General features: G+C 42.4%; 1 protein-coding gene across 1 annotated transcript; it reads right to left on the bottom strand.

Moving 5' to 3' along the window:
* Positions 1-63,136: 63,136 nt before the first annotated feature.
* On the bottom strand, positions 63,137-98,801 carry LOC109868805 (neuropeptide FF receptor 2). The gene is made up of 5 exons (XM_020458528.2): positions 98,451-98,801; positions 68,726-68,825; positions 68,450-68,570; positions 67,529-68,299; positions 63,137-65,798 (listed from the first exon to the last, which is right to left on the bottom strand). The coding sequence occupies exons 1-5, from the start codon at positions 98,797-98,799 to the stop codon at positions 65,781-65,783; spliced, it is 1,359 nt and encodes a 452-aa protein (XP_020314117.2). The 5' UTR covers positions 98,800-98,801; the 3' UTR covers positions 63,137-65,780.
* Between the last annotated feature and the right edge of the window lie 45,378 nt (positions 98,802-144,179).

Raw genomic sequence — 144,179 nt, 5'->3', positions numbered from 1 at the left:
ATTATAAACTAGGTGGTTCGAGCCCTGAATGCTGATTGGCTGAAAGCCGTGGTATATCAGACCATATACTACGGGTATGACAAAACATTTGTTTTTACTGCTGTAATTACGTTGTTAACCAGTTTATAATAGCAATAAGGCACCTTGGGGCTTTTTGGTATATTGCCAATATACCACGGCTATAGGTTGTATCCAGGCACTCCGCGTTGCATCGTGTATAAGAACAGCCCTTAGCCATGGTATATGACCATATACCACACCCCCTCGGGCCTTATTGCTTAACTCTATAATTAATACATCAATAAGGACCTCACAGACATTTAGCACCAGGCAGTCCCAGTCTACTCTTGGCAGGTTCAAGGTCACAGAAAAAGTCAATGAAATTATGAAAAATGTTTGGTTCTCCCTGGCTGAACTGTCTATTGGCATTATGTAATCTATCAATAAATCCATCAATAAAAACCCTCGCTAATGCGACTTAGGGCTTGATTAAATCATATCCGCTTTAGCCGACCTAAGCATAGCAGTTGTTTTGGCGGTGTTGGAGGTGGAACTGCGTTAGAGCTATCAATCCACAAGCGGCTCCCGGCATTATACCTAAAGCAGGCATTACCGTTGGCTGCACAGAGTGTCATTAAGAGAAATCCCATGCAGCATTGTTTACAAGTTCGAACATTGGAATGTGAGATGTAATCTACACCTTGATTAGGCAGATAGAAATTATCATTATTCCATTTAATGATTTTAAAATCGAGCGTCATTATTCTAAAGTATATAGCCAATACTTTCTCATTGTGAACTTCTAACACGAGTTGTGGAGTTGTACGTAGTCAAAAGTATAGGATACACATTGTTACGAATAACTATGAGTGGTGGGTGGAATCAGGCGCAGAGAGCAGGGTTCTGTCGTTTATCAAATTTATTTCACCGGTGCAACCAAAACGATCACACCAACACACAGGGCGTATATAAGTTGCCAGTCCAAAACAACAGGACAAAATAGACCGGAGAATAAAGATGCGAAAGCAAATCACACCATCAAACACAGAGTAACAATTAACAAGCCCGCACAAATAACCAGCAGGCCTAGTGTCCTTAAATGCCCTACAAACAAACCCTAATACAAAACAGGTGTACCCAATTAACCAATAACCAACACAAACGAAAAAGGAATCGATGGCAGCTAATAGGCCGGTGACGACGACCGCCGAGCCCCGCCCGAACAGGAAGAGGCACCCTCTTCAGCGAGGTTCATGACACACATGGTATATACAGTCCAACGAAGTGCTTGCAAGTTTCATCTCAACAATGCAAATACAATAAAAAAGAATAAAAGAATACGAACATAAAGTAGCATATATTAAACATTTTTGCATACATATAATTTTGGAAGGCACAATTTACACGCTTTGGAAAAGGGGGGATTAAGGGGCGAGTGTTTAAATTGTGCAGTACTTAGAAATAGTAATACGAGTCTGGTAGCAGATATTATGGTGTCAATCAATCAACCAAAAATATTTATAAAGCCCTTTTTACGTTAGCAGGTGTTACAAAGTGCTTACAGAAACCCAGCCTAAAACCCCAAACAGCAAGCAATGCAGATGTAGAAGCATGGTGGCCAGAAAATCTCCCTAGAAAGGCATGAACATAGGAAGAAACCTAGAGGGAGAGAGGGAGATATATATATATATATATATATATATATATATATATATATATATACAGTATATGAACAGGTCAGGGCTCCATAGGCAGAACAGCAGAAACTGGATCAGCAGCCCGACAAGGTGGACTGGGATGGGGAAGCCAGGAGTTGTTAGGCCAGGTAGTCCTGAGGCATGATCCTAGGGCTCAGGTCCTCTGGGAGGAGAGAGAGAGAGAGAGAGCGAGATGGGAGAATTAAAGGTCACATACTTAATTAAGATCACAAAGGACACCCGATAAGAAGGGAGAAATACACAAGATAGAACAGACTGACCCTAACCCACAGCATATAGAGTATTGCAGCATAGATACTGGAGACTGAGATAGGATGGGTTGGGGGACACTGTGGCACCGTCCGACGATACCCTCGGACAGGGCCAACCAGGCAGGATATAACCCCACCCACTTTTCCAATGTACAGCCCCCACACCACCAGAGGGTTATCAACAGACCACTAACTTATTAACCTGAGACAAGGCATATAGGCCACAAAGATCTCCCACACCACACGAGCCAGAGGGGGCGCAAGACCGGACAGGAAGATAACGTCAGTGACTCGAGTATAGCGGAAAAAAGCCTGGCAAGACCTGATGCATGGGGAGGCATGGAAGAGCACCAGTAAGCCAGTGACTCAGCTCCTGTAATAGGGTTTGAGGCAGAGAATCCCAGTGGGGAGAGGGGAACCGGCCAGGTAGAGACAGCAAGGGCGGTTCATTGCTCCAGTGCCTTTCCATTCACCTTCACACTCCTGGGCCAGACTACACTCAATCATAGGACCTACTGAAGAGATGAGTCCTCAATAAACACTTAAAGTTCGAGACAATCTACATCTCTTACATGGATAGGCAGACCATTCGATAAAAATGGAATAGAATAAAGCCCCGCCTGTATAGAATAAAGCCCTGTCTCCAGCTGTTTGCTTAGAAATTCTAGGGACAATTAGGAGGCCTGCGTCTTGTGACCGTAGCGTACGTGTGTACGGCAGTACCAAATCGGAAAGATAAGTAGGAGCAAGCCCATGTAATGCTTTGTAGGTTAGCAGTAAAACCTTGAAATCAGCCCTTGCTTTGACAGGAAGCCAGTGTAGAGAGACTAGCACTGGAGTAATATGATCAAATTTTGGGGTTCTAGTCAAGATTCTAGCAGCTGTGTTTAGCACGAACTGAAGCGTATTCAGTCCTTTATCCAGGTAGCCAGAAAGTAGAGCATTGCAGAAGTCTAATCTAGAAGTGACAAAAGCATGGATACATTTATCTGCATCAGTTTCAGAAAGTTTCACATTTTTACAATGTTACGAAGATGGAAAAAAGCTGTCCTTGAAAAATTATTGATATGTTCGTCAAAAGAGAGATCAGGGTCCTATGTAACGCGGACTTCCTTCACAGTTTTATTTGAGACGACTGTACAACCATCAAGATTAATTGTCAGATCCAACAGAAGATCTCTTTGTTTCTTGGGAATGAGAACTAGCACCTCTGTTTTGTCCGAATTTAAAAGTAAAATATTTGCCGCCATCCACTTCCTTATGTCTTAAACACAGGCTTCCAGGGAGGTCAATTTTGCAGCTTCACTATGTTTCATTGAAATGTACAACTGTGTATCATCCGCATAGCAGTAAAAGTTAACATTATGTTTCTGAATGACATCACCAAGAGGTAAAATATATTGTGAAAACAATAGTGGTCCTAAAACTGAACTTTTAGGAAAGAGGACAAATCAAATTTGTCAGAGGAGGCAGGGCTTTCTCCTATAGAGCTCCATTTTTATGGAACGGTCTGCCTACCCATGTCAGAGACGCAAACTCGGTCTCAATCTTTAAGTCTTTACTGAAGACTCATCTCTTCAGTGGGTCATATGATTGAGTGTAGTCTGTCCCAGGAGTGGGAAGGTGAACGGAAAGGCTCTGGAACAACGAACCGCCCTTGCTGTCTCTGCCTGGCCGGTTCCCCTCTTTCCACTGGGATTCTCTGCCTCTAACCCTATTACAGGGGCTGAGTCACTGTTTTACTGGAGCTCTCTCATGCCGTCCCTGGAAGGGGTGCGTCACCTGAGTGGGTTGATTCACTGATGTGGTCATCCTGTCTGGGTTGGCGCCCCCCTTTGGGTTGTGCCATGGCGGAGATCTTTGTGGGCTATACTCAGCCCTGTCTCAGGATGGTAAGTTGGTGGTTGAAGATATCCCTCTAGTGGTGTGGGGGCTGTGCTTTGGCAAAGTGGGTGGGGTTATATCCTTCCTGTTTGGCCCTGTCCGGGGGTGTCCTCAGATGGGGCCACAGTGTCTCCTGACCCCTCCGGTCTCAGCCTCCAGTATTTATGCTGCAGTAGTTTATGTGTCGGGGGGCTAGGGTCAGTTTGTTATATCTGGAGTACTTCTCCTGTCCTATTCGGTGTCCTGTGTGAATCTAAGTGTGCGTTCTCTAATTCTCTCCTTCTTTCTCTCTCTCGGAGGACCTGAGCCCTAGGACCATGCCCCAGGACTACCTGACATGATGACTCCTTGCTGTCCCCAGTCCATCTGACCGTGCTGCTGCTCCAGTTTCAACTGTTCTGCCTTATTATTATACGACCATGCTGGTCATTTATGAACATTTGAACATCTTGGCCATGTTCTGTTATAATCTCCACCCGGCACAGCCAGAAGAGGACTGGCCACCCCACATAGCCTGGTTCCTCTCTAGGTTTCTTCCTAGGTTTTGGCCTTTCTAGGGAGTTTCTCCTAGCCACTGTGCTTCTACACCTGCATTGATTGCTGTTTGGGGTTTTAGGCTGGGTTTCTGTACAGCACTTTGAGATATCAGCTGATGTACGAAGGGCTATATAAATACATTTGATTTGATTTGATTTTGAGTTGCTGCACAACAGCTTTTTCAAAAAATGTTGAGAGGAATGGAAGATTCGATATTGGCCGATAGTTTTTTATATTTTCTGGGTCAAGGTTTGGCTTTTTCAAGTGAGGCTTTATTACTGCCACTTTTAGTAAGTTTGGTACACATCTGGTGGATAGGGAGCCATTTTTATGTTCAACATAGGCGGGCCAAGCACAGGAAGCAGCTCTTTCAGTAGTTTAGTTGGCATAGGGTCCAGTATGCAGTTTGAAGGTTTAGAGGCCAAGACTATTTTCATCAATGTGTCAAGAGATATAGTATTAAAAAACTTGAGTGACTCCCTTGATCCAGGGTCCTGGCAGTGTTGTGCAGACTCAGGACAACTGAGCTTTGGAGAATTAAGCAGATGTAAAGAGGAGTCGTAATTTGCTTTCTAATGATCATGATCTTTTCGTCAAAGAAGTTCATGAATTTATCACGCTGAAGTTAAAGCCATCCTCTTTTGGGGGATGCTGCTTTTTAGTTAGCTTTGCGACAGTATCAAAAATACATTTGGGATTGTTCTTATTCTTCTCAGTTGAGTTGGAGAAATAGGATGAACGAGCAGCAGTGAGGGCTCTTCGATACTGCACGGTACTGTCTTTCCAAGCTAGTCGGAAGACTTCCAGTTTGTGTAGCACCATTTCAGGGCTCGTGTATTTTCTCTATACCAGGGAAATGGTATACAGAAAATACAGTTGCACCCCTAATTTTTAGGGGTGCTACTGCATCTTAAATTTAGTTCCTCAGTTAGGTGGTTAACTGATTTTTGTATTCTGACGTCCTTGGGTAGGTGGAGGGAGTCTGGAAGGGTTATCTAGGAATCTTTGGATTGTCCAAGAATTTATAGCACAGCTTTTGATGATCCTTGGTTGGGGTCTGAGCAGATTATTTGTTGCGATTGCAAACGTAATAATAATGGTGGTCCGATGGTCCAGGGTTATGAGGAAAAACATTAAGATTCACAATATTTTTTCCATGGGACAAAACTAAGTCCAGAGTATGACTGTGTCAGTGAGTAGGTCCGGAGACATGTTGGACAAAACCCACTGAGTCGATGATGGCTCCGAAAGCCTTTTGGAGTGGTTCTGTGGACTTTTCCACGTGAATATTAAAGTCACCAAAAATGTGAATATTATCTGCCATGACTACAAGGTCTGATAGGAATTCAGTGAACTCAGTGAGGAATGCTGTATACGGCCCAGGAGGCCTGTAAACAGTAGCTATAAAAAGTGATTGAGTAGGCCGCATAGATTTTATGACTAGAAGCTCAAAAGATGAAAATGCAGTCTTTTTTTTGTAAATAGAAATTTGCTATTGTAAACATTAGTCGCCTTATGGTCGCTAGTGTAACCAGGAGGAGAGGGCTCATTTAACACAGTAAATTCATCAGGCTTAAGCCATGTTTCACTCAGGCCAATCACATCAAGATTATGATCAGTGATTAGTTGATTAACTATAACTGCCTTGGAAGTGAGGGATCTAACATTATGTAGCCCTATTTTGAGATATCACAATCTCTTTCAATAATGACAGGAATGGGGTAGGTCTTTATTCCAGTGAGATTGCTAAGGCGAACACTGCTATGTTTAGTTTTGCCCAACCTAGATCGAGGCACAGACACTATGCTAGTGGCAGACTCCACTGAGCTGGCAGGCTGGCTAACAGCATGCTGCCTGGCCTGCACCCTATCTCATTGTGGAGCGAGAGGAGTTAGAGCCCTGTCTATGTTCATAGATAAGATGAGAGCACCCCTCCAGCTAGGATGGAGTCCATCACTTCTCAGCAGGCCAGGCTTGGTCCTGTTTGTGGGTGAGTCCCAGAAATAGGGCCAATTATCTACAAATTCTATCTTTTTGGAGGGGCAGAAAACAGTTTTCAACCAACGATTGAGTTGTGAGACTGCTGTAGAGCTCATCACTCCCCCTAACTGGAAGGGGGCCAGAGACAATTACCCGATGCCGACACATCTTTCTAGCTGATTTACTGTACAGAGGAGACTGTGTGAATCAGGCCTCCATGGTCAAATTGCTGCAAAGAAACCACTACTAAAGGAAACTAATAAGAAGAAGAGACATGCTTGAGCCAAGAAACATGAGCAATAGCCATTAGACAGGTGGAAATTTGTCCTTTGTTCTGGAGTCCAAATTGGAGATATTTTGTTTCAACCACCGTGTCTTTGTGAGAGGGGGTGAACGGATGATCTCTGCATGTGTATTTCCCACCGTAAAGCATGGAGGAGGAGGTCTTATGGTGTGGGGGTGCTTTGCTGGTGACATTGTGATTTGTTTAGAATTCAAGGCACACTTAACCAGCATCGCTACCACAGCATTCTGCAGAGATCCCATCTGGGTTGGGCTTATTGGGCCTTATTGGGCCTATCATTTGTTTTAAACAGGACAATGACCCAACACACCTCCAGACGGGGGAAGTCCAGTGACGAAGTCCAGAGAGATATGAGTCCAGGGACGATGAGGAACCAGTAGTGGCTGAAGAAGGCCAGAAGGAGTTTGCCGTGGAGTCTTGTTCTGGGCGCACACCATGCATGCAGCGGCGAAGGCAGAGACGTCAGGAACCATTGTGGGCCACCATTGTGGGCCACCAACTTAGGTGACTGGTTAGCCTGGAGGAATGAGCCCATTCCAGGATCCAGGACCGGACTGAGTTAGGGACAAACAGCCGGTTAGCTGGGCCCCCTTCAGGCCCAGTCTGGGAGTGTTGTGCCTAGCGAACCAGGGTCTCGATACACCAACCCCACTGTGGTTGCAAGGCATGAGTTAGGGAGAATGGTTTCGGAGACCGAGAGTGTGGTAGAGGAACTGTATAGGCAGGAGAGAGCATCAACCCTTAATATTTTTGGACCCTGGGCGGTAGGAAATAGTGAAGTTGAATCTAATAAACAAGAGAGCCCACCGAGAGTGTCTGGAGTTAAGGCGCTTTGCTGTACGGAGATATTCCACATTTTTATGGTCGATCCAGACCAATAATGGCTGTTCTGCTCCTTCCACCCAGTGCCTCCGCTCTTGCAACGCCATCTTGACCGCCAGGAGTTCTCAGTTGCCTCCTCTCTGCGGGTTTGAGACGATGTCAATGTACAGACGAAGGGTCTTGTCCTTCTTCTCCACAAAGAAAAACCCTGCGCCGGCAGGAGATGCAGATGGACGGACGGCCCCAGTAGCCAGAGACTCCTCCATGTACTCCTCCATAGCCTTGGTCTCCGCCCCGATAGAGAATATAGCTGACCCCGAGGTGGTGTGGTGCCTGGGAGAAGATCAATGGCACAATCATAAGGACCGTGTGGGGGAAGGAAGTAGCACGTGCCTTACTGAAAACTTCAAGGAGGTCATGGTATTCAGTGGGAATGGTAGAAACATCCAAAGTCTTGCTAATGTCCTGAGGAAAACGTCTCGGGGAAGGCTGTGCAGCTTGAAGACAGTGGGAATGGCAAAATGGGCTCCAACCCAGGATGGAGCTCGTTGTCCAGTCAATAACAGGGTTGTGTTTTTGGAGCCATGGAAATCCCAAGACAACCGGAACATGGGGAGATGCAATGAGGAGGAACTGCATGGTCTCACTGTGGTTACCTGAAACCCGTATATGAACGGGCACAGTACTATGGGTGACTCTACCTATTGATCGGCCGTCCAGTGCCCTAGCATCCATGGGAACCGAGAGAGGTTAAGCATCCATAAAATGTTCATCAGCCCCAGAGTCAATGAGCACTCTGAGAGACTTAGATTGGTCTCCCCACAGCAAAAGCACAAAAAAGGTGTGCGGGTGATGGGAATTAGGGAACTCCCAGTCTGGCTCACCAGAGTACTTGTACCCACCAGAGACAAGGGGCAAGGGTTTCCTAACAGGGCAGGTAGCTATATATTGTCCTGCCCCTCCACAGTACAGACAACAGTTTGAACTCAGCCTATGTGAGTGTTCCCCAACCTATAACCTAGCTCTTCCCTAGGCTCAGGAGTATCCAACTCACCCGTCGTTGATGATTCACAAGGGAGTTCGGGGGGGCTTCGGATCCTCTCGGAAAAACTGTGTTTGGGATCTTCGAGATTCCTTCGAAGGTGAGCAAGCCATAGCGGATGAATGAGTGTGCCTGAGACCAGACCTCCTCTCACTCCTGCATTCCCTTAGGCATCCATCAATTCTAATGGTGAGTGCAATGAGGGAGTCAAGGTCCACAGGTAATTCCCGAGCAGCTAGCTCATCTTTTACCACCTCAGATAATCTGTGAACAAAGGTATCGAAAAGAGGCTCCGGATTCCAGGCACTCTCGGCGGCCAACATACAATAATCAACCACGTAGTCTGGCACACTACGGGAGTTTTGACGTAATTCAATTCGTTTCTAGCTTGGAGGGAACAATAACTTGAATGCTGAACCATAGTCAATGCACAGAATTATCACATTGTTCCTCTTGTCCATATGTGTTACGACCGTGTGAATAGAGCTGGAAATGTAATCAGTAGGCAAATTGGAGTGGGTCCAGTGTGATTGGCAAGATTGTTTTCATAAGTTAGTTAGTCAACTTACACACAGCACTGACACACACACTTACCTCACCAGACATGCCACCAGGGGTCTTTTCACAGTCCCCACGTCCAGAAAAAAATCAAGGAAACGTACAGTATTATACAGAGCCATGAGTGTGTGGAACTCCCTTTCATCTTATATAGCGCAACTGAGGGCACTTCATGATGACCGGGGTGAGTGAAATGGGGCGATAGTCATTTGGGAATGTTACCTTGTTTATCTTGGGCACTGGGACAATGGTGGTCGCCTTAAAGTAGGTGGGGATTTCCGTGAAGACGCCCAACCAGCTGGTCAGCATACACGTTGAGGACGAAGCCTGGTATGTCATCTGGGCCAGCGGTTTTGTGAATATTCACTCTTTTGAGAGTGATGTACATGGCCCAGCACATTGTTTTCTCTCTTGGGGCAGGATACATGTTGGTGATATTTTGGAAGAATTCGTTTTAGATGTGCTTTAAAATCACCGCGACAATAAAGGCTGCTTTCGGGAGAGAGAATTATGGCTAATGTTCTTGTACAGTTCTACAGAGTGGGACAGGTGTCACTTGATGATCACAAAAGCAGCTGCTCACCAATTTGACAGCTCCAGTGTCGGTTATCGCCAGTTAACGTTTGATCTGATTGAATCTACACCTCACACCTTCAGTCAATCAGGTTGTGTTATTTCACTGTGAAGTTTATTAAAAATGCCCTCTCCAGTGTATTTTAAACAACAGAAAATCTGTATTTACTTCAGAAGAATCTGAAGATGTGTGGTTTATGGAGTTTTTGTTTGACTATTTATCTTGTCTTGTATATTAATACTTAGCTATCAATTTTCAGTGCATTGGAATGGATTAAGCTTCAGGTTTTATCATTTAACTTGTTGAGAACTAATGGTTCTACATGTTAATATTTTAGTCATTTAGCAGTCTTGCTCAAGGGTACAAAGACAGATCTTTTATCTAGTTGGCTCTGGGATTCAAACCAACAACCTTGCGGTTACTGGCCCACCACTCTGAACCGTTAGGCTACCTGCTAGAATGGGGGAGCATGAGACGTGCATCTTGCTGCCGAGGCAGAATGAGCTAGAGATTACAGTACATGGAGAAACATTTTATGTTGTATTTAATTATTTGTTTCAGTGTGTTTACATTCAACATGTAGCTAAATCAATACATTGTGTTGCTAGGGTTAATGTCGTTAAGTCCAAACTAAACATTTTATTTGGGGCAACACTGTAGCCAGGTTGTAACTTTTAGTTCGGATACATCAACAACAAGTTTGTGTCCAAACTGAAAGTCATAACAAAATACACATTTTTGATGAAAATTTAGCCAGGAAACGAACTTCCCTAACAAGGAAAGTTGTATATTTTTTTATTTTCTTACACAGGGTGAAGAAGTTTTAATCTTGAATAATTGATGTGAGAAAGTTTGAGTCTCCATGGTGATGCAATGGTTCAGTATGAGTTTTGTGTCTTGGATGTACCCGCAGGTACCTGAATATCTTACGGCTATCATAAACACAATCAACAGGAAGGAAGACACTGGGTTTGCACACTGGCTAAACTCCCTAATCGACATCACAATTGTGAAATGTTCTGTCCCAGACCAGGAAATAACATTTGAACCCTTAACCCTAACCCTAGATTCATAGGAATACCTATGTAAGAGTGCTGTTTATTGACTATAGCTCAGCATTCAACACCATAGTACCCTCCAAGCTCATCATTAAGCTCGAGGCCCTGGGTCTGAACCCCGCCCTGTGCAACTGGGTCCTGGACTTCCTTACGGGCCACCCCCAGGTGGTGAAGGTAGGAAACATCACCTCCACTTCGCTGATCCTCAACACTGGGGCCCCACAAGGGTGCTGCTCAGCCCCCTCCTGTACTCCCTGTTCACTCATGACTGCATGGCCAAACACGCCTCCAACTCAATCATCAAGTTTGCAGACGACACAACAGTTGTAGGCTTGATTATCAACGATGAAGAGACAGCCTACAGGGAGGAGGTGAGGGCTCTGGTAGTGTGATGCCTGGAAAACAACCTCTCACTCAACATCAACAAAACAAAGGAGATGATCATGGACTTCAAGTAACAGCATAGGGTGCATCCCCCCTATCTACATCGACGGGACCACAGTGGAGAAGGTGGAAAGCTTCAAGTTCCCTGGCGTACACATCACTGACAAACTGAAATGGACCACCCACACAAACAGTGTGGTGAAGAAGGCGCAACAGAGCCTCTTCAGTCTCAGGAGGCTAAAGAAATTTGGCTTGTCACCTAAAACCCAGATGCACAATTGAAAGCATCTTGTCGGGCTGTATTACCGGCTGGTACAGCAACTGCACCACTCGCAACTGAAAGGCTTTCCAGAGGGGGGTGCGGTCTGCCCAACGCATTACCCACACAAACTACCCACCCTCCAGGACACCTACAGCACCTGATGTCACAGGAAGGCCAAAAAGATCATCAAGGACATCAACCACCCGAGCTACTGCATGTTCACCCCGCTATCATCCAGAATACGAGCTCAGTACAGGTGCACCAAAGCTGGGACCGAGAGACTGAAAAACAGCTTGTATCTCAAGGCCATCAGACTGTTAAACAGCCATCACTAACATTAGAGGCTGCTGCCTATAGGCATAGACTAGGAATCACTGGCCACTTTAAGGAACGGAACACTAGTAACTTTAATAATGTTTACATATCTGGCATTACTCATCTCATATGTATATACTGTATTCTATACTATTCTACAGTATCTTAGTCACTTAATGTTTACATTTGGCATTACTCATCTCATGTGTATATACTGTTTTCTATACTATTCTACAGTATCTCATTCAGTTAATAATGCTTACATATCTTGCATTATTCATCTCAATTGTACAGTGGGGAGAACAAGTATTTGATACACTGCCGATTTTGCAGGTTTTCCTACTTACAAAGCATGTAGAGGTCTGTCATTTTTATCATAGGTACACTTCAACTGTGAGAGACGGAATCTAAAACAAAAATCCAGAAAATCACATTGTATAATTTTTAAGTAATTATTTTGCATTTTATTGCATGACAAAAGTATTTGATACATCAGGAAAGCAGAACTTAATACAGAAACCTTTGTTTGCAATTACAAAGAGGTTTGCACACACTGCAGCAGGGATTTTGGCCCACTCCTCCATACAGATCCTTCAGGTTTCGGGGCTATCGCTGGGCAATACGGACTCTCAGCTCCCTCCAAAGATTTTCTATTGGGTTCAGGTCTGGAGACGGCTAGGCCACTACATGACCTTGAGATGCTTCTTATGGAGCCACTCCTTAGTTGCCCTGGCTGTGTGTTTCGGGTCGTTGTCATGCTGGAAGACCCAGCCACGACCCATCTTCAATGCTCTTACTGAGGGAAGGAGGTTGCTGGCCAAGATCTCGCGATACATGGCCCCATCCATCCTCCCCTCAATACGGTGCAGTGGTCCTGTCCCCTTTGCAGAAAAGCATCCCCAAAGAGTGATGTTTCCACCTCCATGCTTCACGGTTGGTATGGTGTTCTTGGGGTTGTACTCATCCTCTTCTTCCTCCAAACACGGCGAGTGGAGTTTAGACCAAAAAGCTCTATTTTTGTCTCATCAGACCACATGACCTTCTCCCATTCCTCCTCTGGATCATCCAGATGGGCATTGGCAAACTTCAGACGGGCCTGGACATGCGCTAGCTTGAGCAGGGGGACCTTGCGTGCGCTGCAGGATTTTAAACCATGATGGCGTAGTGTGTTACTAATGGTTTTCTTTGAGACTGTGGTGCCAGCTCTCTTCAGGTCATTGTCCAGGTCCTGCCGTGTAGTTCTGGGCTGATCCCTCACCTTCCTCATGATCATTGATGCCCCACGAGGTGAGATCTTGCATGGAGCCCCAGAACGAGGGTGATTGACCGTCATCTTGAACTTCTTCCATTTTCTAATAATTGCACCAACAGTTGTTGCCTTCTCACCAAGCTGCTTGCCTATTGTCCTGTAGCCCACCCCATCCTTGTGCAGGCCTACAATTTTAACCTGATGTCCTTACACAGCTCTCTGGTCTTGGCCATTGTGGAGAGGTTGGAGTCTGTTTGATTGAGTGTGTGGACAGGTGTCTTTTATACAGGTAACGAGTTCAAACAGGTGCAGTTAATACAGGTAAGGAGTGGAGAACAGGAGGTCTTCTTAAAGAAAAACGAACAGGTCTGTGAGAGCTGGAATTCTTACTGGTTGGTAGGTGATCAAATACTTATGTCATGCTATAAAATGCAAATTAATTACTTAAAAATCATATAATGTGATTTTCTGGATTTTTGTTTTAGATTCCATCTCTCACAGTTGAAGTGTACCTATGATAAAAAATTACAGACCTCTACATGCTTTGTAAGTAGGAAAACCTGCAAAATCGGCAGTGTATCAAATACTTGTTTCCCCACTGTATATACAGGCTGTGTTCCAAACACAAAGACACACCCTCGTTCACTTACCCTCGCCTTATGATCTTGGGGGAATCCCCGTCGCCATCTTGGAGGGTGGTCCAAATGATTAGCCAAGGGATGTCACGACTTCCGCCGAAGTTGGCTCCCCTGCCTGTCGTCACCGGTCATCACCGTCCTACTAGCTGCCACCGATCCCTTTTTCGTTTGTCTGTTTGTTTTGTCTTATTAGTTTCACCTATGTTTCTGTTGTTTGGTTTAATGAGCTCCCCTATATTTAGTAGGTAGACCCGCCTTTTTTTTGTGCGGGATTGCCTTTATGTTACGTGTGTGCATCTTGGCACCCTGTGGTTTTTGGGTTGTCTCGTATGTCCGCGCCCTGTATTTGATGGGCTGATTATTTTGTGTGCCTTAGTAAAAGCACTTAACCCCAGTGGAACTCTCTCTGCGTCTGATTCCTGCACGCACCTAGTCCCACGTGACAAGCAAGGGAAGTTTGCAATGTAAGCCCCTCAGCCCTCGATTTCAGTCGGCTTTGCGAGTGTACAATTATGTTCACTCCGGGGCCTGAAACTCCCCTGAAATTCAATTTGCGATGATTGTACATCCGCTAAGAAAAGTCTGCAAAAACTTAAAAACAACATCAATGGAGAAGTCAACATACAAGTGTAAGTAAAAACAAATGCAAATAACTTTTTACATTTTGCTACTACGTACATTTTGTAGAAATAAAACATTTCCCTTCAGAAGTTCCAGCTATGCAGGCTAACGTTCGTTAGCTAATTAATTTGCTAGCTATCATACAGTAGGCGTCTATTAATAATTATATAGTTAGTATAAGTAGACATGCACTCATAATTAACTGTAGCACATATAAAGCACCCACAAGCCAGCGGTGGCTGAAGACACAATCATCGCGGGATGAACGAGTGACACATTTCCAGCCAAGGGTGGTCCCTTTAAAAATCATTCCTTCCTCCCTCGCCCTTTGCCCTGCAAGTATATACTTGTCAGACTTCATGATACGTCATCAGAAGTGTCCACTTCATTTGAGGGCTGAGGGGATAGGGTGTGTCTTTTAAGTATTTGGACCGCAGCCACTGTTTTTCTATACTATTCTACTGAATCTTAGTCCATTCCGCTCTGACATCACTCATCCATATGTATATAGTCTTAATTCATTCTTACTTAGATTTGTGTGTACTGGGTATGTGTTGTGTAATTTGTTAGATATTACTTGTTAGATATTGCCGCACTGTCGGAGCTAGAAGCACAAGCATTTCACTACAACCGCAATAACATCTGCTAATCACGTGTATGTGATCAATCAAATTTGATTTGATTTGATGTCCTCTCAACCCTAACCCTAATCCTAAACACAACACTAACCCTAGCGTCATGTCCATCTGTCAAATTTGGAAAGCCTTTCACAACTTTCCTTCCCAGGCCAAGACTCACAGGTTACACAACAACCACCCTACCATTGCTGACTTGCTAAAATGAACAATAACAGACACTTTTTCATTGTTCCCTAAAAATATAAATGAAAAAGAAAGAGGCAAATTGTCTTATATCAGTCTAACTGGCCTGTAACAAAGCTGCTGTCTGACAAAATCTATGAAAAAAAGATCCCAGGTGTGAGAAGAAAGAGGAAAAAAACAAAAACTAAATGATGGATTATCTTTAATGGCAGGGAAGCCATCTAGAAAATCATACTGATGAGAAACATGTTGGAAAGGCCACATAATCCTAATGGCACAGAGGGAATAGATAGAGGCATTATGGACAGTTTGAGAGGAGAGTTAAAAGCTCCGCAGGGTGAATGGAGTGCCTATAATCTGAGAAGTCCAAGCTCTCTCCTCTTTCCTCTGGGACAAGGCTTGGATGTGCTGCAAGGAGGAGACAATAACAGCACAGAAGTACCAGTGGATCTGTCCAGTGTTGCCCCCTTTCAGCCCAATCTTGTAGTCTTTATGTTCATTCTCTTTCTCTCATATTTTCTTATGAGCCCTACTGGATAAATGTAAAAAATGCATTGGGTTTCAGAGGTTGAGTCATGACCCATAGAATAGGCTAACTGTTGTGTATTCTAGTGTGTATAGTGCCACAGATGTCCCTGAGTGATATCTCAATTATGTCTCTGTCATCCAAGCTCAACAGTTGGTTGCCCTTCACAGTGTGAGCTGGAGGCAGTGATGCAGTGAGGGGATTCTCCTTCACCATTCTGGTCTCTGTGGCAGGGGTCGTCAGAGGGGGTATGGTATACCCTAGCTCAACACCAATTTTAAATAAGCTATTAAAAGGCAAATGCAGTTCAGCAATATTCATGGCTGACTTTAGGACCATGAGGATGCCTGGGAGAGGGAGGGAAGGCTGTTTGTACAACTGAATGGCTTTATGGAGAATAGAGATCTGTATATAATGACGAGATGCTCATGTCTCCGCCCTAACAATGAGAGTTGTTGTCCCAAAGGCGGGAAGGCAGGCGACAAGCTTAGCTCCAAATTAAACCCATAGAAACGTATTGGGCTTATTTTGGACAGATTTTGGCGAGAGTGAAACCTCTTGCTTCCACAATTTAGAGGACCGAGCAAAGAGGACCGAGTACGCCGCCATTTTCATCGACGGGGCTGTAGTGGAGCAGGTTGAGAGCTTCAAGTTCCTTTGGGTCCACATCACCAACAAACTAGCATGGTCCACGCACACCAAGACAGTCGTGAAGAGGGCACGACAAAACCTATTCCCCCTCAGGAGACTGAAAAGAATTTGCATGGGTCCTCAGATCCTCAAAAGGTTCTACAGCTGCACCATCGAGAGCATTGGTTGCATCACTGCCTGGTATGGCAACTGCTCGGCCTCCGACCGCAAGTCACTGCAGAGGGTAGTGCGAACATCCCAGTACATCACTGGGGCCAAGCTTCCTGCCATACAGGACCTCTATACCAGGCGGTGTCAGAGGAAGGTCATAAAAACTGTCAGAGACTCAAGCCACCCTAGTCATAGACTGTTCTCTCTGCTACCACATGGCAAGCGGTACCAGAGCACCAAGTCTAGGTCCAAGAGGCTTCTGAACAGCTTCTACCCCTAAGCCATAAGACTCCTGGACACCTAATCAAATAGCTACACTGACTATTTGCATTGCCCCCACCCCCTCCCTCTTTTATAACGCTGCTACTCTCTGTTGTTATCATCTATGCATAGTCACTTTAATAACTCTGCCTACATGTACATATTACCTCAACTGCATTGTTGGTTAGGGGCTCATAAGTAAGCATTTCACTGTTGAATTCGGTGCACTTGACTAATAACATTTAATTTGACTTGATTAGAATTTGGAAAGTATTCAGACCTCTAGACTTTTTCGACATTTCTTTTTAGGTAGCCTACAGCCTTATTCTAAAATGATTGAAAGAAGACATTTTCCTCATCAATCTACACTTAATACCCCATAATGACAAAGCAAAAACATGTTTTCAGAAATGTTTGCAAAAAAAAATTGAAATATCTTATTTACATAAGTATAAAGACCCTTTGCTAAGAGACTCGACATTGAGCTCAGGTGCATCCTGTTTCCATTGATCATCCTTGAGATGTTTCTACAACTTGCTTGAAGTCCACCTGTGGTAAATTCAATTTATTGGACATGATTTGGAAAGGCACACGCCTGTCTATATAAGGTCCCAAAGGTGACAGTGCATGTCAGAGCAAAAAACAAGCCATGAGGTCGAAGGAATTGCCCGTAGAGCTCCGAGACAGGATTGTGTCGAGGCACAAATCTGGGGAAGGGTACCAAAACATTTCTGCAGCATTGAAGGTCCCCAAGAACACAGTGGCTGTTACGGCTTTCTTCCGTCGAAGGAGAGTCGGACCAAAATGCAGCGTGGTTAGTTCGATACATGTTTAATGAATGAAAATACGAACAAATACAAAAACAACTAACGGAAATGTGAAAACCTAATACAGCCTGTCTGGTGAATACAAACACACTGAGACAGGAACAATCACCCACAAACACACAGTGAAACCCGGGCTACCTAAATATGGTTCCCAATCAGAGACAACGAGAATCACCTGACTCTGATTGAGAACCGCCTCAGGCAGCCATAGACTCTGCTAGAAAACCCCACTAAGCCACAATCCCAAAACCTATGAAAAACCCCCATACATAAACACAACACAAAATAAACCCATGTCACACCCTGGCCTGACCAAATAAATATAGAAAACACAAAATACTAAGACGAGGGCGTGACAGTGGCCTTCATCACTCTTAAATTGAAGATGTTTGGTACCGCCAAGAATCTTCGTAGAGCTGGCCGCCCGACCAAACTGAGCATTTATTTTTCTTCTGAATTGAGGACAAGCGATGGGATGCGGTAGCAAGCGAATCAAAGCCATCGTCAAAAGAATTTTTTCTGAATGTGTGACTGTAGACTATATAGTTTCTCGTTTCATTCTTACTAAGCAATCAAAGAGTCTACCATGTAGAGGATGGGAGATATCAGGTTACTTGAGCACAAATCAATCTAATTGTAGTGAACTTGTTATATGCAAGAGCACTAATCAATTTAATCTAACACCTGGAAACATTGTTATTCTGTCCCGCCCCTGGGTCCGGAGCTGGGCTGACAGTTGGTCAACCTTCACAATCAAACAACACTGGCAGTTGGTTAACCAAGTTTTAAAATCCAACGAGACTGGCAGTTTCTGATCTTCCGTTTGTGATTCCTCATTGTCTGTGTCTCTTTTGATAAAGTTGATAAAGAGACAGCCAGGGTTGAGGTTTCCTGCATGTATAAGAACAGGCTGCTATAGTCCTACTGCTCCCCGTCTCACAACATACTGTGGAGGCATATGACCAGTTGGAGCGACCCTGACAAATGTCTTGAGGCACCGGCACAAGGTCTGTTTGAAAGCACAGGTTTTGTTTGAAAGCATCTGAAACTCTAACAGACACATACACACACGTATTCAGTACTCTGTTATTGTAGATGTGTTCACTGTTCAGCTACAGCATAACTTACATGAAAGAAGTGAAGTAATTGAAACACGCCCAAACCACAGAGCTGGGGCATCATTTCAGCTAATCCTATAAAAAAAAAAAACATTTTTTTTTTTTTTAAAGCTCATTTACTGCATTTCTACACAATTTAAAACCTGAAATGGAATTTGGAGAACAGATAAACAAGCTAAATTTGCTCCAGCCATTATCACCTTGCTGTAACTTTAATCACCTCATTAAATGGGGAATTAACATTCTACAAAAATATTTCATACAATAATTAGCTGCCTGCTACGCAGTAGCTCAGCATCAGGATTAAAACTCTATTTTTATGTCATGTCAAACTGCAGTTACCTAGCCAAAGCCATCTACAACAGCCAATCTTAACTCTGCAATGTCTTGAGAAAAAGTCCCGCTGTTCACTGCAGCTGCGTCAGATATGCTCTCCACAGAGAGGAAGAGCACTGGCATAATGCAGTTTCTCTGGACCCTCGCAAAATCGGAATTGGGCTCCCCCCCCCCCCCAAAAACAACAAATAGAATGTGTCAGCCAAACAGCCATTCACAAGGAATCGCTGTCCATGGTGCTGAAATTGCGACATGTCTATGCGGCTGCATTCCTACAGAATTGATGATAGGCTTTCTGTTGTGCCAGGGAATGTATAGCTTTACCTTTATTTAACTAGCCAAGTCAGTTAAGAACACATTCTTACTTACAATGAAAGCCTACCAACTACCTTGTTCAGGGGTAGAACGACAGATTTGTACCTTGTCAGCTCAGGGATTTGATCTAGCAACCTTTTTCTCTAACCACTAGGCTACCTGAGCTTTACTTTATGAATTTTCAATGCAACAGCATACTAATCGGCTACCCATTGATTTTGCTGAATGTACAACGGTCATGTATAGTCTACCTGAACCTGCATGACATGAGCTGCATGACATGAGCTGACATGAGCTGACATGCGCTCTCTCCCAGCTTGGATAGAAAGTTGTTGTGCATAAAACCAGTCTATTAATGCCAATAATGCAGTCAGTCTACCCTCAAAACACTAGCTTACTAGGGATTGTTTCATTATGCAGTGTACTATCTATAGCTACAGAGCATTCGGAAATAATTGGACTTTTTCCACATTTTGTTACGTTACATTCCAAAATGTATTAATTTGTTTTTTTTCTCATCAATCTCATCAATCTACACACAATTCCCCATAATGACAAAGCAATATTGCATATTTTCAAAATGAAAACTGAAATATAACATTTATATAAGTATTCAAAGTACTCAGCACTTTATTAAAGCACCTCTGGCATCGATTACAGCCTCCAGTCTTCTTGGGTATGATGCTACACGCTTGACACACCTGTATTTGGAGAGTTTCACCCATTCTTCTCTGCAGATCCTCTCAAGCTTTGTCTGGTTGGATGGGGAGCGTCACTGCAATTGTCAAGTCTCTCTAGAGATGTTAGATCGGAGTTCAAGTTCTTCATCTGGCTCTGCCACTCAAGGACATTCAAAGACTTGTCCCGAAGCCACTTCTGCATTGTCTTGGCTGTGTGCTTAGGGTTGTTGTCCTGTTGGAAGGTGAACCTTCGCCCCAGTCTGAGGTCCTGAGCACTCTGGAGCAGGTTTTCATCAAGGATTTCTCTGTACATTGCTCAATTTGATTTGATGATTTGATTTGATTTGTAATCTTTTCCTCATTCCTGACTAGTCTCCCAGTCCCTGCCACTGAAAATCCCCACAGCATGATGCTTCCACTAACATGCTTCACCGTAGGGATGTTGCCAGGTTTCCTCCAGACGTGAGATCAATCTTGATTTCATCAGACTAGAGACTCTTGTTTCTCATGGTCTGAGTGTCCTTTAGGTGCCTTTTGGCAAACTCCAAGCAGGCTGTCACATGCCTTTTACTGAGGAGTGGCTTTCATCTGGCCACTCTACCATAAAGACCTAATTGGTGGAGTGCTGCAGAGATGGTTGTCCTTCTGGAAGGTTCTCCCATATCCACAGAGGAACTCTAGAGCTCTATCAGAGTGACCATCAGGTTCTTGGTCACCTTCCTGACCAAGGCCCTTTTCTCCCGATTGCTCAATTTGGCTAAGCAACCATCTCTAGGAAGAGTCTTGGTGGTTCCAAACTTCTTCCATTTAAGAATTATTTTGTTTTTCTAATTAGTCCATTGTATAGTCAGTTTATTAACATTTCAATTGTCCCTCCAAATCGTTTTGAAATCGGACCTCCAATTGAAAATTGGAACCTCTTATCTGTCCTGCCACAGCACTTTGAACGGCTGCACATTGAAGCTTATGATTGGTCTAGTTATGTAAGGGATCAAGGGGATTGGATGCTCGTTTAAGAAAAAAGCTGCCCTCAAGATTAGATTGGAGCAGACGCAGCTGAATGGAAAAAGAGAAAGTCATTTTTCTGCTGAATTTATAAAATTGTAAAAACTGTTATCTTGTTCAATGTTGTCAACAAATTAGGTTCCTGTTACTCCCTTCCCTATTGCGGGAATTCTGCCTTGTGCCTTTTGACAACATGTAGCCTACTGAAGTTGATTTATTCTGCCCTTGAGTTATTAATCTAGGGGGTTATGACAACGAAAATGGAGCAGACCTATGTTTAGCAGGGAAGTTTCGTAAGGAGACCTGATTTGTAAATATGAAAATAGTTTTTTCAAACATATGAACCCAAGTAAGTTTGATTCTAGAGGGGGGACAATAAAGAGAACAATTATTTGGTTAGGGTGTAGAGGCAGATTTATGTAATTTTGTCTTCGGGAGATTTTATTATCTATTTCATTTATTTGATCTGATCAGTAGAACAATTCTCATTCTTAACAATGGTCTAAAATATTTGTGTGCTTGTCAGGAAAAAAAATAGTGTTATTCCCCATATTTATTTTATTATTCCACTTCTTCCCAATTTTGCCAGTGTAATTACATACACTGAATGGTACACAATATTAGGAACACCTTCATAATATTGTGTTGCATGCCCTTTTGCCCTCAGAACAACCCTCAATTCATTGGGGCATGGACTCTACAAGGTGTTGAAAGCATTCCAAGGGATGCTATCTCATGGTGACTCCAATTCTTCCCAGAGTTCTGTCAAGTTGGCTGGATGTCCTTTGGGTGGTGGTGGATAATTCTTGATACACACCAGAAATTGTTGAGCGTGAATGCAGTTCTTGACACATTCAAACCTTTGTGCATGGCACCTACTACCACATTTATTTATTTATTTGTATTTATTTAACCTTTATTTAACCAGGTAGGCTTGTTGAGAACAAGTTCTCATTTACAACTGCGACCTGGCCAAGATAAAGCAAAGGAGTGCGACACAAACAACCACACAGAGTTAACATGGAATAAACAAACATACAGTCAATAACACTGTAGGAAAAAAAGTACATATACAATGTGTGCAAACGAGGTAAGATAAGGGAGGTAAGGCAATAAATAGGCCATAGTGGCAAAATAATTACAATTTAGCGATTTAACACTGGTGTGATAGATGTGCAGAAGACGAATGTGCAAGTAGAGATACTGGGGTGCAAAGGAGCAAATAAATAAATAACAGTATGGGGATGAGGTAGTTGGATGGGTTATATACAGATGGGCTATGTACAGGTGCAGTGATCTGTGAACTGCTATGACAGCAGGTGCTTAATGTTAGTGAGGAAGATATGAGTCTCCAGCTTCAGTGATTTTTGCAATTTGTTCCAGTCATTGGCAGCAGAGAACTGGAAGGAAAGGCGGCCAAAGTAGGAATTGGCTTTGGGGGTGACCAGTGAAATATACCTGCTGGAGCGCGTTCTACGGGTGGGTGCTGCTATGCTGACCATATCCTAGCATACATACACAATACATGCCTCAATTGTCTCAAGACTTAAGAAATCTTTCTTTAACCTGTCTTCTACCCTTCATTTACAGTGATTGAAATTAATTTAACAAGTGAAATCAATAAGGGATCATAGCTTTCACCTGGATTCACCTGGTCAGTGTATGTCATGGAAATGTATTTTTGCAGCCATTCATGGACTGCAAGTCACGAAAGTCAAGTCAGCATTTGATGTTAAATGCTCCAGGCCTCAAATATAATGTTTTTTTTTACATGTTAGTATTGTGCACATGCTAGGCATACCTTGTCTATGTAGAGTAAAATTATGACAAGGATCTTAAACTCATAGGTCGCAATAACCTGAATATTGATATTCATTATGGTGATTTGGATAAATGAATTGTTATAACAAGAATATTTTCAAACCATCCAGTACTTGGGAAACATAGATCCGGGGTGGTCAACCCTCCAGGAGAGCATACAGGATTGTCTTTGGCTCTATTTGTGACACACACATTTTCCTTGCTTTGAAATTAGTTTGACATTAGAGAAACATGGATGAACGACTAATTCTGACATGAAACTGTGAGAGTTAGTTGGCAATCTCTATTTTGTTTACCCACTGCCATCAACTGTTAATATTAGTATTTCCTGTGCAGAACCGTGGTGTAGTGGTAACACTCCCCGGCGTGTCACATACAACTAAACTCCCCATCTTCTTTCCTTACTGTCTAAATAAAGTGTCAAAGCAAACCTCTAAAATATTAATAAAAACATATTTGCATAAGCTTCTTTACATTCCACTCCCCCAAAATCTCAAATGAACAAAGTCATCAATTGATTTGTGTTCATTCAATGTTCAAAGTATCCTGAATACACCTGACCTGTGATTATTATTTTAAAAATTAAGCCCATCCTGGTCATGAGCCTAAGTCATGTCAAAATACATAGAATTGCAGGAAATGAGCTTGAAAAAATTGGGCAGTACACACTACTCTCTGTAGCGACTTGTGGTCGGATGCCAAGCAGTTGCCATACCAATTGATGATGTAGCCTGTCAAAATGCTCTCAGTGGTGCAGCTGTAGAACTTTTTGCATATCTGAGGGTCCATGCCAAATCTTTTCATCCTCCCACAGAGAGTGTCACATCAGCTACAGAGAGTGTGATCACATAGTTGTTCCGAACAGTTGGTGTTGTCATGCATGGTTCAGTGTTGCTTGCCTCGAAGCGAGCAGAAAATAAATGTATCTCGTCTGGTAGGCTCGCGTCACTGGGCAGCTCATGGCTGGGTTTCCCTTTGTACTCCGTGATCATTTGCAAGCCCTGCCACATCCAACGAGCATCAGAGCCAGTGTAGTGGGATTCAATCTTAGTCCTGTATTAATGTTTTGCCTATTTGATGGTTCGTCAGAGGGCATAGCAAGATTTCTTATAAGCGTCCGGATTAGTGTACCGCTCCTTGAAAGCAGCAGCTCTAGCCGCTAGCTCAGTGCGGGTGTTGCCTGTAATCCATGGCTTCTGGTTGGGATATTTATGGACGGTCACTGTGGACGACGTCGTCGATGCACTTATTAATGAAGCCGGTAACCGATGTGGTAAACTCCTCAATGCCAGTCCTCAAAGCTACAGTCCTGTAGCTTTGCATCCTCTTCATCGGACCTCTTCCATATTGAGCCCATCACTGGTAGTCGCTGTTTGAGTTTTAGGTTGTAAGCGGCATCAAGATAGAGTTATGCTCAAATTTGCCAAATGGAGGGCAAGGGAGAGCTTTGTATGCATTTCTGTGAGTGGAGTACAGGTGGTCTAGAGTTTTTCCCCCTCTAGTTGCACAGGTGACATGCTGGTAGAAATGAGGCAAGACGATTTAACATTTTCCTACATTAAAATCATTGTCCACGAGGAGTGCAGTCTTAGTGCCAGCATCGGTTTGTGGTGGGACAAATATAGATGGAAACTCTCTTGATAAATAGTAAGGTCTACTGCTTGTCATGAGGTATTTTAACTCAGGCGAGCAGAACCTCGGGACTTAATATTAGAGATCGCACGTTGGCCTTATGATGCCTTTTTCTTTTAGGGCCTGGTCCGGTGTGAGCAGTATGTCCCGCGCCTCCAACTTGTTGAAGTAGAAATCTTAATCCAAATCGAGGTTAGTGATCGCTGTTCTAATGTCAGAAGCTCTTTTCGGCCATAGAAAACGATGGCGGAAACATTATGTACAAAAAAGATCAGCTCAACGTGAAAACACACAAAATAACAGTTGGTCAGGACCCCGTAATATGTCTGCTTTTCATTGCAGAAAATGATTGTGTTTATTTCACAGCTAGAATTTTTTTTTCCTGATATATCATTTAGCCTGTCAATTCTCAGATAACTCATTGGGATTCGGATAAAGAGGCCTACTAGTAAAGAGTAAAATAAGAAACATTGAATTGTCATCATCACATATAATTACATTAGGGCTACCTTTCCCAGATTCATTCCCAAGATGCATGCAGCATGCATATACCATTGGCCTGGATTGTCATCGAAAGGAATCAAAAGGGACATTCTTGAAATCTTAAAAGTTTAATTTACCGTAAGGGGAGCTCTTATTTCATGAATATAAAACATTTAATAAATGACACTCTTCACTCTTCAATGTTTTCAAAGCAACCTTTGTGAAATCTACTGTGTCAATCAAGTGAATGGGTACTTATATGGAACACTCTGTGATAAAAGGTGCATTAAAAGTTATGTTAATGACAATTGTGATAAAGGTTCCATGAATATTAAGGCTTTATAGAGACCACAACAAATTCGACCTTGTGATTTGAAGTGTGTATTTTATTTAATTGTGCTCGCAGCATGTCACTAGAATAGTGGTTTCCTTGGCGACTCCAAATCATTATTCATGTTTGACGAAGCCACCAACGAAGCCACCACTATATTTACCCTGTCTAATATCAACAGAATTTGAGACTTTTAATAAAGCCTGTTGTGGACTAAACCTGTACCTGTTTTGAAGTTGTATCTAAATAAAAATTGTGTTGCTCTTTCAGTCTCACTCACAGCTCGATACTCGTTCATCTTCTTTTTTAAACCACCTTTAATTCCAAGACTTGACTTGAAGCCTTCGTCATAACATGGTCATAATCATTATAAACAGTCATGGCATATGTTCAAGTGAAGTGCAACCCACCCACAGAGATCCTATAATCCACTCTCTATATAATTCTATGAACCTATCTGTCTTTGTGGGTCAGGCCATCTAGGACACAAAGGGGACAGGTTATGGCATAACATTGCATCACTAAGTCTAGGTCTAGTACAACATATTTATCTAGGCATGGAGACAGTAGGACAGATTTAACTAGCCTTGGCCATTACACCTGGAATTTTTACAACATAAATCCAGGCAATCACACATGGTTCTGCTATCATTCAGGTTGACTTCACTGGCCCTTTGTAATGCTCTCTGGCACAGTAGCCTCTGACTGTCAGCCTCTGATACACGCACCCACACACATCCACACCCACACACACACACACATAAACACACACTCCTGCAAAAACACACACAAACCAAACACACACGTTCCATAAGGTGATTCCACAGTGTGAGCTTTTGTTGTTCTAAATGTCAGACAGAACTTTGCTCCAGTGCAAATAGAAATCCATCAATCAATCCATCCATCCATCACACACACACACACACACACACACACACACACACACACACACACACACACACACACACACACACACACACACACACACACACACACACACACACACACACACACACACACACACACACACACACGTGACGGGGCAGTAGTGGAGAAGGTGGAGAGTTTTAAGTTCCTCGGTGTACACATCACGGACAAACTGAAATGGTCCACCCACACAGACAGCGTGGTGAAGAAGGCACAACAGCGCCTCTTCAACCTCAGGAGGATGACGACAATAGGCTTTTCACCAAAATCACTCACAAACCTTTACAGATGCACAATCGAGAGCATCCTGTCGGGCTGTATCACCGCCTGGTACAGGAACTGCTCCGCACACAACCGTAAGGCTCTCCAGAGGGTAGTGAGGTCTGTACAACGCATCACCGGGGGCAAACTACCTGCTCTCCAGGACACCTACACCACCCGATGTCACAGGAAGGCCAAAAAGATCATCAAGGACAACAACCACCCGAGCCACTGCCTGTTCACCCCGCTATCATCCAGAAGGCGAGGTCAGTACAGGTGCATCAAAGCAGGGAACGAGAGACTGAAAAACAGCTTCTATCTCCATCAGACTGTTAAACAGCTATAAAACAGCTATAACTAACATTGAGTGGCTGCTGTCAACATACTGACTCAATCTCTAGCCACTTTAATAATAAAAACAATGATGTAATAAATGTATCACTAGTCACTTTAAACAATGCCACTTTATATAATGTTTACATACCCTACACTACTCATCTCATATGTATATACTGTACTCTATACCACCTACTGCATCTTGCCTATGCTGTCCAGCCATCGCTCATCCATATATATTTTTATGTACATTTTTTATTTTTATGTTCTCATTCCTTTACACTTGTGTGTATAAGGTAGTTGTTGTGAAATTGTTAGATTACTTGTTAGATATTACTGCATAGTCGGAACTAGAAGCACAAGCATTTCGCTACACTCGCATTGGGGCGGCAGGGTAGCCTAGTGGTTAGAGCGTTGGACTAGTAACCGAAAGGTTGCAAGTTCGAATCCCTGAGCTGACAAGGTACAATTCTGTCGTTCTGCCCCTGAACAGGCAGTTAACCCACTGTTCCTAGGCCGTCATTGAAAATAAGAATTTGTTCTTAACTGACTTGCCTAGTAAAATAAAGGTAAAATTTTTTTTTACATCTGCTACCCATGTGTATGTGACAAATAAAATTTGATTTGACACACACACACACACAGCATAGAACCACAGCCTTACAGATGTGACTTATGCCATGGCCGTTCACTGTAATTACTCTGTTGTCATTGTGGGACGAGTGATAGAGCAATGGACCGTGTCTTGTCCTTCCTCCCCCCATCCTTCTCGCTCTCTCTCTCCCCCTCCCTTCCAGTGTTTCAACATCACATCTCAATGAGACTCTATATATTACATGTAATCAAACAGGCCTATATACTCCCTATATCTGTCAGATAGTTGCCGGGCAACTCTAAATCTAATTGCACTATTGTAAAATAATTGGCGTTTCTGTATTACGCTGGAGCTGTATGCATTATCCTGTCGCTGGGCATCTTGGAAAGATGCTGGTTGCATTCTAATTTGGCCTATGAACAATACCTGAAATGGTGTTCGTTTGCGATACCCTGTCAAGCGCTGCAGTCACTTCATATATCCAGGGAGTAGGAGGAATGATATGAATTTACACATAAATGTGTACAGATGTATTGTGTAAAATGATAAATAAACAATGTTATTAATCTTTCACATTCTACAACCAGCTGTGACAGTTAGATAATAAGGTGTTGATTGTTGTTGTAGTTGTTTCGTAATGGTAGAACTACTATCCTCTTCTGTTCGCTTTCCTATTAAGATACATTATTCGGTTCTCTGTATGCACACAAAATTGTGAGTCACGATGCCACAGTCGACCATGAAATAACAGTTTAACCCTCAACTAGGGGACACTAACAATAAGTTGTTTACGAGAAGAGACGATATGGGGTTGCCGTGACTGTTTGATCTTCAAGAATGTACTGTAAAACAAGGTTTGAATTCTATGCATGTTTAAAGAACTACCCACATCCTTTGTGTACTGTGTATTATCAAAAATAATGTAACCGCTATGTATCTAACTCTACTTGTTGTTTTTCTGCACACCACTAACTCTACCTGTTGTTGTTATTCTGCACACCACTAACTCTACCTGTTGTTGTTATTCTGCACAACACTAACTCTACCTGTTGTTGTTATTCTGCACACCACTAACTCTACCTGTTGTTGTTATTCTGCACACCACTAACTCTACCTGTTGTTGTTTTTCTGCACACCACTAACTCTACCTGTTGTTGTTATTCTGCACACCACTAACTCTATCTGTTGTTGTTATTCTGCATACCACTAACTCTACCTGTTGTTATTATTCTGCACACCATTAACTCTACCTGTTGTTGTTATTCTGCACACCATTAAATCTACCTGTTGTTGTTATTCTGCACACCGCTAACTCTACCTGTTGTTATTATTTTGCACACCATTAACTCTACCTGTTGTTGTTATTCTGCACACCATTAAATCTACCTGTTGTTGTTATTCTGCACACCGCTAACTCTACCTGTTGTTATTATTTTGCACACCGCTAACTCTGCTTGTTGTTATTATTCTGCACACCACTAACATTACCTGTTGTTATTATTCTGCACACCACTAACTCTACCTGTTGTTGTTATTCTGCACACCACTAACTCTGCTTGTTGTTATTATTCTGCACACCACTAACTCTACCTGTATGCCCTACAGTATATGACACAGACAAAAGACCATCCCTCCTTCTCAACCCACCAAACTGGCGCCTTTTAAAATGGCAGTTGTTATTCTTTGCAACCATCTCTACCTGTATCTTCTATTTGACAATGAGAAAGGCCAATCCCTCCTCCTTCTCATCCTCCTCCTGTTGTTATTCTGTGCACCTCTAACACCTGTATGTCCTATCTGACCCTGAAAGACTATCACCCGCCCATCCCTCCTCCTCCTGCATCTCTCCTCTAAAAGGAGAGAGGATGAAAGGGACTGTCTCTATCCCTGAAAAGCCTGTCTTTATCTCCAAGAGGTAAATTGAGATCCCTCTTCACTGATAGAACCTAGGCTTGGATTGTTTTAGAGAAGAGGGATCTATCTCAATTTATTACCCAGGACTGACTTCTTTGATGTGTCTTTTCTTTGACTTCAAAATTCACATCCTCCAGAGCTAGAGAAGCTGTGGTTTCTGTTTTGGATTGGTGGTAGCCTACATTAGAGCTCTTATACCCGACCTGAGTCCGACGGGCTCTGACATTATACATCGGGTTAAGGTTGGGTAGGACCTGTCTTTTCATCAATAACTACGGCTAGGGAATCACTAAATTGATCACTAACATTTTGAAGCTGAGCCATTTGCTTGTGCTCTTCTGTGCAGTACAGTCATATTTATCTGACTAAGATCATAACATGGTGTCAGAAGTGCTTCAACCTTGTCAGACATAAGAGAAGCGATTATTTCACAGAAAATAATAATGTTTCTTCATTGAGCAGAGCAGGCCAAGCTGAGCCATTGCCATGGATACTCACAGACTCAGAGCTACCAAGAGCAAAGCGCATGCACTGCAAGCTGCACGAAGTGATAGACAGAGGAGCAGCTAATGGATTTACTAACGGAGGACGTTATTTCTGATTTTGGGTTTTGGGCAGGGCCTTAAATTTGGCAGAACCAATCGGGCCTGGGTAGGGTAGGGCCTGAACGTTGTGGGCATTGGTAGAGCTCGAGCATAAAATTAATGCCCGTGCAGGGCTCTAGTCTGTAGCCTCTAGCCTCGGGTGAGTGAGGACAAAGCCTTCACAGGTGCTGTCACGATGAATGAACCCAACTAAATCCTGATGTCTGACCCAAAACAACCTCTCCAATCAAATAGGCTGTAAAAGCCATTTAGCACTCAGACAGACCACAGTCATGCTCTGCTACAGTAGCTCTCCACTATATCCCTGGCCTTACCACAGTACCAATCAGGCTGTGAATGAACTTCCTCTGATCTACTGCCTTAACAATCCGGAACCCTGTGCCTGTGTATGACCAATGACTATGTGTAGGAGCAGTGTGATCGGAATAATAATGTACCAGTGTACCGTCAAGATTAGCTAGATTCATTCACACAATTTACCCCTATAGATAATAAAAGATGTGGAAACATGGCATTGAACATGTCTTACTGAATGAAATAAAAGCAGTGAATGAATCTGTCCCTTTTGCATGTCTGCAGTTAGTGTGGAGGTAGTGTGGAGGTAGTGTGGAGGTAGTGTGAAGGCAGTGTGAAGGCAGTGTGGAGGTAGTGTGAAGGCAGTGTGGAGGTAGTGTGAAGGCAGTGTGAAGGCAGTGTGGAGGTAGTGTGGGGGCAGTGTGGAGGTAGTGTGGAGGTAGTGTGGAGGCAGTGTGGAGGCAGTGTGGAGGTAGTGTGGAGGTAGTGTGGAGGTAGTGTGGAGGTAGTGTGGGGGCAGTGTGGAGGCAGTGTGGAGGTAGTGTGGAGGCAGTGTGGAGGCAGTGTGGGGGCAGTGTGGAGGCAGTGTAAAGGCAGTGTGGGGGTAGTGTGAAGGCAGTGTGGAGGTAGTGTGAAGGCAGTGTGGGGGTAGTGTGAAGGCAGTGTGGAGGTAGTGTGAAGGCAGTGTGGAGGCAGTGTGGAGGCAGTGTGAAGGCAGTGTGGGGGTAGTGTGAAGGCAGTGTGGAGGTAGTGTGAAGGAAGTGTGAAGGTAGTGTGGAGGCAGTGTGAAGGCAGTGTGGGGGTAGTGTGAAGGCAGTGTGGAGGTAGTGTGAAGGCAGTGTGGAGGTAGTGTGGAGGCAGTGTGGAGGCAGTGTGGAGGCAGTGTGAAGGCAGTGTGGGGGTAGTGTGAAGGCAGTGTGGAGGTAGTGTGAAGGCAGTGTGGAGGTAGTGTGAAAGCATGGTGTGGAGGCAGTGTGAAGGCAGTGTAGAGGTAGTGTGGAGGTGGTGTGGAGGTAGTGTGGAGGTGGTGTGGAGGTAGTGGTATCACCCTGACATCTGATAACAATTTTTATTTCCTTTTCTTGTCCTTTCTTTTTATTAGATCACACAAAGTCTCTGATTAAAACAACTCAGGCATTCAGATTCACACACCTTTTCAGTCACAACCTTACATACTATTGTCCATCTACGTCTCAAATGGCACCCTGTTCCCTATATAGTGCACTAGATTTGGGCCCATAGGATGTCTCAGTCTGCCCTTGCTGACTGACTTATGATCTTCACAGTGACTGAAGTGGTGTGAAGGTTCCAAGGGCGAAAGTTCCACAATAAAACCTGTTCACGTTGTTGAATATGATGTCAGCTACACACTTGAATGCCTTTGCACGGCTGTCCTTCTGTTCTATGTTAAGTATAATGCATCAGGTATGGATAAAAAGAATAAAGCAGCATTCTGAGGGGACATAATGTCAGGTTGTTTTTATGTCATCATCACTAAACATCTCTCTCTCTCTCCTCTTACCCAACACCACTCCAGTAGGAAGTTAGTCAGCACTCTCCCTGACATGATGCCTTTGATCCCAGAGCTGAGAAATGCACTTATAAAGAGAGGTGTGTGTGTGTGTGTGTGTGTGTGTGTGTGTGTGTGTGTGTGTGTGTGTGTGTGTGTGTGTGTGTGTGTGTGTGTGTGTGTGTGTGTGTGTGTGTGTGTGTGTGTGTGTGTGTGTGTGTGTGTGTGTGTGTGTGTGTGTGTTATATATCAAAAGAGATAAGGGAAAGTATATTCAATAAATACATGTGCAACACCCATAAAGGGAATATGGAGCAGCAAAGTTGTTTGGTGAGGAATGACCTGAGGAAATATGAACTAGCAGGATGCTGGATGCTGGATAATGGGGAAAAAAGCACTGAATGAAATCAGATACTATCAGACAAAACCTCAGATAAAAGTCCCTTCTCCATTCCACTGTTGGTTATCCTTAGAGACACACAGTGCTCTGTTTCACTGAAGCAAGCAGCCATAGAATAGGAAGGACAAAAAAATCTCACACAGCAGCTCTCACTTTTCTATCTTGCCCTTGGTCTTTCTACCTCACTTTCTCTGTTTCTGTCCCTGTCTGTCTGTCTGTCTGTCTGTCTGTCTGTCTGTCTGTCTGTCTTTTTCTCTGTCTGTCTGACTTTTTCTCTGTCTGTCTGTCTTTTTCTCTGTCTGTCTGTCTTTTTCTCTGTCTGTCTGACTTTTTCTCTGTCTGTCTGTCTGTCTGTCTGTCTGTCTGTCTGTCTGTCTGTCTGTCTGTCTGTCTGTCTGTCTGTCTGTCTGTCTGTCTGTCTGTCTGTCTGTCTGTCTGTCTGTCTGTCTGTCTGTCTGTCTTTTTCTCTGTCTGTCTGACTTTTTCTCTGTCTCTGTCTTTTTCTCTGTCTGTCTGTCTTTTTCTCTGTCTGTCTGTCTTTTTCTCTGTCTCTCTGTCTTTTTCTCTGTCTGTCTGTCTGTCTGTCTGTCTGTCTGTCTGTCTGTCTGTCTGTCTGTCTGTCTGTCTGTCTGTCTGTCTGTCTGTCTGTCTGTCTGTCTGTCTGTCTGTCTGTCTGTCTGTCTGTCTGTCTGTCTGTCTGTCTGTCTGTCTGTCTGTCTGTCTGTCTGTCTGTCTGTCTCCCCGGCTTTTGCATGTGTGTTTGTGTTGTGTGTCTGTGTCTGTGTCTGTGTGTGTGTGTGTGTGTGCCCTCATTGCGTCAAACACTTCCTCTCACTCGCCACAGACCAGTTGACCAACACCAGTGTTATCAAATTGTTAAGACGAGGTGGAGCCCTCACAGGTCTTTCAGAGAGGAGACGCAGTGTGCTCTTCCAGACCAACTGTACTATACGTCCATTTACTGTAACAGGGGGTGGGGACTTCCATACCACACGTACCGTTGTCTTCCTATGCTGCACCACACAGTACTATACCATACTTTCTGTTCCCTTCCTATACATCCTGAGAGAGAACACACAGTGTGCTTCTCCACTTCTGCCCGATGATGTCTGCTCTGCACCACACTGTAATGAGTCATATACAATTCCCTTTCTCTCCCTCTCTCTTCCCTGGACACTTTTCCAGACCCGCTGGCTTTGACACGCTTGAATGCTGATGCCTGGGTGAGATGTGATGGACATGCATTCTGATGTTAAGGCTCTTTTCACTCTCTCTGAAGAGGAGAGGAGGACAGGCTGCAGAAATCACACCTGGAACGAGTGACATCTCCATGCAACATTACAAATGAGGTGTCATCTCCATGCAATAATACCAATGAGGTGTCATCTCCATGCAAAATTACAAATGAGGTGTCAACTCCATGCAATATTACAAATGAGGTGTCATCTCCATGCAATATTACCAATGAGGTGTCATCTCCATGCAATATTACAAATGACGTGTCATCTCCATGCAATATTACCAATGGTGTCATCTCCATGCAATATTACCAATGAGGTGTCATCTCCATGCAATATTACAAATGAGGTGTCATCTCCATGCAATATTACCAATGGTGTCATCTCCATGCAATATTACCAATGAGGTGTCATCTCCATGCAATATTACAAATGAGGTGTCATCTCCATGCAATATTACCAATGAGGTGTCATCTCCATGCAATATTACAAATGACGTGTCATCTCCATGCAATATCACAAATGAGGTGTCATCTCCATCCAATATTACAAATGAGGTGTCATCTCCATGCAATATTACAAATGAGGTGCCATCTCCATGCAATGTTACAAATGAGGTGTCATCTCCATGCAATATTACCAACGAGGCATCATCTCCATGCAATATAACCAATGAGGTGTCATCTCCATGCAATATTTGCAAATGAGGTGTCATCTCCATGCAATATTACATATGAGGTGTCATCTCCATGAAATATTACCAATGATGTGTCATCTCCATCCAATATTACAAATGAGGTGTCATCTCTATGCAATATTACAATGGAGGTGTCATCTCCATGCAATATTACCAATGAGGTGTCATCTCCATGCAATATTACCAATGAGGTGTCATCTCCATGCAATATTTGCAAAGGAGGTTTCATCTCCATGCAATATTACAAATGAGGTGTCATCTCCATGCAATATCATCAATGAGGTGTCATCTCCATGCAATATTACCAATGAGGTGTCATCTCCATGCAATATTACCAATGAGGTGTCATCTCCATGCAATATTTGCAAATGAGGCATCATCTCCATGCAATATTACAAATGAGGTGTCCTCTTCATGCAATATTACCAATGAGGTGTCATCTCCATGCAATATTACCAATGAGGTGTCATCTCCATGCAATATTACCAATGAGGTGTCATCTCCATGCAATATTACCAATGAGGTGTCCTCTCCATGCAATATTACCAATGAGGTGTCATCTCCATGCAATATTACCAATGAGGTGTCATCTCCATGCAATAGTACAAATGAGGTGTCATCTCTATGCAATATTACCAATGAGGTGTCATCTCCATGCAATAGTACAAATGAGGTGTCATCTTCATGCAATATTACCAATGAGGTGTCATCTCCATGCAATTTTACCAATGAGGTGTCATCTCTATGCAATATTACCAATGAGGTGTCATCTCCATGCAATATTACAAATGAGGTGTCATCTCCATGCAATATTACCAATGAGGTGTTATCTCTATGCAATATTACCAATGAGGTGTCATCTCCATGCAATATTACCAATGAGGTGTCATCTCCATGCAATATTAACAATGAGGTGTCATCTCCATGCAATATTACCAATAAGGTGTCATCTCCATGCAATATTACCAATGAGGTGTCATCTCCATGCAATATTACAAATGAGGTGTCATCTCTATGCAATATTACAATGGAGGTGTCATCTCCATGCAATATTACCAATGAGGTGTCATCTCCATGCAATATTACCAATGAGGTGTCATCTCCATGCAATATTTGCAAAGGAGGTTTCATCTCCATGCAATATTACAAATGAGGTGTCATCTCCATGCAATATCATCAATGAGGTGTCATCTCCATGCAATATTACCAATGAGGTGTCATCTCCATGCAATATTACCAATGAGGTGTCATCTCCATGCAATATTACAAATGACGTGTCATCTCCATGCAATATTACCAATGGTGTCATCTCCATGCAATATTACCAATGAGGTGTCATCTCCATGCAATATTACAAATGAGGTGTCATCTCCATGCAATATTACCAATGGTGTCATCTCCATGCAATATTACCAATGAGGTGTCATCTCCATGCAATATTACAAATGAGGTGTCATCTCCATGCAATATTACCAATGAGGTGTCATCTCCATGCAATATTACAAATGACGTGTCATCTCCATGCAATATTACAAATGAGGTGTCATCTCCATCCAATATTACAAATGAGGTGTCATCTCCATGCAATATTACAAATGAGGTGCCATCTCCATGCAATGTTACAAATGAGGTGTCATCTCCATGCAATATTACCAACGAGGCATCATCTCCATGCAATATAACCAATGAGGTGTCATCTCCATGCAATATTTGCAAATGAGGTGTCATCTCCATCCAATATTACAAATGAGGTGTCATCTCTATACAATATTACAATGGAGGTGTCATCTCCATGCAATATTACCAATGAGGTGTCATCTCCATGCAATATTACCAATGAGGTGTCATCTCCATGCAATATTTGCAAAGGAGGTTTCATCTCCATGCAATATTACAAATGAGGTGTCATCTCCATGCAATATCATCAATGAGGTGTCATCTCCATGCAATATTACCAATGAGGTGTCATCTCCATGCAATATTACCAATGAGGTGTCATCTCCATGCAATATTTGCAAATGAGGCATCATCTCCATGCAATATTACAAATGAGGTGTCCTCTTCATGCAATATTACCAATGAGGTGTCATCTCCATGCAATATTACCAATGAGGTGTCATCTCCATGCAATATTACCAATGAGGTGTCATCTCCATGCAATATTACCAATGAGGTGTCCTCTCCATGCAATATTACCAATGAGGTGTCATCTCCATGCAATATTACCAATGAGGTGTCCTCTCCATGTAATATTACCAATGAGGTGTCATCTCCATGCAATATTACCAATGAGGTGTCATCTCCATGCAATAGTACAAATGAGGTGTCATCTCTATGCAATATTACCAATGAGGTGTCATCTCCATGCAATAGTACAAATGAGGTGTCATCTTCATGCAATATTACCAATGAGGTGTCATCTCCATGCAATTTTACCAATGAGGTGTCATCTCTATGCAATATTACCAATGAGGTGTCATCTCCATGCAATATTACAAATACGGTGTCATCTCCATGCAATATTACCAATGAGGTGTTATCTCTATGCAATATTACCAATGAGGTGTCATCTCCATGCAATATTACCAATGAGGTGTCATCTCCATGCAATATTAACAATGAGGTGTCATCTCCATGCAATGTTACCAATAAGGTGTCATCTCCATGCAATATTACCAATGAGGTGTCATCTCCATGCAATATTACAAATGAGGTGTCATCTCTATGCAATATTACAATGGAGGTGTCATCTCCATGCAATATTACCAATGAGGTGTCATCTCCATGCAATATTACCAATGAGGTGTCATCTCCATGCAATATTTGCAAAGGAGGTTTCATCTCCATGCAATATTACAAATGAGGTGTCATCTCCATGCAATATCATCAATGAGGTGTCATCTCCATGCAATATTACCAATGAGGTGTCATCTCCATGCAATATTACCAATGAGGTGTCATCTCCATGCAATATTACCAATGAGGTGTCATCTCCATGCAATATTACAAATGACGTGTCATCTCCATGCAATATTACCAATGGTGTCATCTCCATGCAATATTACCAATGAGGTGTCATCTCCATGCAATATTACAAATGAGGTGTCATCTCCATGCAATATTACCAATGGTGTCATCTCCATGCAATATTACCAATGAGGTGTCATCTCCATGCAATATTACAAATGAGGTGTCATCTCCATGCAATATTCACAATGAGGTGTCATCTCCATGCAATATTACAAATGACGTGTCATCTCCATGCAATATTACAAATGAGGTGTCATCTCCATCCAATATTACAAATGAGGTGTCATCTCCATGCAATATTACAAATGAGGTGCCATCTCCATGCAATGTTACAAATGAGGTGTCATCTCCATGCAATATTACCAACGAGGCATCATCTCCATGCAATATAACCAATGAGGTGTCATCTCCATGCAATATTTGCAAATGAGGTGTCATCTCCATCCAATATTACAAATGAGGTGTCATCTCTATGCAATATTACAATGGAGGTGTCATCTCCATGCAATATTACCAATGAGGTGTCATCTCCATGCAATATTACCAATGAGGTGTCATCTCCATGCAATATTTGCAAAGGAGGTTTCATCTCCATGCAATATTACAAATGAGGTGTCATCTCCATGCAATATCATCAATGAGGTGTCATCTCCATGCAATATTACCAATGAGGTGTCATCTCCATGCAATATTACCAATGAGGTGTCATCTCCATGCAATATTTGCAAATGAGGCATCATCTCCATGCAATATTACAAATGAGGTGTCCTCTTCATGCAATATTACCAATGAGGTGTCATCTCCATGCAATATTACCAATGAGGTGTCCTCTCCATGCAATATTACCAATGAGGTGTCATCTCCATGCAATATTACCAATGAGGTGTCATCTCCATGCAATAGTACAAATGAGGTGTCATCTCTATGCAATATTACCAATGAGGTGTCATCTCCATGCAATAGTACAAATGAGGTGTCATCTTCATGCAATATTACCAATGAGGTGTCATCTCCATGCAATTTTACCAATGAGGTGTCATCTCTATGCAATATTACCAATGAGGTGTCATCTCCATGCAATATTACAAATGAGGTGTCATCTCCATGCAATATTACCAATGAGGTGTTATCTCTATGCAATATTACCAATGAGGTGTCATCTCCATGCAATATTACCAATGAGGTGTCATCTCCATGCAATATTAACAATGAGGTGTCATCTCCATGCAATATTACCAATAAGGTGTCATCTCCATGCAATATTACCAATGAGGTGTCATCTCCATGCAATATTACCAATAAGGTGTCATCTCCATGCAATATTAACAATGAGGTGTCATCTCCATGCAATATTACCAATAAGGTGTCATCTCCATGCAATATTACCAATAAGGTGTCATCTCCATGCAATATTACCAATAATGTGTCATCTCCATGCAATATTACCAATACGGTGTCATCTCCATGCAATATTACCAATGAGGTGTTATCTCTATGCAATATTACCAATGAGGTGTCATCTCCATGCAATATTACCAATAAGGTGTCATCTCCATGCAATATTACCAATGAGGTGTTATCTCTATGCAATATTACCAATGAGGTGTTATCTCTATGCAATATTACCAATGAGGTGTCATCTCCATGCTATATTACCAATGAGGTGTCATCTCCATGCAATATTACCAATGAGGTGTCATCTCCATGCAATATTACCAATGAGGTGTTATCTCTATGCAATATTACCAATGAGGTGTCATCTCCATGCAATATTACCAATGAGGTGTTATCTCTATGCAATATTACCAATAAGGTGTCATCTCCATGCAATATTACCAATAAGGTGTCATCTCCATGCAATATTACCAATGAGGTGTTATCTCTATGCTATATTACCAATAAGGTGTCATCTCCATGCAATATTACCAATAAGGTGTCATCTCCATGCAATATTACCAATGAGTTGTCATCTCCATGCAATATTACCAATGAGGTGTCATCTCCATGCAATATTACCAATGGTGTCATCTCCATGCAATATTACCAATGAGGTGTCATCTCCATGCAATATTACCAATGAGGTGTCATCTCCATGCAATATTACCAATGGAGGTGTCATCTCCATGCAATATTACCAATGAGGTTTCATCTCCATGCAATATTACCAATGAGGTGTCATCTCCATGCAATATTACCAATGGAGGTGTCATCTCCATGCAATATTACCAATGAGGTGTCATCTCCATGCATTATTACCAATGAGGTGTCATCTCCATGCAATATTAACAATGAGGTGTCATCATATAAAAGGGCCTTCATAAAACATCTAGCATCTCAAATTTAATTCTAGTGCCTCCTGATTATAACGGAGGTTTACAGGAGTAAATGAGTGGATTGAAATAGATGCAGGGTCCCATGTATTGTAATGAACTGGTCCTCCTAGTGGGTAGCTTCAATCTAAAAACCATGTTGGCTCAAAAGCTCTATGAATCATGTTGACCCCAAAACGATGTGATTCAAAATCAAGTGTTAATAAAGTGTTACTGTTTTCAATTAGAATATATTATATGTAGGTATATTTATGTAGTTATAATATCATATTATAAAATCAAGCTGCGGTCTATGTTCCGCTAGGTGATTTGGAGGATGAGGGAAAGTAGATCTACTGATGTTTATCCAAATAAAGAGAGGGATTGATGATAGAAGTCTGACGATGAGAACCGCTGATTCACTTTGGGGCCTTTTATGCTACTTTTATGTAATTTCCTTAAAGGGGAATATCACAAAAACTATATATTTTTTGGTAAATGTTTCGTTAGTCCACTGTTGACAAAATGTATTTCATATCAGAAGTCAAGTTGTCAAGATATTGGACTTTTAACAAGAAAAGTGTCTCCAGCCACATCATCATGATGATGCGTTTTGCATCATATGATAAGGACTGAAATTCCCCTTTAAAATTGAGAACAACGGCAAATACTTTGTATGAACACAACATAGTGTCCCTGAACATTCATCAAACAATGTTCCGTCATGATGTCTGGTTTGCTACATTTATATGTTTAAAATCAAATCAAATTGTATTAGTCACATGTACCGAACACAACAGGTGTAGACCTTACAGTGAAATGCTCCTTACAGTAGACCTTACAGTGAAATGCTCCTTACAGTAGACCTTACAGTGAAATGCTCCTTACAGTAGACCTTACAGTGAAATGCTCCTTACAGTAGACCTTACAGTGAAATGCTCCTTACAGTAGACCTTACAGTGAAATGCTTACTTACAGTAGACCTTACAGTGAAATGCTCCTTACAGTAGACCTTACAGTGAAATGCTCCTTACAGTAGACCTTACAGTGAAATGCTCCTTACAGTAGACCTTACAGTGAAATGCTTACTTACAGTAGACCTTACAGTGAAATGCTCCTTACAGTAGACCTTACAGTGAAATGCTCCTTACAGTAGACCTTACAGTGAAATGCTCCTTACAGTAGACCTTACAGTGAAATGCTCCTTACAGTAGACCTTACAGTGAAATGCTCCTTACAGTAGACCTTACAGTGAAATGCTCCTTACAGTAGACCTTACAGTGAAATGCTCCTTACAGTAGACCTTACAGTGAAATGCTCCTTACAGTAGACCTTACAGTGAAATGCTTACTTACAGTAGACCTTACAGTGAAATGCTCCTTACAGTAGACCTTACAGTGAAATGCTCCTTACAGTAGACCTTACAGTGAAATGCTCCTTACAGTAGACCTTACAGTGAAATGCTCCTTACAGTAGACCTTACAGTGAAATGCTCCTTACAGTAGACCTTACAGTGAAATGCTCCTTACAGTAGACCTTACAGTGAAATGCTCCTTACAGTAGACCTTACAGTGAAATGCTTACTTACAGTAGACCTTACAGTGAAATGCTCCTTACAGTAGACCTTACAGTGAAATGCTCCTTACAGTAGACCTTACAGTGAAATGCTCCTTACAGTAGACCTTACAGTGAAATGCTCCTTACAGTAGACCTTACAGTGAAATGCTCCTTACAGTAGACCTTACAGTGAAATGCTCCTTACAGTAGACCTTACAGTGAAATGCTTACTTACAGTAGACCTTACAGTGAAATGCTCCTTACAGTAGACCTTACAGTGAAATGCTCCTTACAGTAGACCTTACAGTGAAATGCTCCTTACAGTAGACCTTACAGTGAAATGCTCCTTACAGTAGACCTTACAGTGAAATGCTCCTTACAGTAGACCTTACAGTGAAATGCTCCTTACAGTAGACCTTACAGTGAAATGCTTACTTACAGTAGACCTTACAGTGAAATGCTCCTTACAGTAGACCTTACAGTGAAATGCTCCTTACAGTAGACCTTACAGTGAAATGCTCCTTACAGTAGACCTTACAGTGAAATGCTCCTTACAGTAGACCTTACAGTGAAATGCTCCTTACAGTAGACCTTACAGTGAAATGCTCCTTACAGTAGACCTTACAGTGAAATGCTCCTTACAGTAGACCTTACAGTGAAATGCTCCTTACAGTAGACCTTACAGTGAAATGCTTACTTACAGTAGACCTTACAGTGAAATGCTCCTTACAGTAGACCTTACAGTGAAATGCTCCTTACAGTAGACCTTACAGTGAAATGCTCCTTACAGTAGACCTTACAGTGAAATGCTTACTTACAGTAGACCTTACAGTGAAATGCTCCTTACAGTAGACCTTACAGTGAAATGCTCCTTACAGTAGACCTTACAGTGAAATGCTCCTTACAGTAGACCTTACAGTGAAATGCTCCTTACAGTAGACCTTACAGTGAAATGCTCCTTACAGTAGACCTTACAGTGAAATGCTCCTTACAGTAGACCTTACAGTGAAATGCTTACTTACAGTAGACCTTACAGTGAAATGCTCCTTACAGTAGACCTTACAGTGAAATGCTCCTTACAGTAGACCTTACAGTGAAATGCTCCTTACAGTAGACCTTACAGTGAAATGCTCCTTACAGTAGACCTTACAGTGAAATGCTCCTTACAGTAGACCTTACAGTGAAATGCTCCTTACAGTAGACCTTACAGTGAAATGCTCCTTACAGTAGACCTTACAGTGAAATGCTTACTTACAGTAGACCTTACAGTGAAATGCTCCTTACAGTAGACCTTACAGTGAAATGCTCCTTACAGTAGACCTTACAGTGAAATGCTCCTTACAGTAGACCTTACAGTGAAATGCTCCTTACAGTAGACCTTACAGTGAAATGCTTACTTACAAGCCCCTAACCAACAATGCAGTAAAAAAATAAATAAAATAGGAATAAGAAATAAAAAAGTAACAAGAGCAGCAGTAAAATAACAATAGCGAGACTATATACAGGGGGTACCGGTACAGAGTCAATGTGCGGGGGCACTGGTTAGTCGAGGTAATTGAGGTAATATGTACATGTAGGTAGAGTTATTAAAGTGACTATGCATAGATGATAACAACAGAGAGTAGCAGCGGTGTAAAAGAGGGGGGGCAATGATAGGTAGCCATTTGATTAGGTGTTCAGGAGTCTTATGGCTTGGGGGTAGAAGCTGTTTAGAAGCCTCTTGGACCTAGACTTGGCGCTCCGGTACCGCTTGCCGTGCGGCAGCTCCCTATCACTAGGGTGGTTGACAATTTTTAGGACCTTCCTCTGACACCGCCCGGGATATAGAGATCCTGGATGGTAGGGAGTTTGGCCCTAGGGATTTACTGGGCCGTACGCACTACCCTCTGTAGTGCCTTGCGGTCGAAGGCTGAGCAATTGCATACCAGGCAGTGATGCAGCCAGTCAGGATGCCCTCGATGGTGCAACAGTAGAACCTTTTGAGGATCTGAGGACCCAAGTCCCTTTTTGCCACTGTTGTATGTCACTTCTGGTTACAGTAAGTGATTTCTCTCTTAATGAAAGTTATCTTGGAGAATGTCATGTAGCATTGCACTAGGTCATGGTCTAAGCCATTGAGATACATCTGTATTATGTACTTGATTTATCTGGTAAAAGCTTTTTTCCTTTGCTGACAGGTGTGTAAAATTGAGCACACAGCCAATCTCAGTAAAATGACTTTACTGAAGAGCACAGTGACTTTCAAAGTGGCAACGTCATAGGATGCCACCTTTCCAACAAGTCAGTTCATCATATTTTTTGCCCCGCTAGAGCTGCTGTAAGTGCTGTTATTTTGAAGTGGAAATGTCTTGGAGCAATAATGGCTGAGCCGCAAAGTGGTAGGCCACACAAGCTTACGGTACCGCTGAGTGCTGAAAAAATCATCTGTCTTCGGTTGCAACACTCACTACCGAGTTCCAAATTGACTAGTCGGGAGCATCATTAAATGTGTCTCCATGACCGAGCATCCTAAGCTCACCATGCGCAATGCTAAACATCGGCTGGAGTGGTGTAAAGCTTGCCGCTATTGGACTCGCATTCTCTGGAGTGATGAATCACGCTTCACCATCTGGCAGTCCAACAGACGAATCTGGGTTTGGCAGATGCCAGGAGAACGCTACCTGTGCCACCATAGTGCCAACTGTAACGTTTTGTGGGGGAGGAATAATGGTCTGGTTCTGTTTTTCATGGTTCGGGCCCCTTAGTTCCAGTTAAGGAAAATCTTAACGTTACAGCATACAATGACATTCTAGATAATTCTGTGCTTCCAACTTTGTGGCAACAGTTTGGGGAAGGACTTTTCCTGTTTCAGCATGACAGTGCCCCGGTGCACAAAGTGAGGTCCATACAGAAATGGTTTGTCGAGATTGGTGTGGAAGGACTTGACTGGCCTGCACAGAGCCCTGACCTCAACCCCATCGAATACCTTTGGAATGAATTGGAACATCAACTGCGAGCCAGGCCTAATCGCCCAACATCAGTGCCCGACCTTACTCATGCTCCTGTGGCTGAACAGAAGCCCCCGTTGTAATGTTTCAAATCTAGTGGAAAGCCTTCCCAGAAGAGTGGAGGCTGTTATAGTAGCGAAGGGGAGCAACTCCATATTAATGCCCATTATTTTTGGAATGAGATGTCAGATGAGCAGGTGTCCACATACTTTTTGTAATGTAGTGCATGTCATGATATTAGGAAAAGTGTTTATTTCCAGCAATTTATTACAAATTTAAAAAAGAAATACCTTATTTATATAAGTATTCAGACCCTTTGCTATGAGACTCGAAAGTGAGCTCAGGTGCATTCTGCTTCCATTGATCATCCATGAGATGTTCCTACAACTTGATTGGAGTCCACCTGTGGTAAATTCAATTGATTGGACATGATATGAAAGCCACACACCTGTCTATATAAGGTCCCACTGTTGACAGTGCATGTCAGCGCAAAAACCAAGCCATGAGGTTTAATGAATTGTCCGTAGAGCTCAGAGACAGGATTGTGTCAAGGCACAGATCTGGGGAAGGGTAGCAAAACATTTCTGCAGCGTTAAAGGTCCTCAAGAACACAGTGGCCTCCATCATTCTTAAATTGAAGAAGCTTGGAACCACCAAGACTCTTCCTAGAGCTGGCCGCCCGGCCGAACTGAACAATCGGGGGAGAAGTGCCTTGGTCAGGGAGGTGACCAAGAATCCAATGGTCACTCTGACAGAGCTCCACAGTTCCTCTGTGTAGATGGGAGAACCTTGCAGAAGGACAACAACCCTAAGCACACAGCCAAGACAAACCAGGAGTGGCTTCGGGACAAGTTTCTGAATGTCTTTGAGTGGCCCAGCCAGAGCCTGGACTTGAACCCAATCTAACATCTCTGTAGAGACCTGAAAATAGCAGCGACGCTCCCCATCCAACCTGACAGAGCTTGAGAGGATCTTCAGAGAAAAATGAGAGAAACTCCCCAAATACAGGTGTGCCAAGATTGTAGAGCAGCGTTTCTTAAAGTATGGGTCGCGATTCACCTTTTAATGGTGGGTCGCGACGCAAATGTATAATTATTTCATTAATTACTGGAATTGATTTGGCCAAGTGCAACTGCGCTCTCGGTTCAGTGCACTCTCTGCTTATCAGTGGTCTCTGCACATTTTGGCAGCTGCGCAAGTGGGAGTGAGAGAGGTAAAGGGAGATGCCCATATGCTTCGCTGTTTAATAACTGATTATTTTCTGCAGTTTTCTTGAAAATCACTCTGTGACCCACACGCTGCAGCGCTGTCATTCAAGCCACTGACTTGTTATACCCGGTCCCACTCGCCATCACTCACCGCTGTCATGGAGTGGACTCCTGCTAGCCAAAAGTTTTGACTGAGCTCAGTCGTCATGAAACGCAAATACAGTGATGACTTTTTGTCTCTTTCATGCAAACTTTGAGAAATAACGAGGAGCGTCCACAATGTGTTTTGTGTGGGGAAGTGCTTAGTAATGAGTATCTCAAAACAAAACAAATTAATAAAACAACATGTTTTATCCAGGCACAACATGACGGTAACCCCAGGGAGTTCTTTCAGAACAGGGCAGATTGCTTCTGGAAACAGTACTTCGAAAGTGGAAAAGTAAGTCAACTAGCAATTCATTGTTGTCATTTTATAACAGGTGATGATAAGCAGAAATAATGGAGTACTATCTCTCATAGAAGTAGATGTGAATTTCTCTTTCAAACCATCCCCTGGTCTTGTAATGTTACACAGCTAATAGCTAACATTAGCCAAAGCAAGTGTCGTGTCTTTGGCTATGCCAGATTAAGTGATATGACATGCTATTCTATAAAATAATTTCTCCATAATTAATATTACCTGATTGAGCTAATCATGTAAATGTAATTAACTAGAGAGTCGGGCACTACAAAATAATATTTATAGAGCTGTTATCTTCCGAATAAACTCTTAAAGACCTAGTAATATTTTACATCAATAGCAGTCAATATTAATCGTCATCTTAATTCAGTCTCATCTGAAAGTTGTAATTTCTTGGTTATCTGCACGAACCCTGGCTAACAAGTTGAATCAGCAATACAAAATTGGGTTTAATTATTTATTTACTAAATACCTAACTATTCACACAGAATTACACGTACACAAAATTAAATCATAACTTGATTACAAATGACGTCATAAAGGAAAACGTCCCTAGCGGGCGGAACAGATATGACAGCTTGTTACACAAAAGAAAAGGGCTGGGTTTGAGTGAAAGAGCGGGAAGACTGAGGAAGAAAGGGCGAAGCTGTGCTATCGTAAATACAGTATCTTATGCATTCTAAATTACCGCCCATGTTCATATAGCCTAGGGGCTATAGAGCTTCTTATCTGTCATGTGTTGGAGTTGAGTTGCTCTGTTACACAAACACTTACATTTTTCTTTACAGTTAAGTTGCCCTGGTCATGTCAGTATACAGAAACTTTTATTATGAACTAATGGCATGTTGTACCTCTACCTTTCTACCTTGCTACCTTGCAGATAAGCCAAGGAGGAGGACAGATGAGAACAGCAGCAGCCAGGGACAACTGGTAGGGAAGAGGATGATTTAAAATACCCAGACACAGGCCCAAAGCAAGTTAAGCTACCCCAGTATCCCCTTGACCATTTTGGATTACAAAACTAGTGGGAGACACACCAGACAAGACACAGAGACAGCAACAGAATAATAGGTGATGGAGAGAGACACCAGACAAGGCACAGAGACAGCAACAGAAGAATATGATATGATGGATAGAGACATCAGAAGAACAGAACAAGCCATAAGAAAAAGTGGACAAAGGAGACTCAGACAGCAACTGACAAGACACAGAGAAAGTGACAGAAGAGGGCAGATAGAGAAAGAACAGTTTTAAAAAATAATAATAATTTAACCTTTATTTAACTATGCAAGTCAGTTAAGAACAAATTCTTAGTTACAATGACGGCCTACCAAAAGGCAAAAGGCCTCCTGCTGGGACGGGGGCCTGGGATACATTTTTTAAATAAAATGCAATATAAATATAGGACAAAACACACATCACAACAAGAGAGACAACACAACACTACATAAAGAGAGACCTAAGACAACAACATAGCAAGGCAGCAACACATGACTACACAGCATGGTAGCAACACAACATAACAACAACATGGTAGCAACACCACATGGTAGCAGCACAAAACATGGTACAAACATTATTGGGCACAGTCAACAGCACAAAGGTCAAGAAGGTAGAGACAACAATACATCACACAAAGCAGCCACAACTGTCAGTAAGAGTGTCCATGATTGAGTCTTTGAATGAAGAGATTGAGATAAAACTGTCCAGTCTGAGTGTTTGTTGCAGCTCGTTCCAGTCGCTAGCTGCAGCGAAATGAAAAGAGGAGCGACCCAGGGATGTGTGTGCTTTGGGGACCTTTAACAGAATGTGATTGGCAGAACGGGTGTTGTATGTGGAGGATGAGGGCTGCAGTAGATATCTCAGATAGGGGGAGTGAGGCTTAAGAAGCATCAACCAGTGGGTCTTGCGACGGGTATACAGAGATGACCAGTTTACAGAGGAGTATAGAGAGCAGTGATGTGTCCTATAAGGAGCATTGGTGGCAAATCTGATGGCAGAATGGTTAAGAACATCTAGCCGCTCGAGAGCACCTTTACCTGCCAATCTATAAATTATTTATCCGTAATCTAGCATGGGTCGGATGGTCATCTGAATCAGGGTTAGTTTGGCTAACCCTGAGTCTAGATTTAACTTTAGGTGGGTTGAGCATACAGTAGATTATTAGCAAAAATTATAGCAGATGAAATACAGTGAAAAAGTAAAAACATGGTTTACAAAGAATTTGCAGGTGAGGTGAAAAAGCCTGTAATATTACTGTTAAAACAATTGTTTACTGCCGCAAAGTACACATCAGGGTCATATCGGTTGTTCCAAAATGTGAGGTGTGATGTTGCATGCAGAATGGTTTGGATAGAGAATGGTTTGCCACAGTGACTTAAAAATACTAAATACTCAAGTTGTACATCTGATGTACAACACATTTACAAAACAGTTGAGGTACAAATAAATAGTTTTTCTGAGTCAAAATAATTACACAAACATAGTGGAGATACCACACAATGGTTTTGTAAACAGTTTTGTGCAGAGTGACTCTCCGTTGAATCAAAAATATGCTGTGCATCAGTTGTAAAACCTCAGTGTACAGTCCACTGTGAGGTGTAAAGTAGTTGAATGGTTTAGATCGTGAATCGTTTGTATACAAGATGGTTTAGATACAGGGCGGTTTATATAGAAGATGGTTTAGATACAGGACAGTTTGGATACAGGGTGGTTTGGATACAGGTCAGTTTGGATACAGGATGGTTTGGATACAGGATGGTTTAGATACAGGACAGTTTGGATACAGGGTGGTTTAGATACAGGAGGGTTTGGATAAAGGTTGGTTTGGATACAGGAAGGTTTGGATACAGGACAGTTTGGATACAGGATGGTTTAGATACAGGAGGGTTTGGATAAAGGATGGTTTGGATACAGGATGGTTTGGATACAGGAGGGTTTGGATACAGGATGGTTTGGATACAAGATGGTTTGGATACAGGAGGGTTTGGATACAGGAGGGTTTAGATAATGGACAGTTTGGCAAAGTGACAGAAGATCCGGTCAGGAGGAGGGTTTTATAACCTCTATTTCCAGGTATACTTGGCTGACTGTATGCAGAGACATAAAAATGGTATCCACGAGTTTATATGTCTACGAAAAAAAACCATGAAAGGTCTCTGGTTCAAATACCCAGAAAAATCTGAGAAATCTGAGAACTCGAGAAAGGCACTTTGCTCCAGGGGCCCTGTACTACTATGGCTGACCCTGTAAAACAACATATTTCACTGAACCTACCTACCCAGTGTCTCCTAAAAATCTCAAATTACCTGGTAGAACTGATACAATTAAATTAATCATAGAGGTCTTATAACTTATTCCATTCTACAGGAATTTGTCTCTTTATATTCATGTATACTTGGGGCTATATAGCATCTTATCTGCCATGTTTGGAGTTCTATTTCTCTGTTATGCAAAGACTTGAATGTTTCTTTACAGTTGAGTTGCCCTGGTCATGTCAGTATACAGTCATTTATTCGGACTCCCAATCACGGCCGGATGTGATACAGCCTGGATAAGAACGAGGGACTGTAGTTACGCCTCTTGCAATGAGATGCAGTGCCTTAGACTGCTGCGGCACTCAGGAGCCCAGACATGTTGTTCCTCTTCCATCCTACCTTGCAGAGGAGCTACGGAAGAGGACGGATGAGAACAGTAGGCCAATGGAGCATTTAGAAAGCAGCAGCCAGGGACAACTGGTAGGGAAGATTTTGGTGACCCAGACACAGGCCCAAAACAAGTTAAGCTACCCCAGTATCCCCTTGACCATTTTGGATTGCAAAACTAGTGGGAAACACACCAGACAAGACACAGAGACAGCAACAGAAGAATATGTGATGGAGAGAGACACCAGACAAGACACAGAGACAGCAACAGAAGAATAGGTGATGGAAAGAGACACAACAGACAAGACACAAGTTGCTAAGTGATATAGAGGTTTTTGGCAATACACTGTAGATGTATGTGTTCCATAGAAGAAAGTAGAGAGTGTTCTAGAGTAGAGCGATCCACAATACCTACTGTAACTGAATTCTGTTAGTGTCTGCTGTGTCAGGTGGGAAGATGCAAGGTACCTGAAAAAAACCTAATCTCTCAATGTTCATCTCAAAGTGCACCAAACTCATGCATTTAGCTGTTGAAATTCCTTATTTTTTGTCTGGGGAGGATGCCCCCAGACTCCCCTTCTGGCTTTGAGCTAAGCCACCGATGTCTTTAAATCCCCAAAATGCCCCTGGCATCTGGTGGTTTGTTTAACATAAATTACCAACAACCAAGGAGTGAAACCAAACTTCTCCTGATATTATGCTATTATCCTTAACTATTATCAATAACAACCCCATTAGCTGAATATTTTACTGTGATCGTTTAATGACAAAACAGAGTGGGATACATTTGCTTTAATTAAGGCTTAGTTTAATCTAAAAAGACTACACAATTTCAGACACTTTCTGAACCACACTTGGGACAAAGGATTTCAAGAAGAAAAGAGCACTCAGTCTAGGCAGCCATTTTCCAAATGGGCAAAACACTGTATGGTGATGTGTAGCTTCTATAATACTTCAGATAAATAATAAAAGAGAGTATTACACTTAAGAATCGATTGAACACTACTCTACTTCTATGTGGAATAGTGTGTTGTATTTTCAGAGTAGAACATAAAATGGACAGCATTTCAAATATTCCAAAGGTTCCATTTCAATACAGTATTCACCATCAAAACCAGAACCAAAAACAAATGATTGATATACACTGCTACAGGGCTCCCCAACTGGCAGCCCGAGGGTGAAATTTGTTTTATCTGGGCCCCCAAGTGTTCCCACGCTTTATAGAGAGATACGTGATTGTATGCATATGTCAGCAAGATTTTAAATGCTTATGTTTTAGTCAAATAGGACATCTGTTTGGGCTTCTTGCAGTCCATTTTCAGTCTATAAATTATTTGTAATTATCTTCAGGCTCTCCAACCATTCGCTCAAGAAAAAATCGCCTGCAGCTGAATCTAGTTGAATATGCACGACTACATTGTGAAAATGTGTTGCTCTTTTCAACTGCAAAAAAAAAAAATTGCCTTTAAAAGACACAACCATTGATCATTTGTTTGATTTATTCCATTATTTAATATGTGTAGATCACTTTACTCCTTTTAGCAGTGGAGATGCGTAGTTTCTCTACGCCCCCCACTAGGTCCGAGCAAGTTCTTTTTAGTGGGAAAAACAGCTAATATCTTTCAATTCTACAAATTTTGCGGAGGGGGCTGCATGGGCTGTGGGGCCTGTAGGGGCTGCGTGTGCTGTAGAGGATGTGGGGCCTGTAGGTGCTGTAGGGGCTGCGCTGCCTGTGGGGGCTGTAGGTGTTGCGGGGCCTGTAGGTACTGTAGGGGCTGCGGGGCCTGTGGGTGCTGTAGGGGCTGTGGGGCCTGTGGGGGCTGTAGGGGCTGCATGGGCTGCGGGCCTGTGGGTGCTGTAGGGGCTGCGGGGCCTGTGGGGGCTGTAGGTGTTGCGGGGCCTGTAGGTACTGTAGGGGCTGCGGGGCCTGTGGGTGCTGTAGGGGCTGCGGGGCCTGTGGGGGCTGTAGGGGCTGCATGGGCTGCGGGGCCTGTGGGTGCTGTAGGGGCTGCGGGGCCTGTGGGTGCTGTAGGGGCTGCGGGGCCTGTGGGTGCTGTAGGGGCTGCGGGGCCTGTGGGTGCTGTACGCCACTGTATTTTAGCTCCTAGTGTAGAAAAGGGCCTCAAAGTGCACATCAGGGTCATATCAGTTGTTACAAAACCCTGTGAGGTGTGATGTTGCATGCAGAATGACTTGGATAGAGAATGGCTTGGCACAGAGACTTTACCCCATGCACTCTTTGTTGTACAACTGATGTATAACATATTTGACAAAACAGTTGTGATACAAAGGAATTGTTTTTCTGTATCAAAATAATTACACAAACATAGTGGAGACACCAAACAATGGTTTTGTAAACATTTTTGTGCAGACTAGCAGACTAACTCTCCATTGAATCACAAATGCACTGTGCATCAGTTGTAAAACCTAAAAGTGTAAAGGCCACTGTGAGGTGTAATGTAGTAGATTGGTTTGGATGAATTATATTTTGGAAACAGGATGGTTTGGATACAGGATGGTTTAGATACAGAATGGTTTGGATACAGGAGATATTAGATACAATATGGTTTGGACACAGGATAGTTTAGGTACAGGATGGTTTGGATACAAGATGGTTTGGATACAGGATGGTTTAGATACAGGACAGTTTGGCACAGTGACAGAAGGTCACAAAGAGAAACAGAGGGGAACAGAGAACGAAGAGGGGATGTTTTGGGATAGTTGCAGTAAAGGAAGAGAATGTGCTCAATTGTAAATCCTCAACTTACCTGGTACTACCTGGTACTACTTCCGCCGCCTCGCTTCGCGTTCCTAGGACATTTTTTACATGTTATTTCTTACATTGGTACCCCAGGTCATCTTAGGTTTCATTACATACAGTCGAGAAGAACTACTGAATATAAGATCAGCGTCAACTCACCATCAGTTCGACCAAGAATATGATTTTCGCGAAGCGGATCCTGTGTTCTGCCTTTCACCCAGGACAACGGAATGGATCCCAGTCGGCGACCCAAAAAAACAACTCCGTAAAAGAGGGAAACGAGGCGGTCTTCTGGTCAGACTCCGGAGACGGGCACATCGTGCACCACTCCCTAGCATTCTTCTCACCAATGTCCAGTCTCTTGACAACAAGGTTGATGAAATCCGAGCAAGGGTAGCATTCCAGAGGGACATCAGAGACTGTAACGTTCTTTGCTTCACGGAAACATGGCTCACTGGAGAGACGCTATCGGAGGCGGTGCAGCCAGCGGGTTTCTCCACACATCGCGCCGACAGAAACAAACATCTTTCTCGTAAGAAGAGGGGCGGGGGCGTATGCCTTATGGCTAACGAGACGTGGTGTGATCACAGAAACATACAGGAACTCAAATCCTTCTGTTCACCTGATTTAGAATTCCTCACAATCAAATGTCGACCGCATTATCTACCAAGAGAATTCTCTTCGATTATAATCACAGACGTATATATTCCCCCCCAAGCAGACACATCGATGGCTCTGAACGAACTTTATTTGACTCTTTGCAAACTGGAATCCATACATCCTGAGGCTGCATTCATTGTAGCTGGGGATTTTAACAAGGCTAATCTGAAAACAAGACTCCCTAAATTGTGTCAGCATATCGATTGCACAACCAGGGCGGGAAAAACCTTGGATCATTGTTATTCTAACTTCTGCGACGCATATAAGGCCCTGCCCCGCCCTCGTTTCGGAAAAGCTGACCACGACTACATTTTGCTGATCCCTGCCTACAGACAGAAACTAAAACAAGAAGCTCCCACGCTGAGGTCTGTCCAACGCTGGTCCGACCAAGCTGATTCCACACTCCAAGACTGCTTCCATCACGTGGACTGGGATATGTTTCGTATTGCGTCAGATAACAACATTGACGAATACGATGATTCGGTGTGCGAGTTCATTAGAACGTGCATTGAAGATGTCGTTCCCATAGCAACGATTAAAACATTCCCTAACCAGAAACCGTGGATTGATGGCAGCATTCGCGTGAAACTGAAAGCGCGAACCACTGCTTTTAATCAGGGCAAGGTGACTGGTAACATGACCGAATACATACAGTGCAGCTATTCCCTCCGCAAGGCTATCAAACAAGCTAAGCGTCAGTATAGAGACAAAGTAGAATCTCAATTCAACGGCTCAGACACAAGAGGTATGTGGCAGGGTCTACAGTCAATCACGGACTACAAGAAGAAAACCAGCCCAGTCACGGACCAGGATGTCTTGCTCCCAGGCAGACTAAATAACTTTTTTGCCCGCTTTGAGGACAATACAGTGCCACTGACACGGCCTGCAACGAAAACATGCGGACTCTCCTTCACTGCAGCCGAGGTGAGTAAAACATTTAAACGTGTTAACCCTCGCAAGGCTGCAGGCCCAGACGGCATCCCCAGCCGCGCCCTCAGAGCATGCGCAGACCAGCTGGCCGGTGTGTTTACGGACATATTCAATCAATCCCTATACCAGTCTGCTGTTCCCACATGCTTCAAGAAGGCCACCATTGTTCCTGTTCCCAAGAAAGCTAACTGAGCTAAACAACTACCGCCCCGTAGCACTCACTTCCGTCATCATGAAGTGCTTTGAGAGACTAGTCAAGGACCATATCACCTCCACCCTACCTGACACCCTAGACCCACTCCAATTTGCTTACCGCCCAAATAGGTCCACAGACGATGCAATCTCAACCACACTGCACACTGCCCTAACCCACCTGGACAAGAGGAATACCTATGTGAGAATGCTGTTCATCAACTACAGCTCGGCATTCAACACCATAGTACCCTCCAAGCTCGTCATCAAGCTCGAGACCCTGGGTCTCGACCCCGCCCTGTGCCACTGGGTACTGGACTTCCTGACGGGCCGCCCCCAGGTGGTGAGGGTAGGCAACAACATCTCCACCCCGCTGATCCTCAACACTGGGGCCCCACAAGGGTGCGTTCTGAGCCCTCTCCTGTACTCCCTGTTCACCCACGACTGCGTGGCCACGCACGCCTCCAACTCAATCATCAAGTTTGCGGACGACACAACAGTGGTAGGCTTGATTACCAACAACGACGAGGCGGCCTACAGGGAGGAGGTGAGGGCCCTCGGAGTGTGGTGTCAGGAAAATAACCTCTCACTCAACGTCAACAAAACTAAGGAGATGATTGTGGACTTCAGGAGACAGCAGAGGGAACACCCCCCTATCCACATCGATGGAACAGTAGTGGAGAGGGTAGTAAGTTTTAAGTTCCTCGGCATACACATCACAGACAAACTGAATTGGTCCACTCACACAGACAGCATCGTGAAGAAGGCGCAGCAGCGCCTCTTCAACCTCAGGAGGCTGAAGAAATTTGGCTTGTCACCAAAAGCACTCACAAACTTCTACAGATGCACAATCGAGAGCATCCTGGCGGGCTGTATCACCGCCTGGTACAGCAACTGCTCCGCCCACAACCGTAAGGCTCTCCAGAGGGTAGTGAGGTCTGCACAACGCATCACCGGGGGCAAACTACCTGCCCTCCAGGACACCTACACCACCCGATGTTACAGGAAGGCCATAAAGATCATCAAGGACAACAACCACCCGAGCCACTGCCTGTTCACCCCGCTATCACCCAGAAGGCGAGGTCAGTACAGGTGCATCAAAGCTGGGACCGAGAGACTGAAAAACAGCTTCTATCTCAAGGCCATCAGACTGTTAAACAGCCACCACTAACATTGAGTGGCTGCTGCCAACACACAGACTCAACTCCAGCCACTTTAATAATGGGAATTGATGGGAAATGATGTAAAATATATCACTAGCCACTTTAAACAATGCTAACTAATATAATGTTTACATACCCTACATTATTCATCTCATATGTATACGTATATACTGTACTCTATATCATCTACTGCATCCTTATGTAATACATGTATCACTAGCCACTTTAACTATGCCACTTTGTTTACATACTCATCTCATATGTATATACTGTACTCGATACCATCTACTGTATCTTGCCTATGCTGCTCTGTACCATCACTCATTCATATATCTTTATGTACATATTCTTTATCCCCTTACACTGTGTATAAGACAGTAGTTTTGGAATTGTTAGTTAGATGACTTGTTGGTTATTACTGCATTGTCGGAACTAGAAGCACAAGCATTTCGTTACACTCGCATTAACATCTGCTAACCATGTGTATGTGACAAATAAAATTTGATTTGATTTGATTTGATTTCTTGTGTTTTGAGATAAGCATATTGTTACAGTATAATCCTCTTCTAAAGGGAAACTGCGATACATACACAAGCGTACCTGTAGACTTCCAGTAATTGCGCTAATGCTAGACAGCATTTGCTATGCGAAACTACCTTTAACTTCCTTGCACGCAGAGACATACAAATGGTATCACAAGTTCGTCTGTCTGGCAAGTTGACTTTTTTTATCTCGCAGTATCCCATTAAAAATCCTACTATATCATGGTGAGACAACTGTTTCCACATAATTAACTAGAGCACTACGTTCCTTTTTTCTTCTTTAGTATTCTGTTTTACTCTGTGATTGTGCCACAATCAGACTGTGTCATCTACAGCATGATTATCTGTAAAAGCATATGTGAAAGAATCTGAAACTAATTTAATGTGAGACTTTTTGTGGACTTTATCAGCAACATTCCTACATGGCAATCTGAGAGACATATATATTGATTCAGCTGGGGCACTGTGTTTCTCTAGGTATAGTAGAGCCAGTGGGAAATCTGTGGTGGAATCAGACATAATCAGTCTAACCTTATCAGAGGGAGAGATGGAGGGAAGTAGGTAGGGAGTGAGAGGGAGAGAGAGAATGAGGGAGAGTAAGAGAGAGAGAGAGAGAGTAAGGGAGAGAGAATGGGAGAGTAAGAGAGAGAGAGAGAGATTGAGTGAGAGTAAGAGAGAGAGAGCAAGAATGAGGGAGAGTAAGAGAGAGAGAGAGAGAGAGAGAGAGAGAGAGAGAGAGAGAGAGAGAGAGAGAGAGAGAGAGAGAGAGAATGCAGGAGAGAGAGAATGCAGGAGAGTAATCTGCCCTGCATCTCATTTTCCTTCTTAACTTCATATGCATTATCTCCATTTAAAAAAAAAACTGAAACAGCTTTTTCCTGGAATCTAGAGCTATAATCATTATGCTTAAATCTATGTAAAAAAATATTTGTATTTTTTGGAATATCTAATCATACCTCTTGAGCTGTCTGTATCCTCCTGACTGGTGGTTCTTTTTTTAATAAAGAAACAAAATATGCTTCTCTGCATCACTCCAAAAATCTTGATGAAACATTAGAAGGAATGTGAGTCTTATTCGGTACACTTAGTTATCGCTTGCTTTTCTACCAACCTACCAAACTTGCCAGCAGGTCATACTGCAGCACACCTTGCGGGCTGCCGCAGAATTCAATGGCGTGTTACATGCCGAACTCCACCATTTACGGTCGGCTCTCACCCACCATGGAACTGTGATTGGCCACCATGAGGCACGGTTGCAGAAATGATCGGATGATTTAAGAACTCTTGTGTTTGCTCTGCAGACAGGACAGACGGGAGCAACATCTGCTGCACCTGTGGCTGTTCCTAATCCTCCACTCCCTACCAGCTCAACGTCTTCCTCTCTTCGGGAGCCTCCTCTCCTGGCACCGGAGCGCTATGAGGGGCATCCTGGGAGGTGTCGTGGGTTCCTGCTCCTCTCTGGTCTTCGAGCTGCAGGCATCAACGTTTTCAACCAAGTGTTCCAGAGTGGTATACATCATCTCCTAGCTCTCAGGATGGGCTCTGGCCCGGGTCATGGCCATATGGGAGCAGCAATCAGACATTTGTTTTAATTGTCAAAGCATCACACAGAAGATGAGGAGATATTTTGATCACCGCATCCCAGGCAGGAATGCTGCTCAAAGACTAATTTTAGCCGGAGCCTAGCAGATTACACTATTGACTTTCAGACGCTCGCCACTGAGAGCGGTTGGAATACAGAGGCACTTCACTCAGCCTTTCTGAACGGACTCAGCGAGAACCTCAAGGATGAACTGGCTTCCCGGGACATTGGACATTCCTGCATTCATAGACTCTGGGGCTACCGGCTGTTTTCTGGATCGCACATTAGCTCGACAACACGGGCTGCCTCTCACTAAACTGGACATTCCATTGTCAGTCACTGCGCTGGATGGTCAATCCCTAGGGTCTGGGAAGGTGAAGCAACTCACCATGCCTATTCAGCTATGAGTTCTGGATTACCATGCGGACCTTATCCACTTACATCTGGGGGAGTCTCCTGAGCTTCCACTGGTTCTTGGACATCCGTGGCTTTCTATCCATAATCCTCAAATTGACTGGCCATCGGGAAGGATTCTGGGATGGAGTCCTTCATGCCAGCTCACCTGCCAGCAGCTCTCTCCTCATCCTTCCGGTCCTGCTCATCTGGAGGCCCCGATGCTCCTGTTCCCCCGGTTGGGGATGACAAGCCTGATCTTTCCCACGTACCTCGGAATTACTGTGATATGGGTCAGGTCTTCAGCAAATGAAGGGCCAGCGAACTGCCTCTTCACAGGTCCTACAATTGTGCCATCGACCTCCTGCATGGCACTACTCCTCCGAGAGGAGGGCAGTATTCTCTCTCAGGGACAGAGAATGCAGCCACGAAAAGTTATATTAAGGAGGCACTGGTAGCTGATTTTCTTCGGCCATCCACGTTATCGGCAGGAGCGGGTTTTTTCTTTGTTGGGAAGAAGGATTACATCACTGTATAGATTACCGGGGTTTGAATAACATTACCATCAAGAACCATTACCCTCTGTCTCTTATGTCATCAGCTTATGAGAGACTCCAGGGAACTATGTTTTTAATTTTTTTTATGGATTTACAGAACGCGTACAATTTGGTGCGCATCAGACAGGGAGACAAGTGGAAGACACCATTCAACACCCCTAATGGACATTATGAGTGCCGGGTCATGCCGTTTGGACTTACTAATGCTCCAGCAGTTTTCCAGGACCTGGTTAATGATGTGCTGCGCAACTTCCTTCACCAGTTCGTGTTTGTATACCTGGATGACATCTTCTCCAGGTCCATGGTTGAACACGTCCAACATGTACGCCAGGTCCTTCAAAGACCCCTCTCTCACCACTTATTCGTGGAGGCAGAAAAGTGTGAATTTCATGTTCCTCACATTTCCTTCCTGGGGTACATTGTGTCTCAAGGCTGTGTACGGATGGATTCCCAAAAGGTAGAAGTGGTGGTCAACTGGCCGCGGCCCAGCACTGTCAAGCAATCCAGCGTTTTTGGGGTTTTGTTAACTTCTAGATTTGTGAGAGACTTTAGTTCTGCACCATTGACAGGGCTAACCAAGGACTCGGCTGGGCATGCAAGCTGGACCTCTGCTGCTGAGAGGGCATTCCAGGACCTGAAATGTCGGTTTTCTTCTACACCCATTCTAGTTCATGCAGAGCCTTCTCTTCCCTTCGTGGTAGAGGGGGATGCCTCTGACATTGGCGTTGGTGCGGTTCTGTCGAAGCGCTCGGCTAAAAACCAAAAGCTTTCATCCCTATGCCTTCCAGATGTCTCACTCCAGTGGAGAGGAACTATGATGTCGGCAATCGGGAGCTGCTTGCAGTCAAACAGGCTTTGGAGGAGTGGCGGCACTGGTTGGAGGGTTTGGAACATCCTTTTACGGTTTGGACGGACCACTAAAACATAACCGTCATTCAGGAGGCTAAACGCCTCAATCACCGACATGCTCATTGGGCTCTTTTCTTCACTTGGTTCAGATTCATGTTATCTTACCGCCCAGGGTCTAAGAACATGAAGCCGGATGCTCTGTCTCGCCAGTTCCCCAACTCCAGTGAGGATCGGCCGCTTGGGATCCATCATCCTTAAGTTGCTCATCCTCGCGACAGTGTCCTGGGGTATAGAGACTGTAGTGAGGGAGGCGCAAGGTAGGGAGGCAGTTCCTGATGGCTGTCCTTCTAACAGTCTTTTTGTTCCTCTTGGGGCACGGTCCAAGGTACTTCAGTGGGCTCACTCGTCGCATCTCATCTCTCATCCAGGAGGGGAGCGAACGCTTTTTGAGGAGGAGGTTTTGGTGGCCCTTGGCGGAGGTGGACACTCGGACCATCGTGGCTGCCTGTCCGACATGCGCCCGGAACAAGACTCCTTGTCAGCAGCCTCTGGGGCTTCTTCATCCGCTGCCAACACCTTCTCGACCCTGGTCTCATCTATCTACGGATTTCATCATGGGTCTTCCATCCTCAGAGGGCCACACTGTCATCCTGGTCATTGTGGATAGCTTTTCAATGGCGGCACATTTTGTTCCACTGCCTAAGCTTCCATGTGCCCGAGAGACTGCTCAGCTAGTTATTCAGTATGTTTTCCACCTTCACGAACTTCCTCTGGACATTGTCTCCGACCGGGGCCCCCAGTTTGCCTTCAGATTCTGAAGGGCGTTCTGTACTCTTCTGGGGTCATCAATCAGCCAGTTTGTCCTCGGGCTATCACCCTCAGTCCAACTGCCAAACGGAGCGGGTGAACCAGGATCTGGAGACCGCCTTGCGGTGCATTGTGTCCACCAACCCCACCACTTGGAGTCAGCATCTTCCCTGGGTGGAGTACGCAAACAAAACTCTCCAGTATTCCTCCACCGGCCTGTTACCATTATAGGGGTTGTACGGGTACCAGCCTCCTCTGTTTCCAGATCAGGAGATTGAAGTGGCGGTTCCATCCTCTCAACATCTCATCTTTCGTTGCCGCCGGACTGGAAGAGGGCTCGTTCAGCGCGAGCTGCCCGGGCTCAACGACAGGCCAACCATCATCTCCGTTCTCACCATCTCCTGCGTCCAGGCCAGATGGTCTGGTTGTCTACTAGGGATCTGCATCTATGCGTAGAATCTAGGAAGTTGGCACCCCAGAACGTTGGGCCATTTAAGGTTCTACGGTGCATCAATCCAGTGGCCTATCGCCTTCATCTTCCCTGGCCCATGAGGGTTCACCCCACCTTCCACATCTCCAGACAAGCCGGTGGTGTTCAATCCTCTGGTTCCGGCCACTCCGCCTCCAACTCCGCCTCGCAGGATAGCAGGACAGCCAGCCTACACTGTGCGATGCATCCTCTCCAGTCACCATTTCCAGCATGGGACTCAATATCTTGTGGACTGGGAGGTTTACGGTCCTGAGGATCGATCTTGGGTTCCGGCTCCGGACATTCTGGACCCCGGACTCATTTGGGAGTTCCGTCGCCTCTTTGCTACCCCTAGTGGAACGTCAGGAGCCATTCATTGGGACCATAACCCCCCAAGGGAATGTCAGGAGCCATTCCCTCAGGTTACCGCTGGAGGGCACCCTTGCCTTGTCTTCTAGTTTCCAGGTTACCCTAATTATTACTTATTGGTTTCACCTGGTTTTGATTACCTTCTCTGTTCACCTGATTGCCTTGCTATTTAGGTTCCTCTGTGCTTAGGTCTTATGTTTTGTTCAGTGCACTCTTGTGCTGTTGCCTTGTTTTTGTCAAGACTTTAAGTACCTTTACCTCTGCTTGCTGTGTTTCTCTGTGACGAGATTCGAGTTTGTACATGCATCAGTGAAACAAGGTGTAAACCTTACAGTGAAATGCTCCTTACAGTAGACCTTACAGTGAAATGCTCCTTACAGTAGACCTTACAGTGAAATGCTCCTTACAGTAGACCTTACAGTGAAATGCTTACTTATGAGCCCCTAACCAACAATGCAGTTAAACATATATGGATAAGAATACAAAATTAAAGTAGCAAGTAATTAAAGAGCAGCAGTAAAATAACAATAGCGAGACTATATACAGGGGGGTAACAGTACAGAGTCAATGTGCGGGGGCACCGGTTAGTTGAGGTAATATGTACATGTAGGTAGAGTTACAGTATTAATGTGCATAGATGACTGTGCATAGATGACAACAACAGAGAATAGCAGCGGTGTACAAGCACCGAATACGTCAAGGGGTATGTAGGCACTGTATGTAGACATTGGATTGATCCTGGAGATAATAAATATGAGGTTGAAAAGTAGCAGAGTTGCCGTTTAGTACTGTTCTCTGATTCATGTTATGCTCTTACGACCGTTGAAATCACTGATGCATTGAAACTTTATTTTTTCAGGTTGAAGGACAAATCAATAAATACAGGACAATAAGGGGAGGTTTAATATCACAATGCTGCACAGAGTACCAGAATGTACCGTCACACGCCCTATGGTTCGTGACTGATGTACTTGATTTTGACATACACTGTAGCTATATGTGTTTATCATATTTATCATAAGGCTGTTGTTTTGTATTTTACTATATATAATGACGATTTACGTCATCTATGGAACCATTATTTTTTTACTTATTTGCCATCTATATAATGAAATAAGATGCTACTATATCTGTAAACACACAATTTTGATTGTTAAAGTCTAATTTCTCCATTGGGTTGCTGATAAGCAGATGCCCAAATAAAGGAATCAGAATGAATTACACATTGTGGAAAGGAGATCCAAGCTATATAGCCACATATAGAAGCACCCGCCTGCTGCATTCATGATTTACTATGTCAATGGTGTTGTGAGTTCACATTAAAGTTGCATTAGCCTACCAGGAACAGGGTTTGAGAGCCCTGGCCTATGTGATGAGAGCTAAACACATGCCTGCGAACAGATGGGGAGGTGCAAGCTGCACTGCCTTAGCCTTGGAGCAAGTGATTTACCTTTCAACGAGGCACAGTATGTGGAGAATTAAGAACAACAACAATAACAACTGTAACAGCAGCAAACATGCAGAGTACTTTGCTAGGTTTGATTAAGCATTAGCAGGCACCGGTGGATGTGATTTGGCAATGTGCCATAGGAGGGCCGTGAGTGTGTAATCCTGCAGGATTAGTTGGAAGACAGACAAAGATGGGAAGGGAGAGGGATAAAGGAGAGAGAGAGGGAGAGGGAGGCAGAGAGGGAGAGAGAGAGATAGTGGAGAGAGGCAGCGAGAGAGATAACAGAGAGAGGCAGAGAGAAAGAGAGAGAGGAGAGAGAGAATGAGTGAGAATGAGAGAGAGAAAGAAGGAGAGTGCAAGTCTCAGGGTTTTCATTGACAGCGTATACCGTATACCTTCCATGTTCATCCATTAGGATTAAAAACATCTGTGGATTAAAAAGGTTTGCACATTTATTTTTGACATTTGTTTCATCCCCTTGTTTCATCCGTAGCCTGGTCTGTTTATTTTGGAATTAGGTATTATTTAAATTGAAAATTCACAGAATCCATTAGCTTAGCTACGATGGCTGGAATCGCTACAGGGTTTACTGAACTGAACAGCCACACTTAACATGCCATAGATCTTATACAAGTGTAGCTGCCAGTTTATTACCCTGTAACAGAACCATATAATACCGTTAGTAGGCTATAAGTAGACTAGGTGTGCAATTATGCAGTAGCACTTCACTTCACTTTCCAAAAATGGTAAGTGCTACTACAGTAGGTTCAGTAATTATAATGCGCCATTGTGCCATTCCTGTGAAATGTGTTGCCAACAACAAGGGCAATGTGGTGAATTCCATGTCTAAATGTGGTGGAGACCTTGTTGAGTAGACAATAATATAACTTTATTGAGTCCCAGGGGGGCATTAAGATGGAATTACTTTTATACTTTTACACCTTCAACTTCTATATATGACTACTAGCAAAAACTCAGACAAGGATGATGAAACTCTAGGAACTATTTGAGCTCTCTAAAACCCAATTGACTCCATACTCCTCTTATAAATATCCAGCACAGTCCAAATCTCACAGCAGACTTGTTATACTATTCACTATTCTCTATGTTTCATCTCCAGACATAGCATACAGTAGATTTCTGGATTTTGCTAGTGAACAGAACATTGATATATTGAAAAAGTGATGTGAAACTGATAAGTGAAAATGAATTTCATGGTGAATTACAAGTCCCTCAAAGCATACATTCGTTCACAAACTCAGTGACTCAACAACTTCTTTTGCATGTAGATTTATAACATGTTTATTTTGAAGCTCATACAGAGTACAAAGCATTTACGCAGAAGCCCAGTAACACAACATAACAACCCACATGTAAAATAGTACAGTTTACTATAGAATACTACAGTACTTACTATAAAATTCTGTGGTAAACTGTAGAATACTATACTACACACTGTAGTATACCTCGAGCATGTGTAGTACTTACTATAGAATGTTGTAGTATACTGTAGAGTAAATACTACAGTATACTACAGACCACAAAAACACCACAGCAAATACTATAGTAATGTTCACAAAAACACTAGTCTGCAAAACACTTTAATAGTACAGTAATATCCGCAAAAACACTAGAGTAATTACTATAGTATACATTCAAGTATTTGATTTGCATATACACTGCCCATTAACCCATATCCCAATGTGTGCCACCCATACGAAACCTACGTGCCAAGTATAGACCATATAATGTGTTCCCTACAGTTTATTAAACAAAGAGCAGAAGCTCTGAATCCTACATACGTCTTATGGAAAATCTGCTCTTTGAGTATTTTGTCCAGTAGGTTTCCTCAAAGACAAAGCCCCCACTGCTATGTCAATGATATAACAAAAGCACTATTGTAAATACTACTGTAATGTCTGCAAAAACACTACAGTGAATACTACAGTAAAGTCCGCAAAACCACTACAGTGAATACTACAGTAAAGTCTGCAAAACCACTACAGTGAATACTAAACAGTTTTTTCATGTGGGAACACACGCCTTTGACATCTTCAAAATTAAATAATTTTTAACTGATTTATTATGATTACTTAGCAGCTGTAAACAGTTCAAATGATTGTACAATCTCAGAGGCTGGGTGGACTCATCTTCAACCGATAAGCTGAGGTATGTATTTTTTATGTTACACATTTCTTGAATTGGACAATCACAACACCGCTATTGTGGCAACACTTCATGACAAATCACAACCCTGTCAGTTTCATGACAACAACAGACAACCTATCATAACATTTTATGACATTTGATGACTTTGACAGATATGATACAGTACATCAACAAACAACAAACCCTTTTATACAACAAACCCTGTTCCTGTCACGCTCTGACCTGAGATATCTCTGTTTTCTTTATATTTGGGTTAGGTCAGGGTGTGACGAGGGTGGAAATACTAGTTTTTGTATTGTCTAGGTTTTTGTATGTCTAGGGGTTTTGTAGGTCTAGGTAATTTGTATGTCTATGGTGGCCTGATATTGTTCCCAATCAGAGTCAGCTGTTTATCGTTGTCTCTGATTGGGGATCATATTTAGGCAGCCATTTTCCTTTTTGTGTTCGTGGGTTCTTGTCTATGTGCCTGTTAGCACTCATTTGTATAGCGTCACATGTCATTTTGTTATTTTGGTTAGTTTGTTCTGTGTTCATCATTATAAAGAATGTACGCGTACAACGCTGCGCCTTGGTCCGATTCATATGACGAACGGGACAGTTCCTGTAGGTTTTTGCTCCAACCCTAATTTAGCACACCTTAATCTGATAATTAGCTGGTTGATAAGCCGAATCAGGCTATACTTCTGGGGTTGGAATGAGAACCTACAGGAGGATAGCTCTCCAGGAACAAGTTTGGAGAGCCCTGGTCTAGATCCGTAATTCCCTGTTTCCTAACAGTGTCATTGTGTCGACTGACATAACTATGATGTTATGTTACTATGTTAAGACACAGTGTTGCGTGGGAACTAGAAACCATGATGGAAGTGAAATATTAGGCTACCAGTTATTTTCCACAACATAAAGGTTTTCCAACATCATAAAGGTTTTCCAAAAGAGTAAAACATGCATGAATACAGCCACTGTATTTATATGACATATAGATTCCTTAGCCTCCAAATTATGTAGGCTGTCAGTCATAAAGTACTATTTTCTTTGTTAACAAGGATAAATTAGTCAGAACAACTATTCCTGTTCAGCAGAAGAGTTTACCATTTTTTGGCACACAGAAAAGCAGCATAAAATTCTGGTGCAAGACACTCATCGTTAAAAATGAATATTCACTATCACTATTAAAATACAAACAAAACAACATAAAATAATATCCTTTGCTGTATCTCATAAGTACACTGCTTAATTGTTGGTGGTTGGTTGATTCTATTCCCTTTTATTCCCAGTCCTCTTGTCTAAGTGTGCAGCAGCAGGAGGCATCTCTCATCCCTGCATGGTCTCTTGTCATGTTCTAATCAGTCCCAAGGCAACTGAATAGGCACATCACTGCGTTCGCCTCGGCTCCGAGTGCCCCTCCCTTTGACTGAGAGGTGTGGAGCACAACAAGTGTCCCTCTGCATCCATCCTCTCACTCCCATCTTTGACAGAGGTGCGGAGCACAACAAGTGTCCCCCTGCATCCATCCACCCTCCCACTCCCCTCTTTGACTGAGCATAGCCCAGCAAGAGGCACAGGTATTGTCCACTGGTAAGGATGAATCCATGCATATCATATGACATTCAATAAGATGTCCCTCTTAAGTGTGAGATGTCATCCTTAAATGTCACCAGTCAGTCATGACCCTAAAGAGCCATGAGGAAATTGATGTCCACTGGCTACTGCACGGCTGAATGAAGGTTGACTGCACAATTTCTTTGTGACATTAAGTGTGTCTCATAGGTCATATATAACCTGTGGAAGGGAAAAAATGAGAAAATGTGCCCCCTTAAACATCAGTTTAAGAACAATATGTTCTACTTATGGTTTTCAATACAAAAGAGGTACTGGAATGGAAGGTTGCATATTTGGTGCAAGCAAATGGAATGCAATGTTTGAGACAAGACAATCAAAGTGCAGTATGATACAAGATGATGCTCAAATCAAATCTTTTTTACATCTATAGTTAATGTTGTCTTTTCCAATCAGACTTTCCCCATAGAGAGATTGGCATGTAATTGAACATAATCAAGAATTGTGTATTAAAAGAATTCCCTGTTAATCATCTTCCCTCTTCGCCACAATCAGTGTCTCTGTATGGATTAATCCACCATCCACTAAACACAGACACAATAATGAAACATATTCATGACATTCAGAAAGAGTTTAGACAGATTGTACATACTTCTGCTAAGCAGAGATGTGCCTGCAGCGTAAAACATATTGTGCTAGTTTAGTGACAGGTAGTCTAGCGGTTATGGCCAAAAGGTCCCTAGTTCGAATCCACGATGTGACTAAGTGAACATTCTGTCAATGTCCCCTTGAGCAAGGCTTTGCTCCTGTAAATTGCTCTGGATAAGAGTGTCTCCTAAATGATGTAAATGTATTTTGAAAAATACAACATTTTGAGTTCCAAGATGAGGTATTCGTATGTATAATATACTTAACATTTGGTGTTTCACAAGTCCAGCATCTAAAAAATGCCTTAGATCCAACTTAATTTGATCAATTCCAAAACTGTTATCTGTTAGATCTAGTTCATCATTTTGATTAGTTACTTTCAGTGATTGTGTCTTATTGTTTTAACATTGATTTATGTTTTTGATTATCAGTCATTTTAACCCACTTTCGCAGGCATTGTTGAGCATAGTGCTCAATCCACTAGCAGTAGAATAAGTGGTGGTAGAGCTGCAAGCAGTGTGGAATGTTGCATTTGCCTCGGTCATTAAGGGTGGTGCTCATGACATTGTTGATGTTGGGAAAATGTTGTGTCATCGGCTTTGATATCCATGTACCATGATCCAGTACACCTCAAAGCACAACAAACTGCTTAATACTAATATAGAAATATAGTTTTCTTTCTTCAAACATGCATATAATATTGTGTAAAAGTGTCATGAAGTCTAAAAAATTGGAACTACCCACAATCCTTTAAAAACGGGGCCACATGGCAAGTTGTTGCAATAATTTAGAGAATAGGGTGCAATTTGGGACCCAGCCTGTATCCTCTGTGCTCATTGCAGGGTCTGGCTCCTCTGGCCGGTCCCAATGGGCAATGGCACGTACAGTGTATGTGTTATAGTATATGTTCAAATTCAGTGTTTAAATCTGGGATATCTTCTCCATGGACACATTATGTGGGTGTTAGGGTCTTCTCAGTGCAGCGTCTGCCTCAGGTTTCTATGGCATTCTGGGATACCTTCTGCATTTCCTGAATGTTTATAGCACAGTATGGCTATTGCAGTAAATGTAACAGTACATGTTTAAATGTCATGTTTAAATCTGATACCTACTCCAGGTTATCTGAATGTCTCTCTATGGCATGTACAGTACAGTATGTGTGTTACAGTATATGTGATTAAAATCACATCTTTAAATCTGTCCACTACATGTCCCAATGGCACATACAGTCTCTATGAAATGTTTAAATCTGTCCTGTACATGTCCCAATACAGTATGTTTTGAAATGCTCAAATCTGGGATACCTTCTCCAGATCCTCCATGATCAGATCCTGCTCCTTCACGTCGCTCTCTGACGATCGCCCGCCGGATGTCCGCCCGACAACTTCCTCCCGACCCAGCCCCTTCCTGTTCACCAAAGCCAATTCCGACCCCCCTGAGCCGGCCCCGGTGGGCAGGTGCAGGTTCGCTGGTAAAACTGCGTTGCCTTGGATACGATGCGAGTAGGTCTTCTGGCGCTCCATGACTGCGGAGCACAGCTGGAATTTAAATGCGGCCTGGAACCCCCGTCGGAAGTTCTCATTGAAGAAGCCGTAGATGATGGGGTTGACGGAGGAGTTGAAGAAGGCCAGCCAGTGGGCCAGCGGGTACACGTAGATGTTGATGATGCGGTGCTGGCTTGCCGTCAGGCTGGCGTAGTCGCTTAGCATCATCAGCGTCCACAGCGGGAGCCATGACAGGATGAAGAGAAGCGCCACTACCAACAGCATCTTGATCACCCTCTTCTTCTTCTTCGACTGACGGTGGTTGTCCTGGCTGGGTTTCGTCCCACCGCTGCTGCCACTACCACTGCACCCGCCGGAGGAGGGTATGGCCGTCTTAAAGAGGGTGAATCCGATGCGTGCGTACATGATGACAATGAGTGATAATGGGGCTAGATAGATGTTAGCGAATAGGACGGTGGTGTAGATCTTCCTCATCTCTTGATTGGGCCAGTTCTCGCGGCACCAGTAGAAGGGGCGGGTGTTGTTGTAGCCGTCCCCCAGTAGGATAAGGACACGCTGCTCCTTGGTCACCTTGGAAATACAGAGTCACAATAAAAAAACAGAAAGGGATGAAAATGTGTCTGATGCTTACGCTTTACATTGATGTTAAACTTGACATGTTGATGTGTCCCTCTCAAATCCGTTGATTAATAAAACATGCACCAGCATTAGACAGTGTACCTGGAGCATGACCCCTGAGGGACACATTATGGAGATAGCCAGCACCCAGATGATGATGATGATCAGTGTGGAGGTGGAGATTGTCAGCTTCTGCTTGAAGGGGTATACGATGCAGCGGAACCTGTTCAGACGGGAGGTGAGGGGGGAGCATTCTGTAAAATGTCTGTATTGTGAAATTGTCTGTTGTGCTGTGAAATTGCATTGAAATTTTCTAAACACACACAAACACGCACAATAAATTAAATCAATTATTTAATCAGTTGAAAGAAACCTCACCTATCCACAGCTATGGCCACCAGAGTAAAGACTGAAGCTGACACTGATATGCCTTGAACCATCCCACTCAGCTTACACACTAACCTCCCAAAAGGCCAGCCTGTCAAAAGAGACATATTTAGAATATACAAGAATGGAGATATCTGGGACAAATAATGAGTCATGTGAAATGGATTCTGAGGTTGAATCTCTTTTCACATAAAATGTTATTTGTCAGTTACGCTGAATACAACAAGTGTAGCCTTTAATGTGAAATGCTTGCTTTACGAGCCACTTTCCGAACAATGCAGTTTGAAAATAAACAAAGAAATAAAAAGAAAATAGAAGTAACACAAAATAACACAACAAAATAACGATAACGAGGCAATATACAGGCTATATACAAGGAGTACCGGTACCGAGTCAGTGTACTGAGGTACGTGGTAGTTGAGGTGATTGATTGAGGTGATATGTACATGTAGGTTTGGTTAGGTGATTGATTGATTAATTGAAGTACTATGTACATGTAGGTAGGGGGTGAAAAGCAGAACATCCGGGTAACCATTTAATTAACAGTTCAGCATTCTTATGGCTTTGGGGTAGAAGCTGTTCTCAAGCCTTTTGGTCCCAGACTTGGTGCTCGGTAATGCTCTGCGGTAGCAGAAAGAACAGACTGTGACTTGGGTGGCTGTAGTCTTTGACATTTTTTCCTCTGACACCGCTTGGTATAGAGGTACTGGATGGCAGGGAGCTGAGCCGTACGCATTACCCTCTGTAGCGCCTTATGGTCTGATGCCGAGCAGTTGCCATACCAAGAGGTGATGTAGCCATTTAAGATGCTCTTGGTGGTGCAGCTTTAGAACTTTTTGAGGATCTGAGGGCCCGTACCAAATCTTTTAAGCCCCCTGAGGGGGGAAAAGGTGTTGTCATGAATGGGGTGTGCTCAGCCCTCCGTTTCCTGTAGTCCACGATAAGCTTCTTTGTCTTGCTGACGTTGAGGGAGAGTTTGTTGTCCTAGCACCACATTGACAGGTCTCTGACCTCCCTGTAGGCTGTCTCATCGTAGTCGGTGATCAGGCCTATCACCGTTGTGTCGTCAGCAAACTTAATGATGGTATTGGAGTTGTGTGCAGCCTCGCAGTTGTGGGTGAGTACAGGAAGGGGCTAAGCACGCACATCTGAGGGGCACCCATGTTGAGGGTCAGCGTAGAGAACCGTATTGTTGCCTAACCTCACCACCTGGGGTATGCCTGCCAGAAGGTCCAGTATCCAATTACAGAGGGAGGTGTTTAATCCCAGGGTCCTTAGCTTAGAGGGCACTGAGCTGTAATCAATAAACAGCATTCTCACGTATGCATTATTTTAATCCAGGTGGGAAAGGGAAGTGTAGAGTGCAATAGAGATTGTTTCATTTGTGAATATGTTGGGGCTGTATGTGAATTGGAGTGGTTCCAGCCTTTCAAAGCATTTTATGGCTGCAGATCTGAGCGCTATGGGGCAATAGTCATTTAGACAGATTACCTTGGTGTTCTTGAGCATGAGTACTTTGGTAGTCTGCTTCAAACATGTGGGTATTACAGACTGGGTCAGGGAAAGGTTGAAAATGTCAGTGAAGAAACTTGCCAGCTAGAGTATGCGTCCTGCTAATCCGTCTGGCCCTGCGGCCTTGTGAATGTTAACCTATGTAAAGGTCTTACTCACATGGGCTATGGAGAGTGTGATCACACAGTCGTTAGGAACAGCTGGTGCTCTCATACATGATTCAGTGTTGATTGCCAGAAGCGAGCATAGAAGGCATTTAGCTCCTCTGGTAGGCTTGCGTCACTGGGCAGCTCGCGGCTGGGTTTCCCTTTATAGTCCATGATAGTGTACAAGCCCTGCCACATCTGACAAGTGTCAGAGTTGGATTAGATTTTAGTCCTGTATTGATGTTTTGCCTGTTTGATGGTTCATCGGAGGGCATAGTGGATATCTTATAAGTGTCCAGATTTGTGTCCTGCTCCTTGAAAGTGGAAGCTCTACCATTAGCTCAGTGTGGATATTGCTCGCAATCTATGGGTTCTGGTTAGGATATGTACATACGGTGTGGGGACTATGTCGTCGATGCACTTATTAATTAAGCTGGTGACTAATATGGTCAATTCCTCAATGCCATTGGATGAATGCCGTAGCATATTCCAATCTGAGCTAGCGAAACAGTCCTGTAGTTTAGCGTCCGCTTCATCGGACCACTTCCATTTTGAACGCATCCTTGGAACTTCCTGTTTGTAAGCAGGAATTAAGAGGATAGAGTATTGGTCAGATTTGCCAAATGGAGGGCAAGGGAGAGCTTTGTCTGCATCACTGTGTGTCGAAAAGAGGTGACCTAGAGTTTTTTCATCTCTAATTGCACAGTAGACTTGCTGGTAGAAAGGAGGTAAAATATTTCAGTTTCCCTGCATTAAAATCCCTGGCCACTTGGAGTGTCGTATTTGGGTGAGCATTTTCTTGTTTGCTTATGGCCTTTATCGTGTCTTTGGGACTTTTTATGGCTGCAGGGGCAGTATTGAGTAGCTTGGATGAAAAGGTGCCCATTGTAAACGGCCAGCTCCTCAGTCTCAGTTACTAATATATGCATATTATTATTAGTATTGGATAGAAAACACTCTAAAGTTTCCAAACCTGTCAAAATATTGTCTGTGAGTATAACAGAACTGATATTACAGGCGAAACCCTGAGGAAAATCTAAACAGGAAGTGGCTTCTATTTTGAAAACTCCATGTTCCATAGCCTCCCTTTGCTGGATTTAAAGGGATATGAACCAGATTCCTTTTCCTATCGCTTCCTCAAGGTGTCAACAGTCTTCAGACATAGTTTCAGGCTTTTATTTAGAAAAATTAGCCAGAACGATAACATCGCGTCAAGTGGTCACATGAGTTTTGCTCGCGCAACAGAGTTTGGATAGGTATTGCTTTTCCCTCTCCTACTGTGAAAGACATTTGCGGGCGATATATTATCGATTATATATTTTAAAAACAACCTGAGGCTTGATTATAAAAAACGTTTGACATGTTTCTGTGGACATTATGGAAACTATTTGGAATTTTCATCTGCGTTGTGGTGACTGCTTTTTCCTGTGGATTTCTGAACATAATGCGGCAAACAAACTGAGGTATTTTGGATATAAAAATCATCTTTATGGAACAAACGGAACATTTGTTGTGTAACTGGGAGTCTCATGAGTGAAAACATCCGAAGATCATCAAAGGTAAACAATTAATTTGATTGCTTTTCTGATTTTCGTGAACAAGCTACCTGATGCTAAGTGTACATAATGTTTTGTCGTGCGATCGATAAATTTACACAAACACTTGGATTGCTTTCGCTGTAAAGCATAATTTAAAAATCTGACACGACAGGTGGATTAACAAAAGGCTAAACTGTGTTATTATTACGTGATTAAACTAATCATGTAAATGTAATTAACTAGGATGTTGGGGCACCAAGGAAAATCTTCAGATTACAAAGTTAAAATTTTCCTAATATAACTCAATTAATCTTCTAATTATTTAATTATTCTTTACCTCACATTAGTCTCATTCCAAACGTCATTTGGAATGTTGGAATGTTGGAATTGTTGGTTATCTGCACAAACCCAATCACGGAAATACACAAACAAACAAACAGTAGATATGGTTACAAGGAAATGATAGGGGAGGTTACCTAGTGGGCTAAGCCGATATGACGAGGTACGCATGGCCCGAAGAGGATTTCTTCAGGTGTGGGTTTTATTCGTAACAGTAGAAAAGGGCTGTCCCATGAGCCAGAACATGTTCAACTTTAAAGGGAATACAATTCTCGCACATTAACGGTTTAAAATCACATTACATCATTTCACAAATACTTTAATCTGTACTCATTCATTTTATACAATAATTAGACGCAAACCTCATAACGGAGGCTCCTGTATAAACAGAGTTATGGTCATGTGGCTGTACAAACGGTCCGGGTTATAGTTGGCTTCTCCACCGACCGTTTACACATTCTCCAAAACATGGATATTGTTCAGTTCTCAAGTTCTGTGATGTAGAAGGAGTTCCTTTGCTCTCTATGTGTCTCTTTCTGCATGGCCAGGAGGAGAGAGTCTCCTCCAAGAATTTACAACCTGAGATAACAGAACCTGGGTGTAGGAGGGAGAGAGGGTGTGGGAGAAAGATGTACATATAGGGAGGAACATAATACTGTAACACAAGAGAAAGATACACTTAGAGTGCATTTGCCATTCTGGTAAAATGCATTGTCTATTGTATAGGACAGGAGGCCAGAGTAAGGCCATGAGAGCATAGGACAGCTGGACAAACCAAGGTCAGAGGGACATACAAAGGAGGGGGTCAGCCAAATGACCAACTGATGGACTATAGACATAGGCCATATATTTTTAGGACATGAAGATGCTGAAGGAATGTCAGAAGAGACACATAGTCTACGAGTCCTAATAAGGACAGACATACCAAAGAACACACCAGGCTGAACGTAAGGGGGCCCATAGCATAAGATGGGCATGTATTATTTTTGGGACATGAAGAGGTCCTGTCACCATTATAACTTGCCTGAAAGCAGATATGGGCGTTATCGAGCTGAACAAGCAGGATGCACAGATTGGGATATAATGGTGGCAGATGGACTGAGGGAAGTAACTTCATATGCATGTGGGATGGACTCATATGATGTATGTGTATAAATCAGAGCCAGTGCTCTGGACAAGTGTGTGTTCCGCGGACCATCTAGGCTTCTGATATGTTTGCATTAAAAGCCTATATTGAATTCACAAGTTCTTGTAAGTGTTACATTTTGTTACGATTCTCCACGACAAGGGGGAAGCCACTCACTATACCCAAAGAGGGCCACGTCATGACACCTTATACAGCTCATTCAGTGCGTTCTTAGTGGCAGCATGTATTTGTAGTGGTAACAAAAAAAATATTATGAAAAAGAACATAAGCATTAACAAAAATGTATAGGGACTGAGCAAGGGGATACTTGGAAAGACAAGCAGAGTGATTGGAAACTGTGTAATAGACGTTGGGCAAAAGTAGATAGCACTCTAAGCACTAAGTTCATGACTTTGTCACTTTAAGTAAGTGCTGTAGGTATAGAAGTAGCAATGGTTGATGCTCTTGGACTGATTTTATCCATTGGACCTATCAGCTGTCAGAATATGACCATTACAGTACACACAAACATTCAAGAAAATAACCCCAATACCACAAACAACATGTTAGCAATACTATCACAGAGAAAGTGTGGAAAGTGTGTGACATGTTAGAAAGTTGTTGGCATGCAGGATTGTTAGGGTTACTGTGGTTAGAGTTGAGCCAGAGGGTGGACATGAGGCTAGGGTTAGGGTTAGGGTTACTGTGGTTAGAGTTGAGCCAGAGGGTGGACATGAGGCTAGGGTTAGGGTTTCTGTGGTTAGAGTTGAGCCAGAGGGTGGACATGAAGCTAGCGTTAGGGTTAGGGTTACTGTGGTTAGAGTTGAGCCAGAGGGTGGACATGAGGCTAGGGTTAGGGTTAGGGTTACTGTGGTTAGAGTTGAGCCAGAGGGTGGACATGAAGCTAGCGTTAGGGTTAGGGTTACTGTGGTTAGAGTTGAGCCAGAGGGTGGACATGAGGCTAGGGTTAGGGTTACTGTGGTTAGAGTTGAGCCAGAGGGTGGACATGAGGCTAGGGTTAGGGTTACTGTGGTTAGAGTTGAGCCAGAGGGTGGACATGAGGCTAGGGTTAGGGTTACTGTGGTTAGAGTTGAGCCAGAGGGTGGACATGAAGCTAGCGTTAGGGTTAGGGTTACTGTGGTTAGAGTTGAGCCAGAGGGTGGACATGAGACTAGGGTTAGGGTTACTGTGGTTAGAGTTGAGCCAGAGGGTGGACATGAAGCTAGCGTTAGGGTTAGGGTTACTGTGGTTAGAGTTGAGCCAGAGGGTGGACATGAAGCTAGCGTTAGGGTTAGGGTTACTGTGGTTAGAGTTGAGCCAGAGGGTGGACATGAGGCTAGGGTTAGGGTTACTGTGGTTAGAGTTGAGCCAGAGGGTGGACATGAAGCTAGCGTTAGGGTTAGGGTTACTGTGGTTAGAGTTGAGCCAGAGGGTGGACATGAGACTAGGGTTAGGGTTACTGTGGTTAGAGTTGAGCCAGAGGGTGGACATGAAGCTAGCGTTAGGGTTAGGGTTACTGTGGTTAGAGTTGAGCCAGAGGGTGGACATGAGACTAGGGTTAGGGTTACTGTGGTTAGAGTTGAGCCAGAGGGTGGACATGAAGCTAGCGTTAGGGTTAGGGTTACTGTGGTTAGAGTTGAGCCAGAGGGTGGACATGAGACTAGGGTTAGGGTTACTGTGGTTAGAGTTGAGCCAGAGGGTGGACATGAAGCTAGCGTTAGGGTTAGGGTTACTGTGGTTAGAGTTGAGCCAGAGGGTGGACATGAAGCTAGCGTTAGGGTTAGGGTTACTGTGGTTAGAGTTGAGCCAGAGGGTGGACATGAGACTAGGGTTAGGGTTACTGTGGTTAGAGTTGAGCCAGAGGGTGGACATGAGACTAGGGTTAGGGTTTCTGTGGTTAGAGTTGAGCCAGAGGGTGGACATGAGGCTAGGGTTAGGGTTAGGGTTACTGTGGTTAGAGTTGAGCCAGAGGGTGGACATGAAGCTAGCATTAGGGTTAGGGTTACTGTGGTTAGAGTTGAGCCAGAGGGTGGACATGAGACTAGGGTTAGGGTTACTGTGGTTAGAGTTGAGCCAGAGGGTGGACATGAAGCTAGCGTTAGGGTTAGGGTTACTGTGGTTAGAGTTGAGCCAGAGGGTGGACATGAAGCTAGCGTTAGGGTTAGGGTTACTGGGGTTAGAGTTGAGCCAGAGGGTGGACATGAGACTAGGGTTAGGGTTACTGTGGTTAGAGTTGAGCCAGAGGGTGGACATGAGACTAGGGTTAGGGTTTCTGTGGTTAGAGTTGAGCCAGAGGGTGGACATGAGGCTAGGGTTAGGGTTAGGGTTACTGTGGTTAGAGTTGAGCCAGAGGGTGGACATGAAGCTAGCGTTAGGGTTAGGGTTACTGTGGTTAGAGTTGAGCCAGAGGGTGGACATGAAGCTAGCGTTAGGGTTAGGGTTACTGTGGTTAGAGTTGAGCCAGAGGGTGGACATGAAGCTAGCGTTAGGGTTAGAGTTGAGCCAGAGGGTGGACATGAGGCTAGGGTTAGGTTTACTGTGGTTAGAGTTGAGCCAGAGGGTGGACATGAGGCTAGGATTAGGGTTACTGTGGTTAGAGTTGAGCCAGAGGGTGGACATGAAGCTAGCGTTAGGGTTAGGGTTACTGTGGTTAGAGTTGAGCCAGAAGGTGGACATGAGGCTAGGGTTAGGGTTACTGTGGTTAGAGTTGAGCCAGAGGGTGGACATGAGGCTAGGGTTAGGGTTAGGGTTACTGTGGTTAGAGTTGAGCCAGAGGGTGAACATGAGGCTAGGGTTAGGGTTACTGTGGTTAGAGTTGAGCCAGAGGGTGGACATGAGGCTAGGGTTAGGGTTACTGTGGCTAGAGTTGAGCCAGAGGGTGGACATGAAGCTAGAGTTAGGGTTAGGGTTACTGTGGTTAGAGTTGAGCCAGAGGGTGAACATGAGGCTAGGGTTAGGGTTAGGGTTAGGGTTACTGTGGTTAGAGTTGAGCCAGAGGGTGAACATGAGGCTAGGGTTAGGGTTACTGTGGTTAGAGTTGAGCCAGAGGGTGGACATGAGGCTAGGGTTAGGGTTACTGTGGTTAGAGTTGAGCCAGAGGGTGGACATGAAGCTAGAGTTAGGGTTAGGGTTACTGTGGTTAGAGTTGAGCCAGAGGGTGAACATGAGGCTAGGGTTAGGGTTAGGGTTAGGGTTAGGGTTAGGGTTAGGGTTACTGTGGTTAGAGTTGAGCCAGAGGGTGAACATGAGGCTAGGGTTAGGGTTACTGTGGTTAGAGTTGAGCCAGAGGGTGGACATGAGGCTAGGGTTTGGGTTACTGTGGTTAGAGTTGAGCCAGAGGGTGGACATGAAGCTAGAGTTAGGGTTAGGGTTACTGTGGTTAGAGTTGAGCCAGAGGGTGAACATGAGGCTAGGGTTAGGGTTAGGGTTACTGTGGTTAGAGTTGAGCCAGAGGGTGAACATGAGGGTTAGGGTTACTGTGGTTAGAGTTGAGCCAGAGGGTGGACATGAAGCTAGAGTTAGGGTTAGGGTTACTGTGGTTAGAGTTGAGCCAGAGGGTGAACATGAGGCTAGGATTAGGGTTAGGGTTAGGGTTACTGTGGTTAGAGTTGAGCCAGAGGGTGAACATGAGGCTAGGGTTAGGGTTACTGTGGTTAGAGTTGAGCCAGAGGGTGGACATGAGGCTAGGGTTAGGGTTACTGTGGTTAGGGTTGAGTCGGAGAGTGGACATGAAGTTAGGGCTAGGGTTGTGGTCGAGGGTTAGGGTTGAGTCGGAGTGTGGACATGAAGCTAGGGTTAGGGTTGTGGTCGAGGGTTAGAGTTGAGCCAGAGGGTGGACATGAGGCTAGGGTTAGGGTTGTGGTCGAGGGTTAGGGTTGAGTCGGAGTGTGGACATGAAGCTAGTGTTAGATTTAGGGTTGTGGCTGAGGCAAAAAAAAAATTGGTGTTCGATTCTGCGCTTCAGTGTTTTTTATTTTTTAAATACACTTCAGGAAAGGTGATACCTAGTCTGTTGAACAACTCAATGCATGAGAGATTTTATATTTCTAAGACACATTTATACCTATAAAACCATTGTTTTAAGTGTTTTATTGCGGGATCACGGTGTTAATGCTGTTCTTAACAGACCGTGTTCGGCTGTGTTTTACCATCTCCTGTAACTAAGTATAAGCATGTCAGACTCCTCTGTTTTGGAGTCAGATCCAGAGATGGAGTGTCAAGCCATAAGATGTGAGACCTGTGATACAGTTTATTCACTGTAGTGAAAGCAAAATAATTTACTGACTTAAACAATTAAGAAGAGAATGGATGCTGTTTTTGATGGAACCAAGGGGATGATCCAGGGTTCTCCATGAGATTCCGTTTCTTTCCTGTAGCTACTGAGGATACTACTTTGCACCACTTTTTCATTTTAACACATCAGGAGGTTGAAAAGATTTGGCACAAATCCTCAACAAGTTATTCAGCTGTACCATTGAGAGCATATTGACTGGCTGCATCACTGTTTGGTATGGCAATTATACTGACCTTGATCACATGGTGCTACAGAGGGTGGTGCAGACAGCCCAGTACTCAGCCCATTGGGGCTGAGCTCCCTACCATACAGGACCTCTATATCAGGTGGTGTGATTGAAAGGCCCGGAAAATTGTTAAAGACTCCAGCCACCCAAGTCATAGAGTGTTCTCACTCCTTCCGCATGGCAAGCGGTACCGTTGCCTCAAGTCTGAGAACAACGGCTCTTGAACAGCTTCTATCCTCAAGCCTCTCAAGAAACTACACTGGACTTTGTGCAAACTAGAAACTGCATATCCTGAGGCTGCATTTATTTAATTAAGCAAATCTGAGGACAATGTGACAGAAGATGTATCAACACATCGCCTGCACTACTCGCTCATCAAGAATTCTAAACCATTGTTACTCCCCCTTCCGGGATGGCTACAAGGCCCTCCCCCACCCTCCCTTCAGCAAATCAGATCTGAGGAAGTACACTTGGTAAGGACTGTTCAACGTTGGTCTGACCAATTGGAATCTATTTTTCAAGATTGTTTTCAACCCACGGACTGGGATATGTTCTGAGTTACCACTGGTAATTACATTGACGTATACACTGATTCTGTGACCTAGTTCATCGGGAAGTACATATAGGATGTCGTTCCCACTAGGACAATTAGAACTTATCCAAACCAAACACAGTGGATAGATGGCAGCATTTAAAGACAGCAAGGTGACTAGGAACATGGACGAGTACAAACAGCCCAGCTATGCCCTCCCTAAGGCAATCAAACAGGCAAAACGTCATTACAGATACAACGGCTCAGATGCGAGACGTATGTGGCAGAGACTCCAGACAATAACAGGGAAAACCAGGCACATCGCCTTGCTTCTGGATAAGCTAAACACCTTCTTCACCCACATTAAGGAAAACACAGTTTTGCCGTGAGAACTTTGAGCTCTCATTTTCCATGGCCAATATGAGTAAGACATTTAAGCGTGTTAACCCTCACAAGGCTGCCTGCCCAGATGGCATCCCTAGCCACGTCCTATGGCCTCTCCCCTGAAGCCCTTCTCTCCCTGGCTCTCGCTCTGGTAACCCAGCCTCGATTCTTTTGCCATCGCGTGGGCCCCAGGCGACTATCGCATTGAGTAAGTCTCCTCTCTCTCTTTGCTTTTGCTCTGCTGGCGAGGCTTGTATTTCAGATGTGTTCTGTGACTGTGGGTTCACACGCTTTTTCAGTTCTGTCCACACATTTTCTATAGGATTGAGGTCAGGGCTTTGTGATGGCCACTCCAATAACTTGACTTTGTTGTCCTTAAGCCATTTTGCCACAACTTTAGAAGTATGCTTGGGGTCATTGTCCATTTGGAAGACCCATTTGCGACCAAGCTTTAACTTCCTGACTGATGTCTTGAGATGTTGCTTCAATATATCCACATAATTTTTCTTTCTCATAATGCCATCTATTTTGTGAAGTGCACCAGTCCCTCCTGCAGCAAAGCTCCCCCACAACAAACTTCAAGGTTGGGATGGTGTTCTTTGGCTTGCAAGCATCCCCCTTTTTCCTTCAAACATAATGATGGTCATTATGGCCAAACAGTTATATTTTTGTTTCATCAGACCAGAAGACATTTCTCAAAAAAATATGATCTTAGTTCCCATGTACAGTTGCAAACCGTAGTCTGGATCTGTTATGGCTGTTTTTGAGCAGTGGCTTCTACCTTGCTGAGCGGCCTTTCGGGTTATGTCGATATAGGACTTGTTTTACTGTGGATATAGATACTTTGTACCTGTTTCCTCACAGAACACGTCTCCTTCCTGAGCGGTAAGATGGCTGCGTGGTCCCATGATGTTTATACTTGCGTACTATTGTTTGTACAGATGAACGTGGTACCTTCAGGCATTTGGAAATTGCTCCCAAGGATGAACCACACTTGTGGGGGTCTAAAAAGGTTTTTGCTTGATTTCTTTAGATTTTCCAATAATGTCAAGCAAAGAGGCACTGAGTTAAAGGTAGACCTTGAAATACATCCACAGGTACACCTCTAATTGACTCAAATGATGTCAATGAACCTATCAGAAGCTTCTAAAGCAGTGACTTCATTTTCTGGAATTTTCCAAGCTGTTTAAAGGCACAGTCAACTTAGTTTGTGTACATTTCTGACCCACTGGAATTGTGGTACAATGAATTAAAAGTGAAATAATCTGTCTGTAAACAAATGTTGGAAACATTACTTGTGTCATGCATAAAGTAGATGTCCTAACCAACTTGCCAAAACTATAGTTTGTTATTAACAAGAAATTTGTGGAGTGGTTGAAAAATTAGTTTTAATGTCTCCAACCTAAGTGTATGTAAACTTATGTAAATTTATCACAAAAATTGAGGATTAGCTGATAACTACGAAACAAACATTCTGGATAATATAGAGAATCTGGAACTATTTATTGATCAGCATTTTGATATGCTCGAAAAAGAAACGGATACATCGAAGCGAACAAGAGAAGACCTTTCCTCGAGTTCTGCTAGCGAAACGGGAGGAAAGTCAACGTTTAAAATTCCAAACTTAACATTGGAGGAGGACGTTTTTATAACTAAGATAGAGTATTGCTTGCAAGCATGAGTGAGCAGTTAAGAAAAACTGGATCTTTTGCCTGGGCTAATGGGGGAGGTTGAGGCCAACAGGAATGGATTACAGTAATAAAATTATGGAAGAAATACGAGCGGAAAATAAGATATTGAAAACTACCGTGGACTCCCTAAAAGACACTACAGAGAGGCTATGGTATGATAATAAAACAGCTGAATTACTTGATCTAAAGTGCAGGAGTATGAGAAATAATATTGTTATAATGGGAATAAAGGAGGATGAAAATGAAAACTATCAGTCAACGGAGGAAAAGGTCAAGGTGTTCATGGAACATAATATCAAGATGACGAACGAACAGGTGGAAACAATTGGTTTTCAAAGAGCTCACGGTTTTGGTGGCAGAGCAGAGGGAAGGCCCTGTCCGATCGTAGCTATGCTAACCCACTACAAAATGAACATTGCCTTGTTACAACAAGGTAGAGAATGGAAGAACACCCCATTCTCTATTAATTAACAATTTCCTCATGAAATAGTGGAAAGACAACGTGCCCTGTACCCCTTCGTCATGTGGTCAATAAATTATATGTAAATAATCAAACGTTCAAGGATTCGAAGATTACAACATGGCTGTGAGTGATAGCTACCTCCTGTTGAAGTAGTCCCTGATACATATTTGCACCGTTCTTACACAGTACAAATATGGATTCATAGTTTTTTTACAAAATAATATTTTTTTGCATGAACAACTTTTTTAGATTTTATTCATGCATTATGGAACCGTGAACTATGTGGATTTAAAATAAGGTTGGATTTATGGTCATGCAGATCGGGTGTGATGAACTTATCCTTTTCCTATTTAGGCAATATGGAACTTTGGACTGTATGGACGTAATATCAGGTTTTGATTTAGGGGAAGGCGAGGATGGGTAAGGCAGACCTTTTTTTCTTTATCATTTTTTATGTATTGAAATTGAAGATTGTACATTAGAAATACCAAAGGTACTTTTTTTGTTTAGTATGATACGTCCTAATTGTAGAGGTTGGGTATATTAAGACTGAAACGCTGTTATATAGTGTGACCCTTGTTCACTAATGTGAATCAGAATTTTGGTATTTGGTATTTTATAAGGATCTCCGTTAGTTGTTGCAAAAGCAGAAGCTACTCTTCCTGTGGTCCACATAAAACATGAAACATAATACAGAATGACATAATACAGAACATCATTAGACAAGAACTGCTCAAGGACAGAACTACATACATTTTTTAAATGGCACATGTAGCCTACATATCAATGTATACACACAAACTATCTAGGTCAGAATTATTAGCTTTTAAGATAAAACTTAATAAATGTGAATAGATGTATTATAGGTCTAGGATAAAGGATTATATAATTAAAAACCTGCTTAGGTTCTCTATTGGAATAGGCCTATACGATCCTAAAACATTTGGTATTATCCTTTTACATTTTTAAAATAAATCTCAATATAAAAATGTAAAGGATGATTATTCTTCCGATACACACCGGCAAATGGATGGATTAGGTATTGTCAACAGGGTTGTTGTCTCTAGTGTGTGTGGGCTGGTTAACACTGGGATAAAGGGATTCAAGTTAACGGTATAACTAATATAATAATTGTCTTATGGAAGCACTTCTCTAAGCGAGAGAAAGATATATTATATATTTCTATATAAGCTATTTATGCTACCATTTATATTCTTGATCCTAATGACATAGACCGAGGTGTAAAACAGCTGAGGTGATAGAGCAACGACCCTGGAATAAAAAAACATCATGTGTAGGGTGGAGAGAGGGTTGGTTTTACAGCTGTTCTCGCTCTGGAATGTCAGTACTACATGTGTTCTTGGCTGTCGTGTCGTGGCTGTGTCGGAATCGATTGTGAGTTGAACTTGAGTATGCCTTCCCATAAGGGAGTGTCCGGGGTTGGCTTGCGGTTGGCTCTGGCAGAGCCATGGCACGATACAACAGGATATAATGTGATGCCTAAGACACATTTTTTACTTGCGGTCATTTGAGGCCGTTAGAATCTGTTCCTTTTTCCTTCTTCCTTTTTTTTCAGAATACAACATGATATAATGAGGACTACATGAAATATGTCTTGCATGTAATGGACATTAAAAATAGGTACTGGACTTGTGATATATTTTGGTTGTTTTCTTTTTTTAACAATTGAATCCAATGAATTGAGCAGGATAGACTGACATGCTTATAGCCTAGCTAGGACTTTCAAATATGAGCATGCATGGATAAGATTGTGCTGTGTGCTGTTATTATTTATTTTAATATTATGTATTAATGTTACAATTTTTTTCTGACTGTTTTCCATGTTATTTGGTTAGTTCTCTTAGGCATCCTAATAGATAATTATGTTATCATGGGACTGCCCACATTTCCCTCTGGCCAACGCCAATTGGCGGCCAAGGGTTTGCCTTAGGACGCAAAGGTGCATCGTAAGTCAGGGAGATGGTCTGATGGTCTTAGGGACAACAGACCTAGATATTGGGGTTTTAGTGGGTGGAATATTAGGACAATTGGTTTACAAAGTTGCAGATACAGTATGCTTAACAGTGCAAATTATATGGACACTTAATCATCATGGTGCTTTTTTTTTTACAGACATTGGTTGTGGTAAGTATAATTGAAACTTGAGTATCATTATGGTAAGTGGGAAAATAAGTATAGCAAGTTATAATTGTAAAGCAGATCATAAAAAAAGAAGTTAAAATTTTACGTGGCTAAAAGAGAAATAACATAATATATATTGTTTACAGGAAACTCATTCTAAGAATATAGATGAGGTTGGGTGGAAAAAGGACTGGGAGGGAGAAATATATTTTTGTCATTGTCAAAGAAACTCAAAAGGGGGGGATTTAACTAATTAATACAAATTTTGATCTGATTGTGCAAACTGTGCAAACAGATCCACAAGGAAGATGGATTATTTTAAATATGCTACTGGACCAAAAACAGATCTGACTAATTAATCTATATTGGCCAAATAATGATGAAAATATTTGAAAATATATATAATAATCTATTGAGCTCACAAGCAACAAAATAATCTATTATTATGGTGGGAGATTATAATTTGGTTTTAAGTACCTCAATGGATCGTAAAGGAAATCATTCTACAAACTATCACCCTCAAGCACTTAAGGAGATCACAAAGATTAGGATACATGAGAACTAGGGGATATATGCAGGTTGAAAAACCCTGACCTAGTGAGATGTATATGGAGGAGGCTTAATCAACCTAGCCGTCTTGATTACTTCCTAGTCTCATTCTTGCTAGCATCAAAAGTTTTTAAAAAGTATTCATAGGAATTGGTCTCCATATAACTCTTACAGAATTTCCACGCGGACGGGGATATTGGAAATGTAATCAAAGCCTATTGGATGACAATTTGTTCTTAACTAAGACAAAATCATTCATAATTAACTTTGTTTTGTACAAAGTCAAAAGAGATTAGACAAATAAAAGAAATAGAGGAAGTAATAGCGCAGGTAGACGTTAATGGCAACTGTACTATAGAGGCACAAAAAAGGTTAGAGGAACAACAAAAAGAAATGGAGGTACTTATTCAAGAACGATCAAGTGTAATGCAGTACAAAAATAAAGCGAATTGGATGAATAATGGGGGGAAAATGCACAAAAATGTTCTTGAATCTTCAACACAGAAATTCTACCGAAAAGAATTTACAGAAACTCGATACAAATGACGGAATTATCTATGATTCACCAAATTTTGAAAGAGGAAGCAAAATATTTTAAGCATATGTGTTATTTTCAGTCTCCTCCATTTCCACTGAATTATGTTAACTGTAAGGATTTATTTCCTACTACTACTAACTACTAATAATAATGTAAAATTAACAAATTTACAGAAAGACCCGTGTGAATGCCAATTTACAGAAGAGGAACTTTTTGAGGCAATAAAATCTTTTCAGTCTGGAAAAACACCTTTTTTTATGTACTAAAATATCCATTATTAGAATGTTTTAATTACATTACTGTTATACAAATGCTAGACTTTCAGGTACTCAACAAGAAGGTCTGATATCATTACTACTAAAACAGTACCCAGGTGGTAAGTATAAAGATCCAGTCCATTTAAAAAACTGGAGGCCTCTAACACTTCAATGTTGTGATGTGAAAATCCTGGCAAAATGCATAGCATATAGAATAAAAAAAAGTTATACCAGATATTGTTAATCCTGATCAGACAGGTTTTTTGCATGGACAATATATTGAAGATAATATAAGACAATTACTTGAAACAACATTCCAACATTATGGAACATTGAAGATACCAGGTCTGGTCTTCATAGCAGATAAAGTACGATTAGAATTGATATATAAATGCCTGGAATACTTTAATATTGGTGAATCTCTTATACATTGGGTTAAAGTTATGCACAGCAACCCCAGATGTAAAATAGTAAACAATGGTTCCTCTCAGAAAGTATTGAGCTTTTAAGAGGAGTAAAACAGGGCTGTCCATTGTCACCATATCTATTTATTATGGCCATTGAAATGCTAGCTATTAAAATTAGTTCCAAGAGGAACATCAAGGGGTTACAAATCCAGGGGATAAAAACAAAAGTGTCAATGTATGCTGATGACTCTAGTTTATTTCTTAAGTCCGTCTGGATCCCTGCACAGTCTCATTGAAGATCTGATCACTTTTCTAGCCTCTCTGGATTAAAATCTAATTATGACAAGTGTACCATATTACTTATTGGATCATTAAAAAATACATTGTTTACACTACCTTGTAGTTTACCAATAAAATGGGTGGATGATGAGGTAGATATAATCTCAAAAAATAGAAATGAATTTAACACAATTAATTTCAAGAGAAAGTTAGCAAACATGGATATAATTTTGTATCCACAGAGAGGTAAATACTTGTCTATTAATGGAAAAATTACATTGATTAACTCTTTGGTTCTATCACAGTTTACTTACTTACTAATGATATTGCCTACTCCATATTATTTGTTTTTAAAATCATATGAGCAATAAATATATAATTTTATTTGGAATGCTAAACCAGACAAAATTAAACATCCCTATTTATATAGTGAATATGAGTTTGGGGGGCTAAAATTATAAAATATTAAAGCTTTAAACCTCTCACTAAAAGCTTCACTCATCCAAAAATGATACTTAAACCCCAAAATGGTTTTCCAGTAGATTATTAAGAAAGCTCATCCTTTGTTCAAAATAGCTTTTTTGCCTTTATACAGATTAAAACTTCTAATTTCCGACTAATTGAAAATGAAATTTTGTTTAATGTATCGCTCTTTCTTAAATAAGCCATACAAAGCTGGTTACAATTTCAGTTTTATCCTCCAGAAAAGACAGAACAAATATTACAACAAATGTTATGGTTAAACTCAAATATATTGTTTAATAAAAAATATTCTTTATGGAAAAAATTTTAATTTTTTTAATTATATTTATTAATGACATTATGAATATAAATGGAGGAGTTATGTCACATATGCAGTTATCAAAAATATATGGGAATATCTGCTCTATCCAAATTTATTTCCAACTGATTGCAGCACTACCACAAAAATGGAGCTGACAAGTGGAAAAGGGAGAAGGTAGGGAACTTGTTTGCCTGCCTTATATTAAAGATACAAATTGGCTGAAAGGAACTGGCATAGCATAAATGGAAAAATGTATGAGTTTTATCTGAGGACAAAAATGTTGACCATGACACATGGTTTATGAAATGGTACAAAAAACTACACTTGACTCAACAATTAGAGTTTTTCAATTTAAATTATTATTTCAAATTCTTGCCAACAACAGAATGCTATATATATGGGGCATACAACAGTCTCAGCTCTGTAGATTTTGTTTCGAAAAGACAGAATCAATAGATCATTTATTCTGGTGTATTTTATTTTTTTAAATATATATTTACAAAAAAATAGCTACTCCCGCTGGTTTTGGCTACCTGTGTCACCCTCACTCCACCGGCCGTGGTGGCGTCCTAGCTGTACTGTGCAAAATCAAAATAACTAAACTGTCCTACTATCTCCTCATTTGAATACATTGCTTACAAATCATCTTGCTCCATGATCACTATTCTTGTGTACTGTCCTCCTAAAGCTAATGAATAATTCCTGTCTGAACTGCTCACTGTTGCGGTCCCACTCTCCCTCCGCTTACTGTTGCTTGGTACGTGGATCAAACTCTAAACTTACCTCTAATTTCATTGCTGTTCTGGACTGTTTCAATATTACCCAACATGTCAATTTTCCCACTCATATCAAGGGACACATACTTGATCTTGTTGGAGACTATCTGACTTGAGCCCGTTTTTTTAAATATTTTTTTTATTTTACCTTTATTTAACCAGGTAGGCAAGTTGAGAACAAGTTCTCATTTACAATTGCGACCTGGCCAAGATAAAGCAAAGCAGTTCGACAGATAAAACGACACAGAGTTACACATGGAGTAAAAACAAACATACAGTCAATAATGCAGTATAAACAAGTCTATATACAATGTGAGCAAATGAGGTGAGAAGGGAGGTAAAGGCAAAAAAGGCCAAGATGGCAAAGTAAATACAATATAGCAAGTAAAATACTGGAATGGTAGTTTTGCAATGGAAGAATGTGCAAAGTAGAAATAAAAAAATAATGGGGTGCAAAGGAGCAAAATAAATAAATTAATTAAAATTAAATACAGTTGGGAAAGAGGTAGTTGTTTGGGCTAAATTATAGGTGGGCTATGTACAGGTGCAGTAATCTGTGAGCTGCTCTGACAGTTGGTGCTTAAAGCTAGTGAGGGAGATAAGTGTTTCCAGTTTCAGAGATTTTTGTAGTTCGTTCCAGTCATTGGCAGCAGAGAACTGGAAGGAGAGGCGGCCAAAGAAAGAATTGGTTTTGGGGGTGACTAGAGAGATATACCTGCTGGAGCGTGTGCTACAGGTGGGAGATGCTATGGTGACCAGCGAGCTGAGATAAGGGGGGACTTTACCTAGCAGGGTCTTGTAGATGACATGGAGCCAGTGGGTTTGGCGACGAGTATGAAGCGAGGGCCAGCCAACGAGAGCGTACAGGTCGCAATGGTGGGTAGTATATGGGGCTTTGGTGATAAAACGGATTGCACTGTGATAGACTGCATCCAATTTGTTGAGTAGGGTATTGGAGGCTATTTTGTAAATGACATCGCCAAAGTCGAGGATTGGTAGGATGGTCAGTTTTACAAGGGTATGTTTGGCAGCATGAGTGAAGGATGCTTTGTTGCGAAATAGGAAGCCAATTCTAGATTTAACTTTGGATTGGAGATGTTTGATATGGGTCTGGAAGGAGAGTTTACAATCTAACCAGACACCTAAGTATTTGTAGTTGTCCACGTATTCTAAGTCAGAGCCGTCCAGAGTAGTGATGTTGGACAGGCGGGTAGGTGCAGGCAGCGATCGGTTGAAGAGCATGCATTTAGTTTTACTTGCATTCAAGAGCAATTGGAGGCCACGGAAGGAGAGTTGTATGGCATTGAAGCTTGCCTGGAGGGTTGTTAACACAGTGTCCAGAGAAGGGCCGGAAGTATACAGAATGGTGTCGTCTGCGTAGAGGTGGATCAGGGACTCACCAGCAGCAAGAGCGACCTCATTGATGTATACAGAGAAGAGAGTCGGTCCAAGAATTGAACCCTGTGGCACCCCCATAGAGACTGCCAGAGGTCCGGACAGCAGACCCTCCGATTTGACACACTGAACTCTATCAGAGAAGTAGTTGGTGAACCAGGCGAGGCAATCATTTGAGAAACCAAGGCTGTCGAGTCTGCCGATGAGGATATGGTGATTGACAGAGTCGAAAGCCTTGGCCAGATCAATGAATACGGCTGCACAGTAATGTTTCTTATCGATGGCGGTTAAGATATCGTTTAGGACCTTGAGCGTGGCTGAGGTGCACCCATGACCAGCTCTGAAACCAGATTGCATAGCAGAGAAGGTATGGTGAGATTCGAAATGGTCGGTAATCTGTTTGTTGACTTGGCTTTCGAAGACCTTAGAAAGGCACGGTAGGATAGATATAGGTCTGTAGCAGTTTGGGTCAAGAGTGTCCCCCCCTTTGAAGAGGGGGATGACCGCAGCTGCTTTCCAATCTTTGGGAATCTCAGACGACACGAAAGAGAGGTTGAACAGGCTAGTAATAGGGGTGGCAACAATTTCGGCAGATAATTTTAGAAAGAAAGGGTCCAGATTGTCTAGCCCGGCTGATTTGTAGGGGTCCAGATTTTGCAGCTCTTTCAGAACATCAGCTGAATGGATTTGGGAGAAGGAGAAATGGGGAAGGCTTGGGCGAGTTGCTGTTGGGGGTGCAGTGCTGTTGTCCGGGGTAGGAGTAGCCAGGTGGAAAGCATGGCCAGCCGTAGAAAAATGCTTATTGAAATTCTCAATTATGGTGGATTTATCAGTGGTGACAGTGTTTCCTATCTTCAGTGCAGTGGGCAGCTGGGAGGAGGTGTTCTTATTCTCCATGGACTTTACAGTGTCCCAGAACTTTTTTGAGTTAGTGTTGCAGGAAGCAAATTTCTGCTTGAAAAAGCTAGCCTTGGCTTTTCTAACTGCCTGTGTATAATGATTTCTAGCTTCCCTGAACAGCTGCATATCACGGGGGCTGTTCGATGCTAATGCAGAACGCCATAGGATGTTTTTGTGTTGGTTAAGGGCAGTCAGGTCTGGGGAGAACCAAGGGCTATATCTGTTCCTGGTTCTAAATTTCTTGAATGGGGCATGTTTATTTAGGATGGTTAGGAAGGCATTTAAAAAAAATATCCAGGCATCCTCTACTGACGGGATGAGATCAATATCCTTCCAGGATACCCCGGCCAGGTCGATTAGAAAGGCCTGCTCGCAGAAGTGTTTCAGGGAGCGTTTTACAGTGATGAGTGGCGGTCGTTTGACCGCTGACCCATTACGGATGCAGGCAATGAGGCAGTGATCGCTGAGATCTTGGTTGAAGACAGCAGAGGTGTATTTAGAGGGGAAGTTGGTTAGGATGATATCTATGAGGGTGCCCGTGTTTAAGGTTTTGGGGAGGTACCTGGTAGGTTCATTGATAATTTGTGTGAGATTGAGGGCATCAAGTTTAGATTGTAGGATGGCTGGGGTGTTAAGCATGTTCCAGTTTAGGTCGCCTAGCAGCACGAACTCTGAAGATAGATGGGGGCCAATCAGTTCACATATGGTGTCCAGAGCACAGCTGGGGGCAGAGGGTGGTCTATAGCAGGCGGCAACGGTGAGAGACTTGTTTTTAGAGAGGTGGATTTTTAAAAGTAGAAGTTCAAATTGTTTGGGTACAGACCTGGATAGTAGGACAGAACTCTGCAGGCTATCTTTGCAGTAGATTGCAACACCGCCCCCTTTGGCAGTTCTATCTTGTCTGAAAATGTTGTAGTTTGGAATTAAAATGTCAGAGTTTTTGGTGGTCTTCCTAAGCCAGGATTCAGACACAGCTAGAACATCCGGGTTGGCAGAGTGTGCTAAAGCAGTGAATAGAACAAACTTAGGGAGGAGGCTTCTAATGTTAACATGCATGAAACCAAGGCTATTACGGTTACAGAAGTCGTCAAAAGAGAGCGCCTGGGGAATAGGAGTGGAGCTAGGCACTGCAGGGCCTGGATTCACCTCTACATCGCCAGAGGAACATAGGAGGAGTAGAATAAGGGTACGGCTAAAAGCTATGAGAATTGGTCGTCTAGAACGTCTGGAACATAGAGTAAAAGGAGGTTTCTGGGGGCGATAAAATAGCATCAAGGTATAATGTACAGACAAATGTATGGTAGGATGTGAATACAGTGGAGGTAAACCTAGGTATTGAGTGATGAAGAGAGAGATATTGTCTCTAGAAACATCGTTGAAACCAGGAGATGTCATTGCATGTGTGGGTGGTGGAACTAATAGGTTGGATAAGGTATAGTGAGCAGGACTAGAGGCTCTACAGTGAAATAAGCCAATAAACACTAACCAGAACAGAAATGGACAAGACATATTGACATTAAGGAGAGGCATGCTTAGTCGAGTGATCAAAAGGGTCCGGTGAGTGGAGAGGTTGGTTGGTGATTTAGACAGCTAGCCAGGGCATCGGTAGCAGGCTAGCATAGGATGGAGGTCTGTTGTTAGCTACCTCTTGCGTCAGTAGATTAGTGGGGTTCCGTGTGGTAGAGGGGATTAATCCAAATCACACAACAACAACAAAAATAAAAACAATAGATATAGTTATAGAGGCCCAAGAAGAAAACATAATAATAATAATAAAAAAAAAAAAAAAAAATATATATAAAAAAAAAATTGTCCGATTGTCTATTCAGATAGCAGCCGGTAAGACAGCTAACGGTTAGCAGGCCGCAGATGGGCGTTCAGGTAACGTCGCGACGGAGGAGCCAGCCAAATAACTCCTTCGGGTAGATAACGTCGGCAGTCCAGTTGTGAAGGCCCGGTGGGGCTCCGCGAAAGCAGTAAAACGGGTCCGGATAGGTGACTGCAGCCCAGGTGTGATTGATGGAACTCAGGAGTGATTGACGGAGCTTGCTAGCTCCGGAATAATTGATGTTTGCTCCGGAATCGACGAAGGCCGATAGTCACACGGATAGCAGCTAGCTAGCTGTGAGATCCTTGTATGAATGTCCAGAGAGCAGTCGAAATCCAGGGACATGGAGAGAAAAATTGGTCCGGTATGTTCCGTTCCGAGCCGCGCTGCCCCGTACAGAACTGGCGATAGATTTTCGAGCTAAAGGATAGCTGATGACCACAAACCGTGGTTAGCTGGATACTAACGATTTGCCAGTAAAGGAGCTAACTAGCTTCTGGATTAGCTTCTGGCTAGTTTCAGGCTAGCTTCTTGGAGTTTCTGGCTAGCTTCTTGGAGGATTACAGATCTGAGGTAAATAATACTTTTTTATAAATATACATTGGTGAGGCGGGTTGCAGGAGAGTGTTTTGAAGATGAGTTGATGGAAAATAAAAATAAAATGTATGTGAAAAAGTTGTAAATATATATATATACAGGACACGACAAGACGAGGACAAAAGACGTCTGAACTGCTATGCCACCTTGGTGATCTATAATCTGTTTATAATTGTATAATTAGCCTGCCAGTAGTAATTTTTGTGTTATGGGTTAGATTGAATTATCTACTGTATGTGCATTGTACTTGGGCAGAGAGCAAGGATGTTTCCATATGGGTTGAATAGAAGCCATACTCTGTAAAACATACAAGTCAAAACTGTAACTAGGCCACTCAAGAACATTCAATGTCGGCTTGGTAAGCAACTTCAGAGTATATTTGGGCTTGTGTTTTAAGTTATTGCCCTGCTTAAAGGTGAATTTGTCTCCCAGCCTCTGTTGGAAAGCAGACTGAACAAGGTTTTCCTCTAGGATTTTCCATTTATTTTTATCCCCCCCCCAAAAAAACTCCCTAGTCCTTGCCTGACAAGCATACCCATCAATGGCAGTCAATGCCGTTTAAGATAAGGGGTGACTTTTTTTTAAGTGAGCATGGCCTTATTTCTATTACAGCATATTGGTTGACTGTCATTCATACTCCATTCACCAAGCTCAATGTAACATCGATAGGTTTAGGCTAATACATGATACTAAAATGTTCCCTATACCCATCATGGAGGTTGCTACAACCTAGCTATGAATGAAAGTTTACAACATAGGTGCACAGGTCAAGAGGATTTTTTTTGTAATCAAGGTGACAGACAGTGACACATTCAATACTGCCTTGCATACTCTTGCCTGCATCTAGCTGATCTAGGGTGTAATCATTAGTCCAACAGTTGCAAACAAGAGTTTCTATTCTAACTGTTCATCCCAGTTTTGCTGCCGTTTAAGAAATGTTTTTCAACAGAATTGGCGGAATGAATACACCGCCGATCACCGCCAGTTCACTTTCATAGCAGCCATACACAAACAGCATGATAATTTGCTCATTGTATAATTCCTTCTCAGATCTACGCAATCTCCTCCTCTCACCTTTTCCCATCCCTTGTGGACTTCCGTGCACTACAACAGCTGTCTATAACCAGGCGAAAAATCCTTTCCAAGCCTAACCTTCATACCATAACCACTAACCATTACACATGGCCTACATCATTGTCACCATATTATTGTTATTATTATTATTATATATTATTATTTCATAGTCAACATAGCTAGCTACAAGAACTAATGCCTTAGTAAACATGCTACAATTATGCAGTACAGTGTAGAGAAAGCCGTTTAGCAGTTACACTGGCAGGCCCCGGTGGCAATACATTTATAAAACCAAAAGCTTACTTTGACTTGGAAAAGTTCCCATGTTAGATAACCAAAGCCAGCTAGCTAACATAGCATCCCTCTCTGTTTGAGACCAGGGTTTGATTGGGCTAAACTAGCCAGCTGCATTCTCTAGCTAGGTAAGTGAAAGTGAGAAAAAAAATACAAGGAAATATAGCTCTCTCAATCTCTCTCTTTCTATTGCTTCTCCTTCATAATTGAAGTAATTAATTTGTTAAAAACTGTTCAAATATTGTGTTTCTCACTCTTTAAGTCAAAGTCACATTCTCTGCACCGCAGTGATAGCTAGCTGTAGCTTAGGCTGTTTTAATTCTTTGAATTTTTGATTGGGTCGAGAAAATGTCAGTTCATACTGCAAGTGCTCTGATAGGTTGGAGGACGTCCTCCAGAAGTTGTCCTAATTACTGTGTAAGTCTTTGAAAGGGGAGAGAAACATGAGCCTCCAAGGTTTTGTTTTGAAGTAAATATACCCAGAGGAAGATGGAAACTAGCTGTCCATCCGGCTACACCATGGTGCTACCTCATCAAATCAAAATCACATTTTATTTGGCAATATGAATAGAATGCTGTTGATTGCTGTTGAAGCGACTGTAGACCTTCATTGCAAAACAGTGTGTTTTAATCAATCATTTGAAGACGTGAAAATATTTAGTATAGTTTTATCTTAAAAGGATAACTTTATTGTTTCACTATATTTATTTTTTCTGAAATTCACTGAGGATGGTCCTCCCATTCTTTCTCTGAGGAGCCTCCACTGACACCCATAACATGATGCAGCCACCACCATGCTTGAAAATAAAAAGAGTGGTACTCATTGATGTGTTGTATTGGATTTCTCACGAACACGATTGTGTTCTCCGTTTTTCTCTACAGGACTCATCTGAAGATAACCCATACAAAAAAAATTGAAGTATAGAGGTAGTTTTATGCCCCAAAAAATAAGGAGTTAAATATGTGTCCACAAAATATACCGTTGAAGTGGGAAGTTTACATACACCTAAGCCAAATACATTTAAACTCAGTTTTTCGTAATTCCTGACATTTAATCCAAGTAAAAATTCCCTGTTTTAGGTCATTTAGGATCACCACTTTATTTTAAGAATGTGAAATGTCAGAACAATAGAATAAATAATTATTTATTTCAGCTTTTATTTCTTTCATCACATTCCCAGTGAGTCAGAAGTTTACATACACTCAATTAGTATTTGGTAGCATTGCCTTTAAATTGTTTAACTTGGGTCAAACATTTCGGGTAGCCTTCAACAAGCTTCCAACAATAAGTTGGGGGAATTTTGGCCCAATCCTCTTGACAGAGCTGGTGTAACTGAGTCAGGTTTGTAGGCCTCCTTGCTCACACATTCTTTTTCAGTTCTGCCCATACATTTTCTATAGGATTGAGGTCAGGGCTTTGTGATGGTCACTCCAAAACCTTGACTATGTTGTCCTTAAGCCATTTTGCCACAACTTTGGGAGTATGTTTGGGGTCATTGTCCATTTGGAAGACCCATTTGCCACCAAGCTTTAACTTCCTGATTGATGTCTTGAGATGTTGCTTCAATATATCCACATAATTTTTCTTTCTCATAATGCCATCTATTTTGTGAAGTGCACCAGTCCCTCTTGCAGCAAAGCACCCTCACAACATGATGCTGCCACCCCCATGCTTAACAGTTGGGATGGTGTTCTTCGGCTTGCAAGCCTCCCCCATTTTCCTCCAAACATAATGATGGTCATTATGCCCAAAAGGTCCTATTTTTGTTTCATCAGACCAGAGGACATATCTCCAAAAAGTACAATCTTTGTCCCCATGTGCAGTTGAGAAGCGTAGTCTGGCTTTTTTTTGGTGGTTTTGAAGCAGTGGCTTTTTCCTTGCTGAGCGACCTTTCAGGTTATGTTGATATAGGACTCGTTTTACTGTGGATATAGCTACTTTTGTACCTGTTTCCTCCAACATCTTCACAAGGTCCTTTGCTGTTCTTCTGCGATTGATTTGCACTTTTCGCCCCAAAGTACGTTCATCTCTAGGAGACAGAACGCGTCTTCTTCCTGAGCGGTATGACGGCTGCGTGGTCCCATGGTGTTTATACTTGCGTACTATTGTTTGTACAGATGAACGTGGTACCTTAAGGCATTTGAACTTGCTCCCAAGGATGAACCAGACTTTTGGAGGTCTACAATTTTTTTCTGAGGTCTTAGCTGATTTCTTTTGATTTTCCCATGATGTCAAGCCAAGAGGCACTGAGTTTGAAGGTAGGCCGTGAAACACATCCACAGGTACACCTCCAATTGAATCAAATTATGTCAATTAGCCAAACAGAAGCTTCTAAAGCCATGACATCATTTTCTGGAATTTTCCAAGCTATTTAAAGTCACAGTCAACTTAGTATATGTACACTTTAGACCCACTGGAAATGTGATACAGTGAATTATAAGTGAAATAATCTGTCTGTAAACATGGTTGGAAAAATTACTTGTGTCATGCACAAAGAAGATGTCCTAACTGACTCGTCAAAACTATAGTTTGTTAACAAGAAATTTGTGGAGTGGTTGAAAAACGAGTTTTAATGATTCTAACCTACGTGTATGTAAACCTCCGACTTCAACTGTATTTCCTGAGCTTTCTTATCTCTTAGACATAGGACAAAGATTTGAAAACCTTAATCCTTATGATTCATTTTTTGACTCTCTTTTTTGTCATTTATGAATGTGTAACTCAATGTTCTAAAATTCGAAATTAAATAGCTAAATGATCCATTATATGTCATATGTTAGCTTAGTCCAAGCAACTTATTATGTGACCTGTTAAGCAAATTTGTACTACTGAACTTATTTAGGCATGCCATAACAAAGGGGTTGAATACTTAATGACTCAAGACATTTCAGCTTTCATTTTTTATGAATTTGTAAAATTGTATCTGATGATTTAGCCATACGTACTTTGTATGGTGCCCTCATTGATCCTATCTCCACTTATAAAGATCTGGGAATCTGGATTGACTAAAAGCTATCTTTCAAAAAACATGTTGATAAGTTAGTTAAGAAATTAAGAATTAAACTAGGCTTTTTCTATAGCAGGGATAGTCAACTAGTTTCAGCCATGGGCCATCTTTGAACACAACTAATTGAACACAACTAATCCCAAAAACAGATTGTATTTGAAAATAACAATCATTTCAGACCTTGATTACAGTGAGGCATTATCTCTTTTTCTCTTTGTGGGAATACTTGGGAACAGATTTCCTAAATTAAACTCACTCTAGCTGAATTCCTGATGATTGTAGTCTTTTTTACTTTGAGAGAAACAAGTGTTTCTCCCATTCTTCTCAGTAGATCCTCTCAACCTCTGTCAGGTTGGATGGGGAGCGTCGCTGCACAGCTATTTTCAAGTTGTGCTACAGAGTTGTTCAATAGGGTTCAACATTCAAGACTTGTCCTGAAGCCATTCCTGCGTTGTGTTAGCTGTTTTCTTAGGGTCGTTGCCTTGTTGGAAGGTGAACCTTTGCCCAAGTCTGAGGTCCTGAGCATTCTGGAGCAGGATTTCATCAAGGATCTCTCTGTACATTGCTCCGTTCATCTTTCCCTCGATTCTGACTTGTCTCCCAGTCCCTGCCAATGAAAAACATCCCCACAGCATGATGCTGCCACCACCATGCTTTACCGTAGGGATGCTGCCAGGTTTCCTCCAGAAGTGACACCTGGCATTCAGACTAAAGAGTTCAATCTTGGTTTCATTAGACCATAGAATCTTATTTTTTCATGGTCTGAAAATCTTTAGGTGCCTTTTGGCAAACTCCAAGCGTGCTGTCATGTGCCTTTTACTGAGGAGTGGATTCTGTCGTACCACTCTACCTGAGGCCTGATTGGTGGAGTGCTGCAGAGATGGTTGTCCTTCAGGAAAGGTTCTCCCATCTCCACAGAGAATCTCTGGAGCTCTGTCAGAGTGACCATCGGGTTCTTGGTCACCTCCCTGACCAAGGCCCTTTCCCCCCGATTGCTCAGTTTGGTCGAGCGGTAGAGTCTTGGTGGTTCCAAACTTCTTCCATTTAAGAATGGAGGCCACTGTGTTCTTGGGGACCTTCAATGCTGCAGAAATGTTTTGGTACCCTTCCGCAGATCTATGCCTTGACACAATCCTGCCTTGGAGCTCTACTGAATATTCCTTCGGGCCTCATGGCTTGGCTTGACATGCACTGTCAACTGTGGGACCTTATGTAGACAGGTTTGTGCCTTTCCAAATGATGTCCAATCAATTTAATTTACCACAGGTGGACTCCTATCAAGTTGTAGAAACATCTCAAGGATGATCAATGGAGGGAGGATGCACCTGAGCTCAATTTCGAGTCTCAAAGCAAACGGTCTGAATAATTATGTAAATAAGATATTTCTGTAAAAAAAATGTATAAACATTTAAAAAAAAACTGTTTTCGCTTTTTCATTATGGGGTATTGTTTGAAATGAAAATTATTTAAAGTGGGGGAAAAAAGTGGGAAAGTGGGAAAAGGGCTGCCTAAGTATTTTTTTATTTATTTTATTTTACCTTTATTTAACCAGGTAGGCAAGTTGAGAACAAGTTCTCATTTACAATTGCGACCTGGCCAAGATAAAGCAAAGCAGTTCGACAGATAAAACGACACAGAGTTACACATGGAGTAAAAACAAACATACAGTCAATAATGCAGTATAAACAAGTCTATATACAATGTGAGCAAATGAGGTGAGAAGGGAGGTAAAGGCAAAAAAAGGCCATGATGGCAAAGTAAATACAATATAGCAAGTAAAATGATGATGATTTCCAATCAGAGACAACGTTAGACAGCTGCCTCTGATTGGGAACCATACTCGGGCAAAAACAAAGAAATAGACAACATAGAATGCCCACCCCAAATCACACCTTGACCTAACCAAATAGAGAAATAAAATGGCTTTCTAAGGTCAGGGCGTGACATCATATGAGGAAATCAGTCAATTTAAATCATTTCTTTAGGCCCTAATCTATGGATTTCACATGACTGGAAATACAGATATGCATCTGTTGGTCAAAGATTCCTTAAAATAAATGGGCCTCACAATGGGCCTGAGGATCTAGTGACGATTTTTCTGTGCTTTCAAATTGCCATCCATAAAATGCAATTGTATTTGTTGTCTGTAGCTTATGCCTTCCCATACCATAACCCCACCTCCACCATGGGGCACTCTGTTCACAACGCCAGCAATCCGCTCACCCACATGATGCCATCAGTAGCATTGTGTTGTGGACTTTCATTGTCCCCAGCTCAAAGTGCACCTGTGTAATAATCATGCTGTAAAATCAGCTGCTTGATATGCCACAACTATCAGGTGGATGGATTATCTTGGCAATGGAGAACTGCTCACTAACAGGGAGGTAAACAAATTTGTGCACATAATTTGAGAGTAACAAGTTTTTTGAGCATAAACAACATTCCTGGGATCATTTATTTCAGCTCATGAAACATGGGACCAACACTTTACATGTTGTGTTATTAATAATTATAATAATTATATACTATAATTGCAGTTAAACTAGGGTTGAGCAGGAGTGTGGACATGAAGCTAGGGTTAGGGTTAGGGTTGTGGTTGAGGCTAGGATTAGGGTTAAGAGGCCTTTGGCTACTAACCTGTTATGATGTTGTCCACCAGGGTAGTTGGCATGCAGAAGATGCCCACCAGTAGGTCACTGATGGCCAGGTTGAGTATAAAGAGGTTGGTGACCGTCCTCATGTTCTTGCTCCGCAACACAATGAAACACACAACACCATTCCCCACCATGCACACCAGGAAAATTAGCAGGTAAGACACAATGAAGACTACCACTACCGAGGGCTTGTGGAGGTAGAGGTCCACGTAGGTGATGTTCTGTTGGTAATATGGGTATGGGGGGTGCTGGAGGTCCCTGGAAGAGTTGAAGAAAGTGGTGTTCCAGTCTTCTGTGCTGTTGGAGCTTATGGGATCCAGAGCGTGCGTCATGGTGGAATCTGAGGAGAGAGAGAGAGAGAGAGAGAGAGAGAGAGAGAGAGAGAGAGAGAGAGAGAGAGAGAGAGAGAGAGAGAGAGAGAGAGAGAGAGAGAGAGAGAGAGAGAGGAGGTAAGGTAGTTTTAGTTTGTGGGTTTCTTTGTGCTTTTCACACAGTGAAATAATTTGTCACATTGGACACCTCTAGAATACATTGTAGTCTATATCGTCTACTGCATCTTGCCATCTTTATGTAATACATGATTCACTAGCCACTTTAAACTATGCCACTTTTATGTTTACATACCCTACATTACTCATCTCATATGTATATACTGTACTCGATACCATCTACTGCATCTTGCCTATGCCGTTCTGTACCATCACCCATTCATATATCTGTATGTATATATTCTTTATCCCTTTACACTTGTGTGTATAAGGTAGTAGTTGTGGAACTGTTAGGTTAGATTAGTCGTTGGTTATTACTGCATTGTCGGAACTAGAAGCACAAGCATTTCGCTACACTCGCATTAACATCTGCTAACCATGTGTATGTGACAAATAAAATTAGATTTAGTCATTCACAAAATAGAAGTTCTGGCTGAGATGGTGTACTACCTTCTGGTTATTTTTTATTTTATTTTTCTACTTTAAAAGCCATCTTTCTATGGTGGGGTGGAACCTGTGTGTGTGTGTGTGTGTGTGTGTGTGTGTGTGTGTGTGTGTGTGTGTGTGTGTGTGTGTGTGTGTGTGCAACAGTGGATGGGCGGAGGTGTAACCTTTCCATTCACATCAATAAGATTTCAATTACCATGACCGTGTGCTGAGACCTTGTTAGAAACATCCCCTTGACAAAGTCATCCAATCAAGAGAGCCCATACTTAGACAGATTAGAGCCTTTACAATGCCTAGGTAATAACAGGCAACACCACACTCACAGGAAGTGGATATTGATTGGTTATTACGTATAAAACACAACATAGTCTCCAGAAATCCATATCAACCATTTTTCTGCCTTGATGATTGTGTGATGATTCAGTCAACTATATGCTGTCTCTCACACACACACTCACTCCCTCACTCAAACACACACTCAAACACAGATGACAAAAGAATGAGCGAAGTGAAAAATGTCATGGTATTTTTGCTAGTGATTATATTCTGCTGGTGTGCTGGTACCCTGCTGAGCACCATGGCATCAAAACGTAATTCATCAATCACATCAGCTCTGCCTCAAAAACGGTCAAAGTTTCTTCTCAACTGGAGAGAATAACTATTGACTTCAAGCTCCTTTCTCTCTGAAGTTTCTAACCTGCCAATGATTGATAAGTGGCCTAAGCTCCCTTGGGCTTTTGTTAATTAACTTTCACATGTGAAACCTTGACAGAATCGACAAGTTATTTTGAAGTCCGAAGTACTGTAAGCGAGGAATTTTAATTGGATGGAGAATAAAAACCAACCTGGGAAATGAGCAGCTCATTTCCAGTGTCAGTGCACCTGCAACACCTCATAACTAAAACTACAGGTGAGAGATCTGCTGATCAAATGTACTCTAGTAATCATTTAGAATTTCAATCAGCCTATTCTCCAGGGATGTCTCCTGGGCAGATCTGGGTCCAGATGTTCAATCCCAGTGCTAGGCACTTGTTTTTTGTTTTAAGCCTTTCCCAAACCTTCACCCTTAACTCAACCACTCGGAATTATTGCCTAAACTTAAGTTTAACCCTATCCCTAACTTTAACCCAGTGGTGTAATGGGGATATACGCAGGTATGCGTCATATACCCATTATTTTTCAGTGGGCATTGCATGTGCTCACTTCTTAATCCTCACACAAAGTGGAGTAGTGGAAGTACAGTGCCTTGCGAAAGTATTCGGCCCCCTTGAACTTTGCGAACTTTTGCCACATTTCAGGCTTCAGACATAAAGATATAAAACTGTATTTTTTTGTGAAGAATCAACAACAAGTGGGACACAATCATGAAGTGGAACGACATTTATTGGATATTTCAATTTTTTTAAACAAATCAAAAACTGAAAAATTGGGCGTGCAAAATTATTCAGCCCCCTTAAGTTAATACTTTGTAGCGCCACCTTTTGCTGCGATTACAGCTGTAAGTCGCTTGGGGTATGTCTCTATCAGTTTTGCACATCGAGAGACTGACATTTTTTCCCATTCCTCCTTGCAAAACAGCTCGAGCTCAGTGAGGTTGGATGGAGAGCATTTGTGAACAGCAGTTTTCAGTTCTTTCCACAGATTCTCGATTGGATTCAGGTCTGGACTTTGACTTGGCCATTCTAACACCTGGATATGTTTATTTTTGAACCATTCCATTGTAGATTTTGCTTTATGTTTTGGATCATTGTCTTGTTGGAAGACAAATCTCCGTCCCAGTCTCAGGTCTTTTGCAGACTCCATCAGGTTTTCTTCCAGAATGGTCCTGTATTTGGCTCCATCCATCTTCCCATCAATTTTAACCATCTTCCCTGTCCCTGCTGAAGAAAAGCAGGCCCAAACCATGATGCTGCCACCACCATGTTTGACAGTGGGGATGGTGTGTTCAGGGTGATGAGCTGTGTGGCTTTTACGCCAAACATAACGTTTTGCATTGTTGCCAAAAAGTTCCATTTTGGTTTCATCTGTCCAGAGCACCTTCTTCCACATGTTTGGTGTGTCTCCCAGGTGGCTTGTGGCAAACTTTAAACTACACTTTTTATGGATATCTTTAAGAAATGGCTTTCTTCTTGCCACTCTTCCATAAAGGCCAGATTTGTGCAATATACGACTGATTGTTGTCCTATGGACAGAGTCTCCCACCTCAGCTGTAGATCTCTGCAGTTCATCCAGAGTGATCATGGGCCTCTTGGCTGCATCTCTGATCAGTCTTCTCCTTGTATGAGCTGAAAGTTTAGAGGGACGGCCAGGTCTTGGTAGATTTGCAGTGGTCTGATACTCCTTCCATTTCAATATTATCGCTTGCACAGTGCTCCTTGGGATGTTTAAAGCTTGGGAAATCTTTTTGTATCCAAATCCGGCTTTAAACTTCTTCACAACAGTAGCTCGGACCTGCCTGGTGTGTTCCGTGTTCTTCATGATGCTCTCTGCGCTTTTAACGGACCTCTGAGACTATCACAGTGCAGGTGCATTTATACGGAGACTTGATTACACACAGGTGGATTGTATTTATCATCATTAGTCATTTAGGTCAACATTGGATCATTCAGAGATCCTCACTGAACTTCTGGAGAGAGTTTGCTGCACTGAAAGTAAAGGGGCTGAATAATTTTGCACGCCCAATTTTTCAGTTTTTGATTTGTTAAAAAAGTTTGAAATATCCAATAAATGTCGTTCCACTTCATGATTGTGTCCCACTTGTTGTTGATTCTTCACAAAAAAATACAGTTTTATATCTTTATGTTTGAAGCCTGAAATGTGGCAAAAGGTCGCAAAGTTCAAGGGGGCCGAATACTTTCGCAAGGCACTGTATATGTCATATCAATTAACAAGGATGATGGAATAGATCAGAATGTTTAGCTTAAAATGTTGATAAACTATTATTTCTTCACATTTTAGGCGCAGAAATGTACACACGGCAGTAGGCCTATGCGTGAACGTTTCAAAATGCATTTGCAAATGTGCATGCGAGCAGTTTCATGGACAGAGATGGAAATATCCGTTAGAAATTTAGGAAGAGGGGGTATTTAAAGATGCATCAACTATCATGGGTTGCTAATATGTTTAGGATAATGCCTTTGGCTAGACAATGAAAGAAAGTTTAAAGAAAACCATTAGAACAGGAGATTTTGGCTATGGGCTACTTTGACGCAAGGCAAGACATGACTCATAATATCAAGTAAATCGTCCAGGTGTCAAACAATTAAGGAACAGGACAAATATAGCCACGTTAATGATAGACCTGACTGTTTTCTGGTAGATGGTAATGATAGACCTGACTGTTTTCTGGTAGATGGCAAGGCTTTCCCAAAACGTGCCTTTTTAAATGTTACCTAGCTACAAAGTAACCTATGCTTACCTGTCAGAATATAATTTGCATCAATCCAGTGGCCATTTATTTTGCAAACTCCTTCTCATGTTCAATAGAAACACTGCTAATCAAACAACAGTGCTAGGTGCCTGCACAATTGAATTAAAAGGCAATTAAATACAAATATAGAGAATTCTTAGATTTTTTCAGAGACCTCAAAAGTGGTCTGCTGATGTTGTTCAAGCATTGTCATGGTATTATAACATACAATTGTGTTGTATTTCTGTTTTTGTGTTGTATTTCTTCTTTTAAGTGTGACATTGAGAGCGAAATCCTGAAAAAATGGGGGGAAATCGGAAATCTGAATTTCTGACTCAGTTTAAAGCCTACATTTTCTGTTTCAATAGTCGGCCTACTATTAATCTACTTGCACAGTTCAGCTTGGGTTGGCCTGACTGAAATACCAATTTGTGATTTTTTATTTTAGGTCATTCAGATTGTGTCACTTTTTCTCAGCGGGCTGGGTTACTGAGTGGCGCAGCGGTCTAAGGCGCTGCACCGCAGTGCAAGAGGCATCACTACAGTCCCTGGTTTGATTCCAGGCTATTGTATAATGTATCACATTCGGCTGTGATTGGGAGTCCATAGTCCACAAAATTGGCCCAGCGTCGTCCGGGTTTGGCCGGAGTGTGTTCCTAACTGTGTTCTTAACTGACTTGCCTAGTTAAATAAAGGTCAAATAAAAATATATATAATTCTCATAGAATGTTTCACACAGGGAGCCAGCTTGACTGACAGCTAAAATATGGCACCACAATGTCCAGCCATGGCGTAATTATGTTGCTGCACGGGTTGGCGTTGTATTGGAGCTTAGGTTGTCTGTAAACCTCTTCAACCTCCAGTCAAAAACTAGACAAAACCAGACCGAGATATTAAGGTAAACAAGCAGGATGACTGAGCAGAAGTAAGTCACCCTCCCTCTGCACGTATACAGAATGTCAGATGTGAACAAATCCAGAGAGATTTCATTTCAGAACCATGGACAGCGGGATAGCGGCGTTCTGAGGTTCCAACCTTCAGCACTACAGGTCAATGGATAACGACAGTTATGGAAATAATTCGAATTCTACTCATGTAGATGTTAATTCGATATGTAATGAAATGTCCATATTTAATTACATTCACATAAACTCAATTTCAGTTCCTGAACTAGCTAACTATATACTAACTAACTATTAACTAGCATTAAATTATGTGGATGGGAGAGGGTATACTGCTATACCATCTGCCATTGTTCAGAAAGATCAGTCCTATACACTGTAGGCCAGCCCTCTGCTCACTGAGCTCCGTCAGTCAACTCTGCAAGAGTTGAGCAAATGACACAAATATTTTAATTTGCAGTTGCAATCAAGCCCGGTCAATAATTAGGTTGATTATTGACCACGGGACGGAGTCGTTCTCTTGATTTGAAGAGGCGATGCAATCTGTATGCATTTCAAATGAAATAAAGGCAAAGTCTTTTTCAATAGGTAGGCGAATGCATTGATGATTGATCATTATTTTCTAACATACTTCATGTAATTATTAAGCTATTACAATTTCTGCTCACATTCACTCCTAAAATATGCTTTTGTTGTTATAAGATTATAAGATGTTGTATTATTATTCAATCAGCAAAACCTTCAAAAAAGAAAAACAAGAAAGATCTTACCTTGAGTAACTTGAAAAATATGTCCAATTTACATTTCCTTCCAAAATGTGAATATGGAAGACTCAAAAGTCCAAAGAGTTGTATGTGCGCCACTTGTTAATGAGAAAGCATTGCTGTGAAGATGCTCCGTAGCCTACATCGCAACGACCGAGAGGACAGACACGGACAGAGTGCTGTTGCTCCACGCGCTTTGGCACAAATAGCTAAATCCACTAACAAGCGCAAGATACATTGAATGGGGTGGGAGGAGGCGCGCAGGGCGGGTAAGTAAACTGCGTGCCACCCAACGCCCCACTGTTTCTCGCGCAACAAGAGGTTGCTCAAAGAGGGCATTATAGAGGAGAGCAAAGGTGACGAGATCACACCAACTGCGTGGGTGGTGGTGGTGCTGTAATTCAATTAAATGCCTCCAATTAAAATGAAATTGTCATATCTAGCTCCATACAAAAGCAAATCCGGTAAATATCGACTTTTTGGCATCTCACAGTATCTGTCTTCGAGTTCATGCTTATTGCTCTGTATGGATTTTAATTCATAAAAAAATGTGATAAGGATTTATCCAGAGCTTTAAAAAGGGAGCTCTAGCCAAGCCAGGAGCTGGTGGAGGTTGAAGTGGAGGGAGTAGTTCTTAGCATGTCTCTTGAGGAGGCTTAAAAGAGATTTATGTTTGGAAAAGTTGAATATGTTCAGAAGGAGTTGGGTAATTGCTTAAGGAAGGAGGACTGGAGGGAAAAAGAGGGGGTTGAAAAGACGGAGGGAGGCAGATGATGGTTTGAATCTGTTGAAGCTAGCAATAACAAGGGAGAAGGTATGTGGAGGAAGATTGGTGTCAAATTCAGTGTAAGCCAGATGCCAGTTTGAGTTCTGGAGGTGAACTGGTGATGGTAGAAAGTGTTGTGAGGAGCTTGGAGCCTGAGCCGTTGATGGACATGGTTATGATAAAGTTGCGTTTGGTCCAGTAGGATTGATCTTTTTTGAGAAAGTGGATCCTTGCCTTTTGGTGGATCTTTTCGGGGTGGGTGTGAAAGGAGTTGAATCAGTGAAGGTAAACCTGTAGTGGACTTGTGATGGTTTCTTCTGAGCAGAGGGAGTGGACACTCTGTGTCATGCAACTTGGGTCAAGATCTGTTTCTTGCTTTGCTCTTAAGAACAGGGCACTTTTGAAAGGAGTGATTTCTGTGGAGGTGTGGAGGTGGAGCCGTTGAAGATCCCAGGTGTTTGTGACGCCTGCTGTTTGGTGCGACACAGAGCCGGTGGTGAGTGTGGTGAAACGGAGGCATCACATCAGTCCTTTTGAGTCAATCTTTACCTGACAAGGTCTTGTTAGGAAATCATTTATCCTGTTAGAGCTTTTTTGGCGAGTCCACCACGCTGTTTCAAGTGCAACTTTATGGTCACGTCGCAGCAGTGTAGGAGGGAGATTCCAAGATGTGGGAAGTGTGCAGGAGGGCTTGGGATAGAGGATTGTGTAGTTTCGGTGGATAAAGTTGTCAACTGTAGGGGTACACATGTTGCAGAGGTCTAGGCCAATGAGTGATATGCTTCGGTTGGCTTCTTAGTGTTCACAGCAATGGTTATCAACTGTACTACAGAAATTGAAAGTAAATCACAGAAAAGAGATGTGGTGGAAGCTGCAGAGAAGTACTTGGGGTTATGAGATTTGACTTCAGAAGTTACAAGGTGTGTTGAGTGGTAGTGTCCCGTCCTCTCAGGCTGTTGGCCTGGGGTAGGATCAGATGGGGTTAAAATAATGGAATAAGGTGATAGGTTTTAATGAGTATAGGGTTAATTGGTAGGGTAATTCAAATGTATGTATTTTTAGTTTTCCTGGTTCCCCTTTCCAATTTTGTGTCAAAGTGTAATAGATCTATAGTTCAGTTGGGGGCGGTAATGCAACATATTGGATGACAACTGCCGTTAAACCTCACTGAAGAAGTGTTCTAGGCGGCTGCGCATGGGAAGTGATGCAGTCCAGAGACGTGGCAGCTTCCTGGGCCATGTGTGAGATTTGGGTTTAGAGGACAATAGAAGCTTATAGAAAAGGAATACCTGCCTCCTGGGCTGCACCGCTTCCTGTGCTTGTTTCTTTTCTCCCTTATGGTATGTTTTGTGTTTATCTTGAATGGTTTTTTAAGTATACTGAAGAAAAATATAAATGCAACTTGTAAAGTGTTGGTTTCATGAGCAGAAATAAGGTTCCATACACACAAATGATTTCTCATTTTGTGCCCACAATTGTTTACATCCCTGTTATTGGGCATTTCTACTTTGCCAAGATAATTCATCCACCTGACAAGTGGTGTATCAAGAAGTTGATTAAAGAGCATGATCATTACACAGGTGCACCTTGTGCTGTGGACAATAAAATGCCACTCTTAAATGTGTAGTTTTGTCACATCACAATGCCACAGATGTCTCAATTTTGAGGGAGTGTACAATTGGCATTCTGACTGCAGGAATGTTTGCCAGAGCTGTTGCCAACTGGCCTAACAACTGCAGACCATGTGTAACCATGTCAGCCCAGGATCTCCACATTCAGCTTCTTCACCTGCGGGATCGTCTGAAACCAGTCCCCCAGACAGCTGATGAAATTAGTATTTCCTTCTGTAATTAAACCCTTTTGTGGGGAAAAGCTCATTCTGATTCTGCGCGCCTGCTTAGCAAAGGGAAATCCATAGATTAGAGCCTAATGAATGTATTTCAATTGACTGATTTCCTTATGAACTGTAACTCAGTCAAATCTTTAAGTGTTGCATGTTGCGTTTATTTTTGTTCAGTATAATTTATGGGTACAATTTAAAAGTGCGATGTTATGGAAAGAACCATGCACTAAAATGTTATGGAAATAACCATGCCCTAAAATGTTATGGAAAGAACCATGCCCTAAAATGTTATGGAAAGAACCATGCCCTAAAATGTTATGGAAAGAACCATGCCCTAAAATGTTATGGAAAGAACCATGCCCTAAAATGTTATGGAAATAACCATGCCCTAAAATGTTATGGAAATAACCATGCCCTAAAATGATACAAACTGTTCCTTTGTCTGCCTCTACTTCACGCTGTCTGTTCAACCCAGATTCTAAAGAACTTGTCACTTTTCCACCTCGTGACAGAATCCTAAATGTTTCTGAGAACCACATGGTGCCATCTTCCTCTGTAATTTTCCATAGACTGCCTGCTTTCTTGTAGCCTAATGGCTTACACTTCCGTTAGCTACAGATTGTAACACCAGACAATGTGATTTAACTAATACATTTTGGATCATTATACTGGTAGTTACAGATGTGGCTATACAAAATGTTGCCAGAGATTTTTCAACCAACCTGGTATTCGTCTTCAATTCGTGGAAATGGGAGTTTCAAGTCTGTGTCCAGTTGAAGGGGCTCAGTTTGTATTTAGAAAATGCTCCCTTATTAAAATAAATGTGTTAGTCCAAGAAGTAGTCCAACAATGCATACACCGCCTCTTGTCTTTTTCAAATCTCTCGAGACAGGTCGGTCCATTCCAAATGACCGCACGTCATGATGTCAGACACCTGTCTCGATCAATGAGAGAAGACTTGAAATAGACAAGATGGCACCGTACCCTATACCAGGTTAGTTGAAAAATCTCTGCAAACTTTTTGTATAGCCACATCTGTAACTACCAGTATAATGGTCCAAACTGTTTTGGTTAAATCACATCTCGTGTTACAATCTGTAGCTACACTTCCTGGTTAGAGCGCACAGCATACACACCGGTGTTCACATACTATTCAACATCTTTCAAAAACGTTGAGTTTTTGCTTTAGCCTGTCTAGAGTGCCCGGCATGCAAGGATTACACTTTTGGGACTTTTCTATTGGTTGCAGCGTAACTGGCAAGCTCATTCAAGAGCAGCAGAAGTATTTGAAATTATTTCAAATAGAGTTTGAACCCAGTCCTGGTTAGATCACATTTTAATGAGCTTGGATGGTTTCTCTAGAGACAGACGGATCGAGAATCACTTTCACAATGTGTTTTCAAAATGTAGTTGCCTTCTGAAAACAATATTGTACTGTCAAAATTGCAAATAGATTCCACAAAAGAACACAACGGCCTGCAAAAGATTAATGCATAATCCATACTGCATAATGAAACCATCTTTTGCGTCCAAGCAGACAAAACAGAAAGTTAGAATCGTCTTTTAAAAATCCCAGTAGAGCAGTCACTAAATCATGATGATAATAATTGGGAGTACTATCCAAAAGAGCAGAATTATAGGCCTATTTCAACAAATAATTTCATACATGTCAAATATTATTCCTGATTTTAAAATAAATAAGGATTCATCATCGGTATCATCACAATCCAATTCCATGTATTCAATACAAAGGCTGCTTTGATGGTTGTTTTGTAGACTTCCCATTGGTGCACAGAAACACAATAGAAATAAGGAGAAGTGACTGACATGAAGATACAGTATCTATATATTTTTTTACATTGAACCTTTATTTAACTAGGCAAATCAGTTAAGAACAAACTCTTATTTACAATGACAGCCTACCAGGGAACAGTGGGTTAACTGCCTTGTTCAGGGACAGAACAACAGATTTTTACCTTGTCAGCTCAGGGTTACTGGCCCAACACTCTAACCACTAGGCTACCTGCCGACACCAAGTATAGTCCTCGATCCATACTAAAGCGAAGCTTTATGATGGTAGGTCACAATGTTGTAGATGATGACTTAGTTGTAACAAAGCCATTGCTTAAAGAAAAATTAAGCAAACGTGTTTGGTGTTCGCAAAGATGCATGTGAGAGACTACCCAAACATATGAAAGAATGTACTCTGGCCAGATGAGACAAAAATTTTGCTTTTTGGCCATCAAGGAAAACACTGTCTGGCGTAAACACAAAACCTCTCGTCACCCCAAGAACACCATTTCCACAGTGAAGCATTGTGGTGGCAGCATCATGCTGTGGGGATGTTTTTCAACGGCAGGGACTGAGAAACAGTTCAGAATTGAAGGAATGATGAATGGTGCTAAATACAGGGAAATTCCTGAGGGAAAACTGTTTCAGTCTTCCAGAGATTTGAGACTGGGACAGAGTTTCATCTTCCAGCAGGACAATGACCCTAAACATACTGCTAAAGCAACACTCGAGTGGTTTAAGGGGAAACATTCAAATGTCTTGGAATGGCCTAGTCAAAGCCCAGACCTCAATCCAATTAAGAATCTGTGGTATGACTTAAAGATTGCTGTACACCAGCGGAACTACTCCAACTTGAAGGAGCTGGAGCACTTTTGCCTTGAAGAATGGGCAAAAATCTCAGTGGCTAGATGTGTCAAGCTTATAGAGACATACTCCAAGAGACTTGCAGGTGTAATTGTTGGCGAAGGTGGCTCTACAAAGTATTGACTTTGGGGGGTGAATAGTTATGCACGCTCAAGTTTTTTGTTGTTGTCTTATTTCTTGTTTGTTTCATCTTCAAAGTGGTAGGCATGTTGTGTAAATCAAATGATACACACCCCCAAAAATCTATTTTACTTCCAGGTTGTAAGGCAACATAATAGGAAAAATGCCAAGGGGGGTGAATACTTTCGCAAGCCACTGTATATATTTGTTTCACTTTCACTTACCCAGCTAGTATCAAATGCAGCTAGCTAGTTTAGCCTGTTCAAATACCAGGCTCAAACAGAGAGGGATGCTATGTTAGCTAGCTGGCTATCCAACACTGGAACTCTTCCAAGTCAAGGTAAGCTTTTGGTTTTATAAATGTATTGCCACCGGGACCTACCAGTGTATCTGCTAAACTTCTTGCTTCTGACTGTAGACTGTAGTGCTTGATTGTAGCAGGTTTACTAAGGCGTTAGTTCCAGCAACTGTGGTTATTGTCTATGATCTGACTATTTAGGCTGTGTGTAGCAGTTTGCGGTCATGATATGAAGGTTTGGCTTGGAAAGGTTTTTTCACCTGATCACAGACAGCTGATGTGTTGTGCACTGAAGTTCACAAGCTAAGGAGAAGAACATGTAGATATTTGCTAGGAGGAATTTTATATACAACAAGCTGTTTGTATGTGGTTGCTATGAAAGTGATCAGGGGTGTATTCATTCCGCCGATTCTGTTGAAATACGTTTCTTAAACAGAAGCAAAGGGTACAAAACGGGGTAAACATACCTGCATTTGTCCAATAGAAACTTGCAACTAATTATTGCAGCCTAGATCAGCTAGATGCAGGCAAGAGTTTGCAAGGCTGTATTGAATGTGTCACTGTATTTCACCTTGGGTGTGTTCGTAAATTACCCCCGGATTGCCAGAGTATGCTCATGTTGCACTCTGGTCGTGTGTAAATTCAGAGAGTTGTCAGATTTTCTGTTTGTATATTCAGAGCGTGTTGCTTTCAGAGCATTCAGTAGGGTTGATGCGAAAGTTCTAACCTCACAATGGCAGTCAATCACTCAAGCTAATTGGCTAATGTTGGGTAGCTACTTCCAGACACAAATGAGAGAACAACTCACTCTGACCATTTTAATCGCCCTAGCATATTATCGAGAGCCTTAGTGAATGTAACTGTGCTGCTGTCAACAATTAAATTAATTTTCTTTGTCAATGTTTACTGACACCTCCCCATATTCAATGGTGTTGCACATTCATAAATTCATCAGTTATTCTGCGCTCTGGCACACAGACGAGTGCTCTGAAATCAAAGTAGATAGCCAGAGTGAATTTACAAACACACCCCTTGATTACTTACATTTTTCTCTCGACCTGTGCACCTACATTGTAAACTTTCTTTCATAGGCTAGGTTGTAGCAACCTCTTGATTTGTATAGGGAAAATTCTAGTATCATGTAGTAGCCTAAACCTATTGATGTTACATTGAACTGGGTGAATGGAATATGAATGACAGTCATCCAATATGCTGTAATAGAAATAAGGCCATGCTCATAAAAAAAATTATAATCCTCCCTCATCTTAAACGTCACCGACCGCCACTGGTCTATACCAGGGAAAACAATTACTACAGCATTCTTTACTGTAAAGTCTGGTTGCAGACGTGGGAGGAATTAACAGTGTGATTATGCAGTGTGTGTGTGTATATACGGTATATAATGTATGTATGCTGTAACAACTCTGATATTCATTAGTCTCTAATTATTATTCACCATTTTCAAGACTTTTATATCAAACCATAGGCTACATCCCAAATGGCACCCTATTCCCTATATACTGTAGTGCACTACTTTTGACCAGAGCTCTATGTGCACTATATAGGGAATAGGGTTCCATTTGGGATGAAGGCATTTTCTCCTTGCCTTTTACTATGCCCTTTGTACTGGCCTTGTTTAACCCATCAGCTGTTCCAGGAAAGAGAACAGAATGTCTCTTTCCATTCTATTCCTAGTCACAGAATTCCAGAGGGGAAAAAACGCTCATTATTGTTCTGGCCTTTATGTAATGTATTCATCAACTGGGTCAAAGTTTAGTGTTTTCCTCTATATTAGAGTCATTAATAATGGATGACTATAAGACTATTTGCATGTGTGATTCCGGTCTCAAAGGGTTCTATCCCAAAATGTTCATCCTATTTCAAGGGTTGTGTCCTGAATGGCACCCTATTCCCTATACAGTATAAACAGTGCATTCTCATCAATCTACACACATCGATCGGGTTCAAGTCCGGGCTCTGGCTGGGCCACTGAAGGACATTCAGAGACTTATTCCGAAGCCACATATGTGTTGTCTTGACTGTGTGCTTAAGGTCGTTGTCCTGTTGGTGTCACGCCCTGACCTTAGTTATCTTTGTTTTCTTTATTATTTCTTTATTATTTCGGTTAGGTCCGGGTGTGACGAGGGTGGTTTCTTTAGTTTTTGTATTGTCTAGGGTTTTTTTGTAAGTCTAGGTATTTATATGTCTATGGTTGCCTAGATTAGTTCTCAATCCGAGGCAGCTGTTTATCGTTGTCTCTGATTGGGGGCCATATTTAGGTACCCATATTCCTTGGGTAGTTTGTGGGTTCTTATTCTATGTTTAGTTATTCTATGTTCCCCGCACTTGCCCTGAGGTGTGTGTCAACAGACCAGTACCACCAGTGCCGGCACCACGCACCAGGCCTACAGTGCGCCTCGGCAGTCCAGCACGCCCTGTTCCTGCTCCTCGCACTCGCCCTGAGGTACGTGTCCCCAGCCCGGTACCACCAGTGCCGGCACCACGCACCAGGCCTACAGTGCGCCTCGGCAGTCCAGAGCGTCCGGCGACAGTACCCAGTCCAGAGCGTCCAGCGACAGTATCCAGTCCAGAATGTCAGGCGACAGTAACCAGTCCAGAGCGTCCGGCGACAGTACCCAGTCCAGAGCGTCCGGCGACAGTACCCAGTCCGGAGCATGCGGCGACAGTACCCAGTCCAGAGCTTCCGGCGACAGTTCACAGACCGGAACCTCCAACGACGGGCCAGAGTCCGGAACCTCCAACGATGGGCCACAGTCCGGAACCTCCAGCGACGATGCCACAGTCCGGAGCCTCCATCAATGATCCCCAGTCCGGAGCCTCCAGCAATGATCCCCAGCCCGGGGCTTCCAGCGACGGTCCCCAGCCCGGGGCCTCCAGCGACGGTCCCCAGCCCGGGGTCTCCAGCGACAGTCCCCAGCCCGGGATCTCCAGCGACGGTCCCAAGTCCAGATCCTCCGGCGATGATCCACGCAGTGAGGGTCCCCAGCTCGGGGCCTACTGCGAGGATCCGTAGTCCAGAGCCTCCGGCGATGATCCACGAGTCAGTGCTACAAGGGTGGAGGGATCAGTGTAAAGAAGGGGGGCGGCGTCCAGAACCAGAGCCGCCACCGAAGTTAGATGCCCACCCAGACCCTCCCATATAGGTTTAGGTTTGTGGCCGGGAGTCCGCACCTTTGGGGGGGGGTACTGTCACGCCCTGACCTTAGTTAGCTTTGTTTTCTTTATTATTTTGGTTAGGTCAGGGTGTGACGAGGGTGGTTTGTTTAGTTTTTGTATTGTCTAGGTGTTTTGTATGTCTAGGGGTTTATATGTCTCTGGTTGCCTAGATTGGTTCTCAATCAGAGGCAGCTGTTTATCGTTGTCTCTGATTGGGGACCATATTTAGGTAGCGATATTCCTTGGGTAGTTTGTGGGTTCTTATTCTATGTTTAGTTGCCTGTCTGCACTAGCCATATTAGCTTCACGGTTCGTTTTGTTGTTTTGTATAGTTTGTTCACTGTTCTTTCTTTATTAAAGAAGTATGTACGCTTACAACGCTGCACCTTGGTCTCCTCCATATGATGACCATGACAGTTGGAAGGTGAACATTCACCCAAGTCTGAGGAGGTCCTGAGCGCTCTGGAGCAGGTTTTCTTCAAGGATCTCTCTGTACTTTGCTCCATTCATCTTTGCCTCAATCCTGACTAGTCTCCCAGTCCATGCAGCTGAAAAAATACCCACAGCATGATGTTGCCATCACCATGCTTCACCGTAGGGATGGTGCCATGTTTCCTCCAGAATTGACGCTTGGCATTCAGGCCAAAGAGTTCAATCTTGGTTTCATCAGAACAGAAAATGTTGTTTCTCATGGTCTGAGAGTCTTTAGGTGTCTTTTGGAAAACTCCAAGCAGGCTGTCATGTGCCTTTTACTGAGGAGTAGCTTCAGTCTGGTCACTCTACCATAAAGGCCCTTTTGGTGGAGTGCTGCATAGATGGTTGTTCTTCTGGGAGGGTCCTTTCCAAATCATGTCCAATCAATTGAATTTACCACAGGTGGACTCCAATGAAGTTGTAGACACATCTCAAGGATGATCAATATAAACATAATGCGTCTGAGCTCAATTTTGAGTCTCATAGCAAAGGGTCTGAATACATATCTAAATAAGGTATCTTTTTTTTGAAAAACTGTTTTCACTTCATCATTATGGGGTATTGTCTGTTGATTGCTGAGGATTCAAAAACATTTGATCCGTTTTGGAATAAGCTTGTATCGTAACAAAATGTGGAAAAACGTCAAGGGGTCTGAATACTTTCCGAAGGCATTGTATTTTTACTTATTTTCCCCAATTGAGACCAAGGTGTCTTTTCAAGGGAACCTTGCAGTGCAACCCTTAATTATAATGAGCCCTTTTGGATATAACCCACTGGGATAGAACCTTCTGAGATAGAACCATTTGCGACAGAAATCACACGCAAATAGGCTTCCATCCATTATTAATGCAGTGCACTATGTAGGGAATAGGGTGCCTTTTAGGATGCAGACTAGGTCATTGCAAGAAATTTCCTCAGAAGATGTACAAAACACTAGCCAGTAGCCACGTCAAGGGAGTTACACAATACACTAGCCCTGTAGCCCCAACTAATCTCTTGTGATCATCCTCTAATAACATCCAAATATATTTTATTTTCCTGTCATCGTTGGCATGCCCTGCATTGCCCCTCTGGAGAGCACAGTGATTGGATTGATCAAAAGGGTATTTTTAAAGTATTTATAAGGATCTCAAAGAATCATAAGTACATAATTGTGTGATGACACGTTTGTGGCGTGAGTGTGTGAGTGCTCTGCCCCAGTTTCGCACTCAGATAAGGTGTTATGTTATGCATAATTACAGTGGCACTGTACTGTAGCAAGTGACTGTATAGTGGAATAGCTAAAGCACAGACATTAACAATTAATTCAAATTAAGAAAACAAAAGAGCAGGTCCAAGAAAACACAACCATGTAAATGAAAAGAGTACAATACATAATACATCTGTGGTAGCTCTGAAGTGTGACCCCAAAAACCCACAAGATATGTTCAAGTCTATTGCACAATTGATTTTCCCGAGCTAGATTGCATGAGTTTAAAAGTCTAAATACACATTTGATTCATGTGCAGATATAGGTTTGAATCAGACATTGGTTTAAATACTATTTAGGGTATTTCATATACTTTCAAATCATTTCGAAATAAGTATTTGGATATTTTTTCTATGAAAATACAAGTACAATATTGGAATGTTTTTGGAAATACACTTGGAAAGTATTGGAATCTATTTGAAAATACAATACACCAACAAGTGTAATTTCAATACTTATTTGAACCAAATATGCATTTGAACCAAGGTCTGGTTGGTCCTAGGGGTATTTGAAATAATGTATTTATCGGAAGTTATTTGAAAATACTTTTAAATACTTCAAATAGAATAAGCTGATTTGGCCAAATTATTTGAAAATACATCAAATATGTTTAATATAAAAAATAATTAAATACCTATGTATTTTCACCTAGGTCTGGCTTGAGTCCAACGGCATGCATTGTTACAGGCCCATTGGACACAGCAACACAGGGAAAGACTAGCTAGATCAGGCCTGGGCAAATGGGGGCCCGTGGGCCATATGCGGCCCTCAACCAGAATCAATACGGCCCGCGGAATCATGCTCAGATCACATAAGAATTTGCGATAGTAAAGTTTTGAAAAAGGAATTTGTTCTTCAAAACAAAAGCCCAATGAATACTCCCCTATGTGTAATGATTTAACTCCCACCACTAGTGGGACATTCATTATGAGGACACATATAAATAATAACAGCATGAGGACAGACTAACTGACAGGTACAATGACACAGTTACACATAGTAGCTAGTTAAAACAAAATTGCTAAACATAACAAGCCATTCGCTGAGGGCAAATTCATTAAAGAATGTTTAATTGACTCTGCAGCTATTTATTTATTTATTTTATTTAACCTTTATTTAACCAGGTAGGCAAAGTTCTCATTTACAACTGCGACCTAGCCAACTGCGACCTGCGACACAAACAACACAGAGTTACACATGGGATAAACAAACGTACAGTCAATAACACAGTAGACAAGTCAATATACACTGTGTGCAAATGTAGTACGATTAGGGAGGTAAGGCAATAAATAGGCCATAGAGGCGAAATAATTGCAATTTAGCATTAACACTGGAGTGATTGATGTGCAAGTAGAGATACTGGGGTGCAAAAGAGCAAAAAGATCAATAACAATATGGGGATGAGGTAGTTGGGTGTGTTATTTACAGATTGGCTGTGTACAGGTACAGTGATCAGTGAGCTGCTCTGACAGCTGATGCTTAAAGTTAGAGAGGGAGATATAAGTCTCCAGCTTCAGTGATTTTTGCAATTCGTTCCAGTCATTGGCGGGCAGAGAACTGGAAGGAAAGACGGCCAAAAGAGGAGTTGGCTTTGGGGTGACCAGTGAAATATACCTGCTGGAGCGCTTGCTACGGGTGGGTGCTGCTTTGGTGACCAGTGAGCTGAGATAAGGCGGGGCTTTACCTAGCAAAGACTTATGGATGACTTGGAGCCAGTGGGTTTGGCGACGAAAATGAAGTGAGGGCCAACCAACGAGAGCATACAGGTCGCAGTGGTGGGTAGTATATGGGGCTTTGGTGACAAAACGGATGGCACTGTGATAGACTACATCCAATTTACCGAATAGAGTGTTGGAGGCTATTTTGTAAATGGCATCGCTGAAGTCAAGGATCGGTAGAATAGTCAGTTTTACGTGGGTATGTTTGGCAGCATGAGTGAAGGAGGCTTTGTTGCAAAATAGGAAGTTGATTCTAGATTTAATTTTGGATTAGAGATGCTTAATGTGAGTCTGAAAGGAGCGTTTACAGTCTAACCAGACACCTAGGTATTTGTAGTTGTCCGCATATTCTAAGTCAGAACCGTCCACAGTAGTGATGCTAGAAGGGCGGGTGCATGCGGGCAGCGATCGGTTGAAGAGCATGCAGTTAGTTTTGCTTGCATTTAAGAGCATTTGGAGACCACGGAAGGAGTGTTGCATGGCATTGAAGCTTGTCTGGAGGTTTGTTAACACAGTGTCCAAAGAAAGGCCAGAAGTATACAGAAGGGTGTCGTCTGCAGCAAGAGCGACATCATTGAATTGAAACCTGTGGCACCCCCATAAAGACTGCCAAAGGTCCGGACAACAGGCCCTCCAATTTGATACACTGAACTCTATCTGAGAAGTCGTTGGTGAACCAGGCGAGGCAGTCATTTGAGAAACCAAGGCTGTTGAGTCTGCCGATAAGAATGCGGTGATTGACAGAGTCAAAAGCCTTGGCCAGGTTGATGAAGACGGCTGCACAGTACTGTCTATTATCGATGGCAGTTATGATATTGTTTAGGACCTTGAGCGTGGCTGAGGTGCACCAATGACCAGTTCAGAAACCAGATTGCATAGCGGGGAAGGTAAAGTGGGATTCGAAATGGCCTGTGATCTGTTTGTTATCTTGGCCTTCGAAGACTTTAGAAATGCAGGGTAGGATAGATAGGTCTGTAACAGTTTGGGTCTAGAATGTCCCCCCCTTAAAGAGGGGGATGACCGCGGCAGCTTTCCAACCTTTAGGGATCTCAGATGATACAAAAGAGAGGTTGAACAGGCCAGTAATAGGGGTTGCAACAATTGTTGCGGATAATGTTAGAAAAGAGAGGGTCCAGATTGTCTAGCCCAGCTGATATGTAGGGGTCCAGATTTTGCAGCTCTTTCAGAACATCAGCTGTCTGGATTTGGGTGAAGGAGAAATGGGGGAGGCTTGGGCAAGTTGCTGTGGGGGGTGTCCCAGAATGTTTTGGAGTTTGTGCTACAGGATGCAAATTTCTGTTTGAAAAAGCTAGCCTTTGCTTTCCTAACTGCCTGTGTATATTGGTTCCTAACTTCCCTGAAAAGTTGCATATCGCGGGGGATGTTCGATGCTAATGCAATACGTCACATGATGTTTTTGTGCTGGTCAAGGGCAGTCAGGTATGGATTTATTTTTAATAGGGCATGCTTATTTAAGATTGTGAAGAAAGCATTTTTAAAGAATAATACGTTTGTGAGTGCTTTTGGGGACAAGCCGAATTTCTTCAGCCTCCTGAGGTTGAAGAGGCACTGCTGCACCTTCTTCACAACGCTGTCTGTGTGGGTGGACAAATTCAGTTTGTCCGTGATGTGTACGCCGAGGAACTTAAAACTTACTACCCTCAACTACTGTCACGTCGATGTGGATAGGGGGGTGCTCTCGCTGCTGTTTCCTGAAGTCCACAATCATCTCCTTTGTTTTGTTGACATTGAGTGTGAGGTTATTTTCCTGACACAACACTCCGAGGGCCCTCACCTCCTCCCTGTAGGCCAATCAGTCGTGGGTGAACAGGGAGTACAGGAGAGGGCTCAGAACTCACCCTTGTGGGGCCCCAGTGTTGAGGATCAGCGGGGTGGAGATGTTGTTACCTACCATCACCACCTGGGGGCAGCCCGTCAGGAAGTCCAGTACCCAGTTGCACAGGGCGGCGTTGAGACCAAGGGTCTCGAGCTTGATGACGAGTTTGGAGGATACTATGGTGTTAAATACTGAGCTGTAGTCGATGAACAGCATTCTCACATAGGTATTCCTCATGTGCAGTGTGGTTGCGATTGCGTCGTCTGTGGACCTATTGGGGCGGTAAGCAAATTGGAGTGGGTCTCGGGTCTCAGGTAGGGTGGAGGTGATTTGGTCCTTGACTAGTCTCTCAAAGCACTTCATGATGACGGAAGTGAGTTCTACGGGGCGGTAGTCGTTTAGCTCAGTTACTTTAGCTTTCTTGGGAACAGGAACAATGGTGGCCCTCTTGAAGCATGTGGGAACAGCAGACTGGGATAAGGATTGAGTGACGATAACAGACGTTTAGTCTCCTGAGGGTGTTGTGGTAGAATCAGAATTATTTAGGTAACATTGATAAATAAGATGTTTTATCAATGTTCATAAGTATGCTTATGTGGGAAAGTTACTTGGGGCGCAGAGAGGGGAGAGGTCAGGTTTGTCTTATCTGTGAATGTGTCTAACTATTCCTAAACCATTTGAAGGGATGGTGTGATTAATGAGGAACCAGTTAGGAACCAGTTAGTTGGCTCCACAATGTCTGTGTGCCAGTCACTTCTCTCCGTAAGCTTGTCCAGGAGGGGTTGTATTTTTGATGGGAGTATCTAGAATTGACAATTGATATATGCCAGTGGATGAGGTAATGTTTTGGTACTAAGTGGTACCAAGAACGAGCTAAGAACTTCGTTTAAGAGACCAAACTGAACAAGTAAAATGTTCTTTGTGTAATGGTCCTAAGATCGGTTATTTGTCATGTGAGTTGAGATGGGTGTGTCTTGGCTATAAATGATACTAAGAACTGTTTTGTAAGCACTCAGAGAATTCATTAATTAGACACTGAATTGATCTGAGAGTCACAGGGCTATGGTGAAGCTCATATACAGTGGGGCAAAAAAAGTATTTAGTCAGCCACCAATTGTGCAAGTTCTCCCAGAGGTGTTGATCAGCTAAGACAACAACGGGTAAATGGCGATGAATGGGCAGAGCTAAGACAACAACGGGTAAATGGCGATGAATGGGCAGAGCGGGTCAGTTAGGTACATACAGGACCTGGGTTTGAGGCTGGGGCCGACAGGTAAACAAAATGAGGTACTGTGTTATTGAACCAGTCCAGGGGGCATCAGCTGTGTAGCTGAGTGATCATAGGGTCAAAAGAGCAGCAAACGAGTCAGTCTTTTGTTCGGTAGTCACTACTACACTAGGCAAGCAGGGGACACAGGGTTCTGAAAAGCTAGCGGGCCAAGGCTAGTAGCTGGTTCTTCGGCGACATCGTAACAGAATATTCTGTTGAGACCACATTGGGCGATCACTTCGTCAGTCCAGTCGTGATGGATCGGCGGGGCTCCGTGTCGACAATAAAGGGTCCAGGCCATTTGGCAAATACGGTATTGTAGCCCTAGAATTAGCTGGTATATGGGCCTAGCTCGAGGCTAGCTCAAGGCTAGCTGGTGCTTGCTTTGGGACAGAGGCATTAGCTAACAGTAGCCACTCATTTGCAGCCAGCTAGCTGCAACGATCCGGAGTAATGATCCGGTGTAATGATCCAGAGCGGAAGGAATCCGGTGGTAGAGAGAAGCTTTCCGATATGCCCTGGGTTGATATCGCACTGTGCAGGCTGGCAGGTGGTGGCCAAGCTAAGGCTGGCTGATGACGGGAAATAAAAGGCGAGGACCGCTAGCCGTGGCTAACAAAGACTAGTAGCTAGTTAGCTGACTAGCTCCTGATGGAAGTTCCAGTTATTAGGAATAAAAATAGCAGATCCGTACCACATTGGGTGAGGCGGGTTACAGGAAAGTATTTTTACTTCGTAGATAGAAAGTGAGAATAAGATAAATATGAAAAAGGCCGGTACTTACACGGGATAATTTAAAGATAGATACACGTCCTACTGCACGCCTACTGCACGTCCTACTGCACCGTCACCTTGAATAAAAAATATATGGAATAAAAATATTCCGAAACATGCATATGTATGCAACAAGACACAAAAAAAACTCTGCAAGAAAATACACGTTTTGGCCTAAATGCAAAGGCTTGTGTTAGGGTCTAATCCAACACATCACATCACTGAGTAACTGCCTCCTTATTTACAAGCATGGTGGTGACCAATACTTTGCCCTGACAAGAAATAGCTGTTTGAAAATGTTTCCCTGTCAAGACGAACAGTGACACGGCATTTTGAGGACATCACAGAGAATATGGAACAACAGTTGAAGGACAAGGTAAAGGATTTGTTGATATTGTTGTTGATATTCTTACTAGGCATAACCCCAGACTTTGACATTACAGAGGAGCTTGCTTCAGCACAGTCAATGAAGAGCACAACCACAGGGAAAGATTTATAGGAGGATGTTATTAATAACTGTGGCCAAACTGGGACTGAGTTTTGAAAAGTTATCCAGTGTGACCACTGATGGGTGCCCAAACTTGACAGGAAAAAACGTTGGCCTTTTGAAAAGGATACAAGATCAAGTAGCTGAGCTGAACCCAGATCAGAAAACAATTTTCCTGCATTGCATTTTTCATCAGGAGGTGCTCTGTAAATGTGTTCTGAAAATGAGCCATGTTGTGGATACAGTCACTAAAGTGGTAAACTTCATAAGAGCAAAATCTTTAAACCACAGGCGGTTTGTCTCACTGTTGGAAGACACAGAGTCGGGTAATGCAGATCTCCCCAACATTACAACGTGAGATGGCTCAGTTCAGGGAAGGTGCTTAAAAGGTCGGAGATTGCTGAGTTTTTGCAAATGAAAGGAAAGTACTGTATGTGGATTTCCCTCAACTGCAAGATAAAGAAAGGTTGACTCATTTTGCCTTCACCGTGGACATCATAGCACTCAAGAGTGAACTGAATTCTAAACTACAAGGGAAGGGCCTTTTTGCACATCAGATGTACAGCCTTGTCAAAGCCTTGAAGGGAAAATTACTCCTAACCCATCAAGAAGAAGCCCACAATCTCACCCACATTCCAACACTACTCGTCTGTTCACTATCAGATAACCAGCGGGGGGAGTATACATCGCTGCTGCGTGCTTTGAACAGTGAGTTTTCTTGTCGTTTTGAGGATTTCAAAGTGTTGGAAAATGACATGCTGTTGGTTTCCTCTCCTTTCACTTTCAATAATGCTCCCACTGACCTGCAACTTGAGCCTATCAATATTCAGTCTGATGTAGTGACTGGAGAACTATTCAAAACAATGTCACTGATGAGGTTCTAAGCATCTCTCGATGAACAAAACTTTTGAAAGATTAGGAGTCATGCTCAGAAGGTGTTTTTAGTGATATATTGTGATAAATTGCAGGCCAAATACTTGCCTAGAGAGTTTTCAGCTATACTTTCCGTGGCTGTTTATTTACCACCACAGACAGATGCTGGCACTAAGACCGCACTCAGTCAGCTGTATAAGGAAATAAGCAAACAGGAAACCACTTACCCAGAGGTGGCGCTCCTAGTGGCCGGAAGCTTTAATGCATGGAAACTTAAATCAGTTCTACCTAATTTCTATCAACATGTTAAATGTGCAACCAGAGGGGAAAAACATTCTAGATCACCTGTACTCAACACACAGAGATGCGTACAAAGCTCTCCCTCACCCTCCATTTGGTAAATCCGAACACAACTCTATCCTCCTGATTCCTGCTTACAAGCAAAAATTAAAGCAGGAAGTACCAGTGACTCGGTCTATAAAAAAGTGGTCAGATGAAGCAGATGCTAAACTACACAGCTGTTTTGCTATCACAGACTGGAACATGTTCCGGGATTCTTACAATGGCATTGAGGAGTACACCATATCAGTCACTGGCTTTATCAATAAGTGCTTCGAGGACGTCGTCCCCACAGTGACTGTATGTACATACCCAAACCAGAAGCCATGGATTAAAGGCAACATTCGCACTGAGCTAAAGGGTAGAGCTGCCGCTTTCAAGGTGCGGGACTCTAACCCGGAAGATTACAAGAAATCACGCTATGCCCTGCAACGAACCATCAAACAGGCAAAGCGTCAATACAGGGCTAAGATTGAATCATACTACACCGGCTCCGACGCTCGTCTTATGTGGCAGGGCTTGCAAACTATTGCAGACTACAAAGGGAAGCACAGCCGCGAGCTGCCCAGTGACACGAGCCTACCAGACAAGCTAAATCACTTCTATGCTCGCTTCGAGGCAAGCAACACTGAGGAATGCATGAGAGCATCAGCTGTTCCGGACGACTGTGTGATCACGCTCTCCGTAGTCGATGTGAGTAAGACCTTTTAACAGGTCAACATTCACAAGGCTGCTACGCCAGACGGATTACCAGGACGTGTGCTCCGGGCATGTGCTGACCAACTGGCAGGTGTCTTCACTGACATTTTCAACATGTTCCTGATTGAGTCTGTAATACCAACATGTTTCAAGCAGACCACCATAGTCCCTGTGCCCAAGAACAATAAGGCAACCTGCCTAAATGACTACAGACCCGTAGAACTCACATCCGTAGCCATGAAGTGCTTTGAAAGGCTGGTAATGGCTCACATCAGCACCATTATCCCAAAAACCCTAGACCCACTCCAATTTGCATACCGCCCAAACAGATCCACAGATGATGCAATCTCTATTGTACTCCACACTGCCCTTTCCCACCTGGACAAAAGGAACACCTATGTGAGAATGCTATTCATTGACTACAGCTCAGCGTTCAACACCATAGTACCCTCAAAGCTCATCACCAAGCTAAGGATCCTGGGACAAAACACCTCCCTCTGCAACTGGATCCTGGACTTCCTGATGGGCCGCCCCCAGGTGGTGAGGGTAGGTAGCAACACATCTGCCACGCTGATCCTCAACACTGGAGCCCCCCAGGGGTGCATGCTCAGTCCCCTCCTGTACTCCCTGTTCACCCACGACTGAATGGCCAGGCACGACTCCAACACCATCATTAAGTTTGCAGACGACGAGACAGCCTAAAGGGAGGAGGTCAGAGACCTGGCCGTGTGGTGTCAGAATAACAACTCTATCCCTCAACGTAACCAAGACTAAGGAGATGATTGTGGACTACAGGAAAAGGAAGACCGAGCACGCCCCCATTCTCATCGACAGGGCTGTAGTGGAGCAGGTTGAGAGCTTCAAGTTCCTTGGTGTCCACATCAACAACAAACTAGAATAGTCCAAACACACCAAGACAGTCGTGAAGAGGACACGACAAAGCCTTTTCCCCCTCAGGAAACTAAAAAGATTTGGTTCTACAGCTGCAACATTGAGAGCTCCTGGCTGACTGGTTGCATCACTGCCTGGTACAGCAATTGGTCGGCCTCCGACCGCAAGGCACTACACAGGGTAGTGCGTACGGCCCAGTACATCACTGGGGCTAAGCTGCCTGCCATCCAGGACCTCTACACCAGGTGGTGTCAGAGGAAGGCCCTAAAAGTTGTCAAAGACCCCAGACACCCCTGTCATAGACTGTTCTCTCTACTACCGTATGGCAAGCGGTACCGGAGTGCCAAGTCTAGAACAAAAAAGCTTCGCAATATTTTTTACCCCCAAGCCATAAGACTCCTGAACAGGTAATCAAATGGCTACCCGGACTATTTGCACTGTGTGTGTCCCTCCCACCCCTCTTTTTACGCTGCTGCTACTCTCTGTTTATCGTATATGCAAAGTCACTTTAACTATACATTTATGTACATACTACGTCAATTGGCTCGACCAACCAGTGCTCCCGCACATTGGCTAACCGGGCTATCTGAATTGTGTCCCGCCACCCACCACCCACCAACCCCTCTTTTACGGTACTGCTACTCTCTTCTTATCATATATGCATAGTCCCTTTAACCATACTGACATGTACATACTACCTCAATCAGCCCGACTAACCGGTGTCTGTATGTAGCCTCGGTACTTTTATAGCCTCGCTACTGTATATAGCCTCGCTACTGTTATTTTTCACTTTTTATTACCTATTGTTTATCGAATACCTTTTATTGCACTATTGGTTATAGCCTGTAAGCAAACATTTCACTGTAAGGTCTACTACACATTGTATTCGGCGCACGTGACAAATAAACTTTGATTTGATTTGTACTGTTTGGGTCAACCTATGTACAGTGCCTTGCGAAAGTATTCGGCCCCCTTGAACTTTGCGACCTTTTGCCACATTTCAGGCTTCAAACATAAAGATATAAAACTGTATTTCTTTGTGAAGAATCAACAACAAGTGGGACACAATCATGAAGTGGAACGACATTTATTGGATATTTCAAATCTTTTTTAACAAATCAAAAACTGAAAAATTGGGCGTGCAAAATTATTCAGCCCCTTTACTTTCAGTGCAGCAAACTCTCTCCAGAAGTTCAGTGAGGATCTCTGAATGATCCAATGTTGACCTAAATGACTAATGATGATAAATACAATCCACCTGTGTGTAATCAAGTCTCTGTATAAATGCACCTGCACTGTGATAGTCTCAGAGGTCCGTTAAAAGCGCAGAGAGCATCATGAAGAACAAGGAACACACCAGGCAGGTCCGAGATACTGTTGTGAAGAAGTTTAAAGTCGGATTTGGATAAAAAAGATTTCCCAAGCTTTAAACATCCCAAGAAGCACTGTGCAAGCGATAATATTGAAATGGAAGGAGTATCAGACCACTGCAAATCTACCAAGACCTGGCCGTCCCTCTAAACTTTCAGCTCATACAAGACTGATCAGAGATGCAGCCAAGAGGCCCATGATCACTCTGGATGAACTGCAGAGATCTACAGCTGAGGTGGGAGACTCTGTCCATAGGACAACAATCAGTCGTATATTGCACAAATCTGGCCTTTATGGAAGAGTGGCAAGAAGAAAGCCATTTCTTAAAGATATCCATAAAAAGTGTTGTTTAAAGTTTGCCACAAGCCACCTGGGAGACACACCAAACATGTGGAAGAAGGTGCTCTGGTCAGATGAAACCAAAATTAAACTTTTTGGCAACAATGCAAAACGTTATGTTTGGCGTAAAAGCAACACAGCTCATCACCCTGAACACACATCCCCACTGTCAAACATGGTGGTGGCAGCATCATGTTTTGGGCCTGCTTTTCTTCAGCAGGGACAAGGAAGATGGTTAAAATTGATGGGAAGATGGATGGAGCCAAATACAGGACAATTCTGGAAGAAAACCTGATGGAGTCTGCAAAAGACCTGAGACTGGGATGGAGATTTGTCTTCCAACAAGACAATGATCCAAAACATAAAGCAAAATCTACAATGGAATGGTTAAAAAATAAACATATCCAGGTGTTAGAATGGCCAAGTCAAAGTCCAGACCTGAATCCAATCGAGAATCTGTGGAAAGAACTGAAAACTGCTGTTCACAAATGCTCTCCATCCAACCTCACTGAGCTCGAGCTGTTTTGCAAGGAGGAATGGGAAAAAATGTCAGTCTCTCGATGTGCAAAACTGATAGAGACATACCCCAAGAGACTTACAGCTGTAATCGCAGCAAAAGGTGGCGCTACAAAGTATTAACTTAAGGGGGCTGAATAATTTTTGCACGCCCAATTTTTCAGTTTTTGATTTGTTAAAAAAGTTTGAAATATCCAATAAATGTCGTTCCACTTCATGATTGTGTCCCACTTGTTGTTGATTCTTCACAAAAAAATACAGTTTTATATCTTTATGTTTGAAGCCTGAAATGTGGCAAAAGGTCTCAAAGTTCAAAGGGGCCGAATACTTTTGCAAGGCACTGTATGTGAACAGACATTTTCAATGATGAAATATAAAAATTCAAGGCACAGATCATCTCTTACTGACTCTCACCTCTCAGCAATCCTGCAGCATAGCGACATCAGAAACTATACCTAACTTCACTGCTCTAGTCAATGCCCATCAGAGACTTCACTCCTCACACTGATTGAGCAGTTTAAATGTAATGTTGAGCTCTCTCTCTTTCTTGTGTTTTTGTGCATACCCGTTAACAAAAGTTCTGTCCGTGGTTGTAATGTGGTCTCCATGGGAAATAATTGCCTAGGCCTGAGCTAGAGACAATCTCAAACACTCACTGGTATGTGAAGATAATAAACCTGAGTCTGAGACTTATGCCAGATCTCAGTTAAAACAAAGAACAATAATTATGGGGCTCCTCTTACACCCCAAAGAGAAAATATATGCAGAACAGAAAAATGTCAGATTGCTCTGCAGAATTTGTGATTCATTATTAAAGTGTCTCAAGCATCCTGCACTCCTGAACAAAGCCTGCAAGCAGAATCGGATGTCAAAACAATTGTTTTCAAATCTGCTTTGCCTGCAGGTAGCCTACCGGTTAAGAGCATTGGGTCAGTAACCGAAAGACCCCTGGTTCGAATCCCTGAGTCTTCTCTGTGAATAATCTGTTGATGTGCACTTATTCCTAAATGCTCCTGTAAATTGCTAAGGATAAAAGTGTCTGCTAAATGACTAAAATGTCAATTTAAAATGTTTTGGATGTCGGAGGAGGAAAGAGGAAGGGTGAAATTCAAGAACATTTTAAAAAAAAGTTGTCACACACAGTGGAATTCAAAGTTTTTCAGCAGGGACCCCATTTTTTTCGGCAGAGGTTCTGGTGACCCCAACCTTCCCAAATCTAATGACAACATTAAAATCGATCGATTTACATTTTTACATCAACAAATAACATAGAACCTTCAATTTATTACACTTTCATCTCTCTTATCAAATAATCTTTCCCAAAACCATTTGTATACTGAACAAAAAAAGTGTTGGTCCCTTGTTTCATAAACTGAAGTAAAAGATCCCAGAAATGTTCCATATGCACAAAAATATTATTTCTCTAAATAGTTTTGCACAAATTTGTTTTGACCCCTGTTATTGAGCATTTCTTCTTTGCCAAGATAATCATCTGACAGGTGTGGCATATCAAGAAGCTGATTAAACAGCATAATCATTAAATAATAAATGTCCACTCTAAAATGTGCAGTTTTGTCACACAACACAATGCCACAGATGTCTCAAGTTTTGAGGGAGCGTGCAATTTCCATGCTGACTGCAGGAATGTCCACCAGGGCTGTTGTCAGAGAATTTAATGTTCATTTCTCTACCATAAGCTGCCTCCAATGTCGTTTTAGAGAATTTGGCAGTACGTCCAACCGGCCTCACAACCGCAGACCACGTGTAACCACGTCAGCCCAGGACCTCCAGATCTGGCTTCTTCACCTGCGGGATCATCTGAGACCAGCCACCAGGACAGCTGATGAAACTGTGGGTTTGCACAACCAAAAAATTTCAGCACAAACTGTCAGATACCATCTCAGGGAGGCTCATCTGCATGCTCATCGTCCTCACCAGGGTCTTGACCTGACTGCAGTTCGGCATTGTAACCAACTTCAGTGGGCAAATGCTCACCTTCGATGGCCACTGGCACTCTTCACGGATGAATCCCAGTTTCAACTATACCGGGCAGATGGCAGACAGTGTGTATGGCGTCGTGTGGGTGAGCGGTTTGCTGATGTCAACATTCTACACAGAGTCCCCATGATGGTGGCGGGGTTATGGCATGGACAGGCATCAGCTACGGACAACGAACATAATTATATTTTATTGATAGCAATTTGAATGCACAGAGATACCGTGACGAGGTCCTGAGGCCCACTGTCATGCCATTCATCCACCTTCATCACCTCATGATAATGGCCCATTTCACAAGAATCTGTACACAACTCCTGGAAGCTGAAAATGTCCCAGATCTTCCATGGCCTGCATACTCAACAGACATGTTACCCATTGAGCACGTTTGGGTGTAAGGGGTGTGTACTGGCGGCAGAGAAGTCAGGTGCAGGAGAGCAAAAACTGTGTTACAACGGCGCAGTTTAATAATAAAAATCACCATAAACAGATCAATCAATAGGTATAATACCCTACCCTGACCCTGCCTGCAGTTCTGTACCTTGTGACTCTGCCCTGGATTACTGACCTCTGCCTGCCCTGAGCCTGCCTGCAGTTCTGTACCTTGTGACTCTGCCCTGGATTACTGACCTCTGCCTGCCCTGACCCTGCCTGCAGTTCTGTACCTTGTGACTCTGCTCTGGATTACTGACCTCTGCCTGCCCTGACCCTGCCTGCAGTTCTGTACCTTGTGACTCTGCCCTGGATTACTGACCTCTGCCTGCCCTGAGCCTGCCTGCAGTTCTGTACCTTGTGACTCTGCTCTGGATTACTGACCTCTGCCTGCCCTGAGCCTGCCTGCAGTTCTGTACCTTGTGACTCTGCCCTGGATTACTGACCTCTGCCTGCCCTGACCCTGCCTGCAGTTCTGTACCTTGTGACTCTGCCCTGGATTACTGACCTCTGCCTGCCCTGACCCTGCTTGCAGTTCTGTACCTTGTGACTCTGCCCTGGATTACTGACCTCTGCCTGCCCTGTGCCTGCCTGCAGTTCTGTACCTTGTGACTCTGCTCTGGATTACTAACCTCTGCCTGCCCTGAGCCTGCCTGCAGTTCTGTACCTTGTGACTCTGCCCTGGATTACTGACATCTGCCTGCCCTGAGCCTGCCTGCAGTTCCATACCTTGTGACTCTGCCCTGGATTACTGACCTCTGCCTGCCCTGAGCCTGCCTGCAGTTCTGTACCTTGTGACTCTGCTCTGGATTACTGACCTCTGCCTGCCCTGAGCCTGCCTGCAGCTCTATACCTTGTGACTCTGCTCTGGATTACTGACCTCTGCCTGCCCTGAGCCTGCCTGCAGTTCTATACCTTGTGACTCTGCTCTGGATTACTGACCTCTGCCTGCCCTGAGCCTGCCTGCAGTTCTGTACCTTGTGACTCTGCTCTGGATTACTGACCTCTGCCTGCCCTGAGCCTGCCTGCAGTTCTATACCTTGTGACTCTGCTCTGGATTACTGACCTCTGCCTGCCCTTGACCTGTCATTTGCCTGCCCCCTGTTTTTGTAATACACTTTTGTTACTTCGAACTGTCTGCATTTGGGTCTTATCCTGAGGTCTGAGAGCACTAATCGTGGAGAATGCCATCAATGTATTGAAACAGCTCATTTTGATTGAAGAAAGAAGGTTGAATGTTTCTATACCCACACTACAACTCTGACCCTCACTTGCCACAAAGTTAATGATTTTAAAGTATACTATGGATATATACTACAATAGTTGTGGAGAAAATCACCATATGCACTAATAACATACAGTACCAGTCAAGAGTTTGGACAAACATACTCATTCCAATGTTTTTCTTTATTTTTACTATTTTCTACATGGTAGAATTATAGTGAAGACATCAAAACTATGAAATAACACGTATGGAATCATGTAGTAACCAAGAAAGTGCTAAAACGATCATAATATATTTTATATTTGAGATTCTTCAAAGTAGCCACCCTTTGCCTTCATGACAGCTTTGCACAATCTTGGCATTCTCTCACCCAGCTTCATGAGGTAGTCAACTGGAATGCCTTCGACTCTGTCAATCACAGCATTCTTATCGGCAGACTCAATAGCCTTGGTTTTTCTAATGACTGCCTCGCCTGGTTCACCAACTACTTTGCACACAGATTTCAGTGTGTCAAATTGGGGGGCATGTTGTCCGGACCTCTGGCAGTCTCTATGGGGGTACCACAGGGTTCAATTCTCAGGCCGACTCTTTTCTCTGTATATATCAATGATGTCGCTCTTGCTGTGGGCGATTCCCTGATCCACCTCTACGCAGACTACACCATAAAATTATATAAACATTTCATATTTTTGAAATGTTACGAAGATGATATGTTGATATGTTCACCAAAAGAGAGATCATTGTCCAGAGTGACGTCAAGGTTCTTCACAATTTTATTTGAGACGACCGTACAACCATCAATCATTGTCAGATTCAACCGCTAATACCTTAGTTTTTTCGGACCTAGAAATAGTATCTCTGTGTTGTCTGACTTTAAAAGTAAAACATTTGCTGCCATCCACTTCCTTTTGTCTGAAACATAGGTTTCCAGGGTAGCTGTGTGTTGTCTGCACAGCAGTGGAAGTTGACATTGTGTTTCCGAATTACATCACCAAGAGGTAAAGTATATAGTGAAAACAGTAGTAGTCCTAGAAGGGAATCTTGAGGAACACAAATGTACCATTGATTTGTCAGAGGACGAACCATCCACAGAAACAAACTGATATCTTTCCGACAGATAAGATCTAGAACTTGTCAGTGTAGACCAATTAGGGTTTCCAATCTCTCCAAAAGAATGAGGTGATCGATGGTGGTATCGAAAGCGGCACTAAGGTCTAGGAGCATGAGAACAAATGCAGAGCCTTGTTCTGATGCCTTTAAAAGGAAATGTACCACTTTCACAAGTGTGGTGTAAGTACTATTAACCTTAAGAGTCTATTGACGCACCTGTGCGTCATCTAAGGGACTGTATGTTATTTATAATGAGGGATACCTGGAGAAAACGTATCTCTCTGAAATTAAAATGGATGGTCATCCCTTAATTAAAATGTTTTTTTCTTTGACACTCCCTGAATACTTGAAAAAAAACAAGTGACCCTTCCCTATACCAAAAATAATAATCAAAACATCAAGTGGATAGCAGAGAACATTCCTACCATTTACCTTCAGGACAGACTAAAGCGTTAGATATGCAGTTTTAGAAACTGTTCTTCATTTTGTAAGCCAGAAGGTAGCCACGGACAAGGGTGAAGAGATATCCATTGTAATAAAAGCACTGCATGAATCTATTATCTTATTTGTCACTTTTTTCATTGTTGTTACAAAATAATATTTTATACAGCCTAAATGCTACATTCAGAGGCATGTTATTGAAATGCTGAGCCCTCCTGCCAGCCTGTAGTGTCTCACAGATGCTTCACAATTGATTCACTATAGCTTTGAAATAATGATATAGCCTAAATAATACATTTCCATTCCTTGTTAGGCAACCCGTCTTGCTCCTGACTGATTTAGAGTATATTGTTTAATAACCTGTTGAAATGTCAGAGACACACCAAATATATCCCATATGCATCAGAGCCACGTCTTTCCCTGGCATCTAGGCTACCCTGGGGCGGCAGGGTAGCCTAGTGGTTAGAGCGTTGGACTAGTAACCGGAAGGTTGCAAGTTCAAATCCCCGAGCTGACAAGGTACAAATCTGTCCTAGGAACAAGGTACAAATCGTAATTGAAAATAAGAATTTGTTCTTAACTGACTTGCCTAGTAAAATAAAGGTTAAAATATCTTACAGCTTGTTTCTTACATAAAGCATTGCAGACTACAGTGTCATTATAGATCGCTTTATAAACTCAGCAGAAAAAGAAACGTCCCTTTTTCAGGACACTGTCCTTCAAAGATAATTCGTAAAAATCCAAATAACTTCACAGATCTTCATTGTAAAGGGTTTAAACACTGTTCCCCATGCTTGTTCAATGAACCATAAACAATTAATCAACATGCACCTGTGGAACGGTCGTTAAGGCACTAACAGCTTACAGACAGTAGGCAATTAAGGTCACAGTTATGAAAACTTAGGACACTTTAGAGGCCTTTCTACTGACTCTGAAAAACACCAAAAGAAAGATGTCCAGGGTCCCTGCTCATCTGCGTGAATGAGCCTTAGGCATGCTGCAAGGAGGCATGAGGGCTGCAGATGTGGCCAGGGCAATACATTTCAATGTCCGTACTGTGAGATGCCTAAGACAGCGCTACAGAGAGGGACAGCTGATCGTCCTCGCAGTGGCAGACCAGGTGTAACAACACCTGCACAGGATTGGTACATCCGAACATCACACCTGCGGGACAGGTACAGGATGGCAAAAACAACTGCCCGAGTTACACCAGGAACGCACAATCCCTCCTTCAGTGCTCAGACTGTCCGCAATAGGCTGAGAGGCTGGACTGAGGGCTTGTAGGCCTGTTGTGAGGCAGGTTCTCACCAGACATCACCGGCAACAACGTCGCCTATGGGCACAAACCCACCATCGCTGGACCAGACAGGACTGGCAAAAAGTGCTCTTACTGACGAGTAATGGTTTTGTCTCACAAGGGGAGATGATTGCGTTCGCGTTTATCGTTGAAGGAATGAGAGTTACAACGAGGCCTGTACTCTGGAGCGGGATTGATTTGGAAGTGGAGGGTCCGTCATGGCTTTGGGGTGGTGTGTCATGGCATCATCGGACTGAGCTTGTTGCCATTGCAGGCAATCTCAACGCTGTACGCTACAAGGAAGACATCCTCCTCCCTCATGTGGTACCCTTCCTGCAGGCTCATCCTGACATGACCCTCCAGCATGACAATGCCACCAGCCATACTGCTCGTTCTGTGCGTGATTTCCTGCAAGACAGGAATGTCCGTGTTCTGCCATGGCCAGCGAAGAGCCCAGATCTCAATCCCATTGAGCACGTCTGGGACCATTGTATCAAAGGGTGAGGGCTAGGGCCATTCCCCCCAGAATTGTCCGGGAACTTGCAGGTACCTTGGTGGAAGAGTGGGGTAACATCTCACAGCAAGAAGTGGCAAATCTGGTTCAGTCCATGAGGAGGAGATGCGCTGCAGTAGTTAATGCAGCTGGTGGCCACACTAGATACTGACTGTTACTTTTGATTTTGACCCCCCCCCCCTTTGATCAGGGACACATTATTCAATTTCAGTTAGTCACATGTCTGTGGAACTTGTTCAGTTTATGTCTCAGTTGTTGAATCTTGTAATGTTCATACAAATATTTACACATGTTAAGTTTGCTGAAAATAAACGCAGTTGACAGTGAGAGGACGTTTCTTTTTTTGCTGAGTTTAAAACCAGGTCAAGCATTGTGACTGAAAGAATTGGCTGACAATTTATGGATAGTATACTATAATTTAGTCTGTCAAACCGGTAGGCCAACCTCTTATTTCTTGAATAGTAAGAAATAGGCTACAACAATGCCCTCTTGTTAGTAGTCTAAAATCAAATTAAAATGAAGACTGTTTAAATGACTTAAGTCTTCTCGAATTTGCCTACTTTCAGAACCCATGCGCTGTCCATCTTGGAGGCTGCTGCTTTATAGTAATGTATGTATGGTAATGACTCGAATATGGCTCATTGTGAAGTCAATAACTCTGATAAATAACTTCATTATGGGCAACGAAACATATTGTTTTAATTAAAATGAATTATAGCAATAACAAGTTTACCTCTGGTCTCTCTTCTCATCTTCATGCTATCCATTTCAAACTGAACAGGACATCCGTAGGCCTAGTCCGCGCGCACAGATATTGCATTGGACAAGTTGAATCGCCTCCTGAAGTACCACCATGCACAGCAAAGTCATTGGTTAGGCAGCACAAAAGGGTATACATCAGTAAGGGCCAGATCGCAATTTACTGTGGGGAGGGGTGGTCCTCATCTGCTTGCATGCGCCTCCCCTATATCAAGGTGTCTAGACTATAGTAGCCTACAACACCACAATGCAATGAATAATTGCAGTATTGTTTTCAAATACAACATTCTACTCTAGGCTGTGACAATGTCATAATAACAGCGCAAAAGCCCTGTGATAAAGACTGTTTCATTCCATTTGGATCAAATGTGGGTCGACTCTAGACAGTTGATACGGTCTAGAAAGGCACAGTAGCAGGCCAGTCTGGCTGTATTTCTCCTTCTGATACTGAATGCGCTGTATGTTTCAGATCATTGTTATTCTAAGTCGTCCTATAATAATGTGGCCACATATGCTCCCTCCCTGCAGGCCCAGTTATTCAGGAAAGCTTAACACATGCTCTGCTTCCTCTCCAATCCGAGCACTATTCCTCCTACGCCTAAAACCTAACGCTGCTTTGCTTTATGACCTTTTATATGTGGCATTAACACAACCAGTCACAATATTTTCATCTTATTATGCTACTTCAAAATTGTCCTGTGGGCATGCGCACGTTCATCCAAAATACAATTCCTGCATCCTCAAAATGGCTTGACATTAACCAGGTTTCCATCCAACCTTTTTATTCAGTAAAGTATCCTACACGTAGGACAAAAAAATACACATGATGAGAAAGCATGCAGTTTATTAGGCTACAGATGAAATAAATAATGTCATCATGTAGTAGGCTATACCTGCACTGTATCTGCAAACGGTTTGCTAGAGAGCACATGCCAATACCAGAGTGGGCACATTTGCTATACCTATTTTTTGTGACAAAACCATCAGTAGGCCTAGAGTTGAAAGTGCCATGGAAACCCATTTAACTTATTCGGTACATGGGAATTGGACCTCAAAAGTCATTTTTATGTACACTACGTATTGATGCACAGACTTCTATCTGCAACAAGTCATTTTTGATGGAAACACAATTTAGCCAGTAGGCTAATTGCAGCTTTTGGCCAATAAAAAAATGAAAAGGCAATAAATCAAATAGTAGCAATCCAAATTGTCCAGGAGAGACTGTCTATCATAGCCTACACCCCAAATTCACCCTTCAGCACCATTATTTCGTGCCTTGCGAGCACGTGAGCCTGTTGCTTAGGAGAGAGAGTGATTGTTTTTTTGTTTTGTTTTTTGTTTCACCTTTATTTAACCAGGTCGGCTAGTTGAGAACACCTTTATTTAACCAGGTCGGCTAGTTGAGAACACCTTTATTTAACCAGGTCGGCTAGTTGAGAACACCTTTATTTAACCAGGTCGGCTAGTTGAGAACAAGTTCTCATTTACAACTGCGACCTGGCCAAGATAAAGCAAAGCAGTGCGACAAAAACAACAATGCAGAGTTACACATAAACAAATACACAGTCAATAACACAGTAGAAAAATCTATGTACAGTGTGTGCAAATGTAGAAGAGTAGGGAAGGTAGGCAATAAATAGGCCATAGTGGTGAAATATTTACAATTTAGCAATTAAACACAGGAGTGATAGATGTGCAGAAGATTAATGTGCAAGTAGAGATTTTAATTGACACTGCAGCAATTTATTTATTTATTTTATTTCACCTTTATTTAACCAGGTAGGCCAGTTGAGAACAAGTTCTCATTTACAACTGCGACCTGGCCAACTGCGACCTGCGACACAAACAACACAGAGTTACACATGGGATAAACAAACGTACAGTCAATAACACAGTAGACAAGTCAATATACACTGTGTGCAAATGTAGTAAGATTAGGGAGGTAAGGCAATAAATAGGCCATAGAGGCGAAATAATTACAATTTAGCATTACCACTGGAGTGATAGATGTGCAGATGATGATGTGCAAGTAGAGATACTGGGGTGCAAAAGAGCAAATATATAAATAACAATATGGGGATGAGGTAGTTGGGTGTGCTATTTACATATTGGCTGTGTACAGGTGCAGTGATCTGTGAGCTGCTCTGACAGCTGATGCTTAAAGTTAGAGAAGGAGATACAAGTCTCCAGCTTCAGTGATTTTTGCAATTCGTTCCAGTCATTGGCAGCAGAGAACTATAAGGAAAGGTGGCCAAAGGAAGTGTTGACTTTGGGGATGACCAGTGAAATATACCTTCTGGAGCGCGTGCTACGGGTGGGTGTTGTTATCATGACCAGTGAGCTGAGATAAGGCGGAGCTTTACCTAGCAAAGACTTATAGATGACCTGGAGCCAGTGGGTCTGACAACGAATGTGTAGCGAGGGCCAGCCAATGAGAGCATACAGGTCACAGAGGTGGATAGTATAAGGGGCTTTGGTGAAAAAACGGATGGCACTGTGAGACTACATCCAGTTTGCTGAGTGGAGTGTTGGAGGCTATTTTGTAAATGACATCGCCAAAGTCAAGGATCGGTAGGATAGTCAGTTTTACGAGGGTATGTTTTGCAGAATGAGTGAAGGATGCATTGTTGCGAAATAGGAAGCCGATTCTAGATTTAATTTTGGATTGGAGATGCTTGATGTGAGTCTGGAAGGAGAGTTTACAGTCTAACCAGACACCTAGGTATTTGTAGTCCACATATTCTAAGTCAGAACCGTTCAGAGTAGTGATGCTAGTCGGGCGGGCGGGTGCGGGCAGCAATCGGTTGAAGAGCATGCATTTAGTTTAACTAGCATTTAAAAGAAGTTGGAGGCCACGGAAGGAAGAAGGTGGAATTGTGAAGATGGAAGCCTTTTTCATTGAAGTAAAACAAAAGTTGAGGGAAAAAAGTATGCCTATAGTGAAAAGCCTACAAGGAGAATTTATGTTTTAATATTGTAGTGGGAGATGAGAAGAACGTTGCACGGGCCAAATGCAGGCTACTGTGCAATTCCCTATTCAGGTAGGATGCAATTATGGAACTGACATTTATGTATAATCATTTGTTAAATCATTATTATTATTGTATATCATTGTTATTATTGTAAACCTATTTATTAAATAAACCCAGCTTTTTAAATATGCAAAACCTGTTTTGTTTAATTCTGTTGAGACATTTTCATTGGCTAAATTAAAATGATCTGTCTTTTTAAATATGTGCTTCATATTTAGTTTAAGATGGTGTATAAGTAGGTCTGTTGTAAAATAAATAACATTGGCCAGTTTCTGTAATTTGTTGGGTAGGGGGGGCGCTTGCCTTTGTTGGTAATTGCTGCAATATAGCCTGTCAGAACGTTTGTGAAGGTTTAAACCACATTCATTCAGTTGTGTCATTTTCTTTGGCCAAATTCAGTTCCAACTGTAGTGGTGTGCTTTCCGCAATATAATAGCCTGCTCCTATATTTCTTATGAGCAATGGCTTCACTTACTTCTGATATTACCTCAATGAAGTTTAGAAACTCTTGTGAAGGTGTGGTTTTTATTTAGCTTTAGCTACTGCAAGCCTATGATATGAACCAGCACTCCAACTGACTCCAACAGTTGAGCTTGAGGTGAGGAAGAATGTTTCAGGCGTGCCAGAGTTACTCTAACAATATGATGCTTATCTTTATAAAAACATATTCTGATTGAAAATGAACGAATGACCTCCTTCTGTAAGTCTATATCTGTATAGCAGACGCATTACCCATCTGACATAAAGAAGTGTCATAGCATTTTTAAATATGAATATTATACATTGGACACCTAAGCCTAAAAGCCTATACATGCAATTCCCTGATGCATGTGGGTGAACGATTATTGTTTTATGAAAGTACCCTAAAAATCTATAAAATAATTGACTATAAAGTTTTGCATATGCTACACAAGGAATAGTGTTTTGTAATTTGTTATAGGCTTATAGGGGCACCACCAAGCAAGCATACACATGTAAATGTGGCTTATTTGGCCAACTTCCCTCATTTATTGATGGCACTGGCTGCTCAAGTCTGATCTGAATGCATATGGATGTCTGGTAAATGTATTCCCAGGCGCCAAACATTCCCTAAAGGAAACCCCAGAAATGCTCCTATTGTTGATATGCAGATTTTAGAATATTAGCATGAAAATCTGTCAGCAATTGGATGGAAACCTATAGCTATAGACACCCTAAAGACTGGCAAGTGCGCTAGTCCTTTGATTATGCCTGCCCATCATGGTTCACCATCAGCCCAAACATCAAAAGAATAAGAGGTTTGGATATTTTCCCTGTATTTTACAAATGTTCCATGCCGATAATAATCACTTTTCTCCCCAAACCGGAAGTGTCATTCTAAAGCACATGTCTGGATTTGATTAGAGCTTTGATCGGCATGAAAATTCAAGTCTGATGCTGCCTGAGTCTGAGGAGCCATAAATTAAATACATTTTAGAAATCCTGCATAAAAGACATTTCATTTTTTATCTTTTTTTCCCCTCCAATACAGAGCCTATGATAGGCTATCGCACATTAACCAGGACAGAAAAACAAAAAAGCCCATAGATGTAGCTATACTCTCTTGGGTAAGTAAATTAAACAAGCTCCAGTAAACTCATCTTTTTGGGTGCGGAATGTATTATTGTATTGTATTATACTGTACCTGGGAGAGAATATGTGACGCTGGTGAGGCTGGTGCAGGACATGCCGCCTACTAAGTTACAATTATAGGTTAGCAAATTTGATTTTAATTTTGAAATATATTAGGCCCTATTTTACATGTTTATAATTAGTAGGCTGACACATGCATACCTTTCATAATATTTCCATGTTAGCCTACCTCCTCTTTCTCTATTGTTGCATCATTCTTTCCTCGCTTTCAACAGTTAAATGAAATGTTTCATTTTCCTGATCTTCAGCATTGTAATGACATGCTTGAATAATATAGGACTAGAATAAGATGCAGACGGATTTATTTACTCTTCATGAAGATTAAATAGTATGTATGAACAAATACAGTGCCTTGCGAAAGTATTCGGCCCCCTTGAACTTTGCGACCTTTTGCCACATTTCAGGCTTCAAACATAAAGATATAAAACTGTATTTTTTTGTGAAGAATTTTTGATTAACAAATCAAAAACTGAAAAATTGGGCATGCAAAATTATTCAGCCCCCTTAAGTTAATACTTTGTAGCGCCACCTTTTGCTGCGATTACAGCTGTAAGTCGCTTGGGGTATGTCTCTATCAGTTTTGCACATCGAGAGACTGACATTTTTTCCCATTCCTCCTTGCAAAACAGCTCGAGCTCAGTGAGGTTGGATGGAGAGCATTTGTGAACAGCAGTTTTCAGGTCTTTCCACAGATTCTCGATTGGATTCAGGTCTGGACTTTGACTTGGCCATTCTAACACCTGGACACATTACATAGACTGATGTGTGCCGTTCCAAATCATGTCCAATCAATTGAATTTACCACAGGTGGACTCCAATCAAGTTATAGAAACATCTCAAGGATGATCAATGGAAACAGGATGCACCTGAACACAATTTCAAGTCTAATGGCAAAGGGTCTGAATACTGATGTAAATAAGGTATTTCTGTTTTATTTTTTTTTAACAAATTAGCAAAAACTTCTAAAAGCCTGTTTTCACTGTGTAATTATGGGGTATTGTGTGTAGATTGCTGATGATTTGTATATATTTAATCCATTTTAGAATAAGGCTGTAACATAACAAAATGTGGAAAAAGTCAAGGGTCTGAATACTTTCCGAAGGCACTATATATAACAAGTATGTGGACACCCCGTCAAATTAGTGGATTCAAGCAGCTGCACACAAGCCTAAGATCACCACGCGCAATGCCAGGCGTCGGCTGGAGTGGACTCTGGAGCAGTGGAAACATGTTCTCTGGAGTGATGAATCACGCTTCACCATCTGGCAGTCCGATGGATGAATTTTGGTTTTACCTGCCCAAACGCATAATTCCAACTGCAATGTTTGGTGGAATATAAATAATTTGGGCTAGGCCCCATAGCTCCAGTGAAGGGAAATCTTAACTTTACAGAATACAATGACATTCTGGATGACTCTGTGCTTTCAAGTTGGGAAGGCCCAACAATTTGGGAAGGCCCTTTCCTGTTTTAGCATGACAATGCTTTGTTGAAATTGGTGTGGAAGAACTTGACTGGCGTGCACTGAGCCCTGACCTCAACTCCATCGAACACCCTTGAGATGAATTGGAATGCCGACTGCGAGCACAACATCAGTGCCTGACTTCACTAATGCTCTTGTGGCTTAATGGAAGAAAGTCCCCGTAGCAATGTTCCAACATCTAGTGGAAAGCCTATATGCACTGCATTCAGAAAGTATTGACACCCCTTGACTTGGTCCACATTTTCTTGTGTTACAGCTTCAATTTATAATAGAGTGAATTGATATTTTAGGTCACTGGCCTACACACAATACCCCATAATGTCAAAGTGGAATTATTTTTTATTTTTTACAAATTAATTAAAAATGAAAAGCTGAAATGTCATGAGTCAATAAGTATTCAGCCACTTTGTTATGGCATGATTGAATACATCCAGGGGTAAAATTGTGCTTAACAAGTCAGACAATAAGTTGTGTGGACTCACTCTGTGTGCAATAATTGTATTTTACATGCTTTTTGAATGACTACCTCTATTATCTGTAAGGTCCCTCAGTCAAGCAGTGAATGTCCAACATAAATTCAACCACAAAGACCAGCAAGGTTTTCCAATGCCTCACAACCAAGGGCACCTATTGGTAGATGGGTAAAAAAAACAGACATTGAATATCCTTTTGAGCATGGTGAAGTTATGAATTACACTTTGAATGGTGTATCAATACAGGCATCCTTCCTAATTTCCTCTCCTAACCGGAGAGGAAGGAAACCGCTCAGCGATTTCACCATGAGGCCAATGGTGACTTTAAAACAGTTAGAGGTTAATGGCTGTGATAGGAGAAAACTGAGGATGGATCAACAACATTGTAGTTAGTCCACAATACAAACCTAAATTACAGAGTGAAAAGAAGGAAGCCTGTACAGAATACAAATATTCAAAAACATGCATCCTGTTTGCAATAAGGTACTAGAATAATACTTCAAAAAATGTGTCAAAGCAATTCACTTTTTGTTCTGAACACAAAATGTTTTGTTTGGGGCAAATCCAATACAACACATTACTGAGTACCACTCTTCAAAATGTTCAAGCATAGTGGTGGCTGCATCATGTTAAAGGTATGCTTGTAATTGTTAAGGAATGGAGAGTTTCTCAGGATAGAAAATAAACGGAATTTAAGCAGTATTTACAGTACTTAAGCACAGGTAAAATCCTAGAGGAAAACCTGATTCAGTCTGCTTTCTACCAGACACTGGGAGATTAATTCACCTTTCAGCATGACAGTGACAATGTCAAATCTACACTGGATTTGCTTATCAAGAAGACACAATGTTCCTGAGAGGCTGAGTTACAGTTTTGACTTAAATCTACTTGAAAAGCTATAGCAAGACCTGAAAATAGTTGTCTAGCAATGATCAACAACCAATTTGACAGAGATTGAATAATCTTTTCAAGAATAGTGGGCAAATGTTTCACAATCCAGGTGTGGAAAGCTCTAAGACACTTAACCAGAAAGACTCACAGCTGTAATAGCTGCCAAAGTGGTGTGGGGTGTGAATACTTATGTAAATGAGGTATTTCTGTATTTCATTTTCAATACACAGGCAAACATTTCTAAAAACATGTTTTCACTTTCTCATTATAGGATATTGTGTGTAGATGGGTGATTAACATTTTTTTTTAATTAATTTTGAATTCAGGCTGTAACACAACAACATGTGGAATAAGTCTAAGGGTATGAATACTTTTTGAAGGCACTGTACTGTATATGGACGAGATGGATCCTATTACTGTATGTCTGGTGAAAACCAAACACTACATTCCACAGTAAGAACCTCATACCAAAAGTCAAGCATGGTGGTGGTAGTGTGATGGTTTGGGGATGCTTTGCTGCCTCGGGACCTGGACGACTTGCCTTAATAGAAGGAACCATGAATTATGCTCTGTATATGATAATTCTACAGGAGAATGTCAAGACATCCTTCTGTGAGCTGAAGCTGAAGCGCATCTGGGTCATACAGCAAGACAATGTTCCAAAACATAAAAATGGTTCAAAAGCAAGACATTTGAAGTTTTGGAATGGCCTAGTCCAAATCCAGACCTAATCCCAATTGAGAAATTGTGGCAGGACTTGAAACAAGCAGTTCCATGCTTGAAAAGCCACAAATGTCACTGAGTTAAAGTGGTTCTGCATGCAAGACTGGGCCAACATTCCTCCATAGCAATGTGAGAGACTGATCAACAACTACAGGAAGCATTTGGTTGCAGTCATTACCGCTAAAGGTGGCACAAACCATTTTTGAGTGTAATGGGGCAATTACTTTTTCAAATTGGGTATTGCGGTATTGCGTAAAAATTGTTATTTGTAAACTCAGGTTCGCTTTATCTAATGGTTTTGGTTGAAGATCTGATAACATTCCGTATTAAAAATATGCAAACATTTAGAAAATCAGAAAGGGGGCAAATACATTTTCATGGCACTATATGTGTTTTTTTACTGACAGATCAAATCAATCAATCAATTAATCCAAACTGTGCAGCGGCAATTTGATGAATGGAAAGAGACATCTGTTGCAAAACACCAAAAGGTTTAAAGACATTCAGAGCTTGTCAAGCCAAGCCTTCAATACTGTAAGCCGGTCTTCCATCTAAAATGCACGTGGTTGCGCAGCTCCCCTTGGACTGTCATGCAGATGAAATATCAGTATGCCCAGAGAAACACAAAATTGAACTTCACTCAACTTTCTAGAGTTTTCCTGTTTAGTTAACACTAACACTTCGGTCTGCTGTGTGGAATTGTGCTTGAATCAATGCAATATTAGACACTTTCAATGTAACATACCGAAACAAAATGAACTATGCAAAACTTTGTATGCAAAACTAACTGTGCAAGAGATTTTCTTGTAGTTGGAGTAGGATACTATTGCATTGACATGCATGACTCAGGCCCTTAATAAACACAGGCTGGTGCGCCATAACCAATCAGAGCAGCAGTAGGCCTATATGCAAATAGCCATGGCCATGTATGGATCTGTTCAATTGTATCCATGTATGGATCTGTTCACTTTTAACTAGACAGCATGAGTGGTCATGAGTAGATGTGCTTGAGATCAAAGCGAGAGCTACATGTAGCCAACTGTGTACATTTGTTCATATTATTTTCTAGTTAGTGAGTCATTAGCCCAGTTATAGCTATTTTCTAGTCAGCAATGGGGGAGTGGTTGCTTCCTACAAGAGCACAAAACCTGTACATTTCTAGACATATTTTTTACATCTTAAAGGAGCAGTGTTGTATTTTGAGACAGGCTTGAATAAGCTAAGTAGCCAACAGGCAGAGGGTAGAATAATTTGTCTGATTCCCTGAAATAATGGTATGGGAATAATAATTACTTTTATTTTGTAAAGTGGTTTCTTGCATCAAACAACACAACATTTTCAGTCACCTCCTTGTCTGAAGGACAAGTAGATAAATAGGTTAATGTCAAGCCCTACATGTTTTTTTTTTTTAAGTCTCACGGAATTAGGTCGACATTGAACACCACACATTGGCTGCTACTGCGGCCTGAATGATAGAACAGCTATTTCCATGTTAAATGTTATGGGATGCATTTTCTCCATTGTTTTTGAAGGTAGGTCACTCTGGTAGGCCTACATTATGATCAAATAGCCACAGTACCCTACTTGATCAGTGTCTGAAACTGTAACTTAAAGCAGGTACAGCCTCAGTGTTCACAGTAAATGTGCGCTGGAAGTTGCACAGAATTTTCACAATGTTCAAGTTTGCGCTCAGCAGACCTGAAATTTGCTCAGTAATGAAAAGAATTTGAGGGAACATTGGTAGGGAGGGAAGTGTTTCTGGTTGTGGAGATTGACATATTCTATTTATTGTGGTGTTGAAAATGCAAACCATGATATTGAAGTGCCCAAAGTCAGTATGTTTTGTTTATTGTTTGTGTGGTGCATTGGCACAGAAACCTGTTGTTGGAAAAATTGTTGCATATATTTTATAGAATTATAAATATGGCATCAAAATGTTGAAAATCTGATTCCCCGTAGCTG

Source organism: Oncorhynchus kisutch, linkage group LG23 (assembly GCF_002021735.2).
Source record: "Oncorhynchus kisutch isolate 150728-3 linkage group LG23, Okis_V2, whole genome shotgun sequence".
In the NCBI taxonomy this organism is placed as follows: domain Eukaryota; kingdom Metazoa; phylum Chordata; class Actinopteri; order Salmoniformes; family Salmonidae; genus Oncorhynchus; species Oncorhynchus kisutch.
This window is presented reverse-complemented; position numbering and strand designations above follow the sequence as displayed.

What these genes read in the sequence shown, in the direction of transcription:
- LOC109868805 (XM_020458528.2), bottom strand. Translation starts at nt 98,799, where the DNA reads ATGACGCACGCTCTGGATCCCATAAGCTCCAACAGCACAGAAGACTGG. An exon ending in GTGGCCATAGCTGTGGATAG is followed by an intron (nt 68,571 to 68,725) that starts GTGAGGTTTCTT and finishes CCGTCTGAACAG; the next exon opens with GTTCCGCTGCATCGTATACC. An exon ending in CCTCAGGGGTCATGCTCCAG is followed by an intron (nt 68,300 to 68,449) that starts GTACACTGTCTA and finishes TGTATTTCCAAG; the next exon opens with GTGACCAAGGAGCAGCGTGT.